The 121,896-nt window shown below is 39.7% G+C and overlaps 2 protein-coding genes across 11 annotated transcripts; one reads left to right on the top strand and one right to left on the bottom strand.

Annotated features, from left to right (window-relative positions):
• Positions 1–5,105: 5,105 nt before the first annotated feature.
• LOC121591537 (Down syndrome cell adhesion molecule-like protein Dscam2) lies at positions 5,106–106,675 on the bottom strand. Of its 8 annotated transcripts, none has more exons than XM_041912165.1 (19): positions 105,201–106,675; positions 50,949–51,275; positions 45,630–45,791; positions 45,406–45,552; positions 43,540–43,657; positions 37,968–38,416; positions 36,710–36,854; positions 29,705–29,856; positions 29,354–29,626; positions 28,185–28,472; positions 16,898–17,017; positions 16,324–16,497; positions 13,784–16,147; positions 13,567–13,707; positions 13,364–13,483; positions 11,614–11,813; positions 10,979–11,111; positions 10,810–10,900; positions 5,106–9,724 (listed from the first exon to the last, which is right to left on the bottom strand). In XM_041912165.1, exons 1-19 carry the CDS (start codon positions 105,274–105,276, stop codon positions 9,280–9,282), a joined length of 5,925 nt encoding a protein of 1,974 aa, XP_041768099.1. In that variant the 5' UTR covers positions 105,277–106,675; the 3' UTR covers positions 5,106–9,279. The 8 variants fall into 8 exon arrangements, with proteins under 8 accessions (XP_041768099.1, XP_041768100.1, XP_041768096.1 ...); XM_041912166.1 differs by having other exon boundaries at positions 11,653–11,813; XM_041912162.1 differs by lacking the exon at positions 28,185–28,472 and adding an exon at positions 28,849–29,136 and having other exon boundaries at positions 10,810–11,111.
• Positions 106,676–115,586: 8,911 nt separating this feature from the next.
• Positions 115,587–117,126, top strand: LOC121592910 (casein kinase I-like). 3 transcript variants are annotated; one of them, XM_041914820.1, is made up of 3 exons: positions 115,588–115,730; positions 115,793–115,990; positions 116,099–117,126. In XM_041914820.1, the coding sequence occupies exon 3, from the start codon at positions 116,116–116,118 to the stop codon at positions 117,061–117,063; it is 948 nt and encodes a 315-aa protein (XP_041770754.1). In that variant the 5' UTR covers positions 115,588–115,730; positions 115,793–115,990; positions 116,099–116,115; the 3' UTR covers positions 117,064–117,126. The 3 variants fall into 3 exon arrangements, with proteins under 3 accessions (XP_041770753.1, XP_041770754.1, XP_041770752.1); XM_041914819.1 differs by having other exon boundaries at positions 115,587–115,997; XM_041914818.1 differs by having other exon boundaries at positions 115,588–115,990.
• Positions 117,127–121,896: the final 4,770 nt, after the last annotated feature.

Genomic DNA, 121,896 nt, shown 5'->3' with positions numbered 1-121,896 from the left:
TCCATTTGGTGTCTTGGTGTGGATGGTCCGTGCTCGAGCTCACCAAAAAAACGCGGAGACACTTGCTGCTAAAATCCAATGCACGGAACACAGGACAGCGCTGCGTTTAACCACAAAGAAAACCCGTTGAAACAGCCACAATCACAAATCATACACAGACAAAAATTTAAAGGCCCCTAAACAAAATTTCAATACACCGGCTCGTAGCCGGAGAAATTCGCAGGAAAAATTGACACCAAGCTCGCGTTGCTTTAAAAAGTCTAGGAAGATCGTTTGGTCAACGGTCCTTCAGTGGGTTGAGGTCTCATTCGAGAAATGGTTAAATCGATGTCATTGTGTGCACTCTTGGCTGGGATGAACCGTCTTGTTCTTGTATACGGGGCCCCTGCTACCGCTTTGCGATTTTGTGTCGAAAGCAGACAGCTGTTTCACACGAAAAATGGTATTCACATTCCTGGCCTGGGATAGTGGATTGTGTGTGTCTTTTAATGCAAAAACTAAAATTTTCATTCTTGGCCCTAATCGAACACATCAAGTTTGTGGACCGAAGAGAAGGGGAAATGGGAAAGGTTTCAGTTAGAAGGAAGGGGGGAAGGGTATAAAAATACTCAAGGAACCTATGGACCATGTTCATTTATATATGGTTTTTATCGACTATTTCAATTTTTGCGAATACAACAAGACCAAAAACCGTTACAGATGCATCTACATCCAGCCATAATACGAAGAACAATCTCCATTGCCTCGGCCATTTGGGGGCCCCGTTGATGATTCGGTCGATTGAGGGGCCCCTTCCATTTGATGTTGTCAACCTAATATATCCCCATTTTTCCCCCGGGGGTTATGTTTACAATCAGATTTACTATTACTACCAGACCTATCAGAAGCATATTTATTTTACTTATCAGAAGCATTTTACTATCAGAAGCAGAAAACATTTGCCTTTTTAACATGTGCAATATTTTTGTTTACCATGTGCACCTTAGTTGGAAGCGTAGAACGCTGCGATACATGCCCAGAGCTCAACACAATATCATTTCATCATCGATGGCCCAAAGCGTTGGATCAAATGCATTGAACGCTACGCGCGAGTTGGGTAAAGCGAAATCCGTTACAAGAGATGCCTCACACAAACTACATGCACATACGACATTAAAAGGCTCCGAAACCGATCTCAACACAACGGTTCGTAGCCGTAGAAATAAGCAAGAAAAATTGGCTGACACCAAGCACGCTCTTTTTATCTGTTGAGGTTTCATTCAAGAATCGATTCCGATGTCGATGTGTGCGTTTTTTAATTTGGCCTGTGTGTATGTTATCACGCAAAAACTAAGAACTCGTGCCCCGGCTAACCTTTGGGGCCCCAGTTAAAATTGTGGACTGGACGAAGTGATGGTGGAAAGGCAAGCTGTTGAAGGGTTTGGGTCAAATTTGGAAGGGTCGACGGAAAGGAAATATCGATATGAATGATCGCGTAAAATTTGAACTAATTAAGCTATCGGCAAAGTCCGGCCCACCACAATATGCAGTCAGGCCCGAGAAAATATTTGCGCGATTTTGAAAGATAGGAAGATCCTATTTATTAAAAATTAACTGAACATATTTTAATATGACAATTCATATCGTTGAACTATTCCAAATTTGATCACCATAACATGGATTGTCGGACCAATCAATATGGTCAAATTTGAGGAGAAATTAGAAAATAGAAACGAATAATTCCATAAAAACCTAACTGTTGATTTTACGAGAACAATGGTTACACTCTATTGCTTTTTAAGGATGCAACGATTTTCTTGGAGCTTTTTTTTTAAGAAATGCACTATCAATTCGTCTGACCTGGCCTTACTTGTCCGTGGCCTCATAATAGTACTGAACGATTGTACGTTTGTCTCGATATTTTTCAGCTGTTAACTATTTTGTACCATCTCCAGATATATCCTAGAAAACAATTTGAAACATGGAAGGAAGGGTACGTTAAGAAGCGATATTGCGATTTTGCTTTATTGTTTTGAGCTTTTTATGACTTTTGCACACTATGCTGCAGACTCTTAATTGAAGAATCTTTACAATCAATTTTAGTTATTGTAATTTAATAAAATGAATTTAAAACTTGCTTGGATGATATAATAATCTAAGAAAACCAATAACCAATCGCATTGTTTAATAACATAAATATCATATCATTTTGTGTATTAACTGTAATAATATAATAATGTATGTGTAAAACAAATGCATTCTCCTGGCCCTCACCGCTCGATCATTTAGAAAGCAGCTGATCTAAAGCAGTGGTCTCCAACCTGTGGTCCGTGGATTACTTGAGACAAACATACTGCAATACAAGGTATTTCCAGTTACTTTCGAATGAAAATATTGTTTTTCCAGCGTGCAAGAAGTTATCGCTTTGACCGATTGAAAATGAAGTGGCCGTAATTCGAAGCCAGACGGTACTTCAGTATTCATTGTAAAGGTAAACCAACGTAAAAGCAAAATATTGTTTTCATGTTATGCTCACGATGACGATTTTAAATCAAATCGTCCGTATTATGAAACACGAGCTGGAAATTGTAAAGTAGGAAAGAAAATATCGTTTAGAACCATCGTTCTTGTCCATAAAAGACAAACGTAACTAGCTTAGCGAAAACGATAACTTTCCGACCTTTAACTTCTATTGAGTATAGATAAAACCAACAACAACGATCATGGCAGGTCAGATTTGTTCGGATTGTCAGGATAGGACTAAGCCCATCCATCATCTATCGACTTCTCATTTAAGGAGTTTACTTATGTCCTCCTACCCAAGGTAAGCCCTCTAAACTCCAACGTCCTACAGGTTTTTATGATCGCCTAGACCAGGGGTCTCCAAACTTTTCAGTTCGCGGGCCGCATTTCTTCGTAAATATCGTTGTTGAGGGCCATTTACGCGTTACTTTTGGTAATGAGAACGTTTAAAACTTGTTTTGACAAGAAAATACTTAATAAATGTTTTAAAGTTCTGCATTTTTCTTTTATAGTAACTTGATTCTTGTCTTGGTTTAGTAAAAATTAAAAAAAAATGATGGAAACTGTCAAACATTGGAAACCCCTGGCCTAGACGATCAAGTGTCGAAAGTCCGCTTCGAAACAGTATCCACAGTGCCCAAAATTTTAACATACCACAAAGCCTTTCTGATATTAATGATTGTTAAGTCATTACTATCGATTGAAAATTGGCGAAAAAAGTATTAAAATTGGGGTTTTTACTGATGCGCGGGTGGCAGTCCATTCTGCTTATGTTCATCTCTGTTTCATAAAGTTTTATACAGATGTGAATTGTATTTTGTCGAAAGAAGTTTGTTGATTTGGTATAATGGGTATTTGGCCGAATACGCACCTAAAATTTATCGGGGTGTCTGTAAGCGGTTACCAAATCAAATTTTTGTTCATCACGAGCAAGTGGGCTTCGCAGTATGTTTTCCTTTGAAGCTCAGACGTGTCGTTTTGGTAGAATAAATAGCTGCATTTTCAGTAATTTGTTTTACTGATATTCAGTACCATGTATTACTTAATAGCTTTCAGTCAAAAATGTAACTGCAGCAAACTTATACAATTTGCAGTGTATGATTCGTACACCAAACCCCCCCCCCCCCGCGATGGATTTGGTGAAGGGGCCCCGTCTACCATAACGCCTAGGGCCTCGGAGAGGCTTGACCCGCCACTGCCGTACGGCATACTATAGACTAGCGATGTACGGGGCCCCAATTCGGCGGGGCCCCAGGCAACTGCCTAGTCCGCCTACCGTTAGATCCGCCACTGGCAACACTCCAAACTCGGAACCGTCCGGAGCCGCTAGTCGTTTTATTTAGTTCGGAGTATTGATACTCGGAAGCAATTCCGAGTCATGGGTACGATTCCGGTTACCCATCACTAGAGACTTATAACTTTTGAATGTGTAATCCATTATCGATGCAATATTATGATAAAAATGGAATAAACTAATGTAGTTTCTATAGACTTAACAACATGTCCGTTAAGCGTTCAAGCCCCAAATGGACCGTGTTGTCTTACGTAGGACTGACTATCCTGCTATAGGGGGTAATCCAAAAGTCACTGAAAGTCAACCCCACAAGTGGTACAGGCAGGCCTTGACCGACAACGGTTGTTGAGCCAAAAGAAGAAATTTCTATAACTGTGCATAGATTGGTTCAACTCGCTACAGTTTTTATGTTATAGCGTTAAAAAAAATACAAAACGTAAAAACCATTTGTATAGTACTTTACACAATTTTCATAACATAATTTTTGTGATATTTGTGGGGCTTGGCTAAAACGACGTTGTACTTATTTAAAACAATACAATAATATAATTTATTAATCCTAAGCCCTTTTTGTGTGTGACCGTCCCGCTCGGCCGCCTTATTCCAAGAGAGCACGATCGTCCTTTCGATCGTGCTGAGTGGCCTCTCGGCTCGCTGAGTGACCAGCCAGTCGAAGCCGAACTGTTTGCGCAGATTATCGCACTTATCGCATTTCGCCCTAAACGCCTCCATAACAATAATGGTTTTTATTCAAATGGAAACTTCTTTATCTTTTTTATAGCGCATTGAAAAAATCTGGAAAATGTATGTTAGATGTGTAATATACAGTTGTTAAAATTATTGGAGCCATTTTGCTGTGAAAGTTTTTTTAAAGTACTAAAACAAATTGAACAAATTAATTCTGAAAAAAAGGTTTAATACATTGAAGAAATTCTACGAAAAATTTCAGAAAAAGATGGCTATAGTTTATACACACATTCTAAATTTCAAGTCAATTGGATTCCTAGAATCAGAGAAATAAGCAATCAAAACCACTTAAGCATGGAATCAAAAACTAAACTAAGTTATAATATGTTATAAGATTATGAATTTAAGATGACAGATGATAGAAGTATGAAAAAAAGTATTTGATCTGAATCATATTGGTAAAATAGACACAATTATTTTAGTGGTATTTGAATTTTGTAAAATTAAAAGTAAAGGCAAACTTTTTTTCCTGAAATATTTAATAAAATAATCAGGAGTTGTTATACAAGCTAAAATGAAGTACATTGTAATGAATTTCGGAGTTCGATTAATAATCGGTAGCTTAAATACAAACAATGTCTTTTTTTATTAACATATTATTTTTAAGTTCCTCGTTTCCTGTCCTTTCTGTTTGTTACGTTTACGCACATTTGTATCCCATTTTGGCAAGTACGCGTGTGCCTTTGGTTTGACTCGTACATTTAATTTAATGCTCTCTTTCTCTCTCTTTTTTTCATTTCTTTTTAATCGTACTCAGAGTGTGAACATTTTCTTTTTCTTATACCGTTAGAAAGTTATTTTTTTGTTTAATACTTGAATTTTGGAATTCTGTAGTCAATGGTTATCTACGACACTAAATGTCTGTTAGCTGACTGATGTACTCATATCTAATGTATAATGTTGCTTCAGTTGCCGGTTTGCTTTGTTCGAGGTGTTCTTTTGTGGGATATTTTTTGTATTTTGAATTCTTTAGCACTGACTTCATGATTGGCTACTTTCATATTATGTATCGAACATCTCAGTAATATTTGATCGTTTTTTTTGTTTTGTTTGCTTTGCTGTTTGCTTTGCACCGAATAGCTTTGCTACGTTTTCTAGTGTTTCGTGCCTTTTCCGCGCACCCTAATTAATCTATACTTGTTTTTTTCATTTCTTTTTTTAATCTTCAATCATAGCTGTTTTTATACACTTCATTCAGTAACAGAAACATTCATGCTATCAGACACAACGATGGTTTAATCTTTTACCGTCATTTTGCTCTTCTCTTTTCGGTCACACATTTATATTTATGTATATATATATCTATTTACCTACAATATACCTTACATTTTCGCACATCAGTTTCAATTGGACTCATTTGTGGATACTCGGGATGCGGCAATGAGTCTCAATATGTTTGCAGTTAATCATAATTAAAAGTTCTTAATTTCTGTTTGAGTTTTCGTTTTCATCGCGTATAATTCGTGTAGGGCAGTTTATTGTGTTTTTGTTCCAGATGCTCTGTTGACATTTAATGTGCTTGTCCATCGTTTTACTTTGCTTATGAGTACTACGAGCCCTGCTTTATCGGTTGTATTTGTTTTTGTTGTTGTTGTAAAAATTTAATTTTAATTTTGATCACCTTTTTGTTTGTTTGTTGTTTTTAATTCATGTCTTTTTTCTCATCTCTCACCTGTACTATCAGATTTCGCTTTTCTTGCTATCCTAGTCACAATTGTACAAATTGGCCGAAAAAGATATGCCGAAACTTTTGCTGTATGGAGTGCATATTGCAAGAGTGATGTACTCACAGTGCAGAATTTGTTTCTGTCTTTGTTGTCGAGTACGCTGCTTCTGGTGTGGTGTACACATTGAACGAGTCTTTTGTATGAAATAAAACCAAATAGTTTTTGCCGAAACAAAATCAAACGGCATTAATATTTGATATGCCACTTTGAAATTTTAATTAGCAAAAATCATAATTAAAATTAAACAAATTATTTGTCAGTGCCCTTTCCTGTGTAATTCGTAACATAAAATACTTCATTAACATGGCATAGCCTTAAAATATACATGTTAAACATACAAACGTGTAACATAAATAGCTACCACTTAGGTTAGTGGTTTTATTTTATTATTTATTGAAATGAATGTAATTAATCAAAAAGCTGCGTATCTTTAGTGAAAAAGGGTTGCAATTTCCACACTCACTTTAAACATCTCACATCGATGTTTGATGTTTTAGTAAGCATGAACAACGTGTGTGTACGATTGTGTGAGGAATTGTATAATTTCCGTCCTGAGGACGACTTTATATGATAAATTGTATCGTTTTTAAATATGAGTTGTCTGTTTTGTTTTGCTTATACTTTCATCTACATACTGAATTGCTGTGAATAGGCTTGGTTTTGCTCATCAATAAATTCGTACAGTTCGATGTTTGGCCTTCTAACGCTTAACTACCGGATTCACACTGTTTGGCTACGATTTTTGTTAAACTAACTGTATGCTATATAGCGGCGTATCGGTTTGTGCATGAACCTCCTTCCAAGCATCTCCATGTCGGTGAATTATGTTGTCTACCGTATGCTACAGACATTAGTTCTAGTATCTAGCAGTGTATGTCTGCAACCACGACTATTTGTGACAGATAAATTCCTGATCTTCAAAAGTACGTAACATGATATTCAATATTATCAAAAACAAAGTCAAAACTCCATAAATCAGTAGAATAACAATCGAAAAGACGGAAAACCTGAAATGCTTTTTCGCCGGTACTAACGGATTGATTCGTTTGTAGTAAAATAAAATAAAATAGTCCTTTACGCGGATAAGAAAAACAAAACAGTTATCCATAAAAAAGTCACGTAGCAAAACGATGCACTTGTAATTGTATGCTTTAATAATCGAGATAGTGCTTTGGGATATACTGTTGATTTTTGTTCCACATCAGTGCCTACAATGAAACAATCATGCAAACAAGTATCGCTTTACCGCTATGTGAGTGTTTGCATTTTTCTTAGTTTTTATCGGTAAAACAGTACGTCTGATGGTAGATTTTCAATGTATATTGTAAACTAGTAACCATTTCTATTATATGTGGTAGACAGCAAAAGAAAATCGTGCCTCTGTCGATCTATCGCTAGTGTGTGTGTGCGTACGTAATTTGCATTTCTTGGGACTACAAACTAATGTATGGATATCAGCTGTGCAAAACTGTTCCTGTCGAAAGAATCGCTGTACTGCTTGCCGTATTATTTTTTGTTTGTTTGTTTGTTTTATTCTAGTCTATGCTGCTGCTGCATAATGCCCTTTGTCTGCTAGCAAATCGCTCAAAGCCTATAGTTATCGGCCATTTTGTAAATTTGATTGTGGTATACACCGCTCTGATACCCGCTCTATCGAACAAATCCTCAGCTCCGTCCCGTGACCGCACTGCGTGGCAAGACAGCATGCGGACAGCGGATACTGGAAGCAACCTTATGTACTGTATTGCAAGCATTCGATGCACCATCGGCCGCTCATTCTGATTGCAGGAGATACGGTAAGTAAGACAAAAAGATCGACTACTCTTTTCGCTAAATGCAACAATCCCGGACCGGAGTCGGACCGGCCCAGACAGTTAAGGAACATCCAGTTGGAGCCCGTGCAAGTTGTGAGACGATTTGTTCGTGTTTTTAGTGGTTCTCTCATAATTTTTATGAGTGTTTGTGTGTGTATGTGTATCCGGAACCATTCTACTTAACTGCAGACTTTAAAAGTTAAGAATGTAGTAATGAAAATTCAGTCTTTATACACAGATTACAAAATCCTTGCTGTAGTAGTGTATTTGGTTTCATACATTGCCATTGTATGCCTTTCCTTATGTTAGATTCCTTTTGTCCTGTTATTCAGAATCTGATTCATTTGTGAAACTGCTGTTCTTTTGAAGCGTAATTCAAACGCCATCTACATTATCAATTAAAAAAAAATCAAAACCCACTAAGAATAAAGTATAAAATTATTCCGACAAGTAAGCAACTTCATGGCGGCATCTTAATAAACAACTTCATGGCGGCACAGTTAACGGCCAATTTGATTGGGTAAAATTTAAACTTGTTTATATGCCAACATTGGAGTTAAAGCTTGCGGACTTGTAGTAGATAGGAAGGCAACCAATAAGAGCGAAGGAAGTACAGTTGGCACACTCGTGTTGAAAAAAAAAGTTTCGTTCCACAACATTTGCTCTGTCAGGCTTTTACTGACGCAAACTCGCGCACACAATGGCTGCGTGAGTTCTAGGTAGAATTTGCATTTTAATTTTCACTAGCTAGCCTAAGAAAAGGACGATTCTTGTGATCATTCGAATCCAGCTGCATGGTCGTTTTCCAACTTTCCAACCTCCCCTTTTAAGTTGTTGCTAGTGTATAGTGCATTTCTTTTTGTTAAGTGTATATAAAACGTTACCTACTTTTGATTGAGCATTCCACCTCGCACACTGCATATCGGTGGTAGCAACAGGAGAGAGTGGAAATGGTGACAGTTTAAAGACCTACAGAAGGTAATGGAATGATTCCACGCTCTACATGACATATTGTTTTGTTTTGTCTTGTTTTTAGTTTTTAGTCTAACGATTATCGTCCTATCTTTTTATCTGCTACAACGTTGGCTCCGTGGGCTACTTATACACTTAAAAAGGAATACTGAGAACGATTGCCGACCTGTTGTCCTGCTTGGTTTTGATTCTTTAACCCGAGATCCGAAAGCGCTGACACAGCTTACACGGCGATCGAGTAATCGGAAGGATGTCCGGTAGCATTTCCACCACCAGTGCCACCCATGATGCTACCCACGATGCCACTGTTTCCATTGTTGTTATTGTTGCTGCTGGCGCTGTTGTTGTTGCCACTGCCACCGTTGTTGTTGTTAATGTTGTTGTTACTGCTGTTACTGTTGGACCCTCCGGTGGGTCCGGCCGTGGTGCTGTTGCTCTGATTCGGTCTCGACCAGAGTGACGATCGCATGCCCAGCTTAAGCTTCTTGATCGTATCGATGTCGCACTCGGCCTCGGACAGCTCGATCCGATCCGGTGTGCCTCCCTCGATCGGGACCTGATGGAACAGTGGGCCACCGCCCGGCGCACTACCGTCTGGCAGATGGAGCGGTGTCAGCAGTGATCGCATCGTACCCCTGGGCATGTAGATGTGGTGCGTTTGACTTTGACTATATTGGATTCACGGAACGAACGGATGTTGGGGGGTTGTTTTCGTTTTGATAGTATGTGTGTGCGTGTGTTTGGAACGTATTCAAACGTTTCAAGTGTGACGGTTTCCGAATATTGTACATCAAAGGTGGCCAGTGCGTTAAGGTCAATGCGTTTCGTTTTTGCATTTTAAGGTTAAATTTAGTTTGTTTCATAGCCATAGCAGAAAGCATTTACAATTTTTGTTTATTTGATAATACAATTTGAAGGTTTTGAGAGATGACGCAACAACAAACAGGTGATGAGTAGGCAGTAGTAGTAGTAGTGGTAGTAGTAGAAGTAGTGGTAGAAGTTGTAGTTGTAGTAGTTGGTATCGAAACCGAGAAGAAGGTAGAGTCGTTTTAGTGATCAATTGCTATGCGGAACGATCATATATTGTTGTTTTTTTGTGAAGGAGGGATGTGGTGGTGATTGATGTGAGCTTGGTGAAGGATGTGTATGCTTTTTTTGTTTTGCTTTGATCTGGACAAGTGACACAGGTGTGTTAGTGACGATAGGTGGCACTGTTGATCGTATCCAACTACATCTTAGCTTGTGCGCTGGTCAGTTGATGTGGTCTTTAAGACGCTGGTTTTGTTCATCAATGGCCTTAGCTTTTTTTGCAAATTGTTTTTTTGTATGTTTTCAGTTTGGTAACACAGCTTTTGTTCTACCGCTGCTTGTACTAATGGTTTAACAGAATATCCTTGCCTAATCAGTCGACTAACTTCGATTGGTTTCGATTTAGCAGTTCTTATTAGCTATACGCATAGGCTCAACAAGTGCAGCGCCGTGTTGCTCCTGTCCTGCGCACTGCTGGGCGAGACGCCCCGCCGTACGCTCACATGCACACCCATTTCATCAACAGTTGGGAGACAGACGAGAGTTGGTGGAGCCGATTGTTCTACTACTGTGTATGGGACGAAACTGGGACGGCATGCGGGGAAGCTGTATCGGAACGTTATCGTTCTGGCAACTACTACGGGGTGACGCTATTGGTGACTGAGCTTTGGAGGACTTGTGTCGTGGTGTGGTGTTAGTGTTATGAAGGTGAAGATGATGGTACCTTGAACGGCCACGCCGAGGTAACGACTTTTGTTCGGACATCGGCGATAAATCGGACGATGTGCTCGATTGCGTGCCGTGATAAATTAGACCTGGAATAGAACGCATATAGTGGTTCGGGTTATAGCCGTGGTCGCCTGGGCCGCCAGCTGCCACGTCCAGATCCTTACTGTGCTTCATCTTCGCGTCCAGCTGATTGGACGATTCGGTTCTGCTCGACGTTAACTGATCTGGGTCCGAATCTGACTCCTCGCTCTCAGGTTCCGTTTTGCGCGAGTGTCTTCGGCGGCCCTTGGACGAGTTCTGCAGCGAAGTACACGGGAAGGAAAGGGTTACGTTAGCTTCAGTACGCGTTACGACCGCACCCGCAAGCAGTGCTGGTAGAGTGTACGGTGTTGTGTACGTCACTACACCTGGCCACACTATGCTGAACGCAAAAGTTAAACGTAAATGCCGCACGGCCCTACAAACCTATAGCATACATTAACTCAACCGAACAAGGGATCATCGGGAAGCATGGAGATTTTAGGGGATTTCGGGGACTTTCAGAGGATCCGTTTAGGCTGTCAGTACAGCTCGCACCGAACTGACTGCAGCAATTGTTGATGTGTTTTAAATTTTAAATTTTCATTGAGTAGGATTAACGTTTTGGAGAAGGAATAAATGGGAACGAACTCATGAATCGTTAAAATCAAATTAAACCAAACGCAAGTGAAAGGGGAAAAAGAAGCCGTTCAATAGCCAATCAGTGTGTGTGTAAGTGTGCGTGTGTCTAAGTAGGGATAGAAGAAGTAAAAAAACGCACAATATTGTAGTATGGTGATTGATTGTGAAGTCTCAGTACCGCTGCTGGTGGTGGCGAGGCGCAACCCTCGGTCATGGCGCGTTCGTGGTACATGAAGGAATGGAGCAAAGTGTTTGCAGGCCCGCTGTGGTGAGGTTGGGCAAGTGTGCTGGCTTCTGAGAGCTGGAACGTAGCGTAGGGTGAGATGTCCTCGGATGTTTCTGAAGGTAGAAGAAAGGGATGCATGGTTAGTGGAAGAATCCTTAGTAATGTAAGTAAAAAAATGTTATTTTGTTATGAGATTTATTCAGAGTAGCCTTAGTAAGGATGATTAGGGCCTTATTGAGTAGTCCATTAAAAATGTTTAGTAAACTGTCCATTTAAATATCACCGCAAAAAATTGGAGGAGTACGGCCTTTTAGAGTACTCCATAACAAAGTGTATAAAATTTAATATCATACCCAGTAAAGATCATGATGGTTGACGTGGTATCAGTAAGAAATTCATTAAAACAATCAGGAAAAAATAGGCTTTAAAAAGGAATGGATACTAAATCATAGCTGATATGTTGTGCGTAGGGGATGGCTCGAGAAGTGCTGCTAAATGTTTTATATGAAATAGGGATATCTTTCCGTGACGACTATAGAGTTCTGAAACGCGCATCAGTACTGTTCACCTAACACAAATAGAACCCTACAACGGTTTTATTAATATAAACTAATGTTTTTATTTGGCAAACTACCGACATCGGAGGAAGGCCTATCTATGTCATATGTGGTACCATATATGCGACTAATTAAAGTACCCATCGTGGGATAGTCGGTCCAGTGCATGAGGGTCTTGACCATATGAGATGTGTTCTTATCGGTTCTTAACACTTTGACCGCCGGCCTGACGTCACAGTTTTTGAGTGAGCACGTAGCGCATAGCAAGAGAGCGATGAGAGCGACAGTTTCTCGTACCATTGTTATCATTCTTTTGTTTCATTGCGATAAGCGGCGTAGCACATGTCGTTCTCATTCTCTCTTTCCTACCTCATTCGTTCTCAAGAGAATCACTGAGCGCCAGATGCAAAGCTGAACGGTGAGCAAAACCGTCATGCGAATTTATATGATACGGCGCTTAAAGTGTTAATACTGTAGTGAGACATGAACTACCCTTAAAATTTTTTTTTAAGAATTGCAGAAGGTAGAAAATAAAGGCTCAGAAAAAGGCTGCCTTATCCTATCTATCTTTAAACAAATTATTCATCCATAATAAGACACGATTCATAAAAAATTGTAACTTCTTCTTCGGTGCAATGACCTTTTAGTTTAGTAGCAACCGTCAATACTAGCAGGGTTTCCAAGTTACTTTCGAGTGTGCATATCATTATTCACCGCTTCCAAGAAGTTTTTCAACAGCTGCCTAATGGTGTATTTGTATCAACATAAAATTTCAGTTCTTAATCATGATATTGAACATATCACAAAGATGCAGCTTCAGACACGTTGAAAATCATGTGGAAGAACTGAAACATTGTTATGATTTTATTCGAGTAAATTTGTAAAATGTGTAAATTTTAACTTATTTTTTCTTTCTCATCTTCTAGCCTCGTATTTCCTGCCTATACTCTACATCTATACTCTATTCTACTCCGTTTTTGTTAAGTAAGCTTTAGGATGAATAACCAAAATCAAACAAAGAGATACAAATACAATGAAGACGATGTTTCACTATGTAAGTAGATAAGTTTGTAAGTTCATTTTTCATTACGAAAAATCATACTTACCAGGTATTTTGTCACCGGCCTGCAGTGCTACTTTATGAATTGTAGCGTAATATCGATCCCGCTGTGCATCAGTAGTTTGCTGGCTTTCCATTGTGTCTTTTCGCTGGCGGCCTCTTTGGCCTGTAACAAAATAAAATGTGTTGGCTTTGTAGTTTGAAAAGGTTCATCAGATGGAACATTGTTTTGAATAATGCGAAACTTACGGTATTTGTAACAAACCACTGTGAAAGCAATGCAAATGATTGTGGCGGTGATGGTGATGATGATCGGTATCAGAAGTTGAATATTGTTATAAAAAATTTGAGAACGATGTCCTCTTTGTACTAGTTCTGGTGGTGGTGGGTCTGGAATGAATAGATGACGCGATAGTTTAGTAGTTTGCATCTGAGTTTTACGCTCCTTTACGTCCGTTAGCAATACCTCCGTCTTTTGTGAGCGTCCAGAACGTATACTCGGCATTGGTCGAACCGGCTACATTGTGCGCCTCCATCTTGAGCCGGTACATCGTGGATGGCAACAGCCCGGAAAGGGTGAAGCGTCGCTGCGGCTTGAGCGCATTCGACACCAGATGCCACTCGTCATCCAGCCCTGTCGATACGGATCGGTACTGCAGCACGAAGTACATAATGGGACAACCGTTGTCCGGCCACCCATTCAGTCGCAGCACCACGGACGTTGAATTTGGCGCTATCAGTACGGAGTCGGGTGGTATGCCCGGAGGTTGCCCTTGAGTTTTGACGTTTAGTGTGGTGCTGGCGGAGGACGATCCGATCTTGTTGTGGGCCACCAGGTATACCTGATAGGTACTGCCACAGAACAGGCCCTTCAGATCGTGGCTGGATGCATGGCGCGACAGTTGCATCTCCTCGAGATTTCCGTGCACTCGCCGATAATGGAGCGAGAACGCCGTGATCGGTGCGTTGCCCGTCGATCCGATCTTCCAGTGCAGTAGAATGCTGCTGGAAGTCGCACTGGTGACGTACAGTACCGGCGGCCCGGGAGGAACTTGTACTAGCAGATTGTGCGTAAGCCGATCCGTACCGATACCATTGTCAACCTGGCAGGTGTAATTACCGGTGTCACTTGTTTGCAACATTGTCACGATAATCTCGCCTGAATCGAGCAGCTGAATGTTATGTTGCGTACCGGGACGTAGCAATGTGTCACCCTTGAACCATTCGCGCCTCGGTTGTCCCACTGCCATGCAGTTTAGGGAGGCGGACGATTTCCACGGTCGAATGGTGAGCCCACCGAATGAGACGATCTTTGCCGGTACGCGGTTCGACGTGAGCTGTGAAACGACGCGTGAGCTTTTACCCTCACCGACCCGGGTGGAAGCGGACACCCAGAACTGGTACTCGGTGTGGCTTTGCAGCTGCTTCGCTTCGAAGTGGTGCTGGTGCGCTTGAAGGTTTCGCTTGTCGTTGTTCAGCTCCTCCCTTCCGTTAACAGCCCGCATGTAGAGGTTGTACTTGGTTATGATGCCATTTGGGTCTCGCGGTGGAAGCCACGACACGTACAGCGACGATGGTGAGCTGATGGCAATTTTGATATCGGCCGGTGCCTCGGGCGCATCTTCGTCGGTGTGACAGAAGGAGGGTGGAGAGATCACACCGTCACCCATGCGCGTGTACGCCAACACTTGAATGCTGTAGTTGGAAAACTTGCGCAGATTGGACAGGTGTATCGTTAAGGAGGTGGTCTTGCGCGTCTCCATCTCGCCACTGCTGATCGCATCTTCGGTAGCACACTCGTAGAACACCTTGTACCCCTGCAGAAGCCCGTTCGTGTGGTGCGCTTGCGGTGGCTGCCAAGACACCTGGATCGAGGTGGAGCTCTGCGCCATACAGCGAATGTCTTCCGGCGGTTTGCTTGGAACGTCTTCCATCGTTTGTGCGGTGACCGGTTCGGACAGAGGTCCCGGCCCGACTTGATTGAACGCTTGCGCAACGATCGTGTACCGCGTGTACTTGGCCAAATTACCCAGCAGTAACTCTCCGGTGCCATCCTCCCCATCGCCCGAGATAGAGGTGAAGTTGTAACTGTTTGTCGTGGCATGCATCGAACGGTAACCGATGTTGTAGCCCTGTATTTCACCGTGCCGCAACTCGTACGACGGTGGCATCCAGGTGATCAGTATCTCGGTGGAGGAAATTGGTCGAGCGCCGAGATTGAGCGGTGGTCCGGCCGGTCGTTGCGGATCGGTTTTAATGAACAATTCCTGACTCGGCGAGCTTCGACCAGCTGGACCCTCGGCAATTATTCTGAACACATAGTTGGTCGCTGGTTTAAGGTTCTCGATGATAGTTGAATAGGCGGGCGGATCAGATATCTCGATGTACTGCCACTGTCGGTCAATCTCGCGATACTCAACGATGTACTTGGAAACTTCTGCCGCGTCACCACCGCGCGGCTGCCACTTTAGGTTCACCACTCTGCTCGAAACCGTTGCGGCCTCAAGCGAGGACGGTGGTTGGGGTGGCTCCTGTACCTGTAGCTGAACCAGCTGCTGATCTCGCCCGTACAGATTGCTGGCCTGGCAGAAGTATGCTCCACTGTCGCTGCTATCTACGTTCGATATTTGCACCTCGGCCGAGATGCCCTCCGGCGTAGCGTCTTGCTTAATCGAGACGCGATAATTCGTGGATGGGTTGAGCTCGTGTTTTCCATTGCGCAGCCAAACAACATTTATCGGTTTGTCACCCTTCACCTCACACTGCATGATGGCTGTGTCGCCCTTCTTCACCGTGACCATCTTGGATTGTCCAGCAAAGTAGGGAGAGGCTGTGAAATGGTGAAAGTGGCAGAATGCATTTACGTGCGATGGAAGTGTTTCTTTATTATCTAATTGATTATGTGACGCGAGATTTGTGGTCTACTATCATATATAAATAGCATCGTTTATCGCGTGTGAAACTAAAGCGTATCTATACTTACAAACGTTTATGGTCAATACTCACAGTTCACTTTAAGCTGTATAACTTTCCCGATTCCGGTACCAATGCCGTTGTTTGCCTGGCAAAGGTAAAATCCTTCTCTGTCTTCCTTGACGTGCTGCAGCAATAGCGACCCGTTCACCAGTAGCTTCGTATACGGTCGCTCCCGCACCTCTTCGTAGTCACCGGATTTACTTCCTTCAGGCGTTGGAAAATAAGTCACGCGGGTGTACAAAGCACAAGGGACGGAGGGTGTGTGCAAAATAAACACAGATTACGGGTGGACGGAAGAGTGAAATTGAGTTATAATGAGTTCCCGGTGTATTTTGCCCCTTCCTTTTCAGTACTAAGCTGCCCCAGTGTAGCCGAAATGTTCTCGCCTTGGGTAGTTCTTTTCTTGGGAAACGGGAAAAGTGATGTTGATGGAAGTGATTTACGAGCAGGAAAGAAAGAGTGGGGACCTTTTCGGCTGTGTTAACAAGGCATTTGGGTAAAAGGTGAAAGAAAAATGAAACCGTAGAGGAGGTGCCCTTTCCACTGCAGGCACTGGTACTGGGAAGGGAAGAAAAAATCCACTCGATCGTCCCAAATCACTCACCTGTTGCTTTCTTCCAAAGAATCGTCGGTACCGGTACTCCCTGAGCCTGGCAGTGAAGCATAATGTGACGGTTCCGTTCGACACTCACGTCCGTCGGCTCGACTACCCAACGGGGTGGAACTGTGCGGTAGGAACGTCGGAGAATGCGGAGTGATTTTATCCGTTCCATTGAGTTCGGGTTGAGTTCGGGGTGTATGGCCGACGAAGGAGCCGACACAATTGAAACGTGATTCAAACCCAGTTTCGCCGTCCGAGTTTCAAGGTAAACGTCCGGGGTAAAAAATAACACAAGCGAACAATCCCCGATTGGAACGAGAGAAAAAAAGGGAAGAAGAGAAACACAGCCGATACCAGTGAGGTGATGCCGGCAAGTGGCGGAAAGAAAAGTTTATCGTTAGTCGAGGGCGAACAAGACAAAAGTTTTTGCCGAAGCAAAAGTTTTTCGTGGATTTTCTATCATGTTTTGCTTGGTCAAATGGTGCAGTGGTGGGAGGCTGACACGGGATAGTAAGGTGGTTACAGGCAAGAAGACAGGCAGGCAGGCAGGAACAGTAGCAATCTGGGAGATGGTAAAAGGGTTTAAGGAATGGTTTGCTTTGGCTTTTGCGTTGCGAAATGGTAGTGATATATTTTGTTTAATTTTCGTACAGAAACATAGCAACTATATTTTTGGGTGAAGATTTGTGCAGGTGCGGTGTGGGTGCAATAAATGGCGTTCTCCTATGTTTGTCTGGTTCTAGCGAGTGTGTGGCATATCGAAGCAAAAAAGGAACTCATAAACACACAACAAGTTTCTGAAGATGGGTCCGGATAAGCAAAACAGAAATAAACCAATCCAAACTTTCCTTGCTCAAGTATTATGACATATTCGAAGCAAAGCTACAAGTGTAGTCGTTTGTTTCCTCTTGATCGGTTTGACATCTGTTTATTTTTTTTTGTTCAACCGTCTAGCCATAAAAGCCCCGGTGAAAGTTTTCGGGCCGCACAGGGGGCAGAAAGTTATTCTTTACGGTATTATCACTGCATGGGGATACCATAATAGTGATAGGGTAGAATTTTATCCATTGCTATTGTATAGACTTCTATACTGTAATGGATCTAGGGACAGGTAATTTGAAACCCCATTTTTCTGAAGATAAAATTTGTTAGAAAATGACGAATCGTAGAAAATAACATTTATTTTATTAGTAAGATTTTAAATTGTATAAGATGTGTTAACATATTTCACATTCCTATTTTTATCATAATATTTACCAGAAAATGTCAATAAAAAGAGACGCACAAATAAATTCATACACATGTTTGGAATAAAACATGAAGCCTTCGGTTAGCCATCAAGATTCCTTCTTTTGTACGGTTCTGTACCTTAAAGCCACTTGATTTAGTGCTTTACGATATACAGTTACGGTAATTGACTATTGCAGACATATTGTATATTTGCGTGAAATAAGTAAGCATGTCCTCAGAATGCTCTTTTTTGGTAAATGGATATTATCGGACATTGTTATGGTATACATGAAACATAATTTGTGAAGTCAAACATATTAATATAATATCTTTAGAATAAAGGTACACACCCATGATTGAACTGGTAAAAAAAGGAAAATAAAGTTTGTTATGAGTAGTTCTAACAATGCGACCATAATTCATTATTTTGTAGTTCAAGCTATCAATTTGTTACCTTAGCTACAAAGATATATTTATTTTTATTGCCATTCTATTACTATTTAAAAAAGTTGTACACTGTACAAAAAGGTCTTTATTAAATTTAATTTGAAAAGCTTATATGTTTAATGTATTGTTGATGTAACAACCAATGCAATCGGATCGGTCTCATAGTAAAGTCGTCAACTCGTACGGCTTAACAAAATGCCCGTCATGGATTCAGGCCCGAAATGGACCATGCCTCGTCCTACTATGGATAATCAATAAGTCAGTGAAAGCCAAACCCACTAGGCAGACCTTTACTAGCAACGGTTGTTGTGCCAAATAAGAAGAAGAACCAATGCACTTATGCTTTGGTGTTATTCGACAAAATATCTGTTCGGTTCAGTACCAGCGCTTTAAGTAATGAATAGTTAAATTATGGTAAACTCGTAACCAAAATGATTAAAGCATATGTTTATTTTGAAATACATAAGTAATGAATGAAATAAATTCTTAGTTTCGATGGATGGTTACAACATTTTCAATTTGTTTGTTTTATAGAAAAAGTCAACCTTGTTCAATGAGCATGAACCACCAGGCGGCTCCATTAACAAGCACAAATGCATAGGTTTTTTTATGTAGGGTGTTTTCCGCTTTGTAACACAAAATAGCAGTATTTTAACACTCTGGGCGCTGTGTGGCTCGTTTTGGAATCACAGCTTTGTTCACTCTCCTTCTCTGTGATTGGTCTCTCAGCAACTCTCAACAGAGCGTATTGCAGCAGGAAGAAAGAGAGAGTGCATATTGCCGAAGCGGCATCGTATGCGAGGATCGGAAAGAGAGTGAACGATCGTAAGCCAATAAAACGCTCTCATCGCTCTCTTATCTTGTACTATGCTCTCCGCAGAAAGCGCATGCAAAATGCCAGCACCCAGAGTGTTAAACATACAAAGACACTTCATAACGAAAATATGAATTCAAAACATGGTTGTTTTTTTTCCTATAGTAACTCATAAGTTATGATTAAATATTTAATTTTAGTTTTTATAATAACTTATTATAAATATCAATAATCAATATTAATAGCAACTATCAATACACTAATGGATGTGTTGTTAATTTTTGTTTAGGCAGCATGCAATTAGCAAAGGGAAATTAACAGTTCGTATCGATTGATATGAAAAAAAAAATAATTTGGTAGTAAAGTTTTTTTTTATTCAGAAGGAACGGTCCAAAAAGGCCGTATTGCTTAACACATTGACCGCCGGCCTGACGTCACAGTTTTTGAGAGAGCACGTAGCGCATGGCAAGAGAGCGATGAGAGCGACAGTTTCTCGTGCCATTGCTATCACTCTTTTGTTTCATTGCGATAAGCGGTGTAGCACATGTCGTTCTCGTTCTCTCTTTTCTACCTTATTCGTTATCAAGAGTATCACTGAGCGTCAGATGCAAAGCAGAACGGTGAGCAAAACCGTCATGCGAATTTATATGACACGGCGCTTAAAGTGTTAAGGTAGTAAAGTTAACAAGATAAAAATTAATTGAGTTGCCAGTTTTTTGCAATCATATCTGCTCATGTACGGTGCACGATGTATTGATGTATATCAATATGTATGCAGTTTGAAAAATAAATATCTCACAAATGAACGTTGACTAACCACTAACTACAGACAGCAGCAAATTTACCCTTCATATATTGTGGTTTTGCTGAAAGCTTCCGTTTACGTGCTTTGGAATGATCCCGTTTCGCTCATCACGTACAGGCAAACAAAGCGTGAAATTCATGAAAGAAAGCCAAACAAAACCGGCAAATGATACACCGGAACGCTTCAATGCATTTGAACGGAGAAATTGGATGCCGGTAATGGTATGCAGAATCGGGTAAGAAAACAACAACATCGAAAAAAAAACCGCTTCTCTGCATGCAATGCATGCTTTCATCTGGACCGGTACGATCGATAACTTTTCATGATGACGTTGCTCGGTGGCACAATTCAAGTGCAGTTGGGCCGAAAGACTGCCCGAGCAGATAAAAAATCAAACAGCAAATTCATGGCTTCATAAGTGCTGGATGGGAGGCGAGCAAAGCCCCATGGTGCTGCAAACCATTGGACGGTGATAGTGCACTTTGTGCGTGCCTGCGTGCGTGAATTTTCGATCCATTAGGTAGCGCAAATGTTGAAGAAAAAAATATGCAGATACTCAAACGCCCGGCAGAACAACCATCGAAATCGAATGGAAAGGGGTATAGATTGGGCGGTAATACTAGCGAAAGCAAACATACGCTCACACCGGTGCGCGTTTTATGAACGGCCAATGCCAGGCCACATGGAGCCAGCCCTTAGCCGGAGGTATGGGATTTGTTTTATTAATTTCTGGCTAATAATGGGAATAATAGCTGAGATTATTGATTGTTATCGATACTTTTTTCGTACCGTTATGTGTTCCGTCAGTGGGTCAACTCGGGTCGTATAAGCTTGCAAAGCGATGCGTTTGTGGTTTTGATGCATGTACAAATCGTGCATGTGAAATGAAATTTATCCCGAAATATGTTGGTACTATTTTGCTAACGCTGCAAAGCATACACGCGCAAAACCATAATGCTTGGAGCATTCTTTTTTATGTATAATATAATAATTATACTACAGTTTAGTAGGCGTTAACCAATGTGCTAAATGAATTCAATATGCCATCCGAACGGCGAATGACGAAAGTCCAGCTATGGGGATGCTAATGAATCGCCATTAATAAAGAGCTATCGGGGTTTCGAGCGAATGTGGACGCACCCGAACCAAGTTCAGGGAATAAATAATCGATTTCATTTTGCTTTCTACTCCTAGCATTGCGTGTGGTGTGACTTTTTGTTCTGTTAGCCGATAATTAATACTTGCCTGATTGAATTTCAAAATAAATAAATGCTCATTAACCAAGCTGCGCGATGTGTTTCAAGAGCAAAAACAAAAGCTCAATTCCGATCAAACGTTTGAGGGATAAATGAAAGAATGAAGAAAAGATTTAAAAAATCAAATCCTCGATATGTTTGCTCTTTCGCGAGATTAAATATGCATCAAAAGTAGTCGAAACACGTGATGAATTATTACTCCATACATCATTTGGAACACCATTTACTGCAGCACCGTGTGCATACACAATTCTTCCTTTCTACAGGGTTTAATTAAAATTTTCAAAAGTCGCATTGCAAAGCCAAATGGCAAGAATGGGTAGCTGAGATTGTAGGAAAATTCTGGGTGATATTTTTATGACGTTTTGGAAAACTATTAGGAATGACAAAAAATGATATGGAAAATAAATTAACCCACGGCAATGGTTTTATTTTATGCAATGGTGGTGAAAAAAAGTTATATTTGCGAACGACCGAGCGAGCTGCAAAAACTTTAAACATAAGTGAAAATAACGTAAATACATAAACTAAGTGCCGGGAATTATTCTCATTAGGGAAACGAGAAAGAGTGAATAGCAAAAGCCTGGGATTGATTGTTGTTGTAGTAATTCGATACTAGGTGCATGGGTGAAATTGGGTGAAACAGAGGACACTGTGCTCTACAATAAATGGATGGACATTTTTCCTTTTAATTTCTACGACGAAAGTATAGTGTTCATATATCAAGTGTACATTAAAGAAAGGTGCAAATTAATTGTAACAATTTTCATTGAACTTGTGTTACATGACCTACAAATTAGATACAACATATGATACTTTATGTTATTATATCTTGAGTAAAATTGTGAACCTATTTATCAGAGGGTATTTATGTTTCTCATTGACATTTTCATCAGAATACTATACTTTTGCCGGAAATCAGGCCAGGGGTGCATTTACATGACAAACAGTAGAATATATATGTAGTGAAAAAATGTGCATAAATGTAAGAAAGGTGGAAAGATTGGGATAGATCAAGTACATACAAAGGCTGTGAAAATAGGAACAGATAGAAAGAGTGTAACAGAGAAAGAGACAGAATTGTTGTGAGAGTATGTCTGTGTTTGTGTGTGTGTAAGAGAGGGACATCGGTGAACAGAGAGTATTAAGGAATGAATAGAAATAATGTGACACGGTAGTGTGTTTTTTTGCGGTTCTATATATGCACGGTTCTGATCAGCGGCGGTTGCATCGGTTAAAGCGAATAAACAGGCGCTCCGGATGTAGAGTGGTTTACGATTTTTGTTGTTGTCCTTACTTTCTACCCTATTTTTTGGTCGTTTTTGCCCCTCAAAGCTCATCGGTCTGCAAAGATGGGTCGACGAGATTTATGTCACCCGCTTTGGTTTTGCAATTTTTATTTCGCTATTAATTTCAGGAAACGATTGCAACCGAAAAAAGCGAATACCTCTGCGAAAGCTCATCGTCAGTCAGAGCGAATACGAGTACTGTAAAATAAATCCCGCTGCTAAAAACGACGAGCGAAAATTTCGACCAATTGCTGAGTGGAGGAAAAAAATAGAATGATATTTCTCGCACATTTTCCGATGTTGCGGCTTCCTTCTCTTAGGCATTTCCCCCGGCGAGCGAATGTGGTCTCCAATTTAGCGGTTGCTACGTGGATGATTAAAAGCCGCCTATTTGCTGTGCTGGCAGTGCGCCTGTGCTTTTACTGATGCCGCCGTGCGACACCACCAGCGAGGAGGATCAGGATCATCTTTCCCTTACGTTCATTTGCGCTATGGCATGCAGTTTTTAAATTTATGCACCACGTCATCCTGTGTCGTGGACGGGGAAACCCCCGGTGATTTGCGGATGCCGGTACGCCGGATGGATTCATTAGAGGTTGTGTCATTATAATGACATCGCCAGCTTTGCTTGCGGCGACGGAAATAATGGAGTAACCTTTTTTCTCTTTCCCCTTCTGCTCCTTAATCACCACAATCAGTCAGGTAGAAATGGTGCGGGTCGGTGACCGATGCGGCATAACGTATCTTTTTAAGGGATTAAATCCAGTGGCGGTGTGTAAGAAATAACTTTTACATCGTTCCTTGATGATGGCTTTGCACACATCGTCACATATTACCACGGCGGGCCGACGACTATTCACTCTAATACCGATGCAACCGTAACCGAATCAAAGCGGTGTAAGTTAATGTAAGCGGCACGCGGTGCAATTGAAAGAACTGGTAGGGTTTGTGCTACGACGGTCCCCTGGGAGTGTTGCTCTCCGAGGATATACAGCGGATGCTTGGAGTTGCGTTGTGGGTGATATGTATTTTTTTAAGACTATACTTTTGCGGCTGCCGTGACTCCTTCTTGACAACTACGTGGGCGAGGGTGCGTCAACACACTGAGGCGTAAGGTGGGAAAGCATGTGGGAGGAGTGCGAGGAGGCGTGCGGTGGCTGGAACGGATACCGAACCTGAATTTGGTTGGAATTCGTATTTGCTGATATTGCTGAGCATATTCGCGGTTCACAGGACAAAGAGTGTGAAAAAATAAATCACATAAACACACACAGGCACAAACACAGAGAATACAATGCGCTTGTAAATGGCTTGTGTGTTGGATGCGTTTTTTTGTGGCGTCGATTTGCGAAAACAGCCCCTTATGCAAGAAGGAAAAATAAAGAGTAAAAAAAACTAGAAGTTGAAAAGAATTGGCAACATAAAAAGAGGCACACAAACTCACACACATGTGCCCATTTATACGAACACTTCAAAAAGAAAGTGGCCTTGTGGCGGGTAGTGTTGTTAAATTTGCTAATAAAAAAACGACAAAAGGGAATTGCTGTTTTGTAGCACGTTCTTCCTCAAGCGAGTTGTTATTGTTATTTATAATTCAACCATCTTCGGTTGTATTTTTTGTGCCATGTGTATTTGCAAATCGTCATGGGTTTTTTTTTTCGCTGGACAATGCAGAAAAATGTAACACCAAAAACCGAATGAAACAAACAAAAAACAATCGTAAAGCAGTTGTCGCATCGCGGTTTTTGCAAAATGTGGCATTGCAAAGTTTGTTCGAAATGTGAAACAACATTCTTTTCATTTGGACTAGCGTGGAGCAGATTACTGAACGAAAGCTTTATTGCATTAATAGTCTTTTTCATCAAGAGTTTCGACGCAGACAACATTAATGCCGAAAAAAAAAGTTTTCCTATTGTTTACTTACATTGCTATTACTCTGATTGTCGAAATGGTATGAGAAATAGTAATGGAATTATAGATTGCTAAAAAAACAATGCAGTGCCTAATATAACTATAAAAATCTGCTTTTTTTCTAAAATTTTGTTCAACGTTACTGAATAAGGTCTAATAAAATGTATTTATATGTTACAGCTAGCTAAGTGTATGAAATGCGTACTATCAAGAAATCGTATTCAATTATTTTTCTCAGATCGCATGAACTAGTGCGAAAAGTATTCAACGAGGGTATATTTCAAAGTTATGCGATTTTTTTTATATATTTTAATCACATGATAAAATAGTATAGTTTAATATCAACCCATAATTTTATCATAATTCATCGAAATAAAAACACATTTTTTATCTAAAATAAATATAAATAAACTCGTCATGGCCAGAATGACCCTTTCTTGCGCGCTCTTTCTGCCTTCAACGATTCATATCTCCTATTCGACTTCAACGTCCCAGTTTCCCAATTCCGCTCCCGTCTTCGTGAATCCTCATCCCTCATGTTTCCCTAGATTATAAGAACACATTTGTAAAACCCTAGAGGCCAACAAATTTAAATAAATAAATAATAATAATAATAATAATAATAGTAAAATAGGACAAAAAATGTTCAAAAACCAATTTTGGTTAGAAATTAAAGTAAATGCCATGTTGCCATGCATCATAATTCAACGATTATATATTTATTTAAACCAAATTATTTTTTAAAATAAAATTCTCAATTTTTTAACTCTGCTTCTTTTTGTGTAACAATCTACATTGGGGCCTATAAGGCTTTCCAGGCATAATTGTACCATATAACTGGAAGACTTAGCTTGTGAGGGACTGGCAATATAAGTATCAATATATATATTGAGTATAGTTATATTGAGTAAACCTAACAAGGCTTATATTTTAAATTTAAAAAAAACATGACAGTTTAGTTATATTATGCACTAACAAAACATTTAATTAATTTATCTTCCAACGACTCCTATTTTAAGCAATATTTGAACGCACAAACAAGGAAAGATAATCAAACGTAGATACATTTAAGGGTGACGTGATGACAGTGTGGTTGTAATGGCTGTGTTCTAATACTACGAATATAGTGGCTGTATAATGTGGCTATAGAAATGGTGAAAATTTTCGCCACCTATATCAATTTCTGTAAATAAATAATAAACGTAAAGAATATAAAACATTAAAAAGGGTTGTCAACTAAAGAAAAAAAATGAATATAGAATCTGGAACGTTTATGTAATAGTTTAATTGAGTTTGTTATTGTTATAACATCTGAAGAGCTGTTTTCGGTCACGAAATGCCGTATCCAAAAATTACGCCATCAAAGTATTTTTGTTTCTATACAAATTCCATCCAAGCACCATTTCCAGCCAGTTAGCGATGGATGCATCGAATTGTAGCGTTTTGAATAGTACATGTTTATCTCGGAATATAAGGAATAACGTTTATTTTTTTACACGGTGCGGAGTAAGGCAGAGCATATTGTATTGAAAAGCTGCACACATCAGTTGAAATGAAACGTTAAGCGTAGTTATAATAGCATTGTGCAAAGTTGCATGAGGCGTGTTTAATATTAGTTACTCAATGGAAGAGGGTCTAACACCAGGTGCCTGGAAATTGTTGGAATGGTGAAGCCAATAACACACAAATTTCAAGGAGCAGACGTGATATTGCGTGGATAAAAACATTCAGCGTTGAAGTGCTTTAAACAAATGCATATCGGGTGGTTAGGTAGTACGGCTATACAGTGTGGTGGATGCTAATATTTATTACAAAAAAGGATAGCGCTTGTGAGTTTGGGTTTGCGGAGGCCTTCTGTTCCATATTCTAAAACAAATATATAAATCAACGCTAGAAAAAAGCATTATGGCTTTTATTACCGATAATAATCGAAAAAATGTGCATAGGTGCATTTAATTTTACGTAACTAAAACCAGCAAAGTAAAAAATTATAATATAAAAATCGTTAAATTCTTTAAATTATGACAAACAAATATTCCAACAAAATTCAATTTTTTCGAGGCTGTATTGAGCTTTACAAAAAGGCGTTTGTAAATATTGTCTATTGGTGTGTTAGAACACAGCATTACAGTGTGTAAGAGTCCATTGGTGTGTACCGAGAATTTAAACTAACTTGTTAGAAAAAATGTATTGCTTTCTTGATATTGAAATGAATTATCTGTGTAACTGAATACAGGCGTACGAAAATCAAATCAGTGCGTTAAATTAGATAAAAAACATCCTCAACATCGTTTTAAAAAAAGTCTGTAATTTGATATATTTTTAAGCGTAAAGATATAACAACACATGTCACATGGATCGAATCAAGAAAATATCGATGCTATAGATATTTAAAATCTTCGTCACTGCATTCTTGAATATCATGACACATAATCTCTTGTGAGTAAAGTGTTTCATCGTTCTATCGTAACATTTTTCATATAAATTTAAGTAATCAGTACTAACCACTTCGCAGAAAAAATATTGGTAAAAATTATAATGGTTTCTATAAATATAAGGAAACTGATATGTTTTTGTTTTTGTTAGCAAAAAATGCTTTTAATTTGCAAGTACTGTAAAAAAGATTGATTATTGTGTAACCTAAACATATTTAAGACACATGATATTTGTACAGAACACTTGCTGTAAGATCAAATACTGAAAAATCAACACTGAAAAATAAAAACAAACAAACATTGGAAGCTCATACCTCTAAAGCGATTAACAACAAAACTAAAACAAAGAGCCAACTATGACGCCTGTGGCCGTCTTGCTTGCTCGAGCAACTAAAGCGTAAAAAGTATTTGTTTGGTGCATAACACAATTACCTGGTGATCGGCCGCAAACCCACTGCGTGCTAAAGCAACTGGGATAGGACACACAAGTGGTGATTATATAGGCTTAAAATATATGTTTGCATACATGTTAAATATATTGATGTATCAACTGGTTGAATGCTTACTGGTGGGACGGAGGTGTGGAAATAAAACCAAAATAAAAAAAATATGGAGCAGTACATATTGGCGTTGCACGGATCACAAACTACTGCGCGCATGTGCTTGTCGCATTCGGGTAAGGTAACAACAAACGCGTTTTTCATAAAGCACGGACAGGGAATTTTTACTTGCTCCTACAGAGAATGGCGTGTTCCATCCACCGAACAGTTTGCAGATGAAGTTGTTGCAATTATGCATCGGTATTGCGATATCGGTAGGAAACAATAAGAGGCAAACGCAGGTAAAACAAACGGCGGGCAACTAAAACAACAAACAGCAGCAGTAGTGATCGGTACAATTAGCGGAAGATACAGTACTGATTATATGACACACAACGTTTTGCGCTAGTAAATAAATTTCTGTTCTTGATTGGCTTGGTTTTATTCAGTGCAAGTAAAGGCAACAACAATTGGCAAAAGGTGTGAAACGGGATAAAAATTGCATTTGTTTATCAGGCTGGTGAAGTGTGTGAGGCAAACGAAGTGGCGAGTACTTTACTTTACCTTTTACCTGTAACGACGCCGTGAACTTCACTTCGGCCGCCGGATTGCTGGCCACGCACGTATAGTCGCCGGAATGCGCCGCCGAGAGGGAGGGAATGTTAAGGAGGGACGAGTACTGGTCAAGGGTGGAAACGTTGGCGCCGAGCAGCGTGGATAGCAGCGGATCGCCATCCTTTAGCCACTTGAGCGTTAACGGTGGATCACCCTTGGACACGCCGCACACGGTGCGTGTCCGCATGCCCTCAGCTAGGCCGTCTTGGAAGGAGAACGGCTCAATGTTGGGAGGAACTAGTAGAGCCATGGTAGGGACCGATTGTCGATTGATTTTGTTTTGTTTTCAGATATTATGAAGTTCATGGACATGTTCGATCACGCGGTTTTGAGATTAGTGTTCCACAGACACCGATTCCAACGGTCGGTGGTATGTGGAATAAATAGTATTGATGATGGTGTTGATGATAGTTGTAGTAGAAGAAGTTGTTGTGGTAGTAGTAATAGTAGTAGTAGTAGTAGTAGTAGTAGTAGTAGTAGCAGTAGTAGTGTGGCACAACCGAAAATGCAACATGACAACCGAAGAGCGACAATGTGAGTGTCGGAAAGGAAGGAAAAGAAACAAGAAAAAAGAACGAAGATCGTGAGTCAGGATTAGGTACGATACAGTTACCATTAACCAGCAGCGACTGATGGCCTTCGGTTTCGGCGGCAGTGTTGCGTACAACGCATGAATAGTTGCCGGTATGATCGGCGGTCAGATTCTCGATCAGCAGGATGGAGTTGTACTGGTCGACCTGTGTCACGGACATGCGCTGGGTAGGATCGATCGGACGACCGTCCTTGCGCCAGGTGATGGTGAGCGGTATGTCGCCCTTGATGACGGAACAGGTGATCGAAGCCCGATCGCCAACGTTCAGCGAAAGGATGGACGAGTGGAACGGGTTCAACTTAGGCGGCACTGCAAACGGTGCGTTAGGAAAAGGCGATTACTAAAAGTGTTGCTATTGTGTGAACACACGTTCTTGCAATCCCGAACGCAATTACTCGGATTCCGTGAAGGTGGATTACCAAGAGGTTCATCCATCTCAGAAACAGCTTCTCGGGAGATACCTAGTACGCTGGTGGAAAGACACTAGAGCCGATTAGTAAACGACTGCCGCCAGGGCAATACTAACCTATGACCGCCACTTCGCCGCTTCGTCGCGCACTGTGCCCCTGTTTGTTCCGTGCCCAGCACGTGTAGACACCGGAGTCGAGCGATTTCTGCACCTCCTTGATCTCGAGCGTCCCGTCTGACTGCACCTTCTGGCGCATATCCTCCGGCAGCTCGCGGCCGCCCCGCTCCCAGTGAATTTCCTCGATCGGATAGCCCGCTACCGGGCACTTCAGGTATAATGTATGCCCGGCTACGGCGGTGACTTTCGGTATTAGGCGAATGTACGGTAATCCTGTCAATTATATAAGAAGCATGCTTAGCAGGTGTTTTTTCCATTTTTCTTTTTGCAGCCGGAAATGTAGACGCTTACCGTAAATGTTGAGCCTTGCGGAATGAGATGTCTTTCCGGCACGGTTTTCTGCGGCACACGAGTATTCGCCGCCGTCTTCCACCATCACGTGGCTGATATTTACGTGACTGATGACGTCCCCGTGTACGGTTACATACTGGCCAATCATAAACCTGCCGAAGAAAGGCGTGAGAAAGTGCGAGACAAACGAAGGGTAAGAACAAATCGAGAAGTACTGCTGCTAAGCTCTTTTAAAGCTGCTTAATATGTCACATGCTTTGTGTGAGCATCGACAACTAACACGACGCACAGCACGTCGTCGAACTGGCTTTCAATCGGTTAATAGTTTGAAAAATAACAGACTAGTATTCACTTCATGTATGTACGCGGAAGCAAAGACGCATTTCCTCCAATGCTAACTTATGCGGTAACTAATTAAGCATAGAACAGACGAAGACACTTTGCACCGTGCTACCCGCGTGAGCAAACGTTCTTCCCTCTCTCGTGAAGACAACGACCGACGACTCCCTATTCCCAACACGGTCTACCGCAAACCGATTTGGGTCTGGTGGAAGTTAATTTGAAGTCTCGGGTATTTTGGGTACCGCAAAAGCGCAAAATATTCACACCCAGTCACAAAACTTTCCGTCGCTGTTCCGTCGCTCGTCCTACCCGATTTTCAAGCTAGTGTGAAGATTTTCGGGAAAAGGTACGTGAGTCTGTAATTTAGCTGCTGGAAATGAAACAATCCATCCCCGGAATGCTACTACCACTTAGTAGCGTAGCCAGAGAAAATGAAAGGTATGGAAAGTTATGAAGAAGGAACCACCATACGTGGGTGTCTGTGGTCGGGCGGGTCTAGTGTGGGATGCACGTGATTCCAACGCCATCACCTGACACCAACGTTTTGACTGTTGAATGTGGGTCCAAGATGTCGTGCAAAGATGAAATATTTAAGTTTAATCCGAATCCTATTATAATTGGATCTTCGGTTGTCGCTGTCGCCAGAGGATATTTACTGTTGCTAGACGGGCCAAGTTTCGCTGTGGCCTGTAGCTAGTAAGCTGAAAATTATTGTATCTTAGAGTAGGGAACTTACGGCGGGAGTCTCGTAAACTCTCGACAGGGGCCCAAAGTCTAGAGGATTTGGCAGGAGGTAGATGAAAATGTTGCTGTCCATTATTAGCTGAAAGGCGCTGAAGTCAACCTCTCTTGACTGCACAGATAGTCTGCCACGTTGGGGCCGTTCGGCGTTTGACGAAAGTTTTCCATCGGCGTCACGCAGACAACACTTTGGCACTGTCGGGAGAATTTAAATTAGTTTGCAAGTTTTGCCACCACCGATTTCATGTTTGACTTTGTCTTTATTTCTCCTACAGGCGAGGATTCTGAAGAGGTTGAATGATAAGACGGGAGTGAACCTGACGGGTATAGCCATCCTTGCTGGCTAGTTTTTCTTCTACTTCTCACCCATGGATTGTGGGCGCTTGCCTTGGGCAGAATCTTTCTCCGAGGTGAGGATCCTTTACGGTTTTAACGGGTGCATTGTGAATGCTTTGCAAAAATGACAACGATGGGCCAACCTTGTCAGCCGCGGTTCATTGTTGGAGATTGCCTTTTTCTATGCCAGCGCAAAAAGTTAGTCGTCGCCTCCCTTCTGTTCAGTGTTGCGTACTGGAAATTGCAAGAAATCTAACTGTCTAACTAACTGCACAAGTGAAAACAAACGTACAGATCTAGTTGTCCAGGTCGGTAGAGCAGATGGGTTCCGAATGCTGTATTGTCTTCCACCCCAGCGTTGATCGTAAAAGTTGCAGTGCGCGTAAAGTGCAAGAAATCCGTGCATTCCGCATCGCTCTTTGACCAGGCGAGAATTCTCAAGAATTGCCTCATGAGCACCGATTTGCACGCCATTCTGTACCATATTCAGCTGATGTGCAGTGATGGCACGATGAACGCGCGCCTTCGATTAAGTTTTTCTCATGAATTCCCTATTGCCTCATTGTTAGATTGAAATTTCCAACGGCACGCTTCCAGGCGGATGCATCGTTGAGCTTTACGACCCTTGGCAAAATATACATGGCATTGCAGCATAATTTAAGTTTAAACGGTTTTACACAAGTTGAGCGATGGTTTGATATCAATGATGTTGATAACGATTATAAAATTATTAGAGACAGAAGTGACGTTAAATTTAAATTCAAATCTACATGGTATTGAACAAGATGTACAAGAAATTCAAAGCATTAATAGTGATTCAATATCATCTAAACACTTATGATAGTCAATAGTCAAAGGAAATCAAACGATTTTTCAGACTATACAATATTTACTATTGCAATATTAAGTCGTAGCATTTATATTTGAGTCAGTAATGCTTTGCACTCCGGCTAGAAACAACCTGACTAAAAAGTTTTGATTGCTATGTTGGGTTAATTTTTCTGTAACAAAATTGATTGTTCATCGATCCATTAGTGATTGTCCATATAAGGTTTCAACTAACCACTGAAGTAAGCTGAAAGTCAAAACAATAAGTAGTCTGCATAAATAATTCACTTTGTTCAGTTTTTCAGAATCTTTAAAGCGCCTGTTTGTAACAGTACGAGTTAAAAACATTGTGTTGCATGACGTATCAAGCCCTCTCCTTGCATTAAGCACTATTACACATATTACCAACCATTCTGTGTCAGATCGACCGGCCCCAAACATGACCGCTTAGGGTGTCGTCCTTCCAAATGTGTCGAATATTAACAAGCAGCGATCCACGTTGCACTTCCGTTCCTGTTAGCTTCCTGAAAATAACGGCAAGTTATGTAGATACAAGCTTGTGTACCGTTTATCAGCTCACTTCATGCAGAGCGCTCGTTCTGGGTTGTATGCTTGAAAACGGAAGCTCACAACAGGCACGCTCTTCGGCCAAGGCATGTGTGCCGATTCTTTTCGCTTGCACCGGTTTAAAATAAAAAGTTTATTGAAGGGAGAAACACTGTCTCCATGTGGAGAAATGTCACATAGCATGGATATGGTTGCAAAGTTGCAGCTTTTGCAAGACTATATAAAAAATAGTTTCATGTACAGCCTGTTTCAAAAAAAGGCCTCTGTATCGGGCTGATCGATGTGAAAATGGCTCCTCTTCTCGTGACGCCTTTCAACGACAAACTTGAAGGATTTGGAGGAAGCTTTTAGGAAAGTATTACTAACATAACGAACTATCAGTTGCATACGATTTTATGGTCTCAAGAGAGAATGGTCCCAAAAGTTTCGAGCTAAGGATATCGAATTTGGGATAATATAGAGATACGCTAGAGGGATATCGTCAGTGAAAAACTACACAACGAAACAAATAAAGATGAATAAAAATATATTCCTTATTTTATTAACCCTGAAAGAGTATATCAAAGGAAAACTATCATTTTGATACGATTTTGTTGATAATTAAGTACTTGGTTTATACATATTATTTTTAAACCTCTATTTCCGTAAATTATTTTCCTTTTTCCATGACTTTTCATACTTGCTGGAAGGGTTGCGTTTGTATGATCGTTCCTTCTCTAGAAGTCTTTAAATGCCATATTTGATTCATCATTACTATGCAACGTACATAAACAGTACAAAAATTCACACCACCAAACCCTTCCTTGTATCTGTAACGTGTATTTACGGACCCATGTTTATGAAAATATTTTCTCAACACCGTTTAGCATTTAACCAACAAACTTGTAACACCGCGAAAAGGCAGGTGGAGTAGGGTCTGCAAATAGCGACTTCGTTTTAACCGTGTACCTGCTAAGATACGCGGTTGTTTGCAAACGGCGCGCGACAGGGCGAACAGTAAACACACCCAATCGAAAATGCCTTAACAGCAGTTTGGCTAGGATAGATCCGGTGTTTTCCCCATTTCCGACATACCCGCGATGCAAGGCGCGTCGAAACCCAAAGTGCGAATCGTAAGCGGGTGTTTTCCGCACGGTCACGGATTATGTGCTGTTGGGGCTGATCAGGCTGGTTGGAGTCGGGTGTAATTAAATTATCATGCTGAAATATTCCGTTACATTTCATTTTACCTATCCAGGCCGGGTTGTGCGTCGTACGCACTTGGTGGGCTTAGGTAACGGGATCAGGAAACAGAGCTAAGCGGCATTTACAGCACACCTTTTAGCACAGGATGGTGGTGGGTGAGCGTGGAAAGAAAAGAGCACGGCATCAAACGCATCCTCCGAGAGGGACGGCAACGCTCTTACAGTTTGTCAGAGAACAAATTGAATTTAGTAGAGGCTAGATTTTAACGATTATGCGATTAAAATTTGCCGCGATAAATTGTCACTCGCAGAAAAACTCGCGCAAGCTCCTATTGCTGTGAGTTGATATACACTCACATACACACATAAACGCACAGATTGACGTGAAAATTAGCGGAAGTATGTCAAGTGGGTTTAGACAGCGGACACAGAACGAGGGTATGCTATCAAGTTAAGTAATAGATGGTTGGCCCCATCCTCTTCCTTCCAGAACCAATTTCAGCACAGTCTTTAATTGCACAAAGTGTTATTAATCGTTGATTTGGTTTTTATTCGCCTTTTTAGGATCTGGATTAGATTTATTACGAACGTTTTTCAGCGATGTTTGTCACAGCTCTGGAATGTTAGGAAAAAGCTGTTTGTTTTAATTTCATTACCAATACAATGTTGGCAACGCTTTATTAAAATTGAGGGCAACTTAATTTCCCTCCTGTCGGTTCATTACGTTCCGGATGGCTTAGATCGGAACCTAGAAGCCCATCAATCAATCAACCACAGATCAAATGGCACTTAAATGCTACCCTCGTCAGGGTGTGTCCGAGTGTTGAGGAGTGAGCTCGAATGGTGCAGAGACCCGGGTGCGACCGCGACCGGGTAGTCTCGTTTTTGACGAGCTTTTGAATGTATGTTTTTTGGCACTTTGCTTCTTATTCCAGCACCCAGCTGCGCATTGCCATCATGTCCGGACGTGTTTAAACTTTTTTAACGGGTTTTTTTTGCCCCGGTCTACTTCGTTTCATTATTCTTCCGGATCAACTGCAGCACGTTTGCCGACACCGACATGACACAAGAAAAACATCCCCACGTCAACCTCAAACACGGTGCTATCGATCAAAATGAAACTCATGCAATGAAGCCGTCCTAAGAACGGTGGAGCGGAAAACAACCGGGCAGGAACGGTTTACTGTGGTCACGTCCCAAGCGAGGCGCATCATGGAAAAGTCATTAATTTAGGATTCGCCGTCCATGAGCAACACGAGCACGGCTAAGTTCATCCTTACTGTGAAGGTTAAGCTTTGGTCGCTGGAGCTTTCCATTGCGGAAGGCTTCTTCTCATTCCACGCTGGACACAGGCCTGGACAAGGGAGAAAAACTTCAATAAGCAGAGAAGCACACGACTCGAGTTGGTGGGGAACGTTTGAACAGAAACTAATTAATCACAATAGTCCGTCCACACGCTTCGCGATTCCGCACCGTTTCAAAGACGGACCCGCACTGAGACTTACCCAGTACCAACCAATGCTTCGTGTGCGAAGATTCGATATCCGGCGGCCGGAAGTAAAAGCGTGCGGGAATACACACATACACACTGCCGAGAGCAGAGTTGGAAAAGCGATTGAAGTACACGAACGAAATCCCTTTCTTTCGATCCGTTCGGATCGTTCGATGCATGGACGATGGTTGAAGCATCGATGGTACCCGTTGGTTAACAGCGAAGGCAAAGATTGATTTCCATACGAACTAATAAATTTTATTTGATTTAGAATCCATTTGGGAAACGATCCCATTCCGCGTACATCGTACATCCTCGAGGGCATCGGCATGGGCAAGGGTCCCGGAAAGGTCTTCGGTTTTTTGTTCCCTACATATTTGTATCGCTGAATGTAGTTTAGGTTTTCCGAGGTCGAGAGGACTACTTGAGAAAATGATTTCATTAGGAATGTGAAAGGGTGTAAGTGATGGCACATGATTGATTGCTTTGGTGATGATATATTTTAGCAAACATCGGTCATCTTTGCTTAGTTTATTTCACCAACAGTGTTAATATTTACTGCCCTTTTAAAATTACTTGATAATAATATTTAAAAAAAATATATCGAAAGACCGTAATTACAGCTTTTCGGATCTCAGAGATCCCGAACCGGATTCGTTGTATTATAACATACACAATGCCACTATTGATTGCACACGCCGGAAGGTTGATATGCTTTTCTCTCTTGTATTACCTGTCTGGAATGTGATGAAATAAAGAAGCAAAAAAAAGAGGATCAACTACCGCTGTAACGCCCCGTGTGCTATCCGGGGGTACAAGATGCCGTTAAATGATGCTTGCCGGAAGCTGGCAAAGGCAAGAAGGAAATTAGAAAAAATGGATTCCATAGTAAAACCCATCTTTCTCGGCACCGTTACGACTTTACTGATGACGATGATGGCAATGGTTCTGCTACGGGGTCTTGTCCGATAGAAGTGGAGAAGTGGATAGGTATACTGCTACCAGCTGCGGGGCGGGTCTGCGAAAGGAAAAATTGAATCCCATCCCAACCACTCAAACGCCCCGTCAATGTCTGCTACAGCAAACATGAAGATAAACGAGATTATTCAAATACGGCCACGAGAAAATGAGAAAATGCGAAATAGAAATGAATCAACCGCCCCGACATTATTGCTGCGGTGAACCATGCGGCAAGGTGTTGTGTGTTGGGAAATTCTTCTTTTTAACCTTGCATTTGCCTGGCAATGCCAGAAGACGGATGAAAAAGGAATATTTTTAGTTGCCAAATCAAACACATCCGGCCTATATGTGTTTGCAGAAGTGTTTGCAGAGTTCTTTTTCTTATATCTTGGTTAAAGTTTGTCAGATTTTACAATGGTGGAATCTTGGGCGCATGTTGCAGACTTTAATTCAAAATTTGTCTTTTTGTATGCAGTATTGAGTCGGGTTAATTACCAAAAATACAACTCTCAAGAATATCATTGCTAACTTAAAAACACAATGCTACTGCCTTACCTGCCGTTTGTCGGTAGCGGAAATCCATCCAGCGTCCAGGCGATTTGTGGCGTCGGGTTGCCTTGTGCCGAACATTTAAGCGAAACAGCTGGTCCAGGCTGCAGTGTTTGTTCGATGAAGCTATACACCAATGACGGGGGTGCGTCTACAAAACAGAAGCATATTAAGCGCAACGTCAACATCAGTGAGGCGTGCAATAATTTTCATAAATAAGTTGGTTTTCGCTGAACCAGTAGGTGGTAGAAAATTTCGTGATTATCAAATAAAAAAAAAAATTTTATACCCTGCGCTGGTTGCTCTTGGTAGCGACATTGGTAAACGAGATGGCAGAGTGACGGGGTGGAAATAATTTGCGGTTGCTACCCGCACCAGGGCAGAAATTACCAGTCGAAGGATGGGACGTACAAGCAGAAACTTCATCTATTTTGAAGGTTTTTTTGTCGTGTGCCCTGCCTTTTTTTAACCAAATGTGTTAAATCTTTTCTAACGCCAAACCTTCGCGCTTGGTTTGCCTTCCGGCGGTGTGAAAGGTGTGAATAAATCGCTTCACGGTTTGGTTGGAAAAATTATGACCATTTAAAACAGGCCACGAACACAAGAGCAAACACTTTCAGAACGTGCTGGAAATGGAGACAACAAACCGAAAATTACGGTTCTGACCCCTGGCCGAAACGAAAATGGGGTAATGTTTGCCCATGAGGGAGTGGAAATGGTTGTCCGCGCTTCGTTTGTAGATATCGTTCGCTTCATTATTGTGAGTATATTTTAGAAGTGGTGGAGCAAAAATTTAATAACCAGTTGCGTACCATCTTTGATCATTAAACGTTGCTCTCTTAGAACGCAGCGCAGCGTAAGGGATGAAATTTTAAATTCACTGTTTTAGGGCAATCCCCAAGAACTGGAATTGGGATGAGATTATTAAACTGAGGATAAAGGTGTGAATTATGAAAATGAATTCCACGGAATGAAATCGCTTGTCGTAGAAATCCTATCAGCGAAGGAAAGAAGAAGAAAAAAGATCATCATAACCGAAAGGATCGTTTGGGTCCTTGTCTAATCTCCCTTCCGAAGGTATTTTCGAGGCTTGTGGGTTAGAATACTCGTTTAATATGATTACCTTCTTACTAACCGATGGCGTTTAATGGGTTTTGGCGAAGCTAATTGAGACCAACCGCAAGAAAGAGCACAGTGTCAAAACCTAATCAAGATTCCTTTCATTTTGTAGGGCTTCCATTTGGCAGCTTCGTGGTGCACTTACCTCCTAGTTGCAATTCGGCTGATGCTTGGAAGGAATCCCCTTCCTGGCGACGCACTACACACTGATACATGCCCTTGTCTTCACGCGTCACTCCGGTCACCTGCAGTGTATCGCCCACACGCCCGGAACTGGGCAGCTGGCGGCCATCTTTAAACCAGGTTATGTGCTGCGGGCCCGCTGACATTCCGTTGGCAGTGACCAGGCAGCGAAACTCCGCCGTACCTCCCATGTGTACACTGAGTACATTTGGAGTGATTTCCACGTGAATCGGCGTGGACACGGTTAGTCGCAGATCGGCACTCGCTTCACCACCGGCATTCGACGCAGAACATTTGTAGACTCCACCGTCCTCGGCAGTGACGGCTTCGATTGCCAGCACCGGACCGAGCAATCGTATCCGAGGTCCAGAGGATACGGGAATCGGTTCGGGACCGTTGTGTGTGTACCATCTGCAAAGGACATTTAATCAGAATTTTAATTAAAATTACATGCTGTGATTTTATGTAAATTGTTGTACTTCATTTTTTGATCCCAAAACACAAAAAAACTGTGCTGTTCAGTTCAAACAGCCAAAACTTGAGAAATACTAACAGATATCAAATAAACTTTTCTTAGATTTAATACCACGCTAGTTGATAGTAAATTCCAACAGCGGAGGACGGCTCCCGATTGATCCCGTCCGGCTTTAAGATCCAGCGCATCTATGAAACAAAACATTGCGCCACGTCGGTGTATATTTACATAGAACATTTAATGTAATATTTATCGGTTCTAACAGTTCTTCAGACATTTCTTCTGTAAATTGTAAATGCAACATATATATGATATCAAGTATACAAGGCATACTTTTCTTGAATTATGAATTTTATAGTGTTGGGGCATGGGTTGGGAATTAACATCAATAAATAACTAATTCTCAATATCATTTATTTTGTTGACGAAGAAATATTTGGCAAAACACTAAATTTATTTTGTAAGATTAAAGGCATTATAGAATAGTGTATTATTGCAGAGAATGCCTCCATAATTGTCTATTAACTCTAAAGAATTATTTCACGTTAAAATTTTTTTGTTTGTATCCTCCATGTCTTCTTTTTAAACGTGTTCTCTTTCAACGAGTTTTACAAACAATTGCGACGCGTAATAATATGGAGTTTCGATAAAGTCTCGAAAGCCTGTATAGGCCGGTATGTCCGCATAGGACATTTACGCCAAATAGAAGAAGAATCATAAATTAAATTACCATAAATTGTATCAAGTAATAAATGTTTTGCAGAACTCTTTGTACTCATCACTCTGATATAAAACCTTTTTGAAAAAAATATCAATTTACTTGATACATTTATGTGACGGGTTCGCTTGTGTTTTGTTACTAAAAACCTCTAAATTTTCTAAAGGCACATTTTAATATGTATGTAAGCGCATCAACGAATATTGGAAGACAGTGCCGGATAAATTATACCTACAGGCAGTCTATCCAACTTTTATAAAGTGTGTTAAACAAAAACTTTGTCTGCTGAGCTCGATTACAACCATCACGAAGTCGATTTCACAGCTTGTCGTCCTGCAGTCAATCGAATGTTGAAATTAATTTCCGTCCGATTGAGCTGTGCAAACAATGGCAAAAATCCAACAAGGACCGGCAAAGCAGGAAAAGAAGGAGATGCTGCACCGAATAACGCTTTGAGAACATGACCAAAAACACAAAAGTTGCCGGAAAACAGAAAGGATTTGTTTTTTATCTCTTTTGCCTGTTCAGAAGTCGCGCAGTGAAAAGTTTGTTCTACACAAGCTGAAAAAGATTACTCTCGCGTCTGGAGGTTGAGAGCGCCGGGTTTAGGATGTGCGTCTTTCTCCGTTTAACCTCGTTCGGCAACAGTCGTCAGAGAGGGAAACAAAACGTAAAGAATAACACGAAAGCTGAAGGCTTAAAACTTGCGTGTCTGCAAGTTTGTGGTTTGTTTTCTGCTTTCAAATTTAATAGGACAAGGCATGGTGAGGTAAAGAAAAAAAAATACATGCGGGGGAAAGCGCACGAATAAAAAGTTCTCGATTTCATTTCCGATAAGTACTTTTCGATTGATTCTGATCGGTTTTGTTCTAGTGATTTTTCTTTTACTTTGGTTGAATTTTGTGCTGGCATTCATTTGTCGGCAAGGTAGAGGGAAAAACGTGAGAACTGCAAAGCAGGAACAAACGTTCATCAGCTTACCGATTAATTTCATCAACTTTTCGAACGAAGGTGTGTATCTAATTCGTAAATAAGATTAAATCGTTTGGGGGTACTGATAAACGAGTGTCTGAATGTTTTGAAAATATGAAAACTTTCATCTTTATGCTGTAAACGTTTTTACTTGCAAAACCGCAAAAACGTTAGTTTTTGTTTATAAAAATGTATTGTGATCGAGTTGACAGAGAAAAGAGAAACAATATATGAGGCAATATTTAACAACCGCCAAAAGTCCAGAAGCGTGTGGAAAAAGTTATCCAGAGAGGTTTGCCCTGCATCGTCCGCATTTAATCACTCTCCGCGAAACGGAATACTTAAGCCAATAAACTTTAAGGCCTCGAAACAAAAACGCCATTTGCGATTTACGGAAAATGAGTGCAAAGTTTTCCCATTTCCGACACGATGTGCTTGGCCGGAATAGGCCGCCGGGTTCTTGTCCTGCGGAAGGATCCGACAGAGCGGAACCCTGTCGTGAATGGAAACGATGCCTTGTTCCGCCAACCGTAATTAGCAATCATTTACGAACGAGCGGAAATGAATATAATTGCAGTTGATGCTGCCGGTTGCTGATCGACTCGACGGCCCACGAAGGGTTGCTAGTGGGCAGACGAAAGGCAGATGAGCGCTTTGTGCAATCAAGGGTTAAGCACTAAGCTGATGAACTTGGTGCCGAGGTGATTAGAGGCAGGCGCCCGTTGTCGCTGCGACTTTGTGTGTTAATCGAGGTAAAACAAAATGGCTGATCTTGGAGCAGTGGTATCGTCCCTCCTATTACCACTGTGCTGCAGTGGGCAAGCAGTCGAATCTTGATGAACAGAGGATTATAAATTAACGATTCGTTTTCATGTTCAGCATTGACCCTCAACAAAAAAAGGTTTCTCTTTCCATCTGAGGAATTAAAATGTTGTATAACATCTCACAAAACTGCTAACGAGCATTGGAGATTTCAGCTGATTAGATAACCCATCCAGCGAAATCCGACACACTAACCGATACTCGATTGCCAGTAAGAGTACCATCTGGCGCCGATGGTTGGATAATAGTTTAAAAAAATGCTTTTGATATAGCTTTGTACATAAGAATGGAGGCTCTGTCACAGTTTGGGTCGATCAGCTGCACCGAAACCCAAATCGACGTTTGATGGTGATGTGTTGTTGTGTTTTCCGTTTGACCCTCGAACTGATGAGCGTTTTGTGCCGTTGGGTGGATGAAAGGAAATCGAGTGTGAAAAAATTAAAACAACCGAAAAACAACTCCATCGACCTGCAAACACTGCACAGTGACGAGTGGTGTGATTCATTACAGGAGAGTGGTCGACGTAGGATGTGAAAGGAAAAAAAGGAATGAAAATAGCCAAATCCAATTAATCATGATGATGCTAGGAAACAGACGCTTGTCATTCGTTTTAAATTATCCCAAGTGGACACAACAGGACAAGGGCACGCGAATGCAAAATCAAGCTAGGAAGGATGTCTTCTACTAGCTTCTTACGAGGCTTTTTTGTGTCGAAATATGAATTAAATAAATGTAAGCACACCCAAACATTCCACATCTAGCTAGCAACAAAAATCCGATCTCAATTGAATATGTTCCATGACGTAAAGATAAGGTTCGATTTTGCTACAACTGACGGTATAGTAGAATAATCCCTAGCATGATATAATTTGCAATGGAAATCAGTGCGGAGATTTCTCAGACGCTCTACTGAATTAATTTTTCTCCTCCGTTGTCAACCTAACAAGCAAAAAACGATCTCTTTGAGTTGAGACTGCGGGAGAGGCGTAAAATAAAAAAAGGAAATAGACTGAACTGAAGGCACGCAAAAGGCATACGTACATAATCATTTTGGTGGCAAATAAGGCACGAAAGGCAGGTCGAAATCAAGGAAATGTATGCGAATTATGCTGCGGAATGCGATAATCTGAGGAAATTGATGGAAAACATTGATTGTTGGCGTTATTGGTAGATTTTTTTTCGATTTTTTATTTTATCTTTTTTGCGGTGAAATTTCCAAGCACGTAGAAAATGTATGTTTCACCAATGGGCACATCACAGATAAGCAAATGCCTTAGCAGTGATTATTTGTCAAATGTATGGCCTGAATACATTAACCGCCTTTCTGTACATGTGTTCAACAAAGAGTGTTTACTTTGTAATTTTTATTTCACGATTCGTCGAATTCTTCGAATCTAAATTAATGCTAAACATTTGATGTTTAATAAATAAAATAATAGCACAAGTAGCCCAGCCCAGACTATGACACGAAAAGAGATTAAGTAAAGGTTAGGTTCATTAACTGCAACTGTGCTCTAGGCCAGTCTTGGGTTAGTAATGTTTTAACTTAAGGAAACTTTAGGGAAATAGTGTTGATAATAATAATTACCGTTAGATTCGATCTGTCGGTGTTATCTACCGTGATTCCCGACAGAGCACGGTACAAACGCGTAGTGTGGGAAGCATCCGATACCGATCGAGCCTAATATTCCCGATCGCTCAAAGGCTCCCGAACATCGTGGCTAAGGCAATGACCGAAGGCCACTCTTTCGCGGTAGCCCGAATCAAGCGATTGATTTTAAGCGTCGCAATAGACTGACGCAAAAGTCTGCTTAAGAAAACGCTTGTTACTTAATACCTAATACTACTACGGGCGAAAGAAAGAGTGCTGTTGCAATAGTTTGCAACAAGTGTATTTGAGAATATATCGAAAGAGAGGTAAAGACAGGTATACTATATTTGACAGTATACTAACATTTGACACCTAATAAATTTAACCAAACATAGCTTATATTGATGATGAACTTTTCAAATTGCTTAGAAAACTATTACACTACAAAACGTTCGTTTTATAAACTAATAATTATTGGCTGGTTGGAGAAAGTTGTCTTAAATCAAAAAAAATATCTCATTCGTTTAACATGAACTATTTAACTTTATGCACTGTACTATACTGTACACAGTAAGTATTTCATAGTTAAGAAAAAATAGATAAAATGGATTCAACATTTGACGAAAAGGATCTAGGAAAATATTTTTCAAAGAACTTATACATATTATAACCCGATAAATCTGTGCGGTAATAATAGCGCAATAGCCGGTCTCATGGTACAGTCGTCAACTCGTACGACTTAACAACATGCCCGTCATGGGTTCAAGTCCCGAATAGACCGTGCCGCCATACGTAGGACTGACTAACCTGCTATGGGGGGAAATCAATAAGTCACTGAAAGCCAACCCTACAAGTGTGTTGGCAGGCCTTGACCGGCATCGGTTGTTGAGCCAAAGAAGAAGAAGAATAATAGCGCAATAGTTAGTAAAGAAATTAGGAAATAAAGTTCTGCTTACCGGTACTCTGGCGATGGACAACCTTGAGCGACACACAGCAGCACAGCTCCTTCGTCCTGAGACACGGCGACGTGCGACGTATGCTCCACGACACTTGGCGAAACTATTCCTCGTTGTTCTGGCGGGACAAAAGGAATATGTAAAAGAAATTGTGTCTCAGAGAAAGATCAAACAAAACTGACGTCGGTAAGTGCGCAGGTTGGGCAACAAAGCTCACTCGACGAGATCGTTTAACACTGTTCGTCCTCGGCATTCATTAAGTCCTTGACGTAAAGAACCGAGCGAGCTATTTGCGTAGGGATTTCTTTTGTGGCCGTAAGTAGGTAACTTAGTTTGTACAATTGTTGAATAGAGTTTGATTGCGTCGATAATTATAATTTCGTTTCTTTTGAGCTGCACTAGACATTTTGAGCATGTGCGGCATCTGATTTTTTTGTATTATGTATAAAACTGGACCGGCCTGGTGTTAACTCGTTCCACTTAACAACATACCCTTCATGGGTTCAAGCCTCAAATGGATCTGTTGGACTGACTGTCCTGCTATAATAATAAATACGTCATCAGTCACAGGCTCTAAAATTTTTGCAGCCGGGGGGGGGGGGGAGGTGGGATGGGTGCAAATGATTCGCCAGCATCGGGGGCCCTTATCGCTAGTACTCTGTCCATACGGCATACTATAGAAAAGCGATCTACGGGGCCCCTAAATCGGCTGGGCCCCAGGCGACCGCCTAGTCCGCCTACCGTTAGTTCCGCCACTGCTTCATGTAGTTGCAACTATATACGACTGCCCCATTTTTTACATCCCCAATACCTTCGGATGCATCATCTGCATTCTTGCGTCATAACATCCAACTTTTGAAGCTGTTACTCTGAAGATTTAATCCCATTGTTATTATGAAGCGTGAAATAAATGTTGTGGTGCAAGTTTTTCGGCACTGACCAATAGCAGCTACTTCCGTTGGCACGTTAAGGGGAAAATCCTATCTAACACTCACAGATAAGGTGCACGTGGTGTAGTGCAGTTGTGGAGTGTTACAAGAAGCGGTCCAAAACAAAAGAATGGAAGCCCGAGAAAGCATTTGATGCAATTGTATGAAGTGGTTTCTAGTTTGTTTCATTTGTTTTCCCTTTCATTCTACTATCATCCCATTAAGGAAACTGCGACATCACTGAGATTCAACACGGCGGACATGACCATGGAAGGTCCATCGCTAACGCAAGCTGACATAAGCCGGTTTATGTTTGAGAATGGGTGTCGCTGGAAACGGGTAAACGGAAACGGATCTTTCTCGTCGAAATTGTCACACTGCTGGACGGCTGATGGAGTTTTTTACTCGAGTGTTAGAGTGCTCGGAACATTGGGTAACGTAAGAATGATGGGAGATTTTCTTTTCATACTTCTCTTCATCCGAAACGCATTACAGCTTGGGTGTGACATGTTACACATTTTGTCTAAGCTTAGTTTGTGGTGACATGGCGTACAAATAGCTGTGCATGGTGGGATGAAATAGAAAGTGAAAACCGAAACGAGAACCATGTTTATGACCTCGATTGGAGTGTGCATTGACACGTTATATTTCCGAGGAAAGATTTTTAACTTGAATCAGCGCGTATACGGTTTCCATGTTAACTATTTTAGGGCTTGATGTGCTGGAAAACCCCAGGTTGCTTATATTTTTTTCTAACACCAGAGCTAACTAGCAGAATTAACATGTAAAAAGCTAACAGAATGAAGTTTGTTTTTTTTTATCTTATACAATAACTGTAGTGTATATTTTTCGTTTCGGTCAACAACGTACACCGGACTTCAATAAACAACGTACACGGTTCCGGTCTTACGGTTTGTTAGCTCTGATCGATACTTACCGTTCATCCGTATCTTAGCCGAATTGCTTGTGACAACCTGCCTCGTGAGTTTATGCATCGTCCGACACCGGTAGGATGGGTAACGATCGTTATACTCTAAATTGTGTATCAGCAGCTCGCCCGTCGGTAGCAGGTGGTACTTGCCATCTGTCGGTGGAGAAGAGGCGAAACAAATAAACTTACACTTTAAACCAACACTTTACCGGGCAGCCGGTTTATCTTACCTCCTTGCAGCGACGGATAAATGTAGAACGCCGGCTCCTGCACCCAGGAGACAACCCGTACTAACTCCTTAACAAAATTAGGCACTACACAACGCAGGATCGCGGTACAGCCGCGGGAAGCTGCCAACACCTCAACGTCAACTTTGTATGCTTGAGCAACCACTGAAAGATGCGGAAAAATGAAGGAAACAAATAAAAAAATTGATGAAATCAATCGCAGAAACAGTAAAAGTGATATTTTATCATATTTTTTGATAATGATGTGTAAATTAATTATTGCATTCAAGACAAAAAAACAAATTTTAAGTACGCTCTGTGTTCACTTAGTTGCTTGGTTGTTTTCAATGTTGCAATAGTTTTGTACGGATATTGCATCGACTTCACCGAACGCATTAGAAAACTAAAAACAATTGAAGTGACTAGTTGTAGAAGATTTTAGATCCTACGGCAAATAATAACAGAACGTGTTTAGGAGTATATCACGTGAATCAGGAATTGGCTACATTAGTATGACGCAGTGATGGTTTTGCCCCAATCCTTCAGGGAACCAATCAACTTTTCGAATGTTTTGCGAATAATAAAGGTTTAGAAACCCTCGTTTTATTGTATTGGAGCAATTTTCTAGGTCTTTTTGGCTGTCATAAAAAGCAAGTAAAATTCGGTCCCGTCTCGTCCACGTGACACAAGAGCAAAATGCCTACAGGACTTTTGGAACCCTTTTCGCTCTGCACGGTTAGGCACGGACTGACAAACCCAATCATATTACGAAAAATAAAACGGATCTTTATTATTTCGTTACATTCGTCATAATCAATGTAACACCTGATACGTCAGCGAGTGTCTTTCTTAGAAAAGGTTCTTGGCCTAGCTATAACAGCGTGTGGGCTGAGACGTTTGTGAGGTGTATCTTTTTCATTCGTTTGACCCATGAGTGTGATATGATTGGGTTTGTGAGAACTTTTTTGCTGTTGATCCTTTCATTACAAGGCTAATGTAAAGGATTCCTTTTTCCATCATGTTCGTTAGATGCTTGCAAATGGTGAAATTGTATAGATGAAGCGTAGGTGCTGCTGTACAGTATTTTTTTACTTCCAATATCGTGTGTGTTGTTAATGCAACACGCGATCTGAAAAAAATAATACAATTTTGCATACATTTACCTGTTTTTAAACTCCCTCATCATCAACATGTGCTTTAACAACGTGTAGATACAAATTCACACTTAGTTAATGATCTAGGATAATCATCACGATCATTATTTAATAAACAATGAATGACACTTGGCGCGGTTCTTAGCTTATTCACTCACAGTGCACATGAATTGAAGAAGAATTAAATCAATTTTATGTAAGATTTACTATTTCCCTTTATTTTATTAATAACCTATTTTTAGCTCGTAAAAATTCTCTTCAACAAATTCATTATTATGCAGTTGCAATAAAGCTATATGTCTTTGCGATTGAAAAATACAGTGATACTGTAAATTTCGTGCAAATTTCTTACGTTCCCTCGGGTAATTTTCTTTCGTTTCTTTTTTTATCAACTGTCTTTCTTTTATTCCACCTAAATCTGCAATGCAGCAGAACCTGCTGCTGTTGACGAAGCTGTATCGTCTCCATGTTATTTTCAGCTAAGACGAAAATGAAAGAAATCTACTCTGACAAAAAGAACACAAGATGTGCTATAGGGATAGTAGAGGGAAGTGAGAGTGGGGAGAGGTGGGGAGAAGAAAGATCCAACCCTAAAGAAAGTCTTTTCCTAGCTGGAAAAGCGAAGTACACCGGGCGAGTAATTAAACCTGTGCGGCGCGTGTCTTTCCCCACGTTCTGCGCAGACGGGTGGACAAGTGGAAGTAAAAAGACCTCACCTAGCAGGGATGAAAAGACCCAACAGTTGAAGGGAACGAACTGTTTCAGCAATGGTTTTAGCGATGCTTAGCCCAGGCTACGAAGTAATTAGCGAGAGCGAAGCACTAGTGCCCGTTGACGCTGGTCGTTATGCTTCGCGCGCTTGCTGCCCAACACTGCTCACTGTGTGAACCCGTCAGCGTGTGCCGGGACGCGCCAAATAAAGGCTGGCTTGTAGTCATTCACAGGCACAACCAGCCATGGCAAAATGGCGGGAAACGAGCAAAACCAAAAATGGCACCGAGAAGGCAAAAAGTTTCCACAAAAAGGTGAAATACAAAAAAAGGGCAAAAGAAAAACGAACGCGTGGGCAATGGGTCCCGTCCATTTTGTTGTGCTTTTGGCACCCCTTCCAACCTCCCATTCTTCTCCCTCCCTTTCACACTAGCTCAGGCCAGGGAGAGTGCAATAGCCATGGCAAAACAAAATTCATTCGTTTGAACGACCGGAACAGGGCGCCAACCGGTGATTCCGGTGAAGCCCGACCGGTGTTGGTTCATTAGATGACTTCTCGTGACGTGTTTCCGACCGGTTAGATTTTTCTTTTCTCAACCGTATGCCACCGTAATCAGCGGGGAGAACCCGGTCCAGAGGTGTGGAATGGCGTTGTTGCTGTTACTTTTTTTACATTCAACTTTGTTTTCACTCTGGATAGTTGTTTTCAATTTCATCTAGTTATTTTGCTAGGGCGATTTGCCTGTGGTTTTGACTACACAGGCACTATTTTTTAAATTATTGTAGTTGTTGTTGTTGTTGTTGTTGCTGGGTTTAATTGCAACCATTCAACACTGACGTACACAAAAAGCTTTCATTGGGACAAGTGTTCTCCATTGACATAGCAGGAGATTTTAACACTCATTCTTTCTTGAAATAGGCAAATAGTAGTAGTTTTCATCTACTAAAATATGCAATCAAAATCATAACCAACATGCCAAGGATTACAAACTGCTCTAAAACTCAACATATTTAAGAATCAAAAACTAAAATCATCGGTACATAACCGTAAAACTTACATAATCAAACGTAGTGCAATATCAAACTCAAAAAAACTCAAAAAAACTCAAAAATTGTCCTTTCCACGGCTGTATCGTCAAACTGAATACGGGTCATTTGTATTATGTGCCGTGATGTTGTTGGTCAGAGTTTTCCCTACGTAACAGGATTTTGAAATTAGTGTTTTGGCCCTTTTTTGTTTCCGTGTAGATGTTTGTTTCAACGTTTTCTGTTCGCTCTTGTGTTGTGTTTCTTTTATTTTTAGTTTTAATGATTTTTTAACGTTTGCCTAAAAAGCGTACCTGCGCCGTGTAACTCTCTGATACAGCGGTGGATAATTTTTTTTCTTCGTTTTTGCATCTGCATCTAACAATCCGTGCAGTAGATGCTTTAGGAATTCAATTACGCTGAGCTGGTACGATCCTTGGTCGTTTGGAGCCTTTCTGCCGAACATGCACATGCCCACCATTCTGCTGCTGCTGCTGCTGCTGTTTTTAGTCCAGCACTGGAAAAAGCAAGCCAAAGGAACATTCCCTCTAAGCTAGCAGCGATGAGGTGAGACAGAGCGTAAAAGTGGCAGGGGAGTGAAATTCCCGTTCGACTTTATTTTCCTCCAGTGCCAGACATTTTTTAGCGCTTAATCCGTTCAGCAGCCAACCATTTCATCAATTTACTCCGTCCCGATTCATTATCCAATTATGCAAAATTCTTACAAGGCAGTGGTATGGTAGAGACGAACAACGGGGATAAAACGGGATTTTCCTTCCATGGACGCGGTAACACGGTCTGAAGCTCGTTTGCATGCTACAAACCAGTCAAATGACATCCTGCTAAACTGAACTCGGGAGCAAAGGAACGCTTTAGCAGGCATCAATAAACTCAGTTCGGACTCCGAAAACATACGCCTTCGTGTGTGGAGCAAGCAGCGAACTGTAATTTCGCTGCAAACGAATTACTCCCGTTGGTGGAAGTTTAGCGATGCAAAAAGCTCAGCTGGAGCCGGTGTACGAAGTTGCCCAATTTGCTTCTGGCAGGTTGGAAAAGTCAAAACAGTTTTTTGCTTTATTGTTCGTGTTTATGTGGCCTGAAATAAGGATCGTAAACTTTACCAGCAGTTTAAAAAAATATATAACATTTAGGCAACAAATAACACTAACGATATGTGATAGATTAATTAAAATTGACGGTTGGGGTTGTTTTTGATAGATTAATAAACTGTAAGAAAAATAATTTTTGAATAAAAGCTCTTTTCTAATACTTTAATGTAGTCCTCTTAGTATTGAAAGGTAAATTAACGCATGTTAAAATATTAGATTTCATTATTTTAATCGAATATGAAACTGTTACAAAAGAACACGTTTAATAGCCAAACATCTAGCATAATGGATAACTTAACAAAAAATCATTTGTTGATTTGTTGTATGCTATTCAAGTAAACCAGGTTCTTTTTCTTGTTTTCGTCAACTAACAATTTTGATTATAATTTATTTGACTCAACCGAAGTGTATGACCAAACCACATAATGCATATCGTAAAAAAAGTTTTAAATAATTTCGAATCCCTTGTTCGTTTCATATCAGTTAGTAGCATTCATTGAAAATAATTATTATTTAAAAATGAAATATGGCATTTCAATATGCATAGCCATAGAAATGAAGTTTTCTCGTATTTCAGAATCGTGACGAGTGTATTTTTCTTTCTATGGTGTGCTTCGAATTCCGTTGGGTAAAGTGTGATGATTCAAATTCTTTAAACATTCGCTCTAGGATGGTTTCGATGGGTCAACAAATATAGCCAATGCTCGGGGCTATGCTCACATCACGTTCCTGTCAAGTCACGCTATCCGTCACACCGCTTACGCCTCGAAGATATCGCGAGTGTTGGCGTAGCAGACACTGGGATGGCAAAACTTCTCACGATGCTACGGCACGAACGGAATCAACCATTACGGTATCGAAAGAACTCTCCGATTTAGCGGATAACAAGGGGAGAAGGGTGAAGCCGCAACACGAAACAACACAAACAACGGCGCATTGCCTATCACGGAGTGTCCTCATACTATTCCCGTCTTCGAGTCTTGTCGATTCAATCTGTAGCCCGTAGGGGGCGGGTAAGTGGTGGAGAAAGGTTCCAAGATTAAGAGAGTAAAAATTCCGGAATTAATTCCAATCACGTAGCACGAGATTTTCTCGTTTATAATGTGATTGAGAGCGTGTTCGAGCGGAACCGGAAAAGTTGCCCGTCTCCGGTTGCTCCTGCAGTCGTCGGTTGCGTTTCATTGTCGGTACGTGTGAGTGTGAAGCTTTGTGTTCGTAGATGCGTTTCATAAGCGCTTTACCAATGGTTTGCGTGCTTGTGGATTCGTCGTTTGACGGAAATTGAACCGCCGAGGTACGGATCAAGCTGCCGATGAACTTACCTGCTCGGACCTGCACATCGCGTGAGATGACCCGTCCGACCGTGTTCGACGCTACGCATCGATAGATTGTACTATGGATGTCTTGCCGGTAGGCAGTGGCAGGAAACGGCAGCAATACTAGTGTCCCGTTCCGTAGAACTCGCCGAACACCTCCGACATCACCAACGGATGTCCCATCCACCGATAGCCAGTCGATAGAGGGCTGTGGACTTCCTGAGGCAGAACAGTCCAGCCAGCCACCGGAAGAGTTAGAGAACTCGAGGCGCGACGGTGGTTCCATCACAAATGACGGCCCCCGAAGATGAGAATCGAAAGCCGCTGTCAGTTCTGAAAAGAGAGCAGAAGCAAAAAGTAAAGTCAGTCTAGATAAGATATCTAACCAAAACCTTATGAACAAAATACATTATAATTGTTTAGTAGCGAGGACAAATTATTCTAAAACATGCTTGCTCTGAAGATATGTGCAGATGCCTTGAGAGTTGTATGACCTCAGTTGATGTGGATTTTTAAAGTACTTATCACTCAAATTCACCTTCCCACATGCGAAATCCCATCCAGCTACTTGAAAGCGAAAGCACTGGCTTCTAATTTCGTGTAAATAAGTCTAATCGGTAAAACTAATTAAAAGTCAACAATCACGGTCGTCTGAAGTTTTGCTCCCAGCCAAGATAATTAAGTCTTGTTTGTGTGTTTCAAACTCCTCGCCGGGAAAGGTTTCAGGTATAGGCAGCGATCATGAGAATCACCAATCACGTGAGTACTGTTGTCATTTCCTTGCTGGAACGGAAACGGATGCTCTATGCATTGCAGCTTGTGAAACACAATCTCGTCTCTTAGGCCTACAATTCTAGACGATGGTTGAAATTTACACAATACAGTACTGAAGAAATGAAAGTGTGCAGGAGGAGGGGAATGGAGGGCAGACATGTATTTCAGAGTGACATATTCGACGACGTAATGCATAATGGGTTTAAATTTACACCGATGAATACTATCTGCTCGTTAACTCAATGTAAATTTGAAATGGTTGAGCGAGAGTAAATGTACATAAACAACAAGTTAGGGTTCACAAATATGGAAAATGAGAACCGGTTGATATTTTATATGCAATAACTGTGAGATAATAATTACCACTGCATCCATTTAATCTTGTTTGATTAAAATTATGCTCTCAGATTATTTTTTTTTTTGGTGTTAGAATTGAGCATTATATACTGAGGAAACACATTACGATCTCCTTGGTTCTTTTTTTGTTGCTTGTAGTTAATCACAGCGATAATCTACTTTTTCGTTGGAATTTATATATAACGATGTACAATAATGACTTAAACCAACGTGTTGTTATATGTTTTCATTTTTACAGTGTCATATAGTTCATATAGCTGCTTTATAATTTAATGTCAACCTACCCTAATCAACCATCAGTCATATTCGTTGCAAGACTTTCAAACACCATATGCTTGTACAGATCGGTAGAAATATCCCCCCATAGACTACCCCCTTTTGCCGTTGTTAGACTCTGCACAAGAAACACAGGCGTTAATCTCAGTTATGTGTACTATGGCTGGAAAATATTGCAACATGGCACTACAGCGAAGAAGTGGAAGAAGTGGAAGCAAAGGAGTAAAAGATTAGAGCCAGCTGGTCAATAGAGCAAACTGCCCTTCGTAATAGCAAGCCAACATTGTCCAGTTCTGGGTTGGCAGTTTGCTAAAACTCGTTCACTCGTCTATAAGAATAGAGGCAAAAAGGGGATTGTCCAACGATCATGCCGATGACGATGATGATGGTGATGGCAACGGGACAAGGGAGTATGCCGTTTCAGGATATGAATGAACGGCACTGGTTTGCAGATGGATTCGATAGCTCGATTTCCTTCTCTTTGCAGTGTTTTGCGCTTCATCCATTTGGTGGAAAATCGCTTCACTTTGCCAGCATCAATGGTCCTTGCATCTCTGGTTCTAATAATAAAAATTACCTCCACTTCCAGCCCCTATCACCCCACTGACTAATGTACCCGGCTGCTCCTGGCTGAATTGGTCTAGTTTTCTTCCATTTGGTACCGGCATATAATGTACGAACGCCGGCTTCAGTGAACACCCCGGATGGAGAACACAATTTCACCCATATTTTGCAAACGTTCTGATCAGCCGTACAGGATGGAAAATTGGAGCGGCATAAGCGGCCTATTTCTACATCGATATTCAATGATTGCCCGCCTTTGAGAATATGCAAAGCAGGATAGGAAATCAACCTAGATTTCTACTCAGCACCGAACACGACTGTTCACAGGGCAAAATACCATTTTTCTTGTGCTATCTCAATCCTCGAAAAAAGGAAAACTTTCTGCCTGTATAAGTAGGTGTTATGGGAATGATAATTCATGGGATCTTAAGGCATTCTGTTTTATTGACAGGGGTAATTATTTTGCAAAATATATAGAACCAAAATGGAAACGTGTTCAGCGTTATCCTAACCAAAAATAGCGTTTGAAAATAAACTCTGCAAACTTGGTGGCGTTTTCCCAATGGAACGTTTCTGGAGGTGCAGTTGTGCCTGTTAAGTGAATGTAAATAAATAATTAACGTAGCATTTCGTCGTTCTGTTTATTTGCATTTCGTTATAAATGAGACGCATGTGTACGGTTGAATGTGCTTGTATTGATTTTTTTGTGTCAGAAATTTTGGAAAAAGTGTTTTCCGCAAGCATTATAGTAGCACGAAGAGATGAAGTAGGTACACGAAAGGGTATGTAAGCGCAAAAGAACTTTTTTTGTAGTATTTAGAGCCTTTCTTTCATTTGTTTATTGTACATACAATACATAGCAATCAAAAGGACAAGAACATTCTACCGTACAAAAAATCACAGGTAATGAAGTTTTACATTTGTGTGTACTTTTATGAACGAATAATTTCTCGTTCAACTAAGCTGATTAGTTCTATTTTATTAATCATAATGATATTCGTCGTATAACAAAAAGTTTTATATTTTTAAGCACTAAAAATTGCACTAAAAATATGGTAAAAATATTCCAAGCCAATAGATGGAAACAGTTTCATGCTTATTTTTACGTAGTTTCACGATAACAATAATTTCCCCTTTAAATCATTCGGTCTTTTCCATTTTTATAATTTTACTGATATTAGCATAATAAACAATGTTTGAATGTTACACTAATTACTGTTTTAAATTTAAAATAAGCATCTTTACTGTTCTACATACTTTTCTGTTGATTCATATCACAAATCTCATTACTGTAGTTGAATGTAGCCGTTTGAACGAGACGCAAGTATCTTGAGATCATGTTTTCAAAATTTAAACTTTACATCCAACAATTTACAAAAATCTTTACAATTAGCTTCAGCAACTTTTACTTACGATTTTTTGGTGGGCTTTTATTTTTAGCACTATTTGGTACAATACTACCAATAAATATTGTTTGCCATTTCATTAGTGTTTGTTCACAATCGTACAGGTTACGTTTAACTGATAGTCAGAGGAAGTTCCTGTTTTTTTTAAACTCTTATTTTTGTTTCCCTGTTATACATTATTACAACACCAGTTAGGGTAATGAGTTAAAACATAGAACATGTAACTAAGTATGTTTTAGTAAGGACATTAAAAATCATTAATTTCGAATAAAACTTTTAAAATAGAAGCTCTGCTGGAAATTAAACTCAGACGGTCGATTCATAAAATCACACCAATTTATAAATCTTGCCGGCGCATCATTCTTAGTCAACCAGTTGGCTAGCTGTAAAAGCGTCAAGGCATGAAAGAAAATTATGTACCCATAAAGACTGAAGATGCTCGAGTCGGGTGTCTGATTGCCAAAGTGCCCACCGGTAGCTGGCTGCAGCCTCGGTTGCGGAATGCATCTCTGTTCGTTTTCCTATCCGACCCATTGAATGTTTCGTATAAGAGCAGTGCACTGTAACGGTGTTAAGGTACTACGGAGTCCATGGAATCGTTCGCTGGTGAGTTACAATTTTGCTGCAACGATGCAGCAACATGCCAAATGCAATCATATTCAAGTGTGGCAAATAGGGCAGATAAGGCAAAAAGCAAAACGTAAAGCGAAGACTAGAATAACTACTCTTTTTTTTAGGTTACTCCGGTAGACCCGTACCAGAACGGTTGAGCACGATCAGCATTGAGAATCGTACCGAAACGGGCTGAAACTCGCATAAGCCACTTACGAATGGAGTTGGAAATTGAAATTGAAATGGCAAAGTTTCGCGTGCGGTCTTGGGCTGCTCGGCTATGTGTGTATGTAGCCACACGTCGTTTGTGGGTTCGTCGATGATGGGCTTTGCGGGGAAAATAAGGATCTTTGATTGTGAGTAATTGTAATGTGATTAGGTTCCTTCGTCGATCTGCTGGTTTCCTTTGTGCTTGTTATATTTGTTTAAAACAATTTTGAATGTTATGCATTCATGAATTTTTTTTCTACGTGCTAAAGTTTAACTAAAATGTTTATTTCGGTCGATATATCTATAGTGTACATTTATAAAAATAATTATTTATTCACATATAAGTTTCAATACTACATATTAGCCATATATACAATTTTCTTCGCTAGGAAAAAGCTTCTGTGTTGTTGTATGATAATTACAGTACCTACATAGGTTTTTTGCCAGCCTAAGATAAAAAGTAGTAAGTGGATCATTTTTGTTGGATGTTGTGTGCTTTTTTGTGTTGTGTCTGGGCAGTAGCCACGGCTTGTCAGTAACTAGCATTCCATCACTTGAATGTTGTTACTCGGCGAGTAACAAATTGGTCTGCTTGGTATGATGCTCATTCTAACGTTCACTTCCTATTTTCAGACCATTTTTTCAGACCCTGGCGGTAGTCCTCCAACGCAAAAAAGCTGAGGAATATCAGGATATACTATTACGTTCATCCCATGTTGGATCTCACGACATTATGACCTCCAATAGCGTCGTATATAGCAAACACCAACCGTAGAATGGCGCGTGAATGAAGTAAAACTTTTTTAATTAATATTTTCTCTTTCATTTTTGCGTACAAGAGGAGCTGAATAAAACGCACACAAATAGAAATAAGAGCAAAAGCGGTATTCATGAAAGTTGTGGGCAGTGTTGTTTTTTTGGATCAAGTGGCGAGCACGAGTGAATTTTTCCTCAGCACAGGTTGATTTCGTTTTAATTCAGGCGGTGAAGGAGTACAGTTATAGTGAAGAGAGCGATCGTTAGAATATTATTTTACAATTTTTGGACTTCAGGATATTCTTGGAGCTGTTTGAGGAATGGTCAATGGATTAGGCTGAACTGGAGTATTATTAATTAAAAAAAAGTATGACTCAAATTTTTGAAGATAAATGGTAAAATAAACAAAAGTTGTTACATAGGCTAATATAACGGTGCAAGGCACTGAAGATGAATGATGAGGAGATAGCTCAGATGGAGCTGTGTTAGGGCAAAATGTAAATGGATTATATAGACATCCGTATATGGAACTTGGGCCGGTCTGGTGGTACAGTCGTCAACTCGTACGACGTAACCACATGCCCGTCATGGGTTCAAGTCCCGAATAGACCGTGCCCCCATACGTAGGACTGACTATCCTGCTATGGTAACAATGAGTCACTGAAAGCCAAGCTCACTTCACTAGTGGGTACAGGCAGGCCTTGACCGACAACGGTTGTTGTGCTAATGAAGAGAAGAGAAATATGGAACTATATTAATAATGAGCCATCCAAACCGAACGGTCGGTACGGTTGTGATCTATATTGCAAGCGTAAAATTGATACCCTTGGTTCGGCTCCCGCACATACTTCCGTAATTTACAAACTTCTTCTTCTTCTTTTGGCTCAACAACCGTTGCCGGTCAAGGCCTGCCTGTACCACACTACTTGTGGGTTTGGCTTTCAGTGACTTATTGATCCCCCCATAGCAGGATAGTCAGTCCTACGTATGGCGGCACGGTCCATTTGGGGCTTGAACCCATGACGGGCATGTTGTTAAGTCGTACGAGTTGACGACTGTATTACGAGACCGGCAATCAAAAACATATTAGTTAATATAACAAAGAAAGTCTTCTGATTCTTCTGATTCTTCTTCTTCTTCTTCTTCTTCTTTTTTCTTTAAATTCTTTCTTCTTCTTCTTTTTTCTTCATTTTCTTCTTCTTCTTCTTCTTCTTCTTCTTCTTCTTCTTCTTCATTTTCTTCTTCTTCTTCATTTTCTTCTTCTTCTTCATTTTCTTCTTCTTCTTCTTCTTCTTTTTCTTCTTCTTCTTCTTTTTCTTTTTAATTTCCTTCTTCTTTGGCGCAACAACTGTAATAGTAGTAGTAGTAGTAGTAGGTTTATTGATTGTTCGTACATGAAATGTTGATTACATTGTGCAATTTTACAATGGGTCCGTATGTATACTCTCCTCATTAGTTTTCCTAATTTTACTATTTGCTTTGCCGGTTTGTATTTTTGATAATTAGTTGCCTTTAAATTTTCCAGAAATTATTAAAAAACCCCTCTGCAAAAATATGTTTGTTTCTAATCGAATTCTATCCCAATTTACAATATAACTAAATATAACTAATCTAAAATCTTGCTAGATTCTGTTTAATTCACGTATGTCCTGGCGGGTGCTGTTGTGTAATTTACTCTATATTTTGAATTATTTTTTACTATAAAGCTAGTTAGTAATTCGGTTTTTGTCTAGAGTGCACAACAACCGTTGTGGGTCCAAGCTTGCCTGTATTACTAATACGCGATTTGGCTATTTGTGAATTATTTTTAGTTTATCCATAGCAAGATATTCAGTCCTATGCATACGTGGGCACAGTTCATACAAGGCTTGAACCTATCACGGGCATGTTGTTGAGCCGTGTGGTTTAAAAGCTGCATAGCAACAATGATGAACTATGCAGCAAAAAGCATCATGCGACTTTTAAATGTTATTCTTATTTTTAATTTGATCTTGTTTAATGGTTTGATCTGTAAGTGGCCAATTCCAGTAACATTAGGCTCTCCTTTTTTCATTTATGGATCTATATTGTTCTTCTTGGAGGTATGTATAACTCGGTTGGTTCCGCTGAGTGTTACCGAGTACTACCACTTGCTCTAATTTTACTTCTTTACATCGACCTTAAGAGTAATTTAAACTTAAATATGCTTCTCAAACCTGTAACCTTGGTAAGTGGAAAGATTTATCATCATCAATAGCATCATCAATGAATATCACATATTCTTCAGACTGTCTTAGGATGAACCATTTTCTGAGCAACTTTTTTTTCATGTACAAGTGTTAATTTATGAAAGTCAATATTATCTTTTTTTATAAAACAAAGCTACAACTTGATGACTATTTTACGACAATTAAAAATATCGAGTAATAATAGAACATGAAGTAAAAAAATACAAAAAATACACACAAAGAAATCGTAAAATACATGATTGACATTTTTTTGCTTTGAAGCTTTTTGCCAAGTGCAGCTTTGTATGCTTAATTGATTATATGTGCTGGAAACCGTATCTCCTTGGTTGCCCACCCCCAGTGGATAAGATTGAAAATTAACCCAATCTTTGTCGGTACGCTCTAAATAGCATGGAGCTTATAATACTAAGCTGTATTATTCATTTCATTTCATTGTGGCCCTTCAGGGTTTGCTTTAGATTTTAAATTTGGTCATTTTTTTTTCTTGAACATGCATGTGCATTTGGTTGATACCATTCCATGCTCTCAGAATGTATCCTGGTAAATGTCTGAAACAAGATCGCTCTTACGGAGCAGTCAAACATCACTTTGGAAAATTGCACAAGAAAAAAAAAACAGGATTCTAGGTGTTAAGTTTGATTGCACCTTTTATCCCGTGTTTTCTGGGACGGAAAGCCTTTCAGTTTCTTTACTTCTTTTCCATCGAAGCCGAGAGAGACGCGCCACTCTCATTAGAGTCGAATAACTTTTCGATAGACCCTTTTACCGTTTGCCGTACCACTAACACAGGATGGAATACTTTTTGCAGCCCTTCGGCGGATAAAGTTGCTCATTAATATTTTACGGTTCATGTAGTATCTTCCCATTGCGAACGGATGGATGGGCATGCTCATTCGGGTACCTGGTGGAACTCCCACCGGGTAACCTTTATCTCTACTACTGTACACTGTCGTACTTCACTCCTCTGCCTTTCGCGTCCAGTACAAAATAATGTCATTCTCGGCAGGAAAGGATTTTCATTCAAAACATTTTTCTCTCGCATAGCCCCCATGGCAGTCTTGAGATTCTATTTCACTGACATAGGCCAAAAAAGCTACAGCACCCTTGTGTTGTTGGCTATAGGCTGGATTGGCAGTGCGGTGCGTGCGGAATGGGTGATTTGGCGTTGGTAAAGAACGACCAAAAGAGAGAGGTAAAAACGACAACAAACGACAACCGATTCTTGCGGCTTTTGGAACCGTAAGCGTTGAAGTGAAACCTGTGCGTCCTTTTTGAGTGAAATGAATTTTTTGCTTTAAGGGACACATTTTTTTATATAAATAAAAAAACAACATTTCAGTTTTTACCTTACCTGCATCTTTTCAGCTCGATGAAATCAGTTTCTCTAGTCTACATCGAATCTGGGACACTTCGACAACAATAAATAGGGCAGGATGTTGAAAAAACCGGAAACTCAATGGGATCCCGAGAATGGTAGGTTCATTCAAAATACATAATGCATCTGTGTAAAATTCATTTTCATGTAAATTGTAAAATTCACAGCAAATAACACTCTTTAAGTTTTGTTCGGGACCAATGGTACAGTCGTCAACGTGCACGACAACAAGCCCGTCGTGGTTTCAAGTCTCAGACTATCTGACTAACTATCCGGCTGCATGGTACCTAACAAATCTCGAAAGCCTTCACAGGACGGCATGACCGCGTAAGACCTTACGCCAATAAGAATAAGGATAGGAATATTAAAATTGCGTATTCAAAACTAAAAGATACAACAAGATAAATTGAAATTTACACAAAATTGCTGTGACGAAAAGTCAAAATGGTTAGCTAACATATTTCATCTAAACTACATTTAATACATTTGTAAAATTATAAATTACAAATATTCATCCAAGTTGGGATTCTTTACACGTTAATAATCAGAAAATAATGAAATTAAAAAATATATCTACTCAAATAAGAAACAAAGTCGATTGGGATACAGCGTTTACATTTTGTGTTTACCATATCTTATTGTATTTATTATCTGTATCTTATGTGGAATGTACCGCACCAGATTTATTTGAGTAGTTCAGTGTGGCGCTGCACTGTGTCTCTTATTACAACAATAGTTATGGTCCAAAGATTACAAATGTGTATGTAAAGGATTGCTAGGTTTTACCAAGTTCGACGTTAAGTTACACCTTGTGTAGCTGATCGATTTGGCTATTAGAAGCGGTACATGACCGCTTAATCCGCAACCATCGTTACCAAGAAGCATGAGCTCATCACACTGATAACAGTCGAGTGGTGCGATTGCGGTAGTAGCAAAGCATCTGTCTGCGGTATGAATCATTAAGGATCCATTTCGGAAATTAAAATCGAGCACAACCCCCTTGGCGGTACCATTTGATCTCTTCAGAGAAGCAACGCAAACGCCAACGAAATGTTAAATTCACCGCTTTTCAAAGCTGAAACGAATTCTCTGTCCGTGGTGCAATATTTTTAACCCGACTCTCGTTTCTATCTTAGGGGAAAAGTTGTTTGGGGAAATCAACACCAGCGTCCCTTCGACACTGTTGCGCCATATAGGTAAAAAGAGCAAATGTACAAAAACGGCAATAGCAATGGGAAAATAGGAAAACCCAAACACCAAAAACCGAGCCGAGTGTAAATGAGCCGTTCTCTCGACACATCAACACCGTTTGCGGTTGCTCTGGGTCGACTCCCGAGAACGTCGGGCGAAAAACCGGAAGGCGAATAAACAACGGGAGTGTGAAGCATAGAGTCATAGCCAAACATAATTACGGTGCGAAAGTTTTCCACCAAAACCCAAACTTCTTAAAAACTCATTACGGGCCAGACATGCAGTCCAGGTGGTGGTGATGGTGGTTTATGGTGGTGGAAGCTGCCAACGATGGATGGGCAGAAGTGAGGTTGTTCGTCTTTTCCACGCTCAGAAATAGTGAAAATGAACATATTGCCATCGGTTTTTCATGCTGTAGAATCTTATCTGCCGTTGCGTTGGCAGCAGTTGGAAACGTTCCACTGGAACACGGGGAGTGTGGAATCGTTGAGAAACGTAACTCGCGTTAAGCGTTCTCGATCCGTTCTCCGAAATCCTGTGCACAGTTTGGCCGGGCTTGTTGTCTTGTTTACCGAAAGCATTTAGCTGGGGAATTAATCTTTCCACCGACTAGAAACAACAAATCCTTCCCTACCCTTTGTTCGCGGAGAAATCTTGCCCACGCTATTCTTCAATCTCTTTGGAACCGGCACAACTGACACGTTGTGGAATTTGCAGTATCCGCCGGTGAGACGCTCTCATTCACCGGATGGCTACGAGTAATTCACTCAGACGGTGTGAAATGGTAAGATGGCGGTAGCGCATCACCTTTAGCGTAGCGGATAGACGGTGTGCGCTGGTGTGCGGTCCAAAAGAACAGCGACTCGACAGTGTTAAGAAACAGCCGAATTACTTTGCATAGAAGGTACGTCGTTACTTCATGCTACGTCAGGCCGCGAATGTCGCTTTTCTTTGCTATTAGGTAGGCGGGTGAGGAAGTTGTTTGGGTAACGTTGGAGCTGTTCCTAGGAAAAAGAATCTCCTCCGATGAAATTACTATGCCTCTTATTCATATGAATTTTGGTATAGGTGGCAAAAAGGCAAAACAATCTGCATTAAATGTTCTGTTTTAGATGACTTACACATCCCCATCGGAATTCATCGGAAATTGTGTGTACATGTGTTTTGTGGGTTTCATCAGTTTGCTCAAACCGTTTTACATGGCTGTGCAATTATCACGATGGTGATTCTTTACCTGCTTTATATATTTTATTGTTTTATTGTTGTTTATTTTATTAAATAAAATTATTTAGAGTATTTCTGGCATTTATTTTAAAAATTAATAATGAGTAAAGTAGTGATGGATGCTCCGATTGAATCTGGATTGGCTCCGATTGAACCTGGATTACTCCGATCGAATCCCGATGGTTCCTATTGAATTCGTTCCTATTGAATACAAACATTGATTTGATACAATACAACAACCATGCAGTTCTTTCAGGTGAAAGTTCAGTAGAAAGAATTTGGCAGTGTAGTGTGCATATATGCATGTACGCAAACACATCTTTTCATTGTATTATCTCGATACTACGTCAACAACATTAACTTTTTGTTTTGGTGACTTTGGTCCATGGAATAATTTCGTAGATGCCATCGTTATCTCATACCGCTGTCGGACCTTTCCTCTCATTCTATTTCTCTCTCCTCACCATTCGTTTTTTTCTTCGAATACTTTCACATATGTAACTCTTTTATATTTTTTAACGGACATTTATCTGCAAACTTAGTTTATGATTGCCTTTAATATAGCCTTTGTATAATATAGCCTTTACATTGCGATTCAAGATGCAATACTTTTTTAATGGTTTGATGTATTTAATTGGATATTTACAGTATAAATTTATTAATTTTAAGACCCATTTCGTATTTCTAAAACGATTTTTTTGTATATTTGAAATAAAACGAGCATTACTTGAAATATATATGGACTAAAATTGTGTTGTTTCTTTGATTGCTCCTTCGTACTTATAATGGTCGTATGGTTCCTAGAAGAAATGATTTTAAAATTTTAGAAATCTATCAGTTTAAGAGACCCTTTAGTACAAGTTCTTGTTTAATTATCATTCATAATTATAATGTCCTAGTTCATTATTTTATAACAGTTCTAATAATCAATCTTCACATTTGGTTCCGTTTAGTTTTTTTTTTTTTCGACTCAACTCTTGTTATTTGACCCATTAATCAATTTTTTCACCTTTTTTGTCACCCATTTTTATCTGTTTTCGATTAAGAATTAAACAACTTTTCATACAACGTTAGTGTAAATAATCTTAAACTGATTCTTCGAGACACATATTGACGACCAGAAGCATTAAGTTATTTATTTATATATTTATTTACCGTTTTCACTTTCGTCATAGCTAGCTGTTTGTAATTCTTTATCTCCATTTTTTGTATGATGTTAAATTCAGTTAGGTCCATTGTTAGCCAGTGTATTGAAAAATCAAGAATAGTTAAGTAGGCCAGTCTAGGCTAGATGACGTAATTAAATGAATAAATAAATACAATATAGGGTAAATGTACCAATAGTGGTGCAATTTGTAGTGGTACCGATGTGTTTTAATGGATTTAAAGTGTCAGGAAGGACAATTTCTGAATATTTTAACACAAAGGAATTGGAATATGTTTTATCTTCGCAATCACAATCATTTTCACCAGGAAACACATCAAATTTACGAAAAAATACATATTTTGTGACTGCTTCGTTGTACCTATAATGGTGGTATGGCTCCTATAGTCGTCGTATTGTGTTCCTATAGTGGTGGTAAACAAAGATGCCTTAAAAACAGTGTATAATATCAATTAAATTTAGTTTCGATGCTGTTTTCGTATGAATAGCAAGGATTACTGCCATAATATTGGTTTCTTGCGTAATTTGATCGTAAAAAATGTATAAATTTGATCGATGAAACTCTTGACTAAAGTACTGCATCACACCTGTCCTCAACCCATACCCAGAAGAGTTTGCTTGATTTGAAGTCGATTTTTCACTCAGTAGAATAAGCGAATTTTGGCCTTTGTTAGGTAAATTACTTACAGAAAACTCATTTTTGTTGCTTATTTTAGTGAAAACAGTACGAAATGTCAAAAATATTCTCGAAAAAATCTAAAACGACCTGTTTTTATTGATTTTATAACTATAACCACTATAGGAACATGCCTGTTTTGTGTACCTATAATGGCACTATGGTAAAAAAAACACTTAAAAATGCATAAATATGGTCAAAAGCCAATGAATTTGAATAAAATAATATCATTTGATAACAATTATGTTAAAAAAATAATAAATGTGTTGTTATTTGGTCATTTAGAACGTTAACAAAAATATGAGTATCGTTATGAAATCCTAAGGATTTTGGAAAAATGTTGACACATTTCACAAAATAATGGGTTTTTCGGTCACTCAGTAACGGAATGGCCCCATTTAACTTTAAAACCCTTTGTAAAAGGCTAAAGAACATTTCACACTAACGTAAATAACTTAATTACTTTGAATTTGCCATATTAACCACATTTTAGTGCAATACCACCACTATTGGTACTAGCACCACTATAGGTACATTTACCCTATATATAAACCGAATTTTACCGAATAGATACTTTTTGCATTTTATTATTCCCACTTGAACTGCTCAAAATTGACATATTTATTTAAATGAAAAAAAAAAAAAACTTTGGCCACCAACTTGAAATATACCACCGCATGCGCATCATTTTTCGTAAGAATTTAAAACATATTAAATATATTTTTTTTTAATTGACAGGGGCATTCCTTCATCAATCATTAAACTTTTCGTTGGACCCACCATCATTCACTTTCCTCAACTAATATGCAACACTGCTTTATGGTCGCCAGAATATTTTTGATTCTTCTTCTATTTATCGTAACGTCCTACGCGGATATGCCGGCCTATACAGACTTTCGAGATTTAATTTATTATCACACATCCGGATAGTCAATCTTTGCTACGGGGAGATGGTCTATTCTAGGCTTGAATCCATGGCGGGCATGTTATTGAGTCGTACGAGTTAACGATTGTATCACGGGACCGCCTTTTTTAGTTTTGAATAGCTCCAACTATGTAATTCATCATAATGCAATAAGAAATATTATAAAATGATAATTTTACACAAATATAATCAAGCAATACAATATGAGACACGCGTGTAAAAAATGGAATTTAAAGACGAAAGACGAGGAAACGAAGAGAGGAATTTGTACGTTTACGAAAATTCATACCGATTTTTCATTATCACGTCAATCTTTTGGCGTTCTTTCAGCCTATCGATTGTACGCGTACGATGCTGTTTTGCACTTTTGTTGCACAATGTAGTTAGCTGATGTGTGTATGAGTGTTGTGAATTTTTTTAATCCTCTTTTTACTTAGTAGTACGTACGAAAAGGTTTAGAAAAAAGTGAATGTGTGCATTGCAGAGCATACCAAGCCAGAAAACCCATACAGAGACACGCGCGCTCCTTCCATATACTTACACATTGCAACGTACTGGAGGCTACGTGCGAGTGGTGCGTTCGCACTCGCTATTTATTGCCATCGTCAGCGTTGTACAAAAAAAAGAATAACACCAAATTTATGAATTTCTGGTTCAAACACAACCGCACAGCGCACATGTGTGCACCCATAAAGACTCGCACGTTCTGGTACCATCCAATCTGCCCGGTCTGGTCGATGAGAAAATACGCAAATCACGCCGCAGGATCAGTGAAAAGGCTGGAAGTCACACGCTCGTCGGTCTCCCGGGGGAGAGTGTGCACTAGAGTCCGGAGTGGAAAATACTGCGCCACGAACGGCCACTGCGTACGGATGCGTACTATCTGTGTAAGCCTTTCCAATGCCTGCGTTTCGTGCGTTTGAGTGTGTGGGTCCATATCGGATCATTTGTACGGATGTGTTCGTGTGTAGCTGATAACGTAGGCTCTACATGCTTTTTAGTACCGACAGGCGCCACTAGCTGTCGCAACCAGCCATCAGCTTTTGTTGCGGAGTACAAGCCTACTAAACTTTGAAGGACCTTTTGTCTGGATGACCCAATGCACCTTAGGATGAGCTGGAGGTATGCTTTGGTCGGACGTCGAATGAGGAGCTTTAGCAACCTGGCTGGAAACCTGTTCAATTCGTTAGTGACCATGTGTTGGTGCGCCGATGAACAGGATTCCACCAGTATTGTGCGTAAACAGGATGCACGCAAGGGCTCGCGCGAAACTCTCCAGCAGTACGTACGGGGTTAGCGCAACCGCAGCTCCCTTTTGATGTGTGCCCTTTGAGAGGAATCAAGGGATATTTACGATTTATCGTAACATCTACATCACATCACGAGTTTCGAATCGCTCTAAACAAGGAAGATGGTTTGCTGGTGACACCATGAAGGTCCTACCCTATCCTCCATGTTTGCAGGAAAATGCTATCGACAGGCAAAGGTCAAACCCAAACGCGTGGTTTCTCATGTGTGCAGGAAAGCAGCCCAGAATCCCGATGGGGCGATTTTTAGTTCCTTTGTGGTGGCTAGGGCGTGGTTGCTTGTTTGTCTGTGTGCAAAATGCAAACTGGTATTTGTTGAGGTCAGGTTATTTTTCCCTGTTCAATCCTCCGGGCTCATTCATCAACGTACGCGTGGGTGACAATTCCACAACAACACACACATATCGTAAACTGGTGGCCTTGGTGGTTATAACTACAACCTTGCAGTGCGAGGATAGGTGAATGCATTCCCTCAGCCCCACGCACACAATTATACACTTTGGCAGGATTTTAATTTTTTTACATCATGAACCTTCAGTCACGAACAAACTAACAGGTACACACATACACACATAGAATAACCTGTTCGGGGAGGAAGGACCATAGGAGAAAAATCTATCATGAAATTTTCCTGTATTCTTTCACGAATAGCTGAGTGCATTCTACGCATGCAGATGCACTAGTATATGCGTGTAGCTTTTTGTAGACCTGGATTTCCAGGCTTGGTAGCATTGTTTTTTATTTGTATACACTGCACCAATACTCACATAGTTTAAAAAGAGTACTAAAACAGTTTTGCTTTATTCCTACCGCCGATGAGGGAGTATTTAAATTGGTGTTGTTTTTTTTTAAATGACGGTGTTGTAGTGGTAACAGAATAGCGAAAAAAAAAATAAAATTGTGCCAGCCATTTGATCGGAAGCAAAAAATCCTTGCAGTACCACACACGGTGGTACGATAAAACCATGATACATGAAAGAGGATGAGAGGCTTAATTTGAGCAATTTTCACGCATGTAGGTCAGTTCGATATCGGCCGCTGCTGCGCCGTATGTGCATACCTTCCTCTCTCTAGCCTGTTCAAATTCACTAGGCCTATATGCTGTCTCCTTTTGGCACAAGTTGTTCACTATTTTGCACGCGATTTCTATGTACGTGAACATCACACTGCCCTATGTACAACGGCAGTCACTGACGGTGGGAACGAAACCCACACCGGCTGCCATCGATGACGCTGCAGTCGAATGCATCTGCATTTTGCACTCTCCGCAAAACAATCCTGGGAGCGTATGCGTGCGTATCATCGAGTGTGTTGTATGTACGGGTGTTTTTAGTGTGTCTGTGAGGGCTTTTAGCTACCACCCACCTACGCACTAACGGATAGTGCGTACGGCTGCGTACGCAAGTGAAGCTTTCATTCTGTATGACGCACATTCGGGCAGGTTTGTCCCGAACGGAACCAGACTCGGAATGTATCGGAAGAATGGCCTTTACCTCTCCGCCACCTCTCAGAAAAGCTCCTACTTGGGATGGATGACTCGATTTAAAAAAAAATGCGCTGAAAAACGTACGCATACGCATCACCAATACACATGCGGGCCCATCCCATCCAAGTACGCACCACGTGATCCTTGCAGCAAACCACGGGCACACGGACGCCCCAAAACTGGAAAGCTTTCGTACCGTCAGGCTACGCCCGTATGCACCATCCGGACGGATTCAGGCGAGGGAGAAGCTTTTTACCTTTAGTTGTGTCCGGGTTTGCTGACCGCAGTATAATTGTGACATTAATATTAAATTGTTTATGAAGGTGATTTGATTCGAAACTGTATGTCTCGGACCACAAGGGCGTCGGGCAGAAGGAAAGAAAGGCGTGGCGTGGTTGTGTGATGAATTATGATTGCTTTACCGCCCATGGGGCCGAGGCACGTTGGGCTTGACCGTGAAGTGCAGGTTTCCTGTCGTAGCTCGGTTTTGCGCTGGTGGTTGCGCGTTTGCATGTAATCAATTTTTCATTTTAATCCTAGCAGATTTGATTATGGTTAAAAATGTCAGAAAAGGTACGATCGTGTCTAAAAAGTGGTGCTGGTTTTGTTACACTTTCCACGCAGTGAAGTACATAGTATATTTGATGTACAATGCACAAAAGTTCAATTTTCTTTCAATTTGGCAACAATATTACAGTTAGTTAGTATACTTCCCTTCAGGAAATAGTGTTGAATAATGCAAACAGTTCTTCCTCGAAAGGGGTTAATACGGTCAGGAAGTAACAAAAAAAAAACAAACAAATAAACAAATGCAAACAGTACAAAACTGTTGTAGTACAGTTTTCCATATGCTCCAAAAATCCTTTTATATCAGCTTGAGTTTGTCATCGTTTAAATACTAATCAAATAGTAATTGGAAATATGTTGCCAAACAATCAAACCTTGATTTGGCACCAGATTGATTTACAATTGAGAAGGACAAAGTATTCGATTTTTAAGCTATCACGTCGTTCTTATTAAAAAAAATGAGCAAATGGAATTAGAGACCAAAACAATCGATTATGGTAAGAGATACAGGATCCATATCTTACACATGTTTACAGTAAGAGATATAAAGCTAAAAGATATTCAAAATTCTTTAAAACATAAAAATGTTTGATATACTAAAATGTTAATCAATCTTGACTATTTTATTCATTTTCTTTGGAATTTTATTAGATATTATTTAGATATAAAGCTAAAAGTTATTCAAAATTCTATAAAACATAAATATGTTTAATGTACGAAAATGTTAATTAATGTTGACTATTTTATTCATTTTCTTTGGAATTTTATTATGAAAAGCATCAATACTAGAATTATGCATCAAATTGCATACTTCTATTAGCAATAATACCAACCATACATAACATTAGCTCAATCACGTCTACTTTTTGAAATTTCTTATCAAACTGCAACAGTGCGGTTCGTTTGTGCTATCACCATGTGGCCAAAATGACAACGCCCAGCAACGCTACGAGAAGAAAAACGTTGCAACCGCAAAAAACCCATAAAACCCCGTTGGAGACGCCTCTAAATCTTCCTATTACTTAAGAGCGACAGTCCCGTACAGTCCACTTTTATTGCGTCTTCCTCCCCGGGAGCTAATAAAATACGAGCTCGGAACGCCAGCATGCTCAGAAGGAGCTCGCAAAGCATTATTTCTCTTCCTGCTTTATGGTCCATGTGCATGATGCGGTCAGCAGCTTCCATTTTCGCACGCAGACTGCGGGAAACTGGTCAACGGGGTCGAGGTTCAAGATTTATAGGTACCTTGTTTTAATTGCACTGCACTATTCCCTTACTGGGCAATCTCTCTCTTTTCGATTTGATTGTTTTCATTTCGAAACTACATCGGTGCACTCTCCCGGTGTGTGCAGGTTTAGTGTAAGCGCTCTTTCATCGGTAAACTGATTTTTCATTTCCGCACGCAAACATGAAGTGTAGCAGTGGAGCACATATGCTAAGGAAGTTGCCACTGACTGCCACTATAAATCTAATAATTGAAATTCAAATTTCTTATCCTTTTATTAATGGTTTATTCCAATGACTATCAGTTTGGGGAGTACAAAATTCATACCAACTCAGTGCTCAAAAAATGACGAAACGATTTACGCGCTTAAGCTGATTATACCAACAATTGAAATATAATTCGTAGTTTTCGTATACTTTAAAACATGAATTTTCCTAAGAAAAATGGATGATTGGTTTTCGCTTCATTCATCATCGGTTATCTATGGGGATTAGATATCATCGGTTTTCTTGGACTTTAATTTTTCATTTCAAGTGAACGCCAGGGATATCTAGTAGCGAATGGCACAATAGCGCCAAGAAAAACATGCATTAAACACTGTGATTCGATAAATGGGAAAAGAGTTAGGAAATTGCCCTCCTGATACGCTTTGATGTATTGCTTCAGCGAATGATTGATACTTTAGCGTCAAGGCTTAATTGCTAGTGCTACTCACTTAAGCATCAAAGCAAGTGCTCAATTTGGAATAATTAAAAAAAAAAAGAAATAGGAAACTTGAAGTTAAACATAAACGAACATCAATTATAAAAAAATGCTTTTCTAAATGAGCTAGAATTTATAAAATCATTCGTTGCGTGCAACTTTTGACTCAACATTTAATGCTAGCATTTTTTTGTGAAATTTGTTTTTGAAATTTTACGTTTTTATTAAACTGCTTAGATTCTGCTTAGAATCTGAAAAAATGCATGTCGATGCACTTTTATATAATTAAAGATTAAAATGTCATGTGTTAAGAACTTAACTAAGTTTAATTACTAGCTTTCAGGATCATTATGTTCAGTGCTATCAGTGCAAAAGACCTAAAATACAGGTAACATTAAAAATGTAACTTATAAAAATTTAGTCTAAATTACTGTTAAAAAAACTCTGTAACATGAGGGGGAATAAAACGCTACTGTGGCACACGAGGGGCCTTTGCAGCGAAGGAAGCAGCGTCAATAAACGTTCAAGAGCACTAAGAAAGATGGGTGCAGAAAAATACCGACGGATGATGACAAGTGGCAGTCGAGACGCCGGTTCCAACACCGACACTGTGGAGACTTAAGAGCGGGTTTGCACGACGTAAATTTGGTATGCATGTATGGCTCTCGTTCGCTTCACGCTTCGTCAATCTTCGTTCGTGTGATGGGCCTGCCGTGTCTGCCAGGCCTAGGAAAATGAGAAAGACTACTCTTTTTTTGCAACGTCATTTCACATCCGTTACACATCGTTCCATCATCGTCCTGCCAAACGATGGGACAAAGCACAAATGAAAATGAAGAAAAGGGACGGATATTGAGAGAAAGAGAGTTTGTAAGAAAGAAAGAACGAGAGAAAAACCGAACAGTAGATAGTATCAAGAATAATGTCCATTCACATTCTCCCGCCCATCCATAGTCTGTTCATTGCACTCTGGGCTTCTGAGGTGCATGGTTCATCCAGTTTTTTTTTTCATGCTGCTGGGTTCGGTTTGCATTTGTGTGTCTGCAATTTGCATTTGTGATACGACAGGCCCACCGTTCCCCATTTGCGTTACCGAATCCTCGGACCGTAGGCTACGTTTCTTAGCTATGAGCAGGAGAAGAAGAGAGCTGTATGGAGGATTAGGGAAGGTTTGACGATGAACGTCGCATACACGATCATGATCCATCAGCGCTGTTGCAAGAGTGGGTTGAAGTGGCTATCGTAAACATAGGAGAGAATAAAAGAAGAAAAACAGTACTTCCTAACCGAACCCTTTGAGGCGCATGACATTTAGGTATGGACATATATATTGAAGTGCGCATGAACATTTTATTTAAGAATAGTGAATATTGTTTATTATTTATTGCATTTTATTTAAGAATATTATGAATAGTGAATTGTTATTGTACTTATCAAATCAATATAATGCTATGGGTTTTAATACAACATCTTTTTCAACCACCTAACCTGTATTATTTTTGATCATAATTTAACAAATATCGAAACAAAACGTACTGTAGGTATTTCAGAATTTCCCTCCCGGAATGAATGGAATGAAAGGGTTTACAGCCATCTAGTGCTATTCCACGGCAACGAAAGTTAAACATCGGGTAGGAATCTACCGTCACAATTACCTTCAAAGCAGAACGTTGCAATGGTTGGCATACACACAGTGAGAGAAAATGAGAAAACAGAAATTAAAAATAAACCCTACGAGTGTATAAAAAACCACGCCGCTTGATGCAAATGGCGCACCGGAATGCATCAAAACAGCCTACGGCAGCCGCCCAGCATCTGTTGTGTTGCTTGCACATTTGTATGTATATGTATATACATACATATATACATACATTTTTTTAATTGCTCACCATTCGCTTTTCTCTTTCCGTGGAAGGGTGTTCTTTGGTGTATACAGGTGCAAATGGATGCCAGTCCAAAGTGAATGAAGGTAGAAGTTTATAAATGCACCACCACCATTACCGCATTTTTAGGCCGCAAGTACACGATAGTCCCATTTTACCGCTAGGCCCAGTGATCCTGGTACATGGGGCTGAGTTGTATTGGTGTGACGGGTTTGTATGTTAGTTGGTAAATAGAGTAGAGTAGTATGGAAGCATGCACGACGAGACAAAGCGAAACAGGGTATCCGTAGATGATTTAAAAAAAAAGCAAATGAATAGCTGAAGATGAAAAGCTATATTAATAAATAGCTAGTATGTTGTATGCTTTTCAAACGTATGCTTCCACTGAAAGTGTTGAAGTACACTGTACAAAATGAAGTTTATATAATGTGTATAGCACAAAATTGTAATCCAATCGATCTTGTTTCATTTAAGATCGTCATAAAAAAGAAAGCAAAAAAAAGATAAATATTACTTTCTCTACCTGTTAGGAATGTTAAATGGCACAATTTTGTTTATTAAAAAATTGAACCAGGCATATTATTTTTTCTGCACACTATATCATGAATTTAGCAGCACTGCTTCATTCACTGATAACAACCTCTGCATCTTCCTCTGGTGCCGTTTTTACTGTCGATGTCTATTTTTTGTGTCCTTTTTGAAACATTGCACGCTCAGCATCACGGACAGCCAAGTGTATGGCTACAGTTCATTGTCTCGCCCGGTAGGCACAACGAATGGCTGACTTGCCGTTTCCGGTATCTGCCGTACCGTTTCTTTTTTTTTTGTATGGGAAAGATATAATACTGCAAAACCGACAGGCTAAGGCCACCGTTTGTTTCCGCCCCATCTTCCAGAGCACAGTGACGGATACGATACAACAACCACTCTAACAACGCTTTGAGCACAGTATGACGAAGAGTGTCTCTTGGTTCGGAAAATTGCGATGGTAAAATAAATGCCGAGCTGGCTGCAAGACCGCGAAAAATTGCAGCCCGTCTTTATTCAGTTTACGGAAAAAAGAATGAGGCTGTGAATATCGATTGATTTGGTTCGTTAGGAGCATTAAACTTGAGTTGGCCGTGCTTTTGTCCGATCATCGAATGATTCAAATTATTCCCTGTGCCGTCTTTTGATTTAAAGGAAAAAAACGGCAGGATAAAAAACCATGCAGAAAATAAATATTCTCACAGATTATCAATAAATAATTTAACAGATTACACAGTTTTTTTAAATATTGGTTTAAAAATAATTAATTTTTCCTGCAAAGCAAATATATATTTTTTAAACTGTTCTTGATAACTTTTACGAACAATCTATCGTTCAAAACTCACGCAACCGTTTGACTGCAGATTGGACGGTTCAGGGGGCTGCTGAAGCAATTGCAGAGCATTCATTTTTCATCCGTCACAAAGAAACTCATTTATCACGCAAATAGCACTAATTAACACGGATGACGCTTTCGCGTTTGTATGCTCGGCACGCAAGAACACCCGGTCCAGGCTCGGGTCATTCACTGTACGCAATGGGAAAGGGATTTTCGAGATTGTGCGCATCCCTCCCACTCCCCTGCAAACATTTATCTTAATAGCCCACGGGTGTCAACTCGTCAACTGCGATTGCATCCTTAGCTCGACGATTTCGCGACCTTAGCTCTTCCACCACGATTCTACAAATACGGTACGGGCCATGGTGTGTTTCTTAATCTTACCCCACCCTAGCATGCCTTTTTATGTTGGCATTATGGTGCGATGCAAGGCCATATCATCGGTTCGACCGACCCGATGCTAAGATGCCGCTTCATGTGCGTCTCTTCTGGATACGGGATACGGATACTGCAGTGTCGCACATGGATATAGTTTACCGGTAGCTTGGCTAATAAAAACAAATGATTAATTAATCTTCCAGCGCGGTAGTCCCCGTTGTCGTCTTGACCCCCTTTGCCACGCGTTCAACACCATTGGTTTTCATCGTGAAGACAACCAGGCGCCTCCATTACTGGCGATATGAGACAAGAAACTTAATAAAATTTTCACACGCTGCCCACGCTGCTGGCTTGGTTTTTGTGCTGATTTGCAGAAATAACGGAATCGTTTGCCTTTTTTCAACTGTTAAGACATTTTACGAGTTACCAGTCGTAAATTGGGAGCATTAAATTTTAATCCATTAATCACAACCGTTTTTATGAGGTTGTATGTTGCTCTGTGTTTTATTTAAACTTAGGGGTTTTCGGATTCATACTCCTCGCGGAGACTAGAATAGATTAAACACGGCTAACATCGATTAGACGGCTCTAATCATTCAACTCTGCTACGTGTGGCTAGTAAAGTGATTTATTCAAAAACAAAAACGACTCTGTTGATCATACGGCGTGCAACGTCCTAGCAAATCGTTACAGAATCGGCCAAATTACGCTGTGCTCCCATCGTCATAGTATATGGCGCACAATTTCACGCTCATTAATTAGCCAATAGCCCGTTTCGTTTGAGCTTTAAATAGCTTCTGTGATGCGAATTTGATTATCACATGGCAGTCAGTCGGTCTTAAATGGGACAACAATTTGACACGAATGAGTGCTTTAGAACTACAAGAAGGAAACCTCGTCTGTACTTTGTTAGAATAGAGTGATAAGCTTTCTAAAGATCACCGACTTAGCAGCAATTCTGTTAGAAGTTTTAAATCAATTAGAGTGATATCATTATTCTTTTGGTTTAAAAACATTACGAAAATCACTATCATTTTAGTTAGTAGCCATTCAATTTGTTATGCGGTATATTTATTTATAAACGACAACCTATAAGTAAAATTGCAAATGTTTGTATGATCCATGATATTTCTATAGTTTTACATCAAATCTCCTCGTGAATTAAATTGAAGGCTACAGTAAAGAACGTTTAGTTTAATTTAATTTAATAAAATAATCAATTTAATTTTTTTCGCGTAACATAACCTTTTCTTTTCTTATGCCTTTGTCAATGATTCTTCCGCATGTTGATATCAATTACCGCTTTGCGAAGCTATCTTTCATCCTGCGTTTCGCTGAGGAGATTAATCGGCAACATAAATATTATGCTCGTGGTTTCTCATTTTATGGTACGTAGGTAATTTAGTTGACTACCATCAAGCATGCGCTAGCGTAAAAAAAATATTATCTTTCACACCATCTTGCAATGCTGGTGCGCCTGTAAACGGTACAGCATAAGCACAGTGTTTAAGAAAGTACGTGAAACATAAATAAATAAAATCGATTAAAGTATGAAACATTTTTGTTTCCTTCGGTAGAAAAATAAAATCAGCGAACGGCAAATATCAGAAAGTACGAACAAGGTGGTGCAAGGTGGTGTATTTTGAACAGCCGTTATTTGCTATGACCACCGTTTTAGAACGCTCACCGTCTTGCGGTGAACAATTCAAGCAATTCGTGGAATGAACCATACCCCCATGGTTGGAAGGACACCAGGATGAGTTGAAGTGCATAAATCTAAATAAAAATAAAATTACGAATTATAAACACGGCCTGTGGTGGTTGCGTTCCACCTGCCCCATCCGGTTGTGATGGTAGGAATCCCTCTGAAAGAGTCGATTTGCCTTCAAGTCAGCTTGCGACGACCACGGTATAGAGTGGTAACAGGGCCCGGTGGGAGCAATGGGCAAGGTGCCCGTGAAACGATATGGTGGAAAATTGTTGGGGAATTACATTTTTACAGCTTGTCGACGATGGCTGGCCTTCGGTGGGGATGGTATCGTCGCTTCGCTGACACTGACGCTATCTAAGTAATTTCACAGCTGAAATTGAGCTCGTAAACTCAATTTCCTTCCAACCACCACCACTACCATGCGGGAAACTTTACATTCCCCAGATCGTATTTCGTCGGTATCCACCTGAAGCGCAATGCTTCACAACAATTTTCCCGGACACCATTTTTTTTTTCGTGCTCCAAGACGTCCAGAAGGTTTGATCTTGGTGTTTAGCCGAGCGTTTGCTCGTAGAATTCAACGGCGAACGTGTTTTGTAAGCATTTAGGTGCAAGTTATTGCCGTAAATAAGATTTTAGCACGCTTTAGTAATCTACCTTTGGCACCGAAAGTTGTTTCATTCCCTCGCGCATCACCATGGAACGATCTTGCATCGGTATGAGAGGAATATGAATTTTTACGATACTTTAACATCGGTGTCAGATAGCCTAAGGTACGCATAAGCTTTCTTGATGTCCCGCTGCGTTGGCAAAAAGTGTTGCCATGCGTCGGCATAAAATCCCAGGTGATATATGATGACAATCTGCATCGATATTGAAAGTCATAAATCTCTCCCTTGTCGTAATGCTCCCTTTGAAGCAAGACGATCAGAAACCATACAATAAGTAACCGTTTTTTGTGCAGATGCTTTAATTAATGAATGAGTGGTATTGGCTGACTACAATCGATACAAGAAGGCAACATCTGTTCAGCAGCGAGTTATGGACATTGAGCAATCTTTTGTTGAGCAAATAAGCAATTTACGCGATACAGACAGGTATTCGAATAATTTACTAAATTAATGTATGCTATATTCTTATAGTAAATACGATTGTCGCTAAACACACTATGATACTTTCAATTATACAACATAGCAGTAGTATGACATAAATAAACATAAAAAATAAGTATATATTCTTCAAAATTTAAAAAAAACGTATGAAACAAGATGTTAACGAACCCAGCTTCACATTTATTCATGAAATCATGAATGAACAAAATGTGCACTATACAGCAAATTCAAAGGCACCGACCAAGCACTCAAACATTCCAATAAAAATGCCATCATAAAGCAAATGAAATAAGACGTAACCCAAGCGTTACCCACAGCATAACACTTCGAACGCTCATATATGAGTGGTGACAAAAAAGAACCCTCTCAACGACCCGGTGATGTTCGAGGGCGCAAAGGATGCTTTTACTTAATCACTTGCACAATGAGGCTAGATGAAGCGAAGGCAAACAAGCGGAAAGCTTTTATTGTTTTTTTTTTCTTTCTTATGTTCCCTTCATTCAACGTAGATAGGAGCACGACGTAGGGTCGCAGTAGGTAACCATTTTGGTGTGGTGAATATTATTGAATATGTTTATGGTTCTCGGGTGGCTTTTACGATAGAGAGGTTGTGTCGCTCTTGGGTTGCAAACGTGTTATAAAGTCTCCGATGAGCCAGTCGATCCATGTGTCCATGGTTGAACCAGTCGGAAATTGCCGAATGGGTGGTGGAATTCCAGATAATATGGGTACGATCCGGGGTTCAGCTTCTTGCTCTCACGCCATGTTTTATTCCAAACATGGCTAATTTCGTTGCTTGTGGTTTGTAAGTGAGAAAAAAAGATAAAAGGTACTAATGTTTGAAAGTGTTAAGAAGAACCTTCACGTACATTGTTTTACTTCCCATAATTTGATTGCACTTAAAATAAGATTCAAACGTAACAATTACATAACATTTAAGTTATCTTAGAAAAGTAACAATTCACCTCTTCTTCTTTGGCTCTAGTTGTTGTCAGTCAAGGCCTGCCTATACCACTTGTGGGTTGGCTTTCAGTTACTTATTGATTACCCCCCATAGCAGGATAGTCAGATCTACGTATGGCGGCACGGTCCACGAGTTGGCGACTGTGCCACGAGACCGGTTGAACAATTTACTTCGTTTCATATAAACTAGGATGGCTATTCTATATCCAGTTGTTGCCATTACTACTCAATTATCAACAAACTAGACAAAACCTGGACAATAAACAATAGTTTAAAATGTATAGCAAACATGTGTATTGCTGGGTAGCACATAACAACATATTAAGAAGCTATACATGCAAATTTAAACTATCTGAAATAGGAAATATATAATGTTAGAAGAAAACCAAGGAATTGTAGTTCGTAATATAAATCAAAATTTCATAAAAATACATAACATCTTTTGTGTGTTTTTCATGCTAAATAGCCAAGGCATTTCATGCAAAATATCTGTTTATTTTTGTGGTCTGATATTTATGTTTTTCATGCATACCAAAGTTACACATATTTTTTTTATATATCTGTGTTTTTATCTGTTATTTATCTAGAAATACTATTCCTAGGTTCATTTAATTTTCATTTCATTTATTTTCATTTTATTTCTTTTTAATGTAAATGCTACTTTCATTTACGTAAAGGAGCAGGAAAAGGGGGTCAACACGTAGCATACAGGCTGGACAATCGTACAAAACCACATTCACGTGTTAATATTTCCTACACGTACGAAGAACGCAAACAGAGTACAAGGAAAGAACCATCCGAGGGATTCAAAGTGATGAAATTGCCATGAACCTTGAAGACTCATAGAGGAATAGTTCATGTTTTAGCGCCAGCAGGTTCAACGTGCGGTAATGTTTGGGTTTAAACCGAATGTTACTTCTTTGGTGGGTGGGGAGGAGGCTGAAGAATGATTCGGTTTACAAAAAGGAAAAAAAAATCTATTTTTTGTGCTACCAGAGGTAAAGAACCTGTTTGGTATAAGTCCAAAGTCGGGCGTCTTTTTCTGTGCCAATGATGTTATCCTTACTCTTGGTAGTTCCCGCAAACTGCTTGTAAAAACGTTAGTTTTATTGTACCGTGTAACATAAATCTTTCCATGTGTGATGGTTTCACTTCCGCAGATACACTGGACCGTTCCAAATGGCCGGTACCATTTATTGGCCTAGGCTTATTTTGTGCAGTTGGGAAAGCGAAGGTAGAGTAAAATGTATTGCACCATGCGTTGCGTGTAGCGGGAATGGCGTCCACATCACCCGTAGCGATCTGTTGCTTGTCGAGTGCAACAACTGGAAAAATACGTTGCCACTCCGAAACGTCCGACGCGCCAGTGCGGGAAGTTGGCGCGCCACGACGTGTTTTACGCTTAATGGTGCCAAAGAATGACGCGCCCAAGCTCGATCTGGTCGACAAATTCTCTTCTCTGGTTTCCCGGAGCGCTAAACCGTGCCGTTGGATCTTCGGCATTCTTGGGACCATTAAGGGTGTACAAAATCTGTTTTTCACCCTAATGCTGGGTGCCGGGAGTGGTGATTTTCTGCCGTCCCTTTTTCACTTTGTTCCAGATCGATGCAGAGTAATTTTCCGCCGGCGGTCAGAGTGCTTCGGTTGTGGTTGTGGAGATGCTGGAATGTTTTAGTGATTCGCTGCCATCACCCCGTTTAATCTACCTCCCTACCTACGCAACCCAAAGAAGAAAAAAAAATCCAAAAAGTACTTCGGCAGAAAGAAATATTGCCTGTTGAAAGAAAGATGTTCTTATCCACCCAGAGTTCCGTTGCTAGAAGCTTCCCCCCTCTTTGGATTGAGTGATGGACAAAAAAAAGAAGAATAAAATGAAAAAAAAAGACAAACACTAATACTAAAACATAAATACCCAAGACGCTATACGCCAAGTAGGTAAGAAATGAAACGTATTGAAGTCAAAACAACATCAGCAAGTAGGAAGGACGAGATCACTAATGGTAAAAACCCTGAAAGTTCACAGCCAGCAAAAATGAGACTGTTGCGTTTTACTACTATGCTTTTGCTCCCACTGCCACAGTTGAACGTTCATTCCGCCATAAAATCGCCTTTTACCTCCGGTTTCCGGCAATAAATAAATTAAAAAAAGAAAGAAAGAGGACCAAACTGTGCATAAAATATGAAACACCCTGCACAAGAGGCTATCCTGCTGGCTGGCAGGAACCGGAAATGGATGGATTTGGTAAAAGCCGATGAAAGGCGGCATGGTGCAGGACAGCATTGGCCCTCCAGCCTTCCATCTCGCAAAAGGATGCTGGCCCGTACCCTTTAGCAGTTCCCCCTTTCGGAAAGAAGAATTAGCTGGGGGCCAGTCCTTATCGTAGCGCCTTCATGCCCTTTTTGACCACTCACAGCGACCGCCGTGTTTGCGTGCGGTTTTTGTTTAGTTCATGCATGGTTTGGATTTATTTTGCACCCAACTTCCGGTTATCCTTCACTCTTCGCAATAGCAGAATCCAGAGGAATCTGGCTTGTTGGTATGGGTTAAGGAGGAAAAGTAGGGTTTGGATAACAGTGATTGGGCTCAAGACATCTGTTGCAGCTTGATGCTGGGGGTGGTGCCAGGTTTTTGATCTACTACGGCTACCATTTATCATACCGATTTAACGACCGTGAAATTCTTATCTGTTGTACAAATGAAATAAATACGGTAAAAGTTGGTGTCGCCCGCTCAATGAATCTTTTATCAACAGTAGTTCGTGCGTACAACCGCAACTACTAATGATAAGAGCGTTCCAAAGACGGATCTTACCCTGTCTATCACATTCGTCTTGGGACAGTCCCTTCGATATTCGTGCAGAAAAAAAGATATCGAGTATACTTGGTGCTTCGTTTTTCAATGTCTGTCACGTACAAAAAGGCCAAACGTTGGGAGCTGTGCCGTGCATAGAAATGGAAGGAGTAAAGCGCGTACGACCGAAGACCACGCGGAATAGTTGGAATCTGCCGCTGATTTTTGTCTGCCAGTGTTCTGTGCGGTGGATTTTATTCTGCGAGTTGCGATCTTTTAATGTGACATCAGAGATTGAATGGAGAGGAGTGGCAAGAATATTCTTATATTTGATTAACTTTATGTACTAATAATACTGCTATCATAGGAAAATCGGACGAGTGCTTCATTGGATGCGAGATGTGGACAAACTTGTTGCTTCATTCCAACGATCTGAGAATGCTCAAAAAAGGTATTATGGTTGTTTGAACATTGATAGTATTGATTAAAATGGCACGGTTTAGTTTTATTAAGAGTTGAACAAATGAGAAGTAATTGGATGATTTTTAACGTAAGTTAGCTGAACTAAAAATAATATAATTGAGTAATACGTTTTGTGAGTCGTTTCTTAGAATTTCAAATATTTTATACCGCTTCTGATATTCGAGTTATTATTACTCTATAAAAGTTTTCTAAATAACAGACTCAAAACTATAATTTTGAATATGCGATAATATTTCCAACATATTTACAAACCATCCTATTTATGGTTCTGTCTACAGGCATTGACATCAAACATGTACATTTTCATCCCCAGGAATGACTATAGGAATTCAGAGTAGTGCTGTATTAGTTTTTGTTTAAAGAAGATATAAATATCGTCCTACAACATGCACACATATGAAATAAAAATGATTTGATCCTTATGCAACAAAAAGACGTTCATACGATATTGGCCCCATTTTCGCCATTGTACTGTATATAGTAGAATTTAATTAAATGTTATAATTATTATGAAACTATTGTTATCCAATTTTAAGTATAAACTTATTATAAATATTCTATTAATGAGAAATTTATTCTCTTTAACTCGCATTGATCGGTAGTTCCGATACACTAATATACAAAGTATTCTTTATTTTGACAAAACATAAATTCAAATGGTATGTTGTTTGATTTACTTATTAAAGAAATATTTATAATTGATCATAAATCATAATTCTTTTTTGTTTAAAAACTAAGCAGCTTAACCCATAAAGCAAACATAAGGTATATTATACAAATCATGCACATTGGACAGTAAAACAATTGATAAAATACCCTCTGTGCAATTTTATCTCTAAGGATTTCAATTAAACCTACCCAACGTCACGTTCACCATCAGTATGGCGTGTGGAAAATTTGCCGAATCGAGCTTATCTTGCCCCAAATCGAGCCAAAAATAATATCCGCATTATTTTACAGCTAGCACCGTTGGCACCGGGCGTGATTAAGCGACGCCATTTGTTCTTCGCTAGCGAGGTTTACGAAGTGCTTTGCAAACTCGCTTCCGGCTGGATATCCTTTTTCCTTGGCATCGTACTTTGTCACCGGCATTGGCTTCGGTGCATTCGTCCGTTGCATAGAGTTGGAAAGGATCCACTACCGCCTGCTCACTAATCTGAGTTTACGCAAAAAATGCACTCTCGCTACCAGTACCAGCACCCAGCTTCCTTTGCCTCCTCTACACAGACACTAGGACCCATATCCGCTTTGCTTTGCTCGGTCTGCGTGATCTGAAATTTCAGCTTTCTAGATTGTGATAAAGTGGTGCGGTCTGGGTAACCGTCGATCGAAAACCGGAGCTAACGTAACCGGAATGAGACAAAACCTCTCAGCAGTGCCGTCCCTACCCGTGTTTCTCCAAAGACGCAGTGTGCAACAAGTAACATCTTTTGGTTTCTCACACCAGATCCGGTAGCTGATTCCGCAGAACCGGAGTCTACGGTACGAACAAGTCCAAGAAGTTTTATCTCGGCGACTTTATTAGGTACGTGCGCATCTCTTCGCTGCTAACGTAGGGTGTGCTGCCAGGTCAGAAACTAAAAGTCGTTTCCCAGATGAACCTCCAACACCGGATCTTAAAGAAATGCATGTGCTAGGTGTCTTGGCGTACTGCATCTATCTCGAGCAAAAAAAAATCAAATGCGACACTTCCTACGCTTAGCAATGGAACGGGTGAAGACTTTTGGCAAGAAGTGCAACTGTTGCCGTCGAACAGTCGTTGTCCTTTCTCGAGAATATTTTTTCTTTCTACCTTATAACCGTGGTAAGTTTATGGTGGTGACGAAAGGGATTCCCCCAGCCACATCGTGCTAGGAATATCCGAGTGACAAAAAGAAATCGAACCAACCTTTCCTGATGGAGGTGCATGAGCAGGGACAACCGGATATGTCGCTAATTTGTTGATTGAGTGGGTGTTGAGTCGTGCTTTGCGGTAGCGTTGACCAGACATGTAGAATTTTAGATCATCGAAGTCATAATTATACGTTAGAAATTCTACGGTATTGAATGTCAGAGAGTCAGATAGTCTTGGGGTAGAATATGTAATAGGCGTATATGGTAATTCTTTTTTCTAAGTAATTTTGATGATTATGTGCAAGTTTTTACTGATAGCTTTCGCTTGCATGTGTTTTTCTAAGTACAATAAAGTTATTTAGAGTGTGGCCATATAATGAGTGACATTAATAGTAACCGAGATTAGTGCCAACAATAATTGTTACATGCAGCGTTTACTTAGGCAACCTATATTTAATAAAATAGTTCGTAACTTGTATTATCGTTCTTGACATACTCGTCTAGTAGTACGACTTAATAATATGTCTGTCATGGGTTCAAATCCCGTAGTGATCGACCCAACTACACGCAAGACTGACTATCCTATTATGTGTAAAACAGTAATTCCTTTTATCTTTGATTACGGCAGGCCAAAAGCGCATATAGTTGTTTCGCTAAATAATAAAGAGAAGACTTTGTAAACATGTTTTACTCATTTAGATACTTTCCATATATGTAGCATTAGAATAAATACAACGAAGCCTATTTTGATACTTTTCTGTTCTGGTAGGACTTAACCTGTCCATTCCTCGGAAGTTTCGGGTTTTGTAGGCAATTTGCATTTACTTATATCACTCCACTTTGCAATCTCTATGCTTTATCGGATATATTGAATGTATGTAAATTAAATGATAATGACACTATTATCTATGCAAACCTGCCTTACTTTACATTTTCGAGTCTCAACACGATGGGAGATAGATGTTGCTTTGCTTTCATAGTATGTCATGGTTACAAATTCCACTTTTTCTTCTTGACCAGCTTAATTGAAATAGAAAGGTGTGCAAAATTGTTCTGTATATCTTCATATCCGGGCCGATCTGGTGGTACAGTCATCAACTCGTACGACTTAACAACATGTCCGTTCATGGGTTCAAGTCCCGAATAGACCGTGCCCTCATACACAGGACTGACCATCCTGCTATGGTAACAATAAGTCACTGAAAGCCAAGCTCACTTCACTAGTGGGTACAAGCAGAGGCCTTGACCGACAACGGTTGTTGTTCCAAAGAAGAAATTTTCTTATCCTGTACTGTATATATCACATGCTGATTATATTTTATTGTAATAAGCAATCAACAATTGCTTTTATTTTTATTTTTACTAACCTTCAATCACATTTCAATTTCATTCGGTACGTTTGAAATGTAAATACCTAATAGATTACAAGAAAATAGAATAAAATAGTTTTTTTTTTCTGAATGAAATAGATGGAATAAGTCACGACTAGTCAAGCAGATTAATAGGTAGATAGGTTTGTCCATGTACGATTTTAAAGCGAAACAAAATAAAAATAAAAATATTATACCATACTGTATTTGTTTTACCAATTTACCAATTTCACGGTTTTGTGCTCCACCTTTTTTGTTTAGTGCTACATAACAAAAACTATACTGTAATATATTATCCAACATTTCGCTTCGGATATTGCAAAACATTACTCTCGACAACAAAAGACAGTATGAAACACTTCAACAGTTTTGAAAAATAAACAATAGAAATAAATATTGTATTCGTCCACAGCACCTGAGCACTCACTGGAGGGTCCTATCATCGCTGGGACATAGTTTGATTGAAAATGATCGTCAAGTGCTGCTGCATTGCTGCTCGAAAGAATTTCGCTCGAAAGAAGCCGTACACAGTATGCAAGCGCTCGGTTCGTTTCTACCGTTTTACATTGCCTTACTCCCCGTTTTGTTCACATAGAAACCAAGTTAGAGTACTGTGGCAAGATTGATCAGCTAGCCACAAACCGACCAAAGGATCGATACATAAAATTGGGAAAAAATAAATGAGAAAAATCCTTCAAAGGGTGGAACACACTTCAGACGGTAGTCAAGCCACAGCAAACCAGGGTTTTATCGTGTCTCGTGCTATTGCTTATGCATGCGCTGACTAGGAGAGTTTGCATGAAGAAAGCAAAAACAACTTGAGATTTTCAATCGAAAAATATTCACACACCAATACGGGTGTGTTTTGAAAGCAACGTATCGGTATTGTGATTTCGTCAAAAGGAGCACTTCTTCCATGGACGGTTCGATCAGAACTGCTCTGAGAGCTCTACTCCTAACGCCTTTGAGGAAACCGTTCGCTTTTTCCATCGTCTTGTGGAATGGTTTGGGATAAGGTTTCGTCATGGCTTACATGGGCACTTTTGTTGTACTTTATCAGGACAGTTGGTTGTATCGTTTGGTGGCATGTATTGGACATTTAGTATCAAATATTTTAATTTTCATTCCCGAATAATTGGTACAAATTATACAATATGCTGTATTATATTTACTTTACATATTAACCTGTAGTTTAAAACTGCTAACGATTAGTTTAGCTAATACTAAGAATTTTTTTATGTATCCTCAAAGTAACATTTTTATGAGTTGGTTAAATCAAATGAACCGCATTCTTTTCTCTGTGGAAAAACTAGAGAATGCTTTTAACCTATTGTCTAGGAGTAGAATACAAATGTGCACATCTCAACGTGTTACAAACACGTTAAACAAACAAAATCTGATGCTCACTCAGAAACTGAAAAAAAAATCATTGCAAACAATTGCTTTTGATAATACGGTCCCAGGACAAACGGTAAGCTCGATCAAATCATGTCGTTAGCCAATAGGCAATAACAAAGCTTTCAAAGATGTTGCGTGAGAAAAGGCTTTTTCATAACAAAGATTATCACACTATCGTGTTTATCCCGCTTTTCCGCCGCTGTGGTATTTATGCAAACTGCAGCTACATAGCATTCCGTGAGGACGGGTATTTACGTTTACCATTATGGTACCGCATTGTATCAACGATGTGACCATACTTCAAGCCTCCGAGGGGTTGAAATTGAATTTCGTAAATCTTTCCCTGAGATGGGAAAATGGGAGTACTTGTTTCCATTTACTTTATCTCTTCTATCCACTTCGAAGTGGCACCGATTGCTAGGCTCGTTACTCGATGGCCAAGGTTGAGCTTTTTTCTTCCCAGTAAACCCTTCCCACAGAAAAGCTTGTGCAGAAATAAAAATACTTTGGGGACACACATACATACTTGCCAGTCGCATGGCAAGTGATCGCTTGTTGCTGGAATTGTTTCTCATCACAAAAATCGCATTATCCTTGATAATGTGTTTTGCTTTCACTTTCACGCTCCTCTCGGTCTCACACTTTTCCTCCTTTTCCTAACAAGTATGTTCTTCTCAAGGCACGAGCCCGGTTGGTAAAGCTCACAAAAATGTTAAATTTATGCATTTTATTTTTATATTATTTGCATTTGCAATATAGAACTAAGCTATCTGTGTCTGATTGCTGCACACATAGCAAGATGATCAGTCGGACAGGTATACACAGGTTCACACTACCGGAAGGCTGAATCGCCAAGATCTCTTTATCGTGTAATGTAAATGTCTTTTAAAAAAATAAAAAATTGAACGGAAGGTGGAGTCGAGTTAGAGTATAGTACGTATAGATAAAGGAACGATACAATATTTGAACAATACACAATAAAAAAGCAAATTATTGATTTATTAACTGTCGTCAATGATGTCAAACAATGTTTCAAACATTAACTTGGAATAATAACGAACTAATAATAACGAAGTGATTCTACCATACGCATCTTAAAAATGAAGATGAGAATTCACCAGTAGGTTAATCCCACTTGTCAAACAGAAGTTGTTAACACTTTGACCGCCAGCCTGACGTCACAGTTTTTCGAGTGAGCACATAGCGCATGGGAAGAGAGCGACAATTTCTCGTGCGTTATCACTTTTTTGTTTTATTGCGATAACCGGCGAAGAACAAGTCGTTCTCGTTATTTCTTTCCTCCCTCATTCGTTATAAATATAATCACTGAGCGTCAGATACAAAGTTGAGCGGCGAACAAAGCAGTCTTATGCTTTCATTTGACGCGGCACTTAGAGTGATAAGAAATAAAAACAAATATTATTTTCTCCAGAATTGATGATGGTGAACCTTTGGTTAAACTGTCCCAAACAATATGAAAAGTAATTGATAACTGCTGACAACACACTAAGTCATTGTGCGTTTGTTTTAACAAGATGCGTTTTCAGTGCCAAATTAAAGACTCCCGTTGCTGTTATGTGTTATGTTTTAAAGGCGATACATTACTGTTACTGCTCCGTAAGTCAAAAGATCCATTATTTTCTATTGTTATTCTTCGTGATTCTATTCTTTTTTTTCGAAATGTCTGGACGCATGAAACAACCTTGTTTCAAACCCAACATCTTCAACGATAAACCGGACGAAAGCAAAGGATTAGATGCATTAGCATTCTTCGTTTACAATAATTGGAAGCTTCTAGCTGTGCCTTTTTCCCTCCATTACGAAAATACACCCGTAACAGATCACTGCTTTGGTCTCGGATCAAATACCGCAGGTCAAAGCACCTTGCCGTCAAACCGCACACATACTCACACATGCGATATGTGTCAACTTTGAATGACAGCCATTAGTCTAAGGGACAAAATTTGCGCCCCAGAAAAATCACCCTAGAAAGCTGCTACCGCAATCGCCAGAATCATTGCTGAGCTTTGGATGTGATTGATGAATGTAGGGTCCAAGCTGAAGGTTCGGGAAACAAGGCAGCCGGCAGGCACCAAATTGTCGGCTCATCGTCGGAAACTCTTTCTCCTGAGCGGCTTTCGCTTGGGATAGGTTTTGGACAACTCTGCTTAAGATGTTTTTGGTGGAATGGAGGTAGGTCCACACCCTGAATTGCCTGGTCGGCATTGCGAGTCTGTTAAGATGATTGATTGATGTGCCTTTCTGCTTTGTAGGTCGTTAGCATCTGCTGGCAAGATTGCCCTGAAGGCGGTGTTGTTTTCAGCTCCTCTTGAGGTAGTTGCTAGCCTCGCTCCTTTGATGGTTATGCTCAGTTAAGAAGGGATTAGATTAAGAGCGAGATGTTGTTTTGTTATTCCCAAATTGTACGTATATTTTGGTTTTCACTGCATAAATAAATATATCGTATGTAAATGTAAATATTTATTATAATGTGATGATGAACCATACCGGTCTCGTAGTACAGTCGTCAACTCGTACGACTTAACACCATGCTCGTCATGGGTTCAAGCCCCAAATGGACCGTGCCGCCATACGTAGGACTGACTATCCTGCTATGGGGGGATCAATAAGTCAATGAAAGCCAAACCCACAAGTAGTGTGGTACAGGCAGGCCTTGACCGGCAACGGTTGTTGAGCCAAAAGAAGAAGAAGAAGATGATGAACCATAATTTACAGAGCACGAGAAAGAATACCTTCTATTCTCTTATACATTGTTCTATACATTGAGTCAAATTGTCATCGAACAACTTTGACGATAAGATCCTGATTTTAATTAAGCGTGACCGTAACCAACATAAATTGGATTTATAAATACATACTAGTTAAGGCCCGGTAAAATCTACCGGATGTCCTCAAATTTCGAACTAATTTCAAACTCTACACGCTCAGTGGCAACAACCATAACTCAAACACCTATTTGTTCTTATTTGTTCTTACAAATAAGTTAACCTTGTAACTTCTTGAACAATTCTTACAGTACAACAGTACATTGCAGAACCGTTAAATATCGATGAGGCTACTTTTGAGCCATACTGATGTAAATCTTAAATATTAAAAAACCATAAAAAACCAAGTCACGCATTTTTGTATTTTTTTAAAGTGGTGTTCAAAAATAAGGTTATTTGTTACGCACGGAAAGTACCAATGAATCTTATTTAATAACACTTATAAGTAATAACAATGATAATCATGATTGGCGAGTTTTGTGGCCATTTTGAAAAAAATAGAAGGTTCAGTACCTGCATTCCTACTTATTTTCAATCGGACTGATACGTTCTAGCCTCTGTTGACTCAAATTTATAATTTTTTGATTATTATTTTTTAGTTATCGGCGTTATTTTTTGGAAAGCATAGCTAAGTAGTAACCTCTACAACGTGTTCATTGAATAACGTATTGATGTGCAGTGGATTAAAACATTAGGGTGCCGCTAATACATATACAACACGTTTAGATCCAATCCCAACTGCGTACATAAAAACATACAATTTTTTAAAGGCTCACTTCTGCTTCAATCCATCTTCTGTTTTTTGTGCCCATAAATGTAAGATTGAACTACAAAAATATGATATCGCACGTGGTTCGAATTCCATTTCTACTCTTTTTTTCTACTTATGTTTCATACGTTAGGTAATAAGTAATAGATGCTTAGAACAATTTCAATGTAAATTTTCTCGGTCTTTAATTTTATGCGGGTCATTTCCAAAAACGCCATCAAAATTTTATTTTATGATCCTGAAACTGGTTTTGAAATATTACATGGATTTGGATGAGACAATTGTTATTGTTGCGTCTAGTATCAAATTTCAACAGTGAACATATTCCCTCTTATAACCATTCCAAATGTGTAGTTCTCATATTCCGATCTATACTGTTATAGAAAAGAATGATTCAACACTGTAATAGCCTTCCCAGATCAACTAACTAAACTACTTACAAACTACTTTATTTACTCTTCTTTCAGATTTTGCTTCTAATTTGACGTGTCCTTAACTGTTTAATTGTTTAATTGTTTATTACTCGTTCAATGGATAACAATGGATCCGTGTGAATGTTCTTAAGTCTAATATTAGTTTATGATAAGTAGAAAGATCATCTTAACAATTCGTTTCTAAGGCTGTTTTTAAAGGATTGCACTGAGGTTCCAAAATCAAACAAATGAAGAACTTCATTAAATACCCTAATCATGGAGTTGAGGGGGTCTCTAGATCCATATCCATTTCGACTACGGTTCAGGGCAAGTAACGGACGAGAACGAAGCTGAACAGCATGCGCGGAAAAGTTTAACTGCTGGAGCAGGGATGAATAGTCGATGTTGCAGGGTTGCAGTCCGAGAAGCTGGTTGGTTGGTAACGTGGTTGTTCTTAAGCAACACCATAGTACGGTGATAGCATCACATGGTAGATATCGTCATCACTCTTGATAGATACAGTCAGAATCTTTGCAGCCCTCTTGGGCACGCTACAGTAAGCATGGTTTCATTGCGGATCATTCTGCAGTTGATGCTGATCCGGATAAATGCAGTGCGCACGGTTGTCTCACCTAACGCGCAGTATGTTGTAGACATGTTACGCAATGAACCATCTCTCCCTTTAGTACTTTGTTCTGGAAGGACATCCTGAAATAAGAAGTTCTTCCCACCCACGAGCAAATCGTTACAAATTCAATTTTATCTTTCAAGCCACCAACATCCGCCGCTTTCTCGCTCGGAATTTCAGCAAGGCTTTTTAGCATAGGGCCGCTTATGGTCTCTCGACTACAGCCGCCTTTTATTGTCATGCGTTTTCCTTGTTCTGACTCAGCCAATATTGCGGATTAGTAGATTTGAGGGAGTAGTAGATTTGGGGCGGTCCCGTGGTATGTGGTCGTCAACTCGAACGACTCAATAACATGCTCGTCATGGGTTCAAGCCCAGAATGGACCGTCCGCCCATAGCAAGGACTGAATATCCGGCTACGTGGTAATGAATTAAGTCTCGAAACATGATTTTTTTTATATTGTCTTGAATATCTTGATTTATAATGCGAAGGGGTATGAGGTACGACACATCACCATCAGTTTGCTGATTTGCATCTTCAATTATTAAAAAAAAAAATCATTATATCCAATACCATGTGATTTCAAATCGGTTTGTGTAAACAAAAAATCTAAGTAACCATTGCCCTCATTACCCGCGGGCTAGCAGTAGTGCATGAAGCAAGTTCTTTCGCAGCAACGCGCGTTGCTAAGAGAGCTCTGCTCTCACCGCTTCCTTTCTCTCTCTCGCTGAATGTTTACTCTCACGTCATTGTGGCGATTTTCGATTTTATATATAGTGAGATTTTACATGTATTCATATCCATAATTATTAGTCAATTTTTTTTGTTCTAAAATCCTTGTTAGTACGGCCCTGAATGAACTTTAACGACATATATGTATGCATTAGTGATGCGCGTTGCGTTCCGAACCTGCCAGGTGCGATCCGTTCCAGCATGCAAGCATCCGGACCGCGATCCTTATTTTTTACCCAAGCAGGTTCAAACTGAACCTGTTGCTCCTACCGTTCTTTGCGATCCGACCTGAACCGACTGTTATCAACGATCTTATCGATCCGATCTGAACCGGCTGCTCTCAGCGTTCTCGGCGATCTGTGCTGGGCCGGTTGCTCTCAGTGCTTATTGCGATCCGGCCTAGAACGCACGACATTCTACTCTCTTTGTATTGATGAGCCGGTTTGCCGGTTCAATTTAAACCTGTTTCTCTCAGCGTTCTTTTCGATCCAGTATGGAACGCACGATCATCTGCTCTCTTTCGTACGATGGGCCGATTTGGTACGTACAAAGGAAGCAGGTAAAATCTGAACCTGTTTCTCTCAGCGTTCTTTTCGTTCCGGTAAAGAACGGCGTTCTCTTTTGTTTCTTTCTAGTATGGACACACACACACACACACACACACACACACACACACACACACACACACACATTCTGTCTATGTGAGTGATAACAGCGCAAGCCATACTCTCTCAGTCAAAGAGATAACGGTACAACACCTAAGCCGTGAAGCCAGGATAGAGATTTGTGATTGGTGGGAAGCTAATCGCCAAAATTTAAAGAGACCATCCTGCACTAGCTGTAAGCGTAATGAATGAAATGTTTCTCTTCTGCCATATGGATGTTATCAGTATAGGTGCGTTATTTTGACTGGATTGTGGTAGTCAATGAATTGCTATGTGTTGGGTGCTAAGCTGCTTCGTTGCGCATGCATCTCCAATGAACTCGTTTGAATTTTTACCTGAGATCGTATTTGTGTAACTAAATATTGAGGGTGCATGACATGTTTATCCTTCCGCAATAATTTCTTTAACGCCGTTTATCGCCCCGTGAAACAGCGCTATTCTTATGGACAATTAAAGTGCACTACCGGACACTTTCACATGGGTAGTTTACCGTACAGTAAAATGTCAACTCTACAGAAACAACTTAACAGTCTATGTATTTTAAATAAACCAATGTTATTCGATGCTATCTGCTTCTATTAAGAAATATTAATTCAATCAGTGTAGTGTAATTTAATCCATACGAAATTTAATACTTTCAAGTTAACCATATATAAAGTGAGCAACTGAAAAAGGCGTAACCATGGTAGGTCATCTTGAACCTGCGTTCCGCGTTCCGTTCTTTTTCTCCAGATTGGCAGGTTCGTTCCGTTCCTTAATTTTCGGAACTATTCTCATCACTAGTATGCATGTATCTGGATGTATTTTAGTGCATTTACTCCAATTACTGAGCCATGACTATTGTACTAGGACTATAATTTTTTTTTTACAAAAATCTTCTTTGCTAATTCCGTAAAAATCTTTAATAATATGCGATAGAAACAAGGCCAGTCTTATGGTACACAACTCATCAACTCGTACGACATAAAAACATGGCCGTCATGGGTTCTAGTCCCGAATGGCCCCGTGCCTGCATACGTAGGACTGACCCAACCCAAGTGACATTTTTTCTAAATTTTTAACCATGATCTGCTCAAATGGTTCCCGTAATAAAAAATGTGGATTTGTGCGTGATAAACCGTGTTGAAAGTGACAAAATTTCGTTTGTACGTGCGTATTACCTTTTTCTATTGAATTAAGATTGCTGGATGCATTTGTTTGGTTTAAATTCATAAGTTTAAATATTTGACGAAAGAAGGAGTTACTTTTCTTACGACGTTATTTTGTGAAATCGGTGTTTTTTGGTATAAAATGACTCTACGACCAGTGATAAGCATTGGATCAAAATCAACTGGGATGCGAATTATTTGTGTCTTTCTTCTAGTTTTGCTGGCAAATAACGTTTCCTTTCGTTATAATTGGTCATGTAGCCATTTTCTACTTAAAGACCTCGATTTTTTACAAAATAACACAAAATTTGCCCTTATTTTCCATCAACAACAAAAACTATGAAAGTAAAATGAGCTCGACGACATCGTCCATCGATAGAAGAAAGTCTAATTTACTAACACACACAATATTGGCGCTTTCAACAGAGTTAGTCACACACAATTTCAGGCATTTCGACTACTATTCGAGCAAATGAGAATAGACAATGTCGAACAAATTTCACTTGAGTAGGGACTATTCGGTTATGGGTAACCTATAAGTCACTGTAAGCCAAACCCCACTAGTTGTCTTGACAGACTACGGCTGTTGTGCGAAAGATGAGAAAATAAAGAAGATATAAACAAGTGCAAAATAAAATGTTACATATTTTTATTTTAGATTAAAAGTTCGTATATTTCGTTAATATATAATTCATTGGTATGCGTGTCAATTTGTTTTTATTACACTTCAACCGATTTGCGGTAAATTGTATGTAGCAATAAAATTACAAATATCAAAATGTCACCTGTCGAATTATCTGTAAATCGCAGTGTACTCTCAAGTAGTTTTGTATGTTATCTATGGTGCGGCAATTCCTTACGAATAAAAAAGTATTCTGTGTATAAGTTAGTAATATGTGTGATACAAGAACTTAATATATAACGTACAAAGCAAAATATGATTAAGATACGCCATGATTTAGAAACTTTCCATGGTCAGCTAGATATACTCTTGCATTTCATAATACTCAAACATGAGTGATAAACTGGGCCAAAGAAATGGCCGAATCTCACTGAACAGGAAATATTCTACACAATCTTGGTTTTTCCAAATCAACAAAAAACAATACCAGCGTGTATTCAGCACCATGCCATAGAACATCGGACGGAAAAGGATGTAAAAAAGCAGTTTTCGTCGAACTACTTGGCCAATAAAATAAAAGCCGACTATCATCAAAGCAAACCAAAGAATAAGAAAACATTCTGCCGGACATCCGGCCAGGGCTGTGCCGAGACGAACGGTTTGGCAAAGAAAAACAGACGATTTGCTTTGTGTTGTGTCTCCTTAGGGGCACGTACCGTAGCCATGTATTAGCTTAATAGACCGTCACAGGAAGGTAAATCACATTGCACACAACATACCGCGGTGCGCTTCCATCTTGAGCAGGCTTGATTTCCCCTGGTGCGAAGTGCGAGGTAAAAGGGAGAGTGTCCTGACGGTCTTTTGCAGCGTACGGCCTGAAAGTACACGGCTTTTGTTTGCGTGGAGAAAATCGCTCACCGGCAATGTTTAAGGAAAGTCCATTGTTTGTTACGCGCTTGGAACCACCTGTGGAGGTCAGAGGAGGGTAGAAGATGGTGGTTTAACAGACGGAAACAGGTACGCAGCAGGGAGTTCCCTTTTGTTGCGCACGTGGTATTCATTTTAACGCGCAATTAGGTAGATGAAAATTAAACGACCGAGACAAAGTAGTTAGCGAGGTAAAGTAAGGCAAACAACAGTGACGCTGCTATAATAATCCGTCCAAAGTTTTTCAATTTAGCGTTATATCAAAGGTCTGAGCGCTGAAGGGAACAGAACCGTTTAGAGGATGTTTTGGTAGTTGGAAACAAAATATAAATCTTGAAGAAGGGCGCTGATAAAGCAAGGTCAAACACCAATTTCTACGTCAATACTATTGCGGGGATTTGAGCCGTTCCTAAAATACCTCCTCTTTTAAGCAATCGACTTTTAGCAGTGGGACACATCTTACCCGTGAGATTTCTTTTCGTATATTGCTCGATGTGCAACGATATTGCAATCATCACCCGAGTATGGGAGACACACCCGGGCACAATATCCGAAAGGCAAACGTCCATTTGGGACGTACCTTACCATGTCGTGGCAAACTCCCGTGACCACTGTGTTGGGACATCGGAATCCTTACCCTCCAAAGCAGGCTGGCCCCGCGGGTAGAATTAACTAACACGAAACAGTAAACAGCAGTAAAAAGATAGAAGCCACCTAATTGATTGCCCCTTGGAGGCACATATTCGGGCAACGATTTGGGGGCAAAACGGTGCAAACGAAAATAAACACGACGATTCTAGCTTCGGTAAAAGAACTACCCTGTCCACATGCCTCTTTCTTTCTTTACGTTTCGTTCCCGCAAATTCCCGTTGCTGCCGGTCGCAACAAGAAAACAAACTTAATTTCTGCCGTGATTCTCATCCCTTGTCTAGCGACCGTTCCTACAAGCAGGCTTTATTGCTTTCGTTTTATTGTTGCTTGTCGATGGCTGTGTCACTTGGATGATCTTATTTGTACAACTAGCCATGCTGGAGATCGCATCAAAAGATGTGAGGGTAATGCTTGAGGAACGGGGGGAGGCGATTCAAAAACAAAGCAAAATAATGTTCTCTTTACCCAGTCAAAAAACTGTAACAAAACGTTTTGCAAAAAAGTACAGCATTCGGTAGACTCTAGATCGCTGGAGACAACAACACGAACCAAGCGTAATAAGAAAGTAGCAAAGAACCGAAAAAAAAATCATCAAACATCCAAAATGAACAAACGCGCGTTTCTTCGCCGCGACAGAGGTTGGAGCTGTGGGAATAATAAATGTCCAAAAATCAAACAACTTTGACAAAGAACATGGCCCAAACAACGGGTCGGCTGGTGGCGAAGCAAGATCTAACCGCTAGGTGTCGCACGGTGGTGGGATTAGTATGCTTGAGGCACGAAATGAACGGTAAACAGTACTGTGATGAACTTGCAGTAAGCAGCCAGGTCACACAATGAATAATTGCTTTTCACACTTTGAAAGTGTGAATTTGAAAAAAAAATTAGAAAAAAAATTATTAATTCTGTTTCTTTAAAGTTTACAAAGAAAACCACGGCAAATGATCGGGTAATTAATACAATAGACTGTATTCAGTCGTCAAACATACGTTATTACAGAAAAAATGTGAAATAATTTCTGTGTTTTGTCATTTTTATACCTTCTTTAATTCGCTCCACAAAGATGTAATGATAAAATGGAGAATGGCTATGTTGCAGGTCACATATTACATTACTAGTTGAAAATCAAGCACCTTTTATTTTGAGCTTAAATTCCTTAACACGCCAAAAATGTTTAGAAATAATTGATAAAATATTATAGTAGTAATTACTGGAAGCAAATCGTTTCTAAGATTCACACTAACAAATTTTTTTATGGCATTTTTTACAATTGGGTCTTACTAATATTTGATCAGTTATTGGACATGATCGACACTTTATCAACATTAATCAAAAGGCTTACAGATAAACCAGCATTACAAAACGCGATAATGAATAATGCTGCATTTTATTCATCTGCTTCTTAAGTATCTATAAGCTAGCATTAAAATTTGTGTAATGTTTATGCTCAGTGCTAAAATAGTTTTTGTTTTTAAATCATGTTATATTTTTTGGTTTATGATTTTCAGTCTTTTTTTCTCTCTTAAGAATCAATAGTAGTTAATTAAGTTTTTTTTATGAAAAATTGAAAAGGTAGTTTTGTCCAAAACAATTCGTAGATTTTGTTCTACTGTGCGTAACGCGACTGAGCAGCAGAGACAACTTTCACCGGAGCGTGTAAGACAGTGAGCGCGATTCCAGATTACGATAAGAAGAATGATAAAGAAGCCCCAGGCGGCACCCAAGCAACACGCGGCCACCATAGAACCGGCTCGTGTCGCGCGAAAAGTTGAGGAAAGTCTTTCGCGGTTTGGCTTTGCAACCATTGCAGACTCAACTGGCACCGTAGGAAGGTTACGCAGGGCACAGGGAGGCAGCAAAGACATGGTTGCGTTGTTGCTCGTTTGACAGTTCCGTGCCATTGAGCGTAACCTTTCCGCTGTGAGCGCTGTATATTCGCTGTTCATAAATTTTCATTGCCCATGTGTAACATGAAGTAACTTTTGAGGACTTCCTCCCAGCGCCCGGCCATCACACGGACACACCGGGTGCGGGTAGTGATTTGTGAGCAACGGGTTTAGGATACTGCAATCTAGGAAGACCATATGGTAACGAAAACAGGGAACAAATTTATCACAAAAATCGTTTTCTAGTTACCATTACACATCGGATTGTGGTAAATCTGGTTGGATGACAGATGCCTATTGACTCTTGCGAAGGGACATATTGCCACCAGCCATTTCTCATTCGATTGGCTCTTGAGTTTAACCAGAATACAATATACTAACAAAAAAACGCCATCGTTTTTTTTGCCTAGTGCTGACAATTTTTGGTAATGGAATTAGTTACAATCGCGCCTTGCCGCACGTGCCTGAACCAACGGCCCAGCAAGACAGGCGTCAGAAAGAAAGAATCACGTTGAAAGTGGAAAACAATCATGCACACTTGAGAGACCAACATCCCTTCCTCTTACGTACTCGCTCAACACCCCTCACGGACGTGAAGCATCAACAAAGCATTTCTCCACAATCCAATCACCCGTTAAGCAACATCATTTCGTTTACGTGATGTCATTCCGTTCCGGAGGAGGAAGCGCACGATGGCATCCGATCGACAGGACGGTATTCGAAGGACTTTCATTTTCCCTATACATTCCGTTTCACGGTTGCGATTGGCTAGTTCATGTTACTTGAGAGGGGGAAAAGGGAAGCGAGCCAGTGTCTGAATCGCTGCTTAGTATTTATCCTTCCAGCGATGGTACTGAGAAAAATCTCAGTAAAAATCACGAATACCCCGAACATCGAGACACGAGTGGCACACTTGAGTGGCATGTGGGACGATGTCTGGTGCGACCTGGTGTGTAATGAAAACGTCTGTCGAAAGAAGCAAAGGCGTCCAGTCGGACGGAAGATGGAAGTGGTGGTAAGAATGGTAAGAATCATCGAAAAGAAGGCTCCCGTTGTAGCTGCACTTAACGTAACACACAACTTCTCATCGTGTTTTTTTACAGGAAAACCAGCTAATAATGCCAAATGAAGCGTGGTGATGACAATACAAAATGCACCAGTCCAAGGAAATCTCCATCCGGATTCAGTGTGTGGAAAACGGTCAAAAATGGTCTGACTGATCAAAAGCTTTGAGCTAAATAGTTGCAAATAACAGGGCATAAGTGAATATTTACTGAATAATATATCATTCAAGCTGCACGTGACATCAAATGAATAAATTACATACTCTTGTGCCGTCGATAAAGACTACGCCTCAAATGGATGTATATTCAGTGCTTGACCATCCTTTTGATGACCCATCCGTTTATTTGAATTCTTTTTTAAAAAGTTTTTCTTTAAATTTTGGCAGTGTACAGTAGATTTAGAAATGGATTTCCAAATAAGTATGTAAAAATGTGTTGTGACAAGTAAAGTACATTTAAAATTCATATCCGTTCTTTGTTTGCATTACTCTTTTTTTGCAAAAAACCTGATATTAGGTTGTTTGATTAAAATAATTCTCATGTTATGAGCTATTGAGTTTTGGATATGAAAAATGCACAAGAGTTTTAGTTAATTATAATCATCTGAACAATGTCCTAAGCTGAGCCTAAGCCGGTCTCATGGTACAGTCGTCAACTCGTACGACTTAACAACATGCCCGTCATGGGTTCAAGCCCCAAATAGACCGTGCCGCCATACGTAGGACTGACTATCCTGCTATGGGGGGAAATCAATAAGTCACTGAAAGTCAACCCCACAAGTGTGTTGGCAGGCCTTGACCGGCATCGGTTGTTGAGCCAAAAGAAGAAGAAGAAGAACAATGTCCATATTGGCCAATTGTTTGCTGATTTATTTGATTTAAATTGTTTATTACGGTTTGAGAGGGTGACTGTCAATGTGTCCTTGATAAAATATTCCATGAATTTTAACAATTTAATTTTAAAGCTTTCTACGCAAAATATGGTACAAGCACTATGTCAATGTGTTGTACGATGGTTTTTTGTAGGTTGTCATCTGTATGAAAATCTGCTGGTTACTTTACTAGTTATAAATATTGGCAATATGTTTTCGACGGGATACATGCTTTATTATAATGAAAATAGATTACTTTATTGTATAGAGATGATTTTTTGGAAAATGAAAAGGATGAAAAGTAATATATTTGAAAACAAACTTTTTCTTCTATTCGGCATAACAACCTACGAGGTCATGCTGGCCTATTCAAGCATATGAGAATTATAAAATACCACGCAGCCAGATATAAAAGCCAATTATGTGACTTGATCGTAAGAAAAAAAGTGTCAAATACGCAGATTTGGTGTTATGTGTCTTGTTTGACGTTTGCAATCGAGCAAACTGTTTTATCAAACATTTGCATTAGCTGACTTAAACGAAGACCAATTTTTGTCAAACAACTTTCCGTCAGATAAAAGTTACGGAAAGTGTTCTATTTTACAGTTTTCTATTATTATAGTTAATTTCTACCACACTGATTGCAAGTAATTACAATCAGAAGTGAATAATTATCATTCATTACAGTAAAAAGTATGGGAATAACAAAATGGATAGGAGACGTCTTCTTCTTCTTCTTCTTCTTTTGACACAACAACCGTTGTCGGTCAAGGCCTGCCTGTACTAACTAGTGAAAGTGAGCTTGGCTTTCGGTCAGTCCTACGTATGGGAACACGGTCTATTCGGGGTTTGAGCCCATGACACAGGAGAAATAGCAAAATTACAAAACAGGAACAGGAAAGATTTGGAAAAGCTGATGCTCTGATACAAAATGTCCCCCTAATAAAATGCAGTGGAACCTCACACAATGAGTTTAATCCGTTCCAGTGCTTTCCACATTATATGGGAGACTTTTTTCCATTTAATTTGTATGAAATGTGAAATAATTGTTTTTAGGATCATAACTGTGCTGGTATAATTTCTATAAGTCGCATAAAAATGGAAAATGTTACAAAAAATGGAAATTTGGACGTTCTGCTGCTATACATTTTCTGCTAGATTTTTTAGAACAATTGATCGATTGTTTGAAGTAAATATTGTCCAGTATGAATATCTTTTTTTTAAAGATTGGCATCAAATCTACATTACTCATGTAGTCATACAAAACACCGTATGATACGAAGTGGTATCAGTTGGCAGATCATGCGTTGATGAAATATTAGTATTGAAATGCAAGAAACACTCGTTCATATATCATACACTTGTGCATAATTATTCGACACGTCTCCTCCAGACAATACAATTGTTGACAAAGTAATTGTGATAAGGGTAAATGCAAAACAATAATGAATAAAACATTTAAATCGACATTTAAAAAGCTTGAGATAACTAAGACCAAAACATATTGAAAAAAAAAAGCCAATAGTAAGCAACAGGATTTTCTATGTAATGGAAGGAGCAAACAATTCAACAAAATATTTAAAAAAAATGAAAACATATTTGAAATTTAACGAAACTCAACCTGCTATTGTAATTCATTCAAGTGCAGCAATAGATACTAGACGGGCAAAATAACGTCAATTAATGATTGTAAGAGCTACATGTATGGTGATTAAATTTAAAATGTTTAAAATTCCTTTTTTACAACCACAAACAAACACCCTCACTGACCCGCATACATAGTAAAAATGCAAAAACTAGGAGTTATGAATTGGTTATGGAAACTGGTAGTAGTATAATATACTATAACACTTCGGTCATACAAATACATAACCCAATTTTATATTATTTTTTGTACTATTCTATTGCTTTAAACTTGGATTTTCGCGTGGTACCCATTTGGCGTTTAATATATATAAAAAATATATACTTCACCCACAATCTCTTGCTTAAATCGGTTAATTTAAAAAGTTTCTTTCGGCGTTCGTTTCTACGACGGCATTCGCTGCCTAAAGATTTGGGTGCGATGGATTTCTTAAAACTTTTAGTACTCTGTTAAAAAAAGGCAAGCACTGACAAAAGAAAGGAAAGTAAAGAGATTCAAAAATGTGAAAAATGTTGGACAATGCCAACAGACAGTAAACTCTCTCACACAAAGCATCCTCCGCAAGGGCACCAAACAAAACAAGATGGGATCGGGGTACGAGGAACCGAAGATGGTCCGATGGGAAATTTACTTGCACCATCCACCACACAATGCTTGGTCCATGCGAGAGCTGGATAAGAAAATTGTTTTTCCTTTCCCTAACAACGCGATACACACAGATAAGTCCCCAAGCACTTTGTGTCGACGACGCCAGCCTACGTCTTGGCAGCAAAAGCAAGATGCTTCGTCCTGCCCGGTTGCGGTCGGTTGTTGACGGTTTTATGAGCTTTCCTTCAGCCGAATAGGACGAGTTGCGGATGGACGCGTCAAAGCGCAGTGTAAATCATAAATAAAATTGCCAACCTCGAATAACAGCAAACCCTTTTTTGTTAGATCTGTCTGATGGTGTAGGTCATTGCGAAATTGAATCGAGTTTCTGTTATATGTTCGTTTCGATTTCAAGACTAAGAGATGAATTTAAAGCCTTCTCTTGTATATGAGATGTGTTAAACTGTACACGCACAATTTTATGACTTGGGCTGCTGTTGTCATAAAGTTTTTGGCCAATCGATGTTTGATATATCAAACCAATAAGCAGTTACGTATGGTCAGAGTGATCGTTTGAAAATCAATTCAATAGTTTATCATTTTCTCCTAGTAGGCTTTGCATAAAATTTTCTTACTGTAACTCGTTTTCTATGCTTAAGATTGTTTGTTTAAATATTCATGACTCGTTCATATCCCAATCTTTATCAAACAATTTTGTAATTATAACAACAATTTAACTATAAAAAAATTTAAGTGGGTTGGTTAATTTAAAATGGGTCTTCAAATAATTCTGCTAGTTGGCGTAACATCCTCCGCAGACAGTATTTCGAGACTTACTCACTACCACGCAGCCGGATAGTCAGTCCTTGCTACGGGGAGACAGTCAATTCTAGACTTGAACCCACGGCGAGTATGTTGTTAAGTCGTACGAGTTGACGGATGTACTATGAGACTTTCACAAATAATTTATTTAAATCTTCCAATAGAGGTATCTGTTAACCCTAATGCTCCCATAAGTAGGACTGACCATCCTGGTATGGAGTAAGTCAATAAGTCACTAAAACCCAAAACCGTAGTGTATCCAGCTAGTAGCGGTTGAGGCAAACCTTGACCGAAAACACAGTCGTTGTGCCCAGCATGTTGATTTTACAATTTTAAGTACAACCAGTATTGTTTACTGGGTAAAGTGTGAGAACACACTTTTTACTAATTTTTTTTATAAAATATTTGAAACTTAATTAGTTCCACCAAAATCACATGGTAACATTCATTCAAAAACTGTTTGTAACAACAACAAAAACTCTTCGTTTAAATTAATTTAGTAAAAAAATAAAAAATGCTTCATTCCCTAGAAGAGAGCTAGACGTGCGATAGACATTTGTTTTTTCAACAAATATTTGTTTTGGCACACTTCAGCACTCACTAGCATGGCGTGTTGATAGAAGCATGACGGTGTTACAGATTCAACTTCAAATTCCAAATCCAACTCGTACAAATATCTCCTTCATCGTTTTGCAGCACGTGACAAGCTGCGGTTCTACACTCAAGGCGTTCGCCTTGCGATAGCAAGAGACTGAATTTCCCATGCTGGGTTTTGTAATGTTTTGTTTTTTTTCCCCTTTCAGCCTGCACCTGCAAACAAAAGGAAGAAAGGATTGTTTCCTTGCCTGGCGGTTTCTATTATTCGACACAATATTGCTAATGCCAAAGCAGTGTCTCTGGTGGGCGGCTTAGCGCCTTTTTCCCTGTGGCTCACCAATCCGATGGCGTATAAACATATTAGTAGCTCGTTTAGAAGGCGAATTTCAGCAACCCAAGTGAAACGGAATCAAATATCAGCCAATTGTTGAAGGGACAACATAACGAAGAGCCCCTCAAGACGTAACGTGCTGTATGGTTTCTTTCTCAAAACCTTTTATATACGGCAACACTTATATTGGACTCTTTACACAACTGGTTTGGCAGTAATGTTGCTCGAATTTAACTTCATTTATATCAAGCAAAGCAATTAACCATAAAGTGAATTTGTTTCCACATCAAATGAATGAAGGATAATGATAACAAAATAGTTTACAGACAGTATAAAAAAAAATCATTGTCGTGTTTTTGAGAATCAATAATTCAAGAATCTTGACATTATCAATTACATTTTATTAGGATATATTATTAATTAATTAACATAATATTTTATTGTATTTTAGTTTAAGTTTAATTATGCAATACTACACTTTATTACATTTAATTATAATATGCTATTTAGTGGTATCATATTATTTAATGATCTGTTAGTTTTTCGTGTAATATTAAATAAACAAACAAATAATGCATTAGCACTCTCGTTCATTAGATCATAAGTTTATCATTATATAGACTGTGATTTAAGAGAAAGTACGACAGTTATCAATGTTTACTGTAATAATCTTAACGATTCCGACAAAAAAAATCAAATTGTTGTGTAGACAAACTTTCAATAAGAGTATAAGCTGCTCAAATATCAAAATGATTCTTTAAAAAACAGGATCTTAGTATGTATGAAAAAAAAAACTAAGCCAACTCCAAAACACTGTGGGCCATATTGTAATGTAAGTTATCCTTTAAGATTTTTTTGTTTTCATATAATTTTAGATTGAAGTCCAAAACAGTTATGTCATTAAGTTGCTTACTTAAAAATTGTACCACGAAACAGGTCCAAACAATATACCGTTGGTAGATTCTAAAAAAATCATAAAATATACATCGAAAAAAAGACCAATGATTTACACTAAACCACAGCTGAGTTTGCATGCGGACACTTGCCCCATGGTGGGCTATGATTTATAAACAAATCACAAAAACGATATCAAACATTGGGGCACCCCTTGCTAAACCAACTGTGCGTTACGCAATACCATGCGGCTGCTGTGTCACCATGAGTCTGAAAGTCTCGTTTAAACTTTCCATCACCTCTCACATTACGAATCCCACCGAAATTGTTCCTTCCGCAATGATTCTGCTGCAATTCAGCTACAGCTAGCCGGAACACAAGCTGCGAGTGTTCAGCAGGTGGTACAAGTCTTGCGGTACATCTTGCCAATAAATGTCTCCCGAAGATTCGTTGCTGGTACGCCGCAGGAAACAGGAGCAGGACTCTGTTTGAGATTTGCCAATCCGCAACATTGCGTACCCAGTCAATTGCGATAAAAGCGACAGGGTGTACGGTTTCACATGCAAAGAAGTTTCCGCAACACTGTCAACCGGTTTTTTGCACGGTCACGAGGCCGACTTCTCGACCACTAAAGAATCCAATAACCGACACTACCGATTTCTTCATTTAACCGTCTGCGAGCCGGGCCCTATATTTTTGATACGCTTGCAATAGTTTCGACTGCTATGGAAACATTTCAAGTTTGCATTGTTTTCTTTCTCTGCGTTGAATAATTTAGCTATGAAACGATTTTTTGCGTTTCGATTTTCAATACCAAGGCTCGGATGTTCGAAATGAAATTTGCCTCTTTTTGTTCTCTCCGCTACAGGCGTATGGATTAAGATTATTTTTAGTTTTACACTGGTTGGTGTTGCTGATGCTTTGCATTAATTTTTCATACCACGAGATGCAAGGATTGGTTGCCATTTTATGAATTTTGTATACGTGCTATATAAACTTAGTTAGGTCTGATACATTTTTAGAAATAGGTTGTATTTTTGGCATTTTTATTATTATTAAACATTTAGTATATTGGTCGAAATATATTTGCTTGAGCTATTTTTTCAATACATTGTATATCTTATTTGATTATACATAATACTTCTTCAGAGGGAGTGGAGGGTACAAAATAAATGTCAAATATCTCAGCTGAGATCAAAATTGCAGGAGAATTACTAATGAGACCTGCGAAAACTGATGTTAATATTTGATATCCTAAACATAGTTTTACATCTCTTATCACTACCACTCATCCATTGTCCTGGTTCAGAGAATCGTGGGTAACTACCTACGCGATCATGTCGGCCTATACAGGCATTCGAGACTTATTTAGTACCACGCAGCCGAATAGTCCGTCCTTGCTAAGCGAGGATGCTCCATACGATGATTGAACCCACGACGGGCATGTTGTTAAGTCATGCAAGTAGACGGCTGTACTATTTTATTTAGCAGTGGTGGTTCCTTTTTGTGTCTGTCTGGACCGAGCTTCCGGTATCAGAGCATTAACACCAGGTGCTATTGAAACATTTGCAATTTGGACGGGTTTAAAATGTTGGACTAGAATAGACTGGGCACAGGAATAGTGTAACTATAGCGTAATAGCGTAATTATGAAGTAATGAGTTTGAGTTAACACATTATTCATCCACTGTACTGATCTATCTAATATACTTTTTAGTATCGAAAATAAACGCATACGAGAATCAAATTTATCAAAACATCTCACATAAATATATGAATATTATAAATAAATTGTTGGGTAAGCTGTAATCATTTTTACATCCCGAAGTGTTTTTAAAACTAAGGATGGGTTTTAAGAATAGATGTTTTAATTTGGGTTTCAACATTTCAAGCAAAAATGACTTACCCCCGCTTATCCATAAAACGAAGAAAAACAATATTAGCGATACTCGGTTATTCCACATCCTGTTGGTACATGCCATGCTTATTCCGTCACTTTCAGTGTAAAAATTCCGTTAGATTATTCTCCAATCTTTTTTCTTATTCTTTCACCAGCTCACTGGTGAGCACACTTTAAATAATATCACACTCGATACAATCGTGCACGTCGGTCATACGTCATCAAAGGTTTAGGCTTCAACTGGCCATATTCACACACTGTACACATTCCAATCGTTTTCCTCCGCTGGTATTGCAATCCGCACGAAACAACATTGTGCATCCACCTGCATTGTACTTACTGGCAAGCAGTATTTGGGATGAATGTGGGATACACCGTTTTACTAACACGTTCACTTGTACAAGCACACATACACACACACGTACACGTTCACGGAAACTGCACTCATATACTATATTCTCCCACTAGCCCATACACATTTACATACACACAAACACTACTGCACACACTTCTTGTTTCACTTATTTTTCACTGCAAATTTCGTCTGATGGACAAGGAGGACCGAAAACGGAAGGTGTTTTCCTCAGTGGGTCCGCTTCCACGCGAACGTTTTAAGGCAATGCACCTAACAGATATACAATGATTCGAATCGTGTGATGTCACTTTACCGGACACTAGTAATGATCGGTGTGCCCAAACCGTAAACATAAACTTTATATTAATTTGCTATATTTAGCTTGCAAATACTTTAGCACAGGCCTTGCCTAATTTCACACAATCGTGCAATAGATTCACTTTACTAACTTATCGAAAGAGCTTACATTTTCGCACAGTACACAGTGTGAGCATTTGATTTTCTAATTGCACTATGCGTTTTGCACCGTTTCCAGCATATTATGCGCTCTGCTTCAGGATGCAATCATTCCCGCCTAAACATGCCGCAACACACTTTGATAAAACTTCTTTCATACCTCCACACTAACAGGAACAGTAACTGACACGATGCAATGGTTACGCTTTGGCTGATGCCTACGTAGCTCCATTGCAGTACCGGCGAGGAGTTTGGTGGAAATGAACGAGCGCAACCACATGGTGTGTGTTTTTGTCGTATTTTTCACTTGCACTACCAACCACTCACTACCACTGCTTCACAAGCTTGCAAAGTCCTTTTCTATTTCACTAGCCTCGGACTTTACCGAACGAATACAAGAAGCAACTCAAATAGAGCCAACTTTCTGTTTCGTCTTTGCCTGACACAGACGATACGGGACGCGTGTACCCTTGTTAAGTGGTCGAGTTGCCGCAAGCTGCTATATCCTGGGAGGGTTACCGATCACCCTACGACGCCAACCGCATTGCCTGGCTGCTGGTGTAGCGGAAACCCTGGACCCGTTTCCCGCGTCCGTTGGCTTGGCAACTGGGGTCACTCAAGCCGAGCGCATTGCTTTCCTTTCTCAAACCGAACGACACAACGATTGCTCCACGACTGAGAGAACCTGTCCTCTATGGGCAAGCTTTCGGTTGAACAGATTCGTTTCCGCCGGAAGGCGACCACGCAGACACGCGCAACATAGGCACAACTCTTTCGTCCCTTTCGGTGAGTACTTTAAATGTTAAAGATACCCGACTAGCGAGAGAGAGACAGCACATAGTATTGCATTAACAACTATATATACGTTGGCTAAAAAGGAGAATGTAAGAGAGAAAAATTTGAATTTGGAGAAGAAAAATACTCCTTTTTCTCTCACGAAAGCCTTTTTCGCTCTCTACAGCATCCTTGTGCAATTTTGTCTACTGTTTTTCTATACGATATGGTGGTAATGATAAGGAGGGTAATAAGAAAACTGAAGAGAAAAAAAGGTCAAGCATTTTGTACACTTTCGTACACTGTCATGTATAAAAATTAAACATTTGTGCATGAGTATTTGTTATTTTTCATTCAATGAAAAACGATCAATATGTATATATTTTCCACGCTTTTGGAACACTTTCTATTCCAACTAACACACAACAAATTGCATGTATGCTCTTCTTCTTAATTCATTTTACAGCATTGCCATGCTTTTGCTGTAACTTGTACAACAAAAACTTTTAAAATTTTCTACCAACCCCAATAGTCTGCAGTCGGATATGCTTCCGGCGACTGGAAGCACCTGTCAGCTGTCAATTGCTTGACGATGGCGGGGAAATAGAGAGCGTCTGCGCATTTTGAATTTCCTACCATCTCTCTGTTTTCCATTTCTCAATCTGTTCGAGCTTTTTAACGAAATCTCAAGTTACGAATTAATTCCTTCAAATAGATATCATCTTTCGGCGAGTTATACTTTGTAAAATCGCCAACCAAAAACGATCATCCAGGAATGAATTATAACAAATAATTATTAAAATTGTTTAAATAAGAAAAAATGTTTCTATTATTTATTCCTTCATTCATTTTGTTCCTTTTTTTCTGTTGGAATCGATTTTCATATACATTATAACAATGCAACATACCTTTCACGGGTTCAAATCTTGTACGAACCAAACACCCACCCCCTGTATCCACCAACCAAATACTGTATGTATACTAACTAGATGCAGGTTGAGAGCCTCCCAGTAGCTTAGGTAGGCTTATGTCCACTACGACTGTTTCGGCAAATAAGAAGAATTGTTGTGAGCATTAATAATTACGTCTTATTAAGTCAATTATGGTACATTTTTGACTAGCAACTCGGCTTAGATTCAGAGAAACATAGATTTTTTTTTATTATTTATACTTCAATTCAATCACACACACTACATAAAAGCCTCTATGTTGATACATTAAAAACATAAAAAACTTAATTATAAAGTTACTGCACTAAAGGTCTAATAACTAATTAATTATATTGATTATGATTATAACTATAAAGATTATTACAATGATTATTGAAATTTTTGTGTAATTACTAACTGAATATTCAGAATAACTTAACCAACGAATAATAGGTCCGCTAAATTGCAAATAAACACATATAAAATGCATATTTTTTATCAATTACAGATTGACAGACCATTAGTTTTTTACAGTAAATTTGATTTATGTTCTTTGAAGCCAATCGCTAATTGGATTAATTAAGTTTTTTTTATTGATTTGGATCATGTGTACGTTATTTTTTCTGACTATCGTTAATACCACATTGCGATTGACTGTACTTTAAAATTCAAATATAAATCGTTCACAACACAACGGCGAAAAATGGTAGGATTACTAGAGCTTTTGTAATTGAAGTGAAAAACAATGTAATACACATAAAATAAACTAAAGCAACATTATACTTTAAATATTCTGTGCGCCTTCATGTTCAGATAAAACGAAGACTCAACGAAGATGATTGTGCGATGGAATATGCAATAATAATGTATGTGAATTTATGTACAATATATTATATTTCATTTAAAAAAATAGATGATATCGTTTATTAAATCCTAGTATAAATTGTATGGGACTAAAGAAAGAAAACTAATGAGTGTGACTATCCTCGAAGACTTTCATTCGTTAGATTGCTGTATTTTAAATTCAAATTTGATGAACAATATTAAACATTTATCAACTCATTTCCCAAGAGCTTAAGGTTCTTGGGACAGAATTTGATGTTGCCTAACTGTACTACAAATCGACGAAAACATCCATATCTCTAATACCATAGCGAACTGGCCATCTAAACTGTATACCGGTGTTGCATGATTACCGTCTGCAAAGCATATCAAACATTCAGATGGTCTTGGAGAACGATTTACCGTTCGCACTAATTACTTTTACAAATTGTCTGGAGAGGAGGTGTAGTGTTTGCTGTACCAAGAATTGAGATAATTTCCTTTTAAGTTTAAATTTGCAATTAGCTGCATCAAAATGATACAAAATGGTGTATAAAAGTTTTGACAGTTATTCTTAAATATTTAATTGTTTTCAAATGTTAAAAATAAAGCCCTTGCAGCTATGTGAAGCTGTTAACAAACACATTGAAAGCATTAAAATGTTAAACAAGTTCAATCGCTTGGAAACCCTAACCGATGACTGTGACCGGAACCAACACACCACCAACATGACGACTGACACCTTCCCAAAAGCGAAGCGATGCAAATAATTTACCTTTGATGCAACAGAAACCACTCTCGCACACGGGTAAGCAACGTATGATCCCACACATAATCAGCTCTCCCAGAGCTAGCTGTACATACATTCAACCGGCGTCCCCTATCGTTTACTGTTAAGACCGGATGCTGATCTTGAAGCAATTAAAACTTTCTCTTTTTCCCAAAATGGGATCGAGGCGCTGGATGGAGCCCCGTTTATATTCTACCCACCTGGAGCAGCGCCGGTTAGAGCAGTACCCGTGTCCGTTGATAGGGTAGGTGGGAAGCGTGCGTGGTCTGGAGCATTTCGCACCTAACTTTCACTTGCCGACATCACATTTCAGGTTCGCGCTCGATTGGTTTGGTTCCAGCGTCGGGTTGGGAACATCTGTTGCTATTAAAAATACTTATACTTAGCATACTTTACAACTCCGTTCAGTTTAGTTCTGAGAGGTGTGCGGAAACGACTAGCCCCGTTGGGGGTCCATCTGCTAGCTGTAGAAGGTAAAGATATTACTTTCCGTTAAATACCCAACCACGAAAAGTGGTAGCTTTTGAACGGTCGGAGTTTACTAAAACGTGTCCTGCTGGCGTAACTTGCCAGTGCAGCACATGCTGGAGGAATGTGAGAAGCATCTCAATGTTTACCTCGAGTTGAAATTAATATCACCTTTTTCGTTCCAATAAGAAGCTCTTCTCTGGTGGAGCTTTTTGTTTTAACCGATGCATCAGTTAAACACACCAACCTATATACCCGTACGAACATTAGTATCTATAAATACACTCGCACAAACATACACACATTCACTCACACTCTGATGGAAAATTGAGAATTTAAACGGAGAGCAACGTTGAATAATCCTGGACTCAATGTAAAGTAGGAAAAAGCAGTCAACGATCGGAATGTCACTTTGCCTGCAAGTGCCTACTTAACATCCACCGGGAATGTGTGTCCACCGGAAGCACCTTCTCACTTTCCGCTCACTGCCGAAACTGATGGGCTGCTCGTCCTAAGGACCAACGTTTTATACTCAAAATGCCAAACCGCTCGAAGAACCACGAAAGCCACATGGAATTTCGATTATCGGTTGCTTATCGGTTACTGTTTAAGCATGTACAAAGCCCTGTTTGATCATTGATAGTATTTTATTAAACTGTGTAAGAGAACATGGTGTGAAGTTTAGAGCAAGAAGACTTTCTGTCTGTTATCGTTAGGTAGAATGGAAAATATTTCACAATCTTTACAATTGTTTACCTACAGTAACCTTAACCATTGTACCAGCAATGCGTCACGGTACATGGGTAGCACGCTTCACGATCAGCTTATCTGGCGATGCTGCCAGAACACGACCGAGCAGGGTAAGGGTAAGTGAGTCAACACGAACAGCGCAGCATTGTGTTTCATGGCAAGGCCAAAGGAAATAATTCTGCCACTACCGTTTGGATGTGGCGCACAGGATGTGCAAGAATTATCATTTCAAGCCAATAAATTATCAACGAAATGCCGGTACGAGTGGCACTATAATAGAAATTACTGCAGAGCATCGTAGGTTATTGTGGTTTCAGGGTTTGAAACAATCATTTATTGTTTTCTTTTGTCAATAAAAACATTCTTCTACATGTTTTTTTTATAAACATTACTTAATTACTCAATCACGAATATTGAAGTTTTTATAATATTTACAAAAACTATTAGAGCGTGATATTGATTGGTACAAATCTAATCTTTTAATATAATTAACACTTTGATTACTAGTCCATTTTTGTTTTCGTGATGATCAAGCTGATCCTGAGAACATTTGTAATGACTATAACCAAATAAGTATTTTCCGTGCCTTTTACATTTCTTATTCTACCTATTCATGTTAACCTATGCGGTCATGCCAGTCTATACATGACTTTCAAGATTTATTTAGTATCACACAGCCGGATAATCTGTCATGGCTATGGACCATATGAGGCTTGACCCAGGACTGACTTTAATATATGACAGGAATAGATTAATCTGGCCTCATCTTCTTAAGCCATAGGAACCTTTTTATAGTTTTTATAGTTTGCATAATAGTCGATTACTGGATCCAATATTTATCAGTCATGTTAATATTTTGATCAAAAGGGAGGAGGGATTGGGAGACTGTTGACTTGAGACTATCGGCTAATATGAAAGTATTTATAGGTAAAATTTCAACCATAAATTAATATTATATTTGTAAGAATTAATTTACTCTGCGTCTATTACAGGGTTTTATAAGTCAGAATCAAGTGTTAACGAACTATTTTTACTTGCTCAAAAATCACTAACACTGTCAAACGTGCCATTTTCCATCCCATTTTGCGACACATCTATTTTCACAGGTTTAATAAAAAAATTAAACTGTACAGATTCCATTCAGACCGCTCGGTACAACAATATACAGGGGGTCCCCGAGATGCACGGTACCTCCCCAATTGACATTTTCGAGTGCGAATAATCGGGAATTCGAGCAAATTCCTTTAAACTGGAGCCTTAAACTACCCTTAAACTGCAACAGTTTATGGGAATTTAGAAAAAGGCCTCTAAAATCAACTGTGGAGCGACTTTTTCGTCGATTTCTTGTAGATTCTGGAAATGACGTTTCTTATAGTTATAAATGTTCATGTAGCCATTTTATACTTTAATAAATCCATTTTTTATAGAATAGCGTCACACAAAATTAGCTTTTGTTTTTCATCAAAAACCATAGCTGTGAATAAAAAATGAGCTCGAAAGCATCGTCCATCGATAGAAGGAAGTCTAATTTACGAACATACCAAATCTTAGCGCTTTCAACACACTTCAATAATCACACACAAATCAATAATTTTAGGTGCATCGAGTACTAATCGAGCAGATATGGAAAAACTGTTTCGAGCAAATGTCACTTGGGTAAACGCGGATTCGAAGATACGCGGTTTTCCAAATTTGACAGTTCTTTGAGCAAACGAGTCAGACAAATCGGACTTAATTTACCCCTATTATACCGCTAAATTACCGGTAATTTTCGATTTTTTTACACGTTTTTCTGGTGGAAAGGGACAAGATTACCAACCAAGACTCGTACTGCCTAAACAAGGTTCTTGAAAGAGTTGAATTTACGAGGGAAACTACAAGCTCGCAAACTGCTCGAAACTGATCGAATATGATCCCTTTAGCTCACTGCGCAGCCAGATAAACCGGGCTAAAATTACCCCTTTTTTAACACTAAATTACCAGTAATTGAAGAGCAATTTCATGGTAAACTAGTAGTCATAAATTTACCCATTCTAGCAGTTTTGATAGATTTTATTCCTTCCTCTATTTCATTAAACTCCATTCCTTCCTCATATCATTTTCCATGTATCATACAAACGATTACATTGTTGTTGTTTTTTTTTTTCAACAAACTCGACTGGCAAACAGCCGCTTCACTCAAGGAAGGTGTTGTACAATTAGAACTAAAAAACGCATTTTCCTACCTTTTTTACAGTTCACAGTTTTTAACATACCACCGACGTCTTCTTCAGCTAAAAGTTCATTAACCGTAGTGTCTATGACCAAAAAATACACGTTGTTCTACGACCGTCTACCCGAGTAGGACCATAAATTTTGTATGGGAGATTGCAGTTTCGCGGATTCAAAAGCTAATTTCTTTTCATCTGCTCGTCGAATTTCCATGATATTTTTATCAAAGCTGCATCTTCTTGTTGTTTTGCAAGTTTTTTTTTGAATTGTATAAACTGTTTTTTAAAATAACTGTTACTTGTCAAAAAAAATTCCACCATATTTCTACGACCGCCTACCCGGGTAAGACTATATATTTTGTGTAGTTTTGCAAATTTTAAAGCTTATAATTTTTGTTCTAGACAAAATTTTAAAATTAAACTTTTCCTCAATTTTCGTTGAGTTTGTTAGCTTACGAATAAGGTAAAGATTTTTTTAATCAACTCGTTCTTCTTAGATTTGCCGAAGAACTTGCGTGGCCATGCCGGTCTATACAGGCTTTAGAAACTTATTAGGTACCACGCATCCGAATAAACAGGCCTTTGCTACAGGAGGCAGTCTATACTAAGTATGAAACCACGACGGGTATGTTGCTAAGTCGTGCGAGTTGACGAGTTTTTTTAATCAACTCGTTCTTCTTAGATTTGCCGAAGAACTTGCGTGGCCATGCCGGTCTATACAGGCTTTAGAGTCTTGTTAGGTACCACGCATCCGGATAAACAGTCCTTTGCTACAGGAGGCAGTTTATACTAAGCATGAAACTAAGACGGGTATGTTGCTAAGTCGTGCAAGTTGACGACTTAATAACATGCCCATGATAGGTTCAAACCTAGAATGGGCAGTCCTCTCGTAGCAAGGACCTTATCCGACTGTGTGGAACTGAATAAGTCCCGCGAAAGCCTATATAGGCAGACATGCCACATAGGACGTTACGCCAATTAGAAGTAAAAGAAGGAGAATTTAAAAAAATCAAACATAAAATTTTAAACACGTTTTTTAGGCAATTTTATTTTGGTGTTAGCGCATTAAAAACGTGATATTGTTTTGTATTTTTTATCCAATTACGTTTGATATTTTGTTGAACGGATGGTTATGCTTTTATGAGATGGTTCCATGGATCATTTCAAATACATTGCACCAAATCCAAGCAATATAAAAAGAAGGCAACGTTCACTCTAGCAATAAATAGAAAAAGGGAGAGCGCAATCTAGGGCATAAGGTGCATTTGAGAGATTTGGTGAGAATAATGCTCGCAAAACACGGCGATGTGACGACCATTACATTTTCATAGCCAAAAGTAAGCGACCTCAATAAAAAACGTATAACGTATAATATAATAATAAAATGATAAATTTAGTACTACTAGGTGTTCATAATATTATAACGTTGAGGAATTAGAATGAATTGGAGAAAAACCAAATTTTTACGCAATTTTAATAAAGAAATAAACATTTTAATAAAATAACTACACATAAATTTGGCTGAAAAGCTTATTAAATATTCATTAAAAACAAAACGCCATTTTATGACAAGTTTTGTTTAAAATAATGTTTAGGACGAACATTAATAGATTAACAATCCCCAATATTTTATATTCCCATACAAAGTGTTTGGCTTAGTCGTGTAGGCGGTGTTAGAAATAAGTAATACCTTTTTAATGAGTAAAAATAAATATAAATACAAATTTAAAAATTCAAGAAAAAAATGTTTTCAATTAACCAACAAGAAGATGCAGCTTCGATAAAAATGTCATGCAAATACAACGAGCAGATCAAAATAAAATCTGTACGACTTTTCTATTGAAAGATGTTAAGAAATAAAAGTGCAAAACTTTCCCGGTTAGGCGGTCATTGAAACTAGGGTAAGAAAACACTTTTTGTATTTTTATGTTCTACTTTTGAATGATGAAAAACGACAACACGTACCGTTAAATTGATCTTAAAGTACTGTTGTGACAAACAGAAAACTGCTCGAATGGATAAATTCGAAGGCTATGTGACTGGGCCGTTTAAAAAGACATAGAGCGACAACGTCACGTGTGACAAAACAGTAGCTCAATTTAGCAAACACAGCTACTTGTCTCTCGCGGTATTTCTGCTTCATCCAAAACAGTCGTACTATCCAGTGTGTTTACGAGTCAGTTACCAAACTTAAAATAATAATTTTGAATTTCAAGTTATGTTTTTAAACAAAAAACGAGTAGAGCTCTTTCACACCGGACGAATGTGCCATTTGCGCGTTCGACGAACGTAGCTCAGTCCGGCTGTAGCTTAGTATACCGAAATAAGCACGAACTCCCGACGCACTCGCGAACTTGACAGTTCAAACGACTTGTAACCTAATAAAAAATGATAATATTACATTACATACGTGTTACATACAATTGTTTAAAATAGTCACATTCATCCGGTGTGAAAGAGCTTGTAGGTTGATTCGGTAAACTGAGCTACTTTGATCTACGCGGTGTGAAATTTATCAACGTAATTCATCGAAAACAAGCGCGACATTGTCGCTATACGTCTATTTGAACGGTACAAAGGAAAAAAAATCGTTGCCTTCGATTATACTTAACAATATGAACATGTAGATTATGTATGAACAACCTGCAACGAGCGTTTTTTATCGCCGAATTATTTAAATCCTCCAAATAATCGCAATATAAATTTAAATAGCGTTTAACAGCAAGCAAGTTTGAAAACATCGCATCCAATAGAGCAGTGACACCAATCTGAAGCTTGCAAACGCGAATGTCGCACTGTCGTGTAAAAACTGTGCGATGACCCTGGTTCACAGTCCGTATATTTACCTTGGTCGTAAGTCAAAAGCACCGCCATATTTCCGACGCGGCAACGGTATAGAACTCCAACGTAACCTATAAACAAGAACAATAGCGTAGCGCAACTCGGTTCGATTAATTATTCGTCGTTCCTGCCGTTATTTAAGTAAAAAGTCTGTAACAGACTTTGGCGAGCTATAGATTGACTAAATTTGTTTATCACAACAGCGAAATCACGTAGGAACATCGCAGTGTGGGATAGCATCACATCACAGTGCGGGATAGCCGCTCTATCAAGTATATTTTTCTATTCGATTGTTGTTCTTACTCGCTATATTACGCAGAAACTAATCGATTGAAAGATTACTCGAATATTTTATCAACGCGCGGATATTATCAGTTTTAATAAGTTCGTCTTTTTAGTCGGTATGAAGTTAGTCTGATTGTTCTACAACTTACTCTTTATTACCAACATTAATGAACGCTGGGCCTTGCTAACTGTACCTTGCATTTTTCTTCTTCCTCTTATCACAGGGAAATACAAGTGAACGATGAATCTCATATGCAAGAAGTACCGACGAATCCATAAGATAGGAATGGGGACTTTTTGCAACGTATACCTCGGCGAGGACATCGAAAATGGCTTTAAGGTAGCTATTAAGATGGACAAATGTCGCGAAGACGAATCTCGCTCTTTGCTGCCTCATGAGTACAAGGTGTACGCACAACTTGCGGGCTGCGAAGGCATTCCGGACGTCCATCTCTTCGGACAGGAACGTGGTTACAACGTTATTGTCATGGATAAGCTTGGCCCTTCCTTGGAAGATCTTTTCAACTTTTGCTCACGAAGATTTTCACTCAAAACCGTCATGATGTTGGTCGACCAGATGATCACGAAAGTCGCTGGCGTGCATACGAAAAATATCATTCATCGCGACCTTAAGCCAGACAACTTTGTTATGGGAGCCGAAAAGCAAGATAAATTGCTGTTCCTGATTGACTTTGGTTTGGCTAAAAAGTACTACAACCCCAGTTCCCGTTCTCATATCGCATATCGGGAAGGAAGGAGCTTGGTCGGTACTGCCCGGTATGCCTCACTAAGTTCCCACCTGGGAATTGAGCTAAGCCGTCGTGACGACATGGAGTCGATAGGATATGTGATGGTTTACTTCCGACGAGGCTCGCTGCCGTGGCAAGGGCTGCAAGGGGTCAACAAGTTTCAGAGGAACGAACGGATCATGGAGAAGAAACTTGCCACATCGATCGAGGATTTGTGCGCGGGTTTACCTGAGGAGTTTGCGGCATATTTACAGTACTGTCGCAGTATGTCTTTCGACGAACAGCCAGATTACCAGTACTGGATTTCTACATTTCGGGAGGTTTTGAGTGCAAATGAGCTTAAATATGATTTAATTTTTGATTGGCACGGACTAATGCCTTCGGAAGCAGCGGAGGAAGACAGCAACAATGCCTCCGCAACTACAGCTGATGAAAGTTAAGGCAACGCCAATTAAAGTTAGACATTATCTACCAACATGAATAAATTCTAGAATTACCAAAGAATTTAGATGAAAAAAATAATTTATTTTTCTATCTTTTTCGCAAAGCCGAACGCACTCGTGATAATTCTCATTTCGTACGTATACTTCAATGATTGATGTTTGTTCTTCCAGCGGCTTCTTAACCCACCTGATAATTCCTTTCATTGTGCATGATCACGAAAAAGCGCATTAAAGGAACGAGGACGGATGCACAACGAACTTCGACACAGACACCGAATTACTTACGCAGATTACTCATCCAGGTAAAAGTACATCCAGGTAGATGACTGATACACTAACAGTATTAAGGGATCGGTATATATAGGGGATCGCGAAGGCCAACATATTTCCGGGGTTTTGTAATCACCAGCATTGCTCAAGAGAGAAGTGTCCTGGCAGGGACCTAAAGATGAACTCACCTTAATTGTTAAAATTATTCTTTGATATTTTACAACTACCAGCATATACTCTCACATAGCTAACATTAACTTGTAGCAAAAGAGTTTACTATGTCAATAAATAAACATTTTCTGTAGTAACACGGGAGTTCCTTTAAGTGTCTAGAAATGGTTAATGTTTTTGTATGAACAACCTTTTTTATGAATGCAAGGTTCAACTAAGTCAATTGAACAAGGAAGTGGTATACTGACTAATTTTCCAATAGGCCATCGCAAGGAACATTCTTATTAGAGCCTTAGCATACCGTCACATGAAACTTTGTGAAGGATAGGTTAAACAGTGTTACCCGCGTTTCTAGTTCCTCCCACGGCTAGAATGCAATCAGACACACTGTGTTGAGCTGCACTAGTGTAGCAGGATGGTGTGGATAAAATACTTAAAATGAGTGATACATGGTGACACATACGATTGATGTTACGTGAATCACGGTCTACTAAATTGTGCTAATAAAAGCAATTGAAGCATACTAATCCCTCAACGTGTCCATGGTCACACTGTGTTAAAGATTCTCGATAGAAAATCGTTGCTGCCGAACGAAATCGTTTGTTTCACTGTCAAATGGTGGAACAGATTCGCGCAATATTGCAATTTGTGACCTACCAAATGGCAGCCTCCTTGTGTGCTTTAGCAGATGACTGAACCAGCGAATGATATAAAAATGTATTCGGATCCCGCCGGCCCGCGTGTCGTTCAACCGAAACCCGAACGGTACATCCCTACATTGCCCAAATCATGTAAACATCCAGCTACCGGCATCAAATACATGCTCCCGAAACATTGAATCACGCTATGATAGTTCGTATCTTTGTACGGATGGTGCCACGGCCCGTTATCGATGCATCAATGCATCAATTTAGATGCAATGCGGCGGAAGATGCAATGGCACCCGTTTCGTACCGCTTTCACCGCGATCGCACGATCCTCCCTGCGCCGTCAGTCAGCTTCTGTCGAGTGCTGATAGTGCAGCCGGCGGGCAGAGACGAGTGATAAGTGATAGGGAAACATAGCCGGGCTACGAAAATAAGCATTGCATCTTCTTCGTCTCCGTTTCTGTCAAATTCAATTTGTCGCGTCATCGTTGACGTTATCGTCGCTGTCTTCGTCGCCCCGCACTGGAAGAAATGCAATTTCCCTTGTCAAATTGATTTTTGTGCTTTCATTCGGAATTGCAGTGGACTCTGCGTCTGTCTGTCTGCTCGTTTGCCTTCGCGTACTTTATAGCACTTCTTTTTTTTCTCGATGGAGGAAGGTTGAAGGCGCGCTACATTTCTGTAGCGTGCCTCTGCCGGGCGTTCGGTGTTTATCCTTGGTTTCCGTCCACTTCCGCCACCGGCCAGCACCCGATACTTTCTCAGATGCGCTTCGCTGCACCGATGCCACAGCGATGATGCGCTCGCCAAGACGTTCACCCGCCCTAGGTACGTAAGAAATACGGGACTAAAGTATCTGCCTTACAGCAGCACTACGCGCGCACACAAACACACGCGCTCGACAAAACATAACCGACCGAAAGGAGCGAAAAGGAAAACACCGGTACACAAAACACATCGCAAGAAGTATGCCATGATCAGGGAAAGTTTCTCTCGCCCGGCGCACTTTGCGCTTCGTTAAAAAGCGTAATCGATTTTCCCTATCTCACTTTCCACAGCGCTGACACCCTTTTTATTCGCGTATCATCCTTTGCAAAGTTGCCAGCAATAGGTGCAATAGCAAAAGAAAAACAAAAAAAGGAATATACGCACCAAAGAAACTTGAATAATTTTTGTCGTTAGGACGTACTTATCAATATCTACAACATTGTTGCTAGTCCATCTGCGTCCATTTTAAACAACGGGGAAGTTTTTCGACAAGTTGATTTTTTTTGCAACTATTCCATTAACACTGGATAAAGCAATCCATTTATTTTGTTCAACTCTTATACCACCGTCGGTAATAATATTCTTATCGTTTTAAAATTTGATTTTAAATCCTAACATATGCTATTGAAGGATGTTTGTACATGATTTCTCTAAATTCATTACAATTATTAAATTGTAATCTTGATTATTAATTAACTAACTTGCTTATCCGGCATTACCACCGCTTTGCGGTCTTGGTGTGCTGCAGGAGCGTTCAAACTAGCGCACGATCTCGCACCTTCGTCTATAGATCAATTATCCTAACTTGATGCATGGACACCTTCATGTCTAACCTCAATTTGTGCCTACCACGCTCCTCCTTCTGACCTTATAGACGACCTAAAAGAATTTTATTGTCTGGGTAGTTCTGTTCCATGTGTATAAAATGATCATCCCATCGGAGCCTGGCGTACTTGATGCGCTGTGAGATAGTCGTACATCTTCTATAGCTCCTCGTTGTATCGGCTCCAGCATTGTCCTTCTACAAACAACGGAGCTAAACATTAGTTAAAATATCTTGTCATTAGAATGTGTCCATGTCTGTGAGGCCTATGTAAGTACTAAAAGTATACGAAATAATCCCAACTTCCTCTGTCGCGACAGGTTCTCGCAGGTGGACTGCCTATCCAGGCCATGGGATGGTCAATTGGCAGCCAGCATCCTTTTGCGCAAATCAACTTCCATGCTGTTGTCAGTGCTGACATTTCACACAAGATCGGTGCAATCTTGGACAACTTCAGAGTGCATTAATCTACCCGCACGTCATCAGTAAATAATGTTGGATTTGTTAGTAGTGCCACTAATGAGACCACCATCAGTTTGGCATTTGCCTCGTTTAGGGTGTAACACGAGGTTCTCTGCTGCTTGCTCGATCCTTTGATGTCTATATCACCATCGTATGCCAGAGTCTGGGTCGACTTATAGAAGATGCTTCGGAAACTCGTCCCCCAGTCACATACGCTTGGTGGTAGCAAAAGGCTGTTGTTGTGAGAGTTTTCCATCCAACCTTACCTGACAAGTACCATTAGTCATAGTTACCCTAATTAGTCTTATCAGTTTGCCCTTGATTTGAAATGAGATTTACCGCTTAAAAGATATATTTCTGTTCGAATTATTACTGACCTTGTCAATCGTAAACATGCCATTTATCATTGTTAGTTTGGTTAGAGACAGGGCACATGCTCCTTTCTTTCTAATAACTGTTATGTTGAGCCAATCGCGATCAAACATATTTAACTATCGACAACTTATATCATTTATCGCACGCCTTACATGGAACATGAGGGAGTAGTATAATAACAATGTTTGAACACTGATGATAGAACCTAAATATTTTCAAAATCCTAAGCAAAAGCAAGATCTTATTGTCAAATTTGAATAGAACGATCTGGCTATATGACTTAACATTAACTATAATTGAAACAAAAAAACAGCAATGATATCATTGTTAGTAACAATTACAACAAACGGCACGAGAGGAACATCGTACTAGGCGGCCAGCAGCATCCATTGTTGTGAGTCCATTCCTCCATCTTGAATATTACAAATTTAAATTAATCATCTTCTCCGATCGCTTCGAATTTCAAAAGGCAAATTGTCCTACAATATTCAACTGTGTACGATGAATGTGACAAACCCAGCACTCAGCTAGGAACCTTTGTTGGACGATCCTTTAACTCGAGAGCGCACTCGGCCTCGCCGGCACGTTCGATTTTGCCCCTTAAAATGTGATATTTGCTTGTGCACCGTAATCCTCTATCGACCCATATCCCTACATCGCACATTCGGCAAACAAAATCTTCAACCAAACGGGCCAAACAATGTTGAAGTACGGCAAGTGCAAAACAGGGAGGTAAAATCAATAAAATAAGAAACCCTAGAAGAAGATGGATGACGGCGAAAACTCGCCGTTGCACTTGAAAAGTGAAACAAAACAATTTCACTCGTACGTACACCGCGGAACGACCGGCTCAGCCATGAGTGTGTCGTTGAGCATGCCCGACCGGCATGACTCCCTCTTACCGAATGCCCATGCACCTGGGCAGTTGGGACGGGGGTGATTGCAAGGAAGCGTATTCGTATTTGGCAGCTGAATTAAAAATGCACCGACCGACCGGGAAAGGGGTGGCTCAACAGCAGCCCAGAGCGGAAGGACTAAAAAAGAAGTAATTCGAAAAATACATCCCCCCACCCATCCTTCTCCCCGGTACGGTACGACAAGGGGCATAATGAAAATGAAAGAACCGGAGAGGGAAGAATGCGACTTCGTTTTAATGCTTTCATCGCCGTACCGAGACACGTCGATGAAATTTGAGACCGGCGTTGGGGTGGGTGCGCCCCCTGAACCGTGCCACATAATGCAAGGCGCGTACTGCAAAAGCAAAAGTATTTACCAAGCAGTTTCAGAGCGCACCAACAGCAGCAAAAGTGTACG

This window comes from Anopheles merus, chromosome 2L (genome assembly GCF_017562075.2).
Source record: "Anopheles merus strain MAF chromosome 2L, AmerM5.1, whole genome shotgun sequence".
NCBI classification, from domain to species: domain Eukaryota; kingdom Metazoa; phylum Arthropoda; class Insecta; order Diptera; family Culicidae; genus Anopheles; species Anopheles merus.
This window is presented reverse-complemented; position numbering and strand designations above follow the sequence as displayed.

Coding starts and splice junctions, on each gene's coding strand:
- LOC121591537 (XM_041912162.1), bottom strand. CDS start 105,276: ATGGCATGTACCAACAGGATGTGGAATAACCGAGTATCGCTAATATTG. Junction 43,658..45,405: donor GGCTAAGATACGGATGAACG/GTAAGTATCGAT, acceptor TTGTCCCGCCAG/AACAACGAGGAATAGTTTCG. Junction 17,018..28,848: donor TCAGTCGCTGCTGGTTAATG/GTAACTGTATCG, acceptor CCTACCGCACAG/TTCCACCCCGTTGGGTAGTC.
- LOC121592910 (XM_041914819.1), top strand. CDS start 116,116: ATGAATCTCATATGCAAGAAGTACCGACGAATCCATAAGATAGGAATG.